The sequence below is a fragment of the Macaca thibetana genome, chromosome 3 (genome assembly GCF_024542745.1).
Source record: "Macaca thibetana thibetana isolate TM-01 chromosome 3, ASM2454274v1, whole genome shotgun sequence".
Taxonomy (NCBI): Eukaryota; Metazoa; Chordata; class Mammalia; order Primates; family Cercopithecidae; genus Macaca; species Macaca thibetana.
Genome location: NC_065580.1, coordinates 30,572,271 through 30,709,105, shown reverse-complemented (window position 1 = coordinate 30,709,105; position 136,835 = coordinate 30,572,271). Strand labels below are relative to the sequence as shown.

Below are 136,835 nucleotides of genomic sequence, written 5' to 3'. Positions count from 1 at the left end.
CCCCAGCACCTAGGCTAGATCCTGGCACCAAGTAGTACAACCTGTTGGCTGAATGGGTCTCTAACCTCAAGAGCTGATGCCCCATGTCCCCTTTGCATTTGGGTACAAAGAAGATGTATGAGGGGAGGTGGAATGCTGGGCAGTCTGTCAACTTAGAGGATTCCAAGCCAGACATGGTTGCCAAAGTTTTGTCATGTGGACAAGACTGGAGGGAGCTAGGGGATCAGCAGGTGGAACGTGGCGGAGGCAAGCTTTGACTTAGTCTCCCCATCAGAACTACTGTCCGATAGAAGGGCCAACTGGGGGAGGCTGTGGGCAGATTGCTGTGGCAATGGCGCCCAGGTGTGACTCCTGCCTTCTGGTGTCCACCCCCAAGGTAGGCTCCCCGTAACACTGACACTGGACTTGGCCACGTGACCTGCTTGCCACAGTGGGACAACAGCAAACAAGACATAAGCAAAGGTTGGAAAAGTGCTTGCCTGTGGGGGCTTGTCCTCTCTCGCTGCAGGGAAGTCTTCAGCCACCATGCGAAGGAGCCCAGACTGGCCTCCAAGAGGATAAGCAACCCTGTGGAGAGAGATCCCAGCCTTCCCAGCTGTATTAGTTGGTCTTTTTTGTTTTTCCTTTATTTTCTGATGCTGTGACATCTTGGGACCTCACTGATACCTCAGGGACCAATTCTCCCAGGGTTAGCTAATTCCCAGAGATAGCAAACAGCTCAAGGGGTGCATACCTTTCAAATGCAGACCAACCAATCTAGAGCCCACACCCCAACCACCTCCTCTATTGGGCTGCCATTCTCAGGGCCACTATCCCCTGCCCTAATCTTCCCAGGGCCAGGTACCAGACAACTAGAGCCAGCCCCTATGCTCCAGAGCCCACTGAAATTACTCAAACTAGCCAATCCTAAACCTGCTTACCCTCACTTGCCTTGCTTTTCCTATGCAGTTGAACTAGTGTTCAAACCATGTCAACAGGAATAATTCTCTATCTCAGCTTTGCTTCCTTTGACATTGGCTTTATTCTTAGACAGTGGCAAAGGCAACCATCAAAAACTCCAGGCCTATACCTTCCAGGTTGGCAGCTCCCCAGGAAAAAGAGCGCTCCTTCCTAATTTTTACAGTAAAAGTCCCAGAGCTGACTCTCATTGATCTGGCTTGAATCACATGTCTATTGCTGAAGCAATCACTAGGCCAGGAAAATGTAGTACTCTGATTGGTTAGATTTGAGTCAAAGCAAGGAAGGGGTCAATTGCACTTGGAATGAGAATGGGGATAGGGTAGTTTCCCAAAGGAAAAGAGGGTCTGTTACCAAAAAGCAGGATAAATGGGTCTTGGGAAGGGGGAAACAACAGATTCCCTCCAGGAATGCTCTGAGCCTTTCTTTCCTGGCCTGTCTGATTCCTGACAGCTTTCTGGAACCTCGTCCCAGTCTGGATTTCTTTCTGAGAGAAGGAAGAGACTCACTCCCTTTGACCCTTTACTTTTGTACTGAGAACCAAAACCAACTCTGACTGGCTCTTAACTTCAACCACACGGCATCAAATAAAAAATAATGTTTGACCCTGGACTTAGAAAAGGGTGGAGTGATTGTCCTTGGCTCTGACAACTGCTTCTGATAAGAATGAAGAACATTTTTGTTATTGGTTATAGTGGATTGGGACTTGATATTAAGTTATCCAAATTGTTATTCCTCTCATTGGGGTTATTTTACTGGTCTTTCTGCTTTGTCTGGGTCACTCTTTTCCACTGGGAAATTTGTTCTTTTTTTCTTCCCTCATGATGGAGGTCATGTTGCTGACACCTTATGTTGTAGGGATGGCTGTTCTGATTGCTTTACAATAAGCATAATGATCAGAAGGATTCCTTACAGCAGAACAGCACCTTGCCATCTATAAAGCACTTTCATACACGTTATTATATTGGATCTCTATAATAAGCAGCATTGAGGAGAACAAATAGTATTATATCCACTTTCTATAGATATGGAAATAGGCCCAGAGAGGTTAAGTGACTGGTTAAAGGTACAGAGCTATGTTGCCTTAGGTAGCAGGAAAATACTGGCAAGGAATAAGCAGGCATTTATTCAAAGCTTGATTTATTTAACAAGACAAGGCTTTATTGTTACAAAGCTCATCAGGGCTAACTCCCCAGCTCCCTTCTTATCTTGGTACACAAACTACATAGCTCCAAAGGGACACACACACACACATACCCTGGGCCACCAATAGCCAAGGCTAGAGCCCAGCCAAGCATGTCAGCATGCAGGCTCACTCACAGGCAGGTCTGGGAGTTGCAGGCCTGGACCACGGGCGGGTGCCCAGGAGCCCACACCTTGGTTCAGTCCTCCCACGGAGCTCCTCACCCTACCCATCACCTTCTCTCCTCAAAGGGGCTGGTGGCTGGGGCTACAGGTAGGGCTGGGGCTTTGTCATTAGGGAGGAGGCAAGTTTGGTAGGGCCTGGGGGGCTGGGGAAATTTCCTGAATGGAAACTCCAGGCTGATATACTGCGGGCATTCCTTCCAGGGACTCTCCTCTCCTTCCACATCCTTGCCTTTTTTCTCCGTGCCTGAACCCTGCACAGAAAATCCTGATTAAAGAGATGGTTGGCGATCTTCCTTGGTTTCCACGTGACCCATAAAGTCGACTCATTACCGGAGAAAAGCAGAGAGCAAGGTCACCAGTGTAGGTGCTATCTCCACTGTCCCTCCTGTCATGGAAGGGCCTCTGAGAAGCCGAGAATCCCCCCCTCCAACACCCCTTGCTATGATCCTAGGAGCCTCCAGGCATTCCTCTCTATTCTAACACTCTGCCTGTGTCCTAACAAACCGGGTAAATGGAAACCCCTGCAGAAGTGGATCCTGACTCCGACCCTGTCATCCCGCCTCTGGGACTCGTTGCGGAAGTCCTGGGCATTCAGCATGACAGACTGGCCAGCAGGGAAGTGACCCAGCCCCAGAGCTCTCTGGGAAACCTCTGCATTGGCCCCTGACCCCACCCTGGGGTTTTCACAGGTCCAGGCACCTTCCCAGCATCCAGGTGAAAGGCCCAGTGCTTATTAAACCCTGCCTGACCCGGCCTGGATGCTTCCTGGATGTGCACTGCTGGGAGACTTCTATTCTGGAAGATCCTGCAGCAAAGAAGAATAGGAGATGCCAGAAACTCATCTATCTGATAGGATTTGTTTTTCCCCCATAGGAGAAAAACCCAATCACACCATCTCCCACTTGGAATAGCTGCAATTACCCACTACCCATAAGTGGAAGAACACCAGGGCTAATCAAATGACACCACTCTGGGAAGCCAGTGTGTCCCAGTACCAATCTTTTTGAAAAGCCCATATAGAAAGCTACAAATTCTATTTGTCTTGTCTGGGGGGAAAATGAGTTTTAAATATGTTGCATCAAAAATGATATATACCAGACATTAGTGATCCAGAACAAATGCCTTGGGAGAAAAACTACTCTGACAATGTTCAGTATTCAGGTTGCCAAAGAACTGGGAATTTAGGTGGAAATACAAGCACAGAACATTCACACTGGACACCCACATGGCCCTTACCAGGCCCCGGTGGAATTGGTCCTCAGACAGAGCCCCGGTTCCTGAGCACTGGCCTCAGCAGCTTCCCCCAGGGACACTCCCTGCTCGCCTCCTGGTGAGCTTCAATGTCTTCCTGCTGGGCCAGGCTGCCGAGGCCTGAAGAACTCAGGTGTGCCCTATGGAGCTAGCCTGACCGGGTTAAGGAAAGGCTGGGGAGGTAAAGAAGAAGTCTGCTTTCCACCAGATCCCAAGCCCAGCAGACACTGATGCCATTAAAAAGTCAGTTTACAAACCATAGAGGGCACTGATTGCTCTCTTCCAAGACAAACTGGTGAGGTAGGAAGCTCCTGAGAGTAGACACTGGGAGACCTGGGTTCTAACCCCAGCTCCACTAGTAACTGCTAGTGCCAAAGGTCTTGGACAAATCCCTTCTCCTCTCTAGTCCTTAGTTGATAAAATAAGAACTGGATTTAAATGCTCTCTTTTGATTCTACAACCAACATATTTTTTTTCTTTTCACTCTTTCAAGAGTCTGTAGAAAAGCGTAGAAAAAGATCCCTCTTTTTTTCAAGAGGATATAGAATGGTGAGTAAGAGCAGTCTTTCAAATTAGCCTGCGCAGGTTTGAATCCCAGCCTGGCTGCTTTCAAACTGTGTGACCCTGAGCAAGTAACTTAACCTCTCTGTGCTTCCATTTTCTCTTCTGTACCATGAAGATAGTAGTATCTGTCTCACAGCCTTGTGAAAGGACATGATGAATTAACATTCAAAGGCTTTCAAAATAGCTCCTAGCACATAGCTATTATTTCTTCAGCAACTACTGTATACCACGCTGTGTCCCAGGCACTGCAGATACAGAAGTGATCGAAAGCCATGGTCCTTGCCCTCCAGGATCGTACTGTCTCCTAGGAAAATGCTGCCCTGGCAGCCTCTTTCTGATGGTCACATGTTTGCATCCCTGAGGGTGGGATGGTTCCTGGCCTTCTGCCCAGGCACGGGGTTGGGCATGAAGTAAGTCCCCCCACAGGTCTCTGAAGCACATACCAGCTGCCCGACTCTTGATTTTTTCTTTCCCTGCTTCTTTACTGCTTTTCCCCTCCTGATTCCGCTTGATGTCTAACTTCAAAGAGAATAGAAATAAATAAAAGCTCCTGCAAAAGAGGCTGTCGTCCTCCTCCCTCTGCATTCCCTCTCTAATCATCTCCCCAGTCTCTGCCTGTTTGTATTGCGTCACTCCTACTCACAGCCTCGCTCCGTTTGCCCCATTTAGGGAGCTGCGAGATCCCTCGGTGCCTCCTGCCCTCCTAAGAACACACTCTGGCCTTGCTCTTCCTAGAACCTGACACGGTCATAATCTTCTTGGTTGGTGAGGACATTGGCTGCAGGAACATTCAGCTGTGTTTTCCCAGGGGATGGGGGCGGGGGCCAGAGAAATTCTTCAACTCCTGCTCAGTCAGCAGGGAAGGTAATCGGGATTAATCTGAGCACTGCCAAATGCAGATGAGTCCCCAGCCTAGGAGGGAAGGCAGGCAGCTGCTGTCTCAGGGCCCAGCTGCTGCTGCCAGGGGGTCCAGGGATGAGGAATGAGGCGCTGGCACAGAACAGAGAGCCCCAGGGGATTCAGACACCCCAGGTCTGGGGCTGCCCAGCCCAGTCTGGCCAGGAGGGCTGCTTGGTGGATGCCTTTCATGACATGCTGGGGAGCTGGCAGGCTAACTGTGTATGCACAAATGCACACTGGCTGTTTAAGGAATTCCCAAATCCCTTGCTGGATAGATTATGAAAAACAGGATTCTAGAGGAATCTTGTGGCCTCCCCTGCCACCGTGCTCATTCTTGTGCTGCCAGGGTTGGGGGTGCTGGGGGGGAGGAGTGCAAATGGCAGCCCTTTGGCCAATTCTGGCAGGTCCTGGGTCAGGCAGATTAAATGATGGTAATCGAGGAGATGGGCAAATATTTCTGAGTGCTTACTATGTGCCCGATGCTGTGCCAGGCTCCAGAGAAACAAAACTGAACAAATAGAAGAGCTCATAGCTTAGTGGGCAGACAGCGGCACAGCGGGACACAGAAGCTCCCTGAGCTGTGGGAAACACGTGGAGGTCTTGGGGGTCTTGGGGGTCCTGGTGCCCCTGCCACTCCCTCCTCCATGCTCCTCATCCCCGCAAGTGCCATAATCCTTTTACAGTATTAGTGGCTGATGGAGAGTTACTTTGAGGATGATTTGTTTAAAGAGGAAATTCTTGAAGCCCTCAAACCCTCCAGTGGTAACAGGGCAGGGGATCTAACAACGTTTTAGGCCTCGTGCTAGATCTGGGCAAGGGGAGGAAGTAATCACCCACTGACCTGAGGTCAGTATGTCGGGAGCCTGGTCCATGCCCTGTCACTCTAGGCTGGGTAAGCTGGGGCAAGTCACTAAGCTCTCAAAGCCTCCCTCCCAGGTTTCTGTGCAGCTTAGAGGAGATGCTGTGATTGGCAGGGAAGGGGCAGACCCTGGCATGATGCACTGCTGGAGCCTCCCTGTCTTCATCTTGCAGCAGCCCTGTAGCCCTTTCATATCCCTGGATGCACTCTTGCTGCTGAGTTTCCTATGGGTCGTGTTCACATTCATTTATATGTAAATAGTTGTTGAAAAGAATACAATATTTTGTGAGGCTAAACAGAAGACAAGGGGCCCTCATAAAAGCAGATGCATAAACCACTGGAACAGAATAGAGAACCCAGGAACAAATCCACACATCTACAGCAAACTGATTTTCGACAAAGTTTCCAAGAACGTACTTTGAGGAAATGTATTTAATAAATAGTGCTGAGAAAACTAGATATCCATACACAGATGAATGAAACTAGACCCCTATCTCTCACCACATACAAAAATCAAATCAAAATGAATTCAAGACTAAAATGTAAGACCTCACACTGTGAAACTATTACAAGAAAACATTGGAGAAACTCTCCAGGACACTGAAATGGGCAAAGCCTTCTTGAGCAATGTCCCATAGGCACAGACAACCAAAGCAAAAATGGACAAATGAGATCACATCACGTCGAAAAGCTTCTGCACAGCAAAGGAAACTATCAACAAAGTGAAGACAAAACCCGCAGAATGGGAGAAATATTTGCAACCCATCTGACAAGGGATTAACAACCAGGATATATAAAGAGCTCAAATAACTCTATGGGAAAAAAATCTAATAACCCCATTTTAAAAGTTGGCAAAAGATCTGAATATACATTTCTCAAAAGAAGACATACAAATGGCAAACAGGTATATGATCCAAAAGACAGGCAATAACAAATGCTGGCGAGGATGTGGAGAAAAGGGAATCCTCATACACTGTTGGTGGAAACGTAAATTAGTACAACCACTATGGAGAACAGTTTGGAGGTTTTTCAAAAAACTAAAAATAGAGCTACCATATGAGATCTGCACTCCCATGTTTACTGTAGCACTGCTCACAATAGCCAAGATTTGGAAGCAACATAAGTGTCCATCAATAGATAAATGGGGCCGGGTATGGTGGCTCACACCCATAATCCTAGCACTTTGGGAGGCCAAGGCAGGTGGATGGCTTGAACCCAGGAGTTTGAGATCATCCTGGGCAACATGGTGAAACCCTGTCTCTACAAAGAAATACAAAAATTAGCCAGATGTCATGGCATGCACCTATAGTCTCAGCTCCTTGGGAGGCTGAGGTAGGAGGATCAATTGAGCCTAGGAGGTTGAGGCTGCAGAGAACCATGATTGCTCCACTGAACTCCAGCCTAAGCAACAGAGTGAGACTCTGTCTCAAAAAAAAAAAAAAAAAAAAAAAAAAAAAAAAGATGAATGGATAAAGAAAATCTGGTACACAACACAATGGAGTACTATTCAGTCTTAAAAAAGATGAGATCCTATAATTTGCAACAACGTGGATGGAACTGGAGATCATTATGTTAAGTGAAATAAGCCAGGCACAGAAAGACAAACTTCATATGTTCGCACTTATCTGCGGGCACTAAAAATTAAAACAGTTGAACTCATAGAGATAGAGAGTAGAAGGATGGTTACCAGAGGCTGGGAAGGGTAGTGGGAGTGAGGGGAGGGGTGATGGTTAATAGTTACAAAAAAAATTGAAAGAATAAATAAGATCTAGTATTTGCTAGCATAAAAGGGAGATTATAGTAAAAACTAATTTAATCGTACATTTTAAAATAACTAATGCTTGAAGGAATTAATACCTTATTTACCTTGATGTGATTAGTATACATTTGCATGCCTGTATCAAAATATCTCATGTAACCCATAAATATGTACATCTGTGTACCCACAAAAATTAAAAATTAAAAAAAAATTTAAGGCCAGGCACGGTGGCTCACACCTGTAATCCCAGCACTTTGGGAGGCCGAGGTGGGTGGATCACTTGAGGTCAGGAGTTCCAGACCAGCCTGGCCAACATGGTGAAACCCTGTCTCTACCAAAAATATAAAAAAATAACTGGGTGTGGTGGCATGCGCCTGTAATCCCAGCTACTCGGGAAGCTGAGGCAGGAGAATCGCTTGAACCCAGCAGGCAGAAGTTGCAGTGAGCCGAGATCATGCCACTACACTCCAGCCTGAACGACAGAGACTCCGTCTCAAAAAAAAGAAAAAAAAAGAAAAAAAGAAAAAAGAAGACAAGGGACCCTTGTGAGGTGTGGGGAGGGAGTCTCTGTGACCCACACATTCTGTGGCCAAAGGGGCCAAGTATCTGAAAAGGCAGCCTCAGGACCATTTAAAATAGGCTTGATGGAACCAGGCCCCCCGGGACCTGGGCAGGGGAGGCCGTGGGTCTCCAATGCGCGCTTGCCGGTCCTTTAAGCTGATTGAACCACAGTTTGTGCCCAGCGCCCGGTGGCTACTCAATAAACGTCGGCCCGTGCTCCTCTCGCCAAACTCAGCCACCACACGGGTCCGGGCCGCGGCGCCTCAAGCCCTTCGTCGGCTTCCACCGCCAGGCGGCGCTCGGCCAAGAGGCCCAGCCTAGTTCTCCAAGCCTGGATGTGGAAAGCGCCCTCCACCTTCTCCGCCGACCCCTCTGCCTCGCCGGGAAACCGCTGCGGGTGCTGGGCAGAGGCAGTGTGTTCCCACTCTGCCTCCTGGCTCTTCACGTGGCCGAAAGGGACGGGGGTTGCAAAAAACAAGGTCCGGGGCAGGGATGCCGTCTTGGTCAAGGCTTTCCACGCCGGGCTGGCGCGAAGAGCGCAGCCACGTGGGAGAGTTAACAAGGGCCCCCCACTGGGATGCCAGCCACCCGAAGTCTAATCCTCATGCTGTGTGGCCTGGGCACGCATTTTGCCCTTTCTGGGCCTGTTTCCTCAGCTTAAAAATCGCATCCTAGACCCATTTGCTTAGGTCGATTCTGCATATACAATTCCACGATTCCTTAGGTAGGTGTATCCAGTAGGATGACACCCAGTCAGACAGAGCCCCCAGCAGCCACAGTCTTTTGCCTCTGAGTCAACATAACACGTTTGGAACACACATTCTATCTGCGGTGACAGCCGAGCTCTGAGGCCACAGCTGGGTCCAGCGGGAGACAGGAGAGCACAGGGTTAACAGCTGGGCCGGGAGGCCGGGAGGCCGAGGCCTGGGTTCTAGTGCCAGCGCCCTGTGACCGTGGGCAAGTTACGCAATCCCTCCCTGCGCGGGGCATGGTACCGTGCTGGCCCCGCGGGGCTGGTGGTGGGAGTGGAATGAAACGATGCGCACCAGGTCCGCGCGCGGGCGCGGCAGAGTCCACGATCCCCACGCAAGAGGACTGCCTGGGCGGGCGTGGGAGGGCTGGGAACACCAGGATCATCCCGGCTGTCCGCCCAGTGTCTCCCAGAAAAAGGGGAGTCGGAATCTCTCTCACAAGGAGTCGAGTCAAAGGAGACTCGAGTGCTCTGGAAACCGCTGAGATGCTCGGGTGCCTTTTCTTTTTGTCCTGTAAGGAATCTATCAGTACAGGAAATGTCTTCACGATCCCCGCCCCCGACTCTTCACAGAGCCCACCCTGTGCCCCTTTCTGACCCGGTCCGGGAGGTCTGGGGCCTCTCCCCAGGTGCCATCTCCCCCTAGATTCCCGCCCAGGGCCGCGGGAGGCGTGGGCGCGGGGGAGTTGAGCGCGCACCTCCAGCCGGGGAGACACGAGCGCCCGCGGTCGGTGTCCGCAGGCGCAGAGCTGCGCCCTGACTCGCCCGGCTGGGGCGGGACGATTCCACCCGCCCAACAAATTTCCCTTTATTATTGTTGGTTTTGTCTGTTGGCTTTTACCCCCTTTCCTTTTCCTTCTTCCCCCGAGTCAGCAATGCTGAGCCCAGTGAAGCACAAGGCGCGAAGGGGAGAGACGCACGGAGCGCCCCGGAGTCCCCCAGCCTCAGCGGCCACCGAAACCCCCAGCCAGCCTCGAGCTGCGCTTCTGGGCGTCTTTTCTGCCAAGACCACTAAATGTCCATCCCCGAGGGCCCAGTCGAAGGGGATTGGAGGGGGTCGGGGTGGGAGGCGGGGCCCTGGACAGCGGCGCCAGTGGTCCCGTGAGCGCTCCCGCTGCCCGCAGGTCTCAGCTAACTGTACCTGGATGACTTCTGCCCAGTTAACAAGCACTTTACATTTAACTCATTGCGTCATCACAATTCTGTGAGTGGGTCCTGTTATTATCCCACACTGTTATCATCAGCCACCAAGTCAAGCAATAACAATAACATAACAATCAAAGCCCAGCAAACCAGTAATTTTTCATCTGAGCATTAAGATTTGAAGAGAATATTTGGAAGGTTCCTGCCCACAAAAATATCACCCTACACTCAGCTCTAAAAATCTACCAGTGGTGATTTCTTCATTTGAATTAATAGCTGTTCTTTGTCAGACTTGGGAAGACAAGTCTAACTGTCTGGACTTTACATGCGTGTGCCTAAAAGTATGTGCCATGCAATAATATTTATACTAAAAATGCATCTGTTGTTTATCAGGGGCATATTTACACTGAAAAACGATCTGTGGATAATCTGAAGTTCAGATTTAACTGGGTGTCCTGTCTTTTTATTTGTTAAATATGGCCATCTTAGCCCTGTTGGCCCTGCACTAGGTCTCATTCAACTTGGATCTAGATTGACCTAAGCAATGAAGTTGGATTCCCAGGGCCTCACCTCCCTAGAAATTCCCTCTCCAGAACAACTACAGAGCAGCTAGCTGTGGAGGAGCCCCAGGGGGCCCTCGTTTCTACTCCATTCTGCAGTGAAAAGGACTTGAGTCTAGAGACCTTTATTCTGCCCGGAGCTGAATACGCTCCAGGGATCTCAGGCAATGCCAGACATGTGGAGCCTCCATTTCCTCATCTGTAACATAGGGATCATCACACCCAGCTCACGCTGTTATAGTGAGAGACTAGAGAAGGCAAATGCCTCAAGAGTGAATTAGGGACAAAACTGCAGATCCTCAACATTTCTGCTCCCTCACCTGCACTGTCTGCTTCAGGCTCCAGTAGGGCAGCATTTGCACCTTAGTAGAAACACACCCCAGTGAGCATTTGATAGAGTCTTGAATGACAATGGTCAAGATCCAAACAGGCCACAGACTGAGCCTTCTGGAAATAAAGCCCCCAGCTTTCCTTTCTGACCCACTGCTGACTCAGATAGCAGATGCCTCCCCCTCTACGGGAGGTATTGGCGTTGACTGCATCCTGCAAACCTCCCCTGAGTCTTCTGCTTCATGGGACTCAGGAAGTCCTCAGCCCAGACTCTAGGATTCCATACTCTCCTCCTTGGGCCCCAGCATGTGTCTCCCTTGGAGCACACTTCCTGCTGGGACACCGCCACGAGGCCCCAGCAGTGCCAGCATGGGTGGGAAAGACCGAAACTCTGCACTGTAAGGCCAGGCACGGTGGCTTACACCTGTAATTCCAGCACTTTGGGAGGCCGAGGTGGATGGATCACTTGAGGTCAGGAGTTCGAGACTGGCCTGGCCAACATGGTGAAACCCCATCTCTACAAAAATACAAAAATTAGCTGGATGTGGTGGCATACACCTGTAATCCCTGCCACATGGGAGGCTGAAGCATGAAAATCACTTGAACCCAGGAGGTGGAGGTTGCAGTGAGCTGAGATCACACCACTGTACTCCAGCCTGGGCGATATAGAGACTGTGTCAAAAAAGAAAGGAAGGAAGGAGGGAAGGGAAGGGAAGGGAAGGGAAGGGAAGGGAAGGGAAGGGAAGGGAAGGGAAGGGAAGGGAAGGGAAGGGAAGGGAAGGGAAGGGAAGGGAAGGGAAACTCTGCACTATAGTGAATTTCCCTGGTACTGCAGAAGCACAGGTGGAGCCAGGGTGCTCTTACTGAAAACCCCAAAGCTACAGCCTGTCTCCACTGACTCTTTTCTGAGACACATATTGGACACTTCCTTCTCCTCCAGCACTGGGGATGGGAAGACAAGAACAAAAGCAGCCTGGGTGACCTTCAGGAGCTCTGAAGGCCTTTCAAGGGCTTCAGGTCTCTCAAGCTTTGCCTCTCCTAAACAGAAATGCCATAGGGCTATGGACTGGCAGCTTCCCACTCCCCACTGCCCCCCAGTATCCCAGAGTCTCTGAGACACAGGGTCTTGTCCAAAGCCCTTCCCTGCATTCCCCTATAACCCCATCCCGATGTCAGAGAGGAAAAAGACAGAGGAAGCATGAGAGGCTACACAGTGAGGCTTCGAGGTGCCTGTGCTGGATTCCCAGTGGACTCTGCCCAAGCTCCAGCAGATCTTGGTTTACTTTTTTATGCAGCACATTTGTTAGCCTTTCATGTGCCAGGCCTGGGTGAGGCCCTAGGGTTCAGGAGTGAACAGAACATAGGGAGTTTACAGTCCAGCAGAACAGCTTAGATCAATAGCAACCCACCTGGCCCTGGGAGAGCTGTTTCAACAAATGTTGGAGCAACTGGACCTCATAAAAATTTAAAAACTTTGCTCTGTGAAAAATCTAGTTGAGAAGATGAGAAAACAAGCTACAGACTGGGAGAAAATATATGCAAACTACATATCTGACAAAGGACAGTATCTAGACTATATAAAGAACTCTCTAAACGCAACAGTGAAGAAACAATACAATTTTTAAAATAAGCAAAAGACATGAACAGACTTTTCACTGAAGAGGATATGCAGATGGCAAATAGCACGCACATGAAAAGATGTTCAACATTGTTAGACATTAGGGAAATTCACAGCGAGATATCACTGCACACCTACCAGAATGACTAAAATAAAAAATAATGATAACACCAAATGCTGTCAAGGATGTGGAAAACTGAGGCTGAGCATGGTGGCTCACTTCTGTAATTCCAGCACTTTGGGAGGCCGAGGTGGGTGGATCATTTGAGGTCAGTTGTTCAAGACCAGCCTGGCCAGCATGGCAAAACCCCGTCTCTACCAAAAATGGCCAGGCATGGTGGCTCACTCCTGTAATCCCAGCACTTTGGGTGGCAGAGGCAGGCAGATCACCTGAGGTGAGGAGTTTGAGACCAGCCTGGCCAACATGTGAAACCCCGTCTCTACTAAAAATACAAAAATTAGCCAAGCATGGTGGCAGGCACCTGTAATCCCAGCTAATTGGGAGGCTGAGGTGGGAGAATCACTTGAACTGGGGAGGCGGAGGTTGCAGTGAGCTGAGATGACACCACTGCACTCAGTGAGCTGAGATGACACCACTGCACAAGAGTGAGAGGCTGTTTCAAAAAAAAGGATGTGGAAAACTGGATCACTCATGTATTGCTGCTGAGGATGCAAAATGGAACAACCATTCTGGAAAAGAGTATGGCTATTTCTTTTTTTTTTTTTTTTTTTTTTTTTTTTGAGACGGAGTCTCGCTCTGTCGCCCAGGCTGGAGTGCAGTGGCGCAATCTCGGCTCACTGCAAGCTCTGCCTCCTGGGTTCACGCCATTCTCCGGCCTCAGCCTCCGGAGTAGCTGGGACTACAGGCGCCCGCCACTGCGCCCGGCTAATTTTTTTCTATTTTTAGTAGAGACGGGGTTTCACCATGGTCTCGATCTCCTGACCTTGTGATCCGCCTGCCTCGGCCTTCCAAAGTGCTGGGATTACAGGCGTGAGCCACCGCGCCCGACCGAGTATGGCTATTTCTTACAAAGTTAAACATGTGCGAACCATATGACCCAGCAACTGTACAACTAGACATTTATCTGAGAGAATGAAAACATAATGTTCACATGAAACCTTGCTTATGAATATTCACAACAGTTTTATTTGTCATAGCCAAAAACTGGAAACAACCCCAATGTCTTTCAATGGGTGAATGGTTAAACAAACTGTGGTACATCCATACCATGGAATATTAATCAACAAGAAAAGGAAATGAACTATTGATACATGCAACAGCTTGGATGAATCTCCAGGGCATGCTGCTGAGTGAAAAAAGCCAGTTCCTCAAATATTACATACTGTTTGATTTCACTTATATAACATTCTTGAGAAGACACAATTATAGAGGTGGAGGACATATCAGTGGTTGCCAGGTGTTAGGAATGGAAGGAGGGAAGAAGGCAGGTACAGCTTTGAAAGGGTGACAGGAGGGATCCCTGTGGTGATGGCAATGTTCCGCATCTTGGCTGTATCAACATCAATATCCTAGTTGCAACATTGTATTAGAGTTGCATAAAATGTTACCATTGGGAGAAATTGGGTAGAGGTACAAGGGATCTATTATTTCTTACAACTCCATATAAATCTATAATTATCCCAGAATTAAAAGTTTAATTAAAAATACATTCAAAAGAGGTTTCATACTGTATGTTTCCATTGACACAGCATACTTGAAATGACAAAATTATAGAGATGAACAGATTAGTTTCCCAGGGGTTAGATAGTGGGTAGAGGAAAGTGACTGTAGCTATAAAAATGTAGTGGGGCCTCCTTGTGATGGAGCTCTTCTGTATCTTGACTGTGGTGGTCACCATGAATCCCCACATGTAATAAGGCTTCAAAGAATTAAATACACAGAGACATACACAAATGAATACATGTCACACTGTCACACTGATGAAATCTGAGTAAGGCTAATGGATTGCATCAATGTCAGTTTCCGGGTTGTGATATGGCACCACAAGATGTTATCACTGGACAAAAGGCATAAGAGATCTCTGCGTCATTTCTTACAATGGCATGTACACATACAATTATCACAAAAATTAGATAAAATTACAATAAATAAATTGTATTCTAAAGTAAGGTTAAAATATATTAAACATATATATTAAAATAAATTTAAAATATTGAAGGATGTCTGGGTTGTTTCCAATTTTTGGCTATTACAAATAAAACTGCTATGAACATTCATATGTAGGCTTTGAATGAACATTAAGTTTTCATTCTCTGGAATGAATGTCTGAGAGTGCAATTGCTGGGTCATTTGGTAAGCAAACTAAAAACTCATCACTTCCTAATTATTTCACTACATTTCCCTCCTGTCTGTGTCCTCGAGATTATTTACATCTATTGTATCTATCTGGTTGCTGACTGATGTTACGTTGGTATTTTGTTGTTGTTGTCATTGGTTCTGTTTTTGTGATGGATTACACTTATTGATCTGCATATGTTGAACCAGCCTTGCATCCCAGGGATAAAGGCAACTTCATTGTGGTGGATAAGCTTTTTGATGTGCTGCTGGATTCAGTTTGCCAGTATTTTATTGAGGATTTTCACATTGATGTTCTTCGGGAATATTGGCCTGAAGTTTTCTTTTTTTTGTTGTGTCTCTGCCAGGTTTTGGCATCAGGATGATGCTGGCCTCATAAAATGAGTTAGGGAGGTGTCCCTCCTTTTCAATTGTTTGGAGTAGTTTCAGAAGTATCGGGGGAACCCACTCCCAATATTTCAATGTAGGTTCTTTCTATTTTCCATAAGTGTTGGCTGGTCTGAGAAATAAAGAGAAAGAGTACAAAGAGAGGAATTTTACAGCTGGGCTGCTGGGGGTGACATCACATAGCGGTAGGACCATGATGCCCATCTGAGCTGCAAAACCAGCAAGTTTTTATTAGGGATTTCTAAAGGGGAGGGGGTGTACAAACAGGGAGTAGGTCACATGCTTTAAGAGGCAAAAAGCAGAGCAAAGATCACATGCTCCTGAGGAAACAGGGCAAGGACAAAATCAGAACTTCTGATAAGGGTCTATGTTCAGCGGTGCACAGATTGTCTTGATAAACATCTTAACAGAAAACAGGGTTTGACAGCAGAGAGCCAGTTTGACCTCAAATTTACCAGGGCTGGGGTTTCCCAATCCTAGCTTACTACTGCAGGAGACCAGGGCGTATTTCAATCCTTACCTTAACCGCCTAAGACAGACACTCCCAGAGTGGCCATTTATAGACAGCCCCCCAAATGCAATTCTTTTCCTAGGGTCTTAATATTAATATTCCTTGGTAGGAAAAGAATTTAGTGATATCTCTCCTCCTTGCATGTCCAATCACAGGCTCTCTGCAAGAAGAAAAATATGGCTTTTTTTGCCCGACCCCACATGTAGTCAGACCTTATGGTTGTCTTCCCTTGTTCCCTAAAATCACTGTTATTCTGTTCTTTTTCAAGGTGCACCGATTTCATATTATTCAAACACACATGTTTTACAATCAATTTAACGCAATCATCACAGTGATCCTGAGGTGACGTACATTCTCAGTTTATGAAGATAACAGGATTAAGAGATTAAAATAAAGATAGGCATAAGAAATTATCAAAGTATTATTTGGGAACTGATAAATGTCCATGAAATCTTCACAATTTATGTTCCTCTGCTGCAGCTCCAGTCGGGCCCTCTGTTCTGGGTCGCTGACTTCCCGCAACACAGAATAAATCGTTTCAGCTCCTTTTTGTACCTCTGGTAGAATTTGGCTGTGAATCATCTGGTCCTGGGCTTTCTTTGGTTGATAGGCTATTAAATACTTTTTTTTTTTTTTAAGACAGGTTCTCACTCTGTCACCCAGGCTGGGGTGTAGTGGCATGATCTCAGCTCACTGAAACCTCCGCCTCCCAGGTTCAAGTGATCCTCCCATCTCAGCCTCCCGAGTAGCTGGGATTACAGGCATATGCCATCACAGCCAGCTAATTTTTGTATTTTTAGTAGAGACGGAGTTTTGCCATGTTAGCCAGGCTAATCTTGAACTCCTGGCCTCAAGTGATCCATTCACCTTGGCCTCCCAAAATGCAGGGATTACAGGTGTGAGCCACTGAGTCTGGCCTCATATTCATATTCTTGTGGGAATACTTATACCACAAGAATGGGCAAACACTACAAATCAGGGCTTTCCCCACCTCCTCTAGAGCCTGTTGTTAAGCATCTGCCAGCACACCATGGGGATGGCCTGCTTGTCAGAGTCTGAGGATGTGGAGTGTGGTCTTTAAGGAAGACGGAAGCAAGAGCTGAACTAGGAGCAGCAGGGTTGCCGGATGCTGCTGCAGGCTGAGCTGAGGGAGGAGACCACAGATGGACAGGGCCAGGCCTGCTGGCATTAGCAAACGCCATTGGCTGCATTTGTTGAGGACTGGAGTTTTGTCAGGCGCCTGTAAGGGAAGAACAATGGGGAGAGGGAGTTTAGAATGGAAAGAGTTAGTGCTTGGCACTGGAACATGGATTTGAGATGGAAAGGGAGAAATATGGAGAAACAGGGATTGAGGGATGGTGACAGCATGGAGGTGTCCAGGGGCTGAAAGTCCCAAAGAGCCAGAGGCACAGTGTGTCGCAGGTAACAGAGCTGATCTGCTAGAGTGGAGGCTGCAGTCAGGTGCACGGCTGAATGTGTTGTTTCCTGGCAGGCAGGTGGCCCCTCCAGGTGTACAGCATGGTCGCCGCTGGTATGGGCTGAGGCAGAAGGAGGAGAGGGCCCTGAGGATGAGGAATGAAGGAGATGAGTGGTCAGGAGCTGGATGGGATGTGTCAAAGGAAACTAATGTGTAAGGCTTGAGGCTGTTTGGGGGCATCATTTAGTGATACTAAATGTCTCTATTTTAATCAATAAGGCTAAAGAACTTGATTGAGAATCTCAACCACCCCAGGGACCAGGCTAAATGTCTCCATTTGCAAATCTTAAATTGTCATAAGAGTCTGAAATGATCAGACTCTTCAGAGGTGTCCCAGATCACAGGATAAAGGGCACCCAAGAAAATGAAGAGTGGCTGGGACAGTTCACAGGGCCCAACCCGGCTGGCAGCCGCACACAGCTCCTGGCCTGAGTGGCTGCTCACGGGGCTAATCTGAGAGAAGAGGCTTCAGAGGAAAGGGATTGTCGACCAGAAGGCAGGGAGTGGGACCAGATCTCAACTAGAAAAGTCTGATCCCTCCAAGGACCCAAATGGGGACCCAAGAAATTCTCTCAGTCAGCCCAGAGAGTGAAAGAATGATGAAGGTTCTTTCACATGTTTTCCTTACTCAAATGTGAATTTGCTATATACCCAGCCCAGTGTCTCATATAGAGCAGGTCCTCAATGAATATTTGTATAATTAAGCAAAATTGATTTTAAAGAAATAGGGAGAGTGTGTGTGTTTCAACCTATCAGTTGGGGACATGATATGTTCCCCTTCCAGACAGATTTTAAATTTAAGGGGCATATGTTCTCAGGATCTCCTGGGGCTGTGTCACAGAAAAAAAAACTTAAAAGAAAAAAAAAACTTAAAATGGAGAAGGAAGAAGGTATCAGTACAGTTAACTCTCTAATAGAGGACTCCCAGCTCTCAGTTGATGGTTTTCTTCTTCTTCTTTTTGTTTGTTTTGTTTTGTTTTGTTTTTTGTTTAAGGGGTGGGTGTTGAGACAGAGAGCCATGACTTTTGAGCGGTCATGATCACAGCTCACTGCAGCCTCCACCTCCCAGGCTCACACAAGCCTCCCATCTCAGCCTCCTGAGTAGCTGGGTCTACAGACGAGCGCCACCATACTAGCTAATTTTTAATTTTTTTTGTAGAGATGGGGTCTTACTATGTTGCCCAGGGTGGTCTCAAACTCCTGGCTCAAATGATCCTCCTGCTTTGGCCTCCCAAAGTACCGGGATTACAGGTGTGAGCCACCGCATCTGGCCCAGTGGATAGCATTCTGTTATCTTCATGGAGAATAGGTGGGAAGAGCCTTCCTTTGCTTCTTAAATGATCCCTGACCCTGCTGTGCAGCAAGTGCAGCTGGCCACACATGTAGCCCTCACTCAACTACTGCAACAGCTCTGAGTGCTGGGCACCGTGCTGAGCACTTTCCAAGTAGCTGGACTTGCTTCAGCCTCACACAGCACTCAGAGAGAAGGTTATTACCATGTCGTATGTAAATCAGCACCTTCAGGTCAGAGAGGCTGCAGGGTGACACCACTGGCCAGGGTGGGCCTGAGCCACCAACCTTCTTTCTATCCTGAGAGCCTGGGCCCACCACCCACCTTTGCCGGCCACAAATGATGGACTATAGTCACAGCAGTCGCCCTCTTCTCATCTGCTTGGAGCTGGTGCCCACCGATCCCTTTGGACAAACACCTGCCCCTCTGGTCACAAAGTCAAATCACTCTTTTGTCCTGTAGGTAGAGGCAGGGCATGGAAAAACCCACAAATTCCACTTTAAAAAGAATTTCATTTTGCAGCAAAGGGAGGGGTGGAGGGAGGAGAGAAGTATAGAAAATGATTCAGAAACAGCTGAACTTTGAAAAACAGAAGAGAAATCTCTCAGGCGCTGGCGGAGAAGTGCAGTTTTAAATGAAGCCATGCCAAGGGACTGAAAAATTGCTTATGAGCAGAGGACATCGGCTCAGGGAGCTGCTGAACTGACAGGGCAGAACTGCTGGGATGACAGTTTGTTCAGCAGCAGCAAAGGAAGCTCGAGCACACTCTTTCTTAGTCACTGGATTTCAGGAGGCCACTGAATTCTACAACCACTAAATAACATGACCACGAAATATGATCAATTCCAAATATGATAGCCATTGAGTCCTATGGTGCTGATACCTGAAACTAAATACTAGAATAACTAAATACTACAGACATGAAATACTACGCATCCTAAATACTACAGTCACTTAATTCTACATCCACGAATACTGTAGCAACTGAACGTACATCTCAGACATAAAATACTAGTTGTTATAACTCCAGTACACTCGGCTGAAGGAAAAAGAGTAACAGTCTTGACTGGATGTGGTGGCTCATGCCTGTAAAGGAGCCTGGGAGGCCTAGGAAGGCAGATCACCTGAGGTTGGGAGTTTGAGACCAGTTTGGCCAACATGGTAAAACCCCGTCTCTACTAAAAATACAAAAATTAGCCCAGCGTGGTGGTGCATGCCTGTAATCCCAGCTACTTGGGAGGCTGAGGCAAGAGAATCACTTGAACCCGGGAGATGGAGGTTGCCGTGAGCTGAGAATGCACCACTGCACTCCAGCCTGGGTGACAGAGCCAGACTCCATCTCAAAAAATAAATAAATAAATAAATAAATAAATAAATAACAGCTTTGGTCCCTGAATTCACCTGTTGGCCCTGCAGTCAGTTGGGGCTGGAGGAAGGAGGAAAGGAGAAATGTACGATGAATTCAATTCAATTCCATGCAAGGCCAGGAGCCTCCCTCTCCTTCCTAGAGCCTCCACTGCATGACAGCCTTTGTCTGGGCCTGGCAGTCGTCTCACAGTCCCCCAGTCCCTGCCCCAGTCTAGCTTGGGAAGGGGTATAAAACTGCTTTCCAATGTGGCTGTTTCTTTGACACATAAATCTGATGGCAATGAACTCCCAGAAAGGGCCCCGCAGTCCAGCAAGAGTGGTAGATGCTGGGGGAGGAAAGGAGAAAGGTTTCCGGAAAGAGTGATTGCTGAGCTGAGAATCAGCTGGAAGGAGGAGAGAAAAGATGGCATTCTGGAGAGAAGCACAGAAAGGAGAAATCGCATATGAGTGGCAAAACCTAGCAGAGTTTTATGTTGCTGAAGCCTGAAGTTTTAAGTTAGAAGAACAGGGAAATTTGGTCAAGCAAGCATGGACCCAATGGGCAGAGCTCTTAGTGCATCAGGCTAAAGTTGAGCCTTTGTTCCGCAGTTGATGGCCAGCCACCGTGAGGATTTAGGTTAGGGAGAGGGCGACATGCCTGTTAGGGAGGCGACCCTGGCCAAGGCTGGAGTTTGAGATGGCTGGTGTGGAAACCAGGGTACCCGTCCAGGGCAAGGAGATTGAGAATCTGGACAAATGTGCTGGCAACAGGCAGGTAGAGGTGGGGCGGTCTCAGGAATTATTTAGGAGTGACATTTTACACCCTCCCCAAGAATCGGCAGAGCTTGGCCAGCGACATGGCATAGAGGTGAGAGTGGAGAAGCCTCCGACAACCTGAAGCATCTACTGTGGATGACTGTGGATCATGGTGCTACAAACCGGAACAGATGATGTAGGAAAAAACTCCAGTGAGCTGGAAAGTGTTTCATTTCCCTGTATTCCTGCATCAAAAACCTCCCTAAAATGTAGCCTTAAATAATAGTTTATTATTTCTTATGATTGTGTGGGCCAAGAAATGGGCAGGGCTCAGCGGGGCAGTTTTGCTCCACACAACTTTACCTGGGGCCATTCGCCTGGCTGTGCCCAGCCGATGGCTGGGCTGGAAGGTCCATGTGTCCCTCACATGCCCAGCACCTTGGTGCTCCTCCACATGGCCCCTCTCTTTCCAAGTGGCTAGCTTGGGCTTCCTCACAGCATGGTGGTCTTAGGATAGCTGAACTTCTTCAATGGGGTGGCCTCCCGGAGGGTGTATCCTAAGAGTCAAAAGCAGATGCTCTATATCTTCCAAGTCCTAATCTCAGAAATGACACAAGGTGACTCTGCCACATTCTATTGGGTACAAGAGGTCATTGATCCAGCCCATATTTAAGAAAAGGAGAAACAGCCTCCATCTCTGAGTGGGAGTAGCAAAGAACGTGTGGTCATTTTAACCCACCACAGTGGGTGCTGTGAACGCTGTGAGGCGCCACCCAGGTGCCCCTTCAGAATGGAGGCATTTGGTTCCCTGAGGGCATATTGGCTGCTCTTACCTGGGTCCCTCTCCAGGAACTGTCCTCCCCTAAAGTCACACCCCCTCTCCAAGGAGAACCACCATCCAGTGACTGGTGGGTGCGAGTGTACCAGAGCCCAGCTCCCAGAGTGTCTTTGGGACAATTCTGAAGGATCATCTCAGCTCTAGGGCTATGGGACCGGCTGATGGCTCCGTGTGTCAAAGTACAAGTTCTCCCTCTGCCTGGTCTGCTTTCCTCACTCCCTTCGGATGCTGCTCCCGAGTCCTCCCCAGTCATCTCCTGCACTTAAATGCACCTCCCAGCATTTGCCAAGAACCTGCCCAAGGCTAAGGAACCTGACCTCCACCAAAGGGCTGAGCTCTGACTGGGTGTGTAGCGGTTGGACAGCCTCTGGAACAGTCAGAGCCTCTGCAGTGGGCAGGGTTTGGGAGGCTGGAGGCTGGAGTCTGAGGGAGACATCTGGGCCTGTGATGGAGTCAGTAGAGTAAGGGGATCGGGAGGCTGAGGTGAAAACCACGCGAACATTTACTCAAACAATCTGCTAAAGTTATTGTTTGTTTGTTTTTTTGTGTGTTTGTTTTTTGAGACAGAGCCTCACTTTGTTGCCCAGGCTGGAGTGCCATGGCATAATCTCAGCTCACTGCAACCTCAGCCACCTGGGTTCAAGCGATTCTCCTGCCTCAGCCTCCTGAGTAGCTGGGGTTACAGGCGCCCGCCACCACACCCAGCTAATTTTTGTATTTTTAGTAGAGATGGGGTTTCACTATGTTGGCCAGGCTGGTCTCAAACTCCTGACCTCAAGTGACCCTCCCACTTCGGCCTCCCAAAGTGCTGGGAATACAGGTGTGAGCCATGCGCCCAGCCGAAATCCGCTAATGTTGATTATCTGGTTGTTTCCAATTTTCATTATTATAAATATAATACATGGCCTGATACCTAAATTCTTTCATTCACAGCTCTGATCACTTTTTTTCCTCATATTTTTAGAGACAAGGTCTCACTAGGTCTTGCTAGGCTGGTCTTGAGCTCCTAGACTCAAGCAATCCTCCTGCCTCAGCCTCCTGAGTAGCTGGAATTACAGGTATGCACCACTGCACCTGACTCTGATTCTTTTTTTAGTGAAATATTTTGAGTGAAATGATTCATCGCTTGAGTGAAATGATGAATTAAAGAATATGAGCATTCTTGAGGCTACCAGGATTTTCCAAGGCCCCTTTGCACACCGCATTTACACGGCATTCTCCTGCAGCCAAATTCCCTAAATTCACAAGAGGCCTGATTTAGGGAAGGTCACTGATTCAGCCAGAGAGTTAATTATTCATTTGAATTGGTTTGTGCAAAAAGCTCCAGAGAGCCCACAAGAATAAATTGAAAAGCTATTAGAACTAACAGGCAAATTTAATAAAGTGGCTGGATGCCAAATTCAATAGCTTCCTCATCAAGTAGCAATAACCAATTAGAAGATATAATGGTGGTGGGTGGACGGGGGAGCAGAGATAGCAAGAACAATAACAAAAACACCTCAGATCCACTGCACCAGTGTTAGAAATGGAAACTACCTCTTATAACTTTGTAGACTTTTTGAAAACCCATGAAACAATTAATTAGATGGGAAATCATGCCATGTTCCCAAAGGAAAGGCTGCATGTACTATAGAGTTGACCTGCAGGTTGAACAAAATCCAATTAAAAGTCCAAGGAGATTTGCTGCTTTGTTGTTGTTAAGCATGCCACAGTTATTCTAAAGTTTACTCAGAAGAAATGCATAGGCAAGAATAGCTGAAAAAAGAAATGTAAAGATGAATGAGGAGGAATTTTGCCTTATCAGATATTAAATATACAATAAAGCTAAAATAATGAAAATAGTGTAGCCGTGATGCAAGAATTAGCAGACACATCAGTGAGGTCATATCTACAAGCAGGAGTTCGTGTACAAGAGGCTAGTGTCTAATGAAGATGGAATCACGCTGCTGTGAGGCGAGGTGGCATTATTTGTTAAGTGGTACAGAGAAAATTGGTTAACGATTTGGGGGGAAATACTCTCACATCTCACATTCAAATAAGTACATTCCACGTGGATGAAAGAGTTAAACGCTGTTATGGGTTGAACTGTGTCCATAAAAAAAAAGATATGTTGAAGTCCTAACCCCCGGCACCTCAGAATGTGACCTTATTTGGAAATGGTTTCATTCCAGATGCAATTAATTATGCTAAGTTGCAGTCATAGGAGAGTAGGGTAGGCCCCTAATCCAATATGACTTACATGCTTATAAGATGGCATGTGGAGACAGAGGCAGGGACTGGAGCTCCATTCTGCTACCAGCCAAGGAAGTCTGGGGCTACCAGAAGCTGGAAGTGGCAAGGAAGGATCTTTCCTCTATGAGTTTCAGAGGGAGAGGCCCTGCTGACCCTTGATCTCAGACTTCCAGCCTCCGGAGCTGTGAGACCAACATTTCTGTTGTTCCAAGCTACCCAATTTGTGGCACTTTGCTACAGCAGCCCTAGGACACTAATACAAATGCCTAATTATAGAACCATGTTAAAAATTCAGAGGAAATATAGGTTTAAAAAAGTATATACTGTACTTGCAAAAGCAGTAAGAAACTTTGGGAATGATAGCAAGAAGAGTCTAAAAAATTTAAAAAATAAAACATTTTTTAAAAGTAGTAAGAACTTTATAAGCATAAAAGCAATGGAAAAAAATCCAAAAGGAAAATCAAACTTTACATGAAAAATAGGTTTACCAAAACTAAAAGGTAAACAGCAAACTTGCAAAATGACAACATTGCCACTATTCTTTTTTTTTTTTTTCTTTGAGACGGAGTCTCGCTCTGTCACCCAGGTTGGAGTGCAGTGGTGTGATCTCAGCTCACTGCAAGCTCCACCTCCTGGGTTCACACCATTCTCCTGCCTCAGCCTCCCAAGTAGCTGGGACTACAGGCACCCGCCACCACGCCTGGCTAATTTTTTGTATTTTTAGTAGAGACGGGGTTTCACCGTGTTAGCCAGGATGGTCTTGATCTCCTGACCTCATGATCCACCCACCTCGGCCTCCCAAAGTGCTGGAATTACAGGCGTGAGCCACCGCACCTGGCCTTGACAATATGGCCACTATTCTTAATGAGTAAGGAGAACCTTAAAACCCCACTAGAAAATTGGGTGAAGAAGACTAGGCAAGGTGGCTCATGCCTGTAATCCCAGCACTCTGGGAGTCCGAGGTGGGCGGATCATCTGAGGTCGGGAATTTGAGACCAGCCTGACCAACATGATTGCATGACTGCACTCCAGCCTGGGTGACAGAGCAAGACTCTATCTCAAAAAACAACAACAAAAAGATGTTCATCCTTGCATTATTTATAGTAATGAAAAATTAGAAACTGCCTCAGTGTCTAAAGGGAATCATGGCACATCCATGTGATGTTAAATTATGCAACCATTAAAGGTGGTGATTTCATTGTATTTAATGACACGGAAAATACAATTAAATGACATGGAACATTACACATATTTAATATTACATGGAACATCGATGTAATGTTAAATTATGCAACCATTAAAGGTGGTGATTTCATTGTATTTAATGACATGGAAAATACAATTAAAATGTAAAATTAGGCCGGGCGTGGTGGCTCAAGCCTGTAATCCCAGCACTTTGGGAGGCCGAGATGGGCGGATCACGAGGTCAGGAGATCGAGACCATCCTGGCTAACACGGTGAAACCCCGTCTCTACTAAGAAATACAAAAAATAGCCGGGCGAGGTGGCAGCGCCTGTAGTCCCAGCTACACGGGAGGCTGAGGCAGGAGAATGGCGTGAACCCAGGAGGCGGAGCTTGCAGTGAGCTGAGATCCCGCCACTGCACTCCAGCCTGGGCTACAGAGCGAGACTCCGTCTCAAAAAAAAAAAAAAAAAAAAAAAGTAAAATTAAAGAGCTCAGTATTATATGCACAGTATTATTAGCCAAATTTTATAAAACACATATCTACAGGGGAATAAAAAGGGTTAAAATCAGCCAAAATACTTATTGTTTCCTCTAGATACCATGATTTATAGATGGTTTCAATTGTTTTCATTCCAGTAAAATATATATAACAAAATTTACCACTTTAACCATTTCTTAATATATAATTCAGTGGCATTAAGTACATTCACAATATTAGGTAACCCATCACTACTATAATTTTCCAGAATTTTTTCTTTCATCTTCCAGGACTTTTTCATCTTCCCACGCTGAAACTCTGTACCCATTAAACAATACCTCCCTCCCCACTGCCCCTTACCCTCAGCCTCTGGTAACCTCTATGGTACTTTCTGTCTCTCACAAATCGGCCTAGTCTAGGTACTTCATACAAGTGGAATCATATTATATTTTACCTTTGTCTGGCTTATTTCACTTAGCACAGTGTTTTTAAGGTTCATCCATGTTGCAGCATGTATCAGAATTTCATTCCTTTCTATGGCTGAATAATGTTCCATTGTACATAACTTAAATACCCCATTTTGTTCATCCATTCATCTGTTGATGGACATTTGGGCTGTTTCCACTTTTTAACTACTGTGAATAATGCCAGGAACAGTAATGTACAAGTTTATGTTCACATCCCTGCTTCCAGTTCTTTTGGGTATATACTTAGAAGAGTGAAATTCCTGGATCATATGATATTTCTATTTTTAATTTTTTGAGGAATAGTTGGTTTTAAGTTTTTTAAATTTTCTTCTGTGTTGCAGGAAGTCAGGGACCCCGAACGGAGGGACCCAGCTGGAGCCATGGCAGAGGCATATGAATTATGAAAATTTCATGGACATTTATCAGTTCCCAAATAATACTTCTATAATTTCTTATGCCTGTCTTTACTTTAATCTCTTAATCCTGTTATCTTCATAAGCTGAGAATGTACATCACCTCAGGACCACTGTGATAATTGTGTTTTCTGTACAAATTGATTGTAAAACATGTGTTTGAACAATATGAAATCAGTGCACCTTGAAACAGAACAGAATAACAGCACTTTTTAGGGAACAGAGAAGACAACCATAAGGTCTGACTGCCTGCGGGGTCAGGCAAAAAGAGTCATATTTTTCTTCTTGCAGAGAGCCTATAAGTGGATGTGCAAGTCGGAGAGATATCACCAAATTCTTTTCCTAGCAAGGAATATTAATATTAATACCCCGGGAAAGGAATGGATTCCTGGGGAGAGGGCTATAGACAGCCACTCTGGGAATGTCTGTCTTATGTGGTTGAGATAAGGACTGAGATATGCCCTGGTCTCCTGCAGTACCCTCAGGCTTATTAGGGTGGGGAAAAACTCTGCCCTGGTAAATCTGTGGTCAGACTGGTTCTCTGCTCTCGAACCCTATTTTCTGTTGTTTAAGATGTTTATCAAGACAATACACGCTGAACATAGACCCTTATCAGAAGTTCTGTTTTGCCTTTTGTCCTGTTCCCTCAGAAGCATGTGATCTTTGTTCTGCTTTTTGCCCTTTGAAGCATGTGATCTTTGTACCTACTCCCTGTTTTACACCCTCTCCCCTTTTGAAACCCTGAAAAAAAACTTGCTGGTTTGAGCCTCAAGTGGGCATCATGGTCCTACTGATATGTGATGTCACCCCCAGCGCCCAGTTGTAAAATTCCTCTTTTTACTCTTTCTCTTTATTTCTCAGCTGGCCAACACTTATGGAAAATAGAAAGAATCTATGTTGAAATATTGGGGGCAGGTTCCCCCAATATTTCTGTGTTTTTCAGATTCTCTTTACTGAGCATGTATTATTTTTATAATCAGAAAAAAATGAACATATTTATTTTCAAATGCCTCCCATTGCTTTTCTTTAAATATACAGAATATATTCTTTACATATAAAGCACAGCTCCTTCAGAGCCAAGCAAAGGATCACTCATTTTCCCCTTAACTGAGAGCAAGGGCTGCGCATGAACAAAATGCCTGCTTTAAAATGAACCCATGGCTGGGCACTGTGGCTCACACTTGTAATCCCAGCACTTTGGGAGGCCAAGGTGGGTGGATCACTGGAGCTCAGGAGTTCGAGACCAGCCTGGGCAACATAGCGAAACTCTGTCTCTATAACAAATACACCAAAAATTAGCTGGGCATGGTGGTGTGTGTCTGTAGTCTCAGCTATTTGGAAGGCTGACGTGGGAGGATCACCAGAGCCCAGGAGGTCGAGGCTGCAGTGAGCTGTGATCACACCACTGCACTCCAGCCTGGGAGACAGAGTGAGACCCTGTCTCAAAAAAAAAAAAAAAAAATTTACCCAGATTTGTTTTCATCAGGTATGGTAAGATGACAGACACAGAGAAAACTCTCTTTGCAAGAAGAGTTTGTTACACGGTTCCCAGGAGGAGAGGTATGTCATGCCTTGCAGGGCCACACAGGAGAACTCGGGTCAGCCAGGAAGCAGAGGGGTGAGGGAAAAGCATGGCCCAGCGCCTTTAATGTAGTTTCCAGCAGAAAGGCAAGGCAAGGCAGGGAAGCAGGTTTAGCATTGGCTGGTCTGTATAACTTTGGCAGGCCCTGGCTATAGGGATGGTCCCTAGTTGTCCCATGCCTGGCCCTGGAGTGATTTAGGGCAAGGGGAATATAGGGTTGGTGTGTCAGAGTTTGATAAAGGAGGTGATTGGGGGTATGGGTTCTGGATTGACTAGTTTGTATACGAAAGGCACGTTCAGTCAAGTTGTTTACTATCTCCCCAAAGTAGCTAGCCCTGGGAGGGGCAGTCCCTCCAGGATAATGCATCGTAAAAACAGCAACAGCACCTGATTAGTATAATGACATATGTTTCTCTTCAGAGCAGTTTGTAATAGCAAAGGTTGGAAACCTTTGAATGGGATTTCCATCACATAAAGAACTGGTTACGTAAATTATGGTACACTGATAAAATCCAATGAGGCTCCCTTCAGAGGGAGGCACCCTCATGGCCTAATCACTTCTTTAAGGCCCCCATCTCAACACTATCACATTGGCAATAACTTGAATTTTGGAAGGGACACATTCAAACCATAGCAGAGATGTAATCAAATTAAGATGAAGTCATGGGGCTGGGCCTAAGCCAATATGACTGGTGTATTTATAAGAAGAGGCAAATTTGGACATAGACCTATAGACACAGGGAGAAGATGGCCATGTGACAACGAGGCAGAGACTGGAGTGATGCATCTATATGCCAGGCAACACCAAGAATTTCTTCAGAAGGAACCAACCTTGCCAACACTTTGATTTGGACTTCTAGCCTCCAGAACCGTAAGGGAATAAATTTCTGTTGTTTAAGCCACCCAGCCTGTGGTACTCACAGTAGCGCTAGCTGACTAATATAGGCCCTTTCTCGACTTGCCCTAGAAGCCCAGGTTTCCTTGCTACAACCCTGGCAGAGCCTTCGGCACATTTCACCCCCGCTCTGTGATTGGTTTTCACAAAGAAGCTCAAAGTGGAGGAATGATCTCTGGACATGAAGCCTGAGGACCATGCAAGCTCCTTCCTGCCAGAGGCTCTGTTCCAGGTTCTACCTGGCCTGGACTCTGAGGGCTCTGAGCAGGGGAGGTTTAGAACCCAGCATGGATCAAATACTTGCGACAAATCAGCACTGATAGCTGGAATGTGAGCTCCCAAGTGGCAGAAGCTCAGTCTGCTCAGGACCATCTGCAGCTCCTGGGGGAGCACTGGCACAGAGGAGTGCACAGTTAATACTCAGTGAATACCAGCTGGCTGAATGAAGGGTAACCTATCTCGAGCCTGATTTTCTGATCCTTCAATGAGCATGCTAACATCATCCAACCCCTGACCTTGAGGATCAAAGATATTAATGCCCACTAAATGCTTTTTATGATGCCTGGAAGCAACTGTTATCAATACCGCACCATGCTTTAGTAAAGAAGGCTGTTCCCTTAGAACAAAATTGGCAAGTGGGTCTCACCTCCCACGCTGAATCCAATTGTTGGGTGTGGTTGCATGGATTGATGTCAAAAGCCTCCCGAGGCCCGGTCTGGGCCAAATGCAGGGGCTGTCATGATCCCTTAGCAGTGTTTGCTCTGGAAAAGGAGGAACAGGGGCCCGGGTGCCATCTCCTCACAGTGCTCCACCCCTAGGGCCTGCTTAAATGACACAGCCAGCTCCTGAAGAGAGACAAGACACATTCTCTTTCTGCCTGCAGTTGTGAGGAAAGAAGGGGCACCAAGGAGGGTGGGTCACCCCGGGAGCAGAGCCTGGCTCATATCCTGGTATCCCTGCAGAGGCTGGAGGTGGGGCCAGCGCCCCCTGAGGACATGCAGCCTTCCCAGGATTCTGGTATGTGTTCCCACCCCTAGCAGGAGAGATGTGGAAATTAGCCAATCACCCTGGAAGTGGGCAACCAGTCTTTCTCCCCTTTCCTGTGAATTCACTCAGGACACTGGGGACAAAAGGCATCACAGACCCTATCTCCCGTGCTCTTTTACAATGGCTATTTCATTTAGTACTAGGGGGCTTTTTGCCTCTATTTTATGAATGAGCAAAGAGGACTGGAGGGTCTGAGTGATTTGTCCAGGGTCATCCTCTGTCCTTTGGCTTTTACCTGTGTCACTGCAGCCTCCTGGGGAGATGGCTGTGAAAGTGGGCAAAGGGTGAGTTTCAGCTTCACGGGGCTGCAGCATCGGCAGCCTCTCTTGCCTGTCCGTCAGCACTGACAGGGGCAGCACCTGGCCTGGCACAAGGCTCTCTGCTTCTTGCCCTCAGGACTTGGAGTCTCTTGGGAGGAGACTCAGTCTTTCTCTCGGTTTCTGCTTTTGTCCCTCACCTTCCTAGAGTAGCTCAGATCAGTTCACACTCCTCTACCCCCAACTACCCAGGAAAGGACATGATCCCTCATTAAGTAAGACCCAGCTATTGCCTAAGGGTCACTGAGGGCCTCAAACCCACAGGTTCTGTGGCAGGTACCTGGGATCCCACTTGGCAGGCCTTGCCCTGGCCCAGACATCACAGACCACTCTCACTGCACTGGCTATTAAGTTCCTGCTCGATACTAGGGATTCCTTGGGGGTGGCCAAGAAAAGGAAAGACACCCCCACAGGGAGGATGGGCCCAAAAACAGACTTTCCATGGCTCTGATGAGGGGTCCTGAGAGGGGTCCTTGGCACTCTATCGAAGTGCAAGTCCCTGAATCTGTGTTCCAAGCTCTGAAAATGCAAGAGGTTTGGGGCAAACAGTGAGTGTCCTGTCACTGAAGGTCTGCAAGCAGAGGGGTAAGGGACTGCTCACCTCCCACAGATTTCCCTTCTGTCTTCTTCTGGGCCTCTGGGCCTGAGACAGGCATTTTACCTGATAAGATCATCCTCAGCACATGCCTGACACATAGTAGGTGCTTGGTAATTGTTAGCTGTTGTTATTAACCATTATGTGAGTTTAGAGTGCCCATCCTATTGCAGAGAGGGAGAGAGCAGAGACAAATGGTGATTCTAAGAACCTGTCCCCGTCCCTGGGACTCACTCCCGTGGCTGGTCGTCAGTTGCACCCACACGCGGCTGGCTGCGGGCAGGAGAGCTGGGCTCATTCGTGCTGGCAGCTGTCCCTGCAGATGAGGATAGAGGGTATGTGACTGCCTGAGCAGCCACTTCAATCCTAATGTCCCTTTAATAGCGCTCGTCAAATTGCCATGGCTCTCCCCAGAGATTTTCATGGTTATGGAAAATAAATAGCCATTATCTGACCTCCAGGGGAATGAGGATGTCTTCAGAATTCGGGGAAAAGCAGTTATAAAACTGAGCAGAGCCAGCCCACCCTTTCCCTATTAGGAACCTCTAAGGGAGTCCTAGCTACTGCCTAGGAAATCACAAAATAAATGTATTCACTCCTCAAACTCTCTTTTTTCACCTATTAGTATGTATATAAGTACATTTGGCTTGTGGTAGACCAGGAGAGAGCAAAAACAACTACAAAAATATGTAATGATTAATTTGTCCTGGGGTAGTGGGAAAAGAAGCTGATCAAGTAAAGGGTTTAATCCTTTTATTATTATTATTATTTTAGACAGGGTATCACTCTGTTGCCCAGGTTGGAGTGCAGTGGTACAACCATAGCTCACTGCAGCCTCAAACTCATGGGCTCAAGCAATCCTCCTGCCCCAGCCTCCCGAGCAGCTAGGACTACAGTGTACACCACCATACAAGGCTAATTTTTAAATTTTTGGCAGTTTCACTATGTTGCCCAGGCTGGTCCTGAACTCCTGGCCTCAAGGGATCCTCCCATCTCAGCCTCCCATAGTGCTGGGGTTACAGGTATGAGCCATCAAGCCCAGCTGGAAGATTTAAAAACGTTTCAACATCCAAAGAATGTGAGAATGAAAATACCCTTCCTTTTCTTACCACCTAATTTGGAAAAGAGAAACTATTTTTTTAATCCCAAAAACATTTGGTATAGCTGGCAAAAAGTGTTCTGTTCTTATATATGAGACAGTTCCTGAAATAGGCCCTAGAGACAGTACTCAGGGCCGAGTGGGACCTTGCTCTGGTACTAGCTCAGGTGGCCAAGGGATTTCAGGAGAGGGTCTGGACTTCCCCACATCCTGCTTTCATCAGCTGTAAGACTAGGTGGTGACACCTGCTTCTCAATGGCCTTCACCAGGCTTGCTGGGAAGGTCATCTAAGAGACGTGAAAGGGTGCTGAAGATGCAAAAGCCTAAGCCAGGCGGTCCTCCTTGGCCTGGCCTCATGGAAAGGGGCAACGCCCCAGTCCAGCACACAACCAGGGTCTCATGATGACAGTTCTGCAAAACTGGTCCTTGGCTGGTCCTCCCTTGCCAGGATAAGATTGTGCAAAGCCCCACCCACAGGCAGCTGCTCCAGGTGTGGTTTGAGGGCTCAAAATTCCTTCCAACTAAAAGTATCTTTCCATCCCTGTTGATATAGTGGTTAGGGGAAAAAAATTAAAAGAAAATAAACAATGTATTTTCCACATCAAGATGCCTGAACTTCCCATAACAGCTGTCACTTTGAGAAGCCATAAGAGAAAGTGCCAGGTCTCCATAGGTCATTATTTTTACCAGGCAGGGTCAACTTCCTCTATTAACACCGATGCACATATCAGAAGCTACCCATGAAAGGCCAAGGGCCTACAGCAAAGCTCCCATGACTGGAAAGTATTTAAGCATAAGGAACAGAATAGTTTCAAGGGAAGGGTAAGAAAGAGAGTCTGGAAGGCTGGGCAGAACACTACTTGGACAACTGAAAAAGGAAGTGGGGACATCCCAAAGAGTGGGCTGGCCACTCCTAGAACCTGTATGAGCAGGAAACAAAAAGCATTTATGGCTGGTAAATGCTTAACAACTGGTTCTCCGGGATAAAAATGTATATATGTACAGAAATTTATTATAAATTTCATTGATAAAAAGGATGCACAGCACAAATTTATAAATAATAAAATATACAATGCCATTTATTGTAATTCTAGAAAAGCTTTTTACAGAATGCTTTCGTTGATTTTTGCTGACTCTTGTATCCAACCTGTTTGCAATTCAACCATGATATGACACAATCAGACTACAAATAAATGTTTGTTACGATATGATTCAGCAAAGCAGTCACTCATTTCACGGAATGGATACGGGCTGTTAGTCAGTGGAAAGACACATGAGATGGTTCAGTGCTAACTCACCCTTCTGACAGAAAATGCCAGAAAGTTTACATCCCATTGACAGGCTTGGAGTCTTGAGTACCATCTGGGTGGGTGGAGCCGGCACCGGCATGATACCTCTCCACTGCTATCCTGACGGAGATGGGGCATGTGCTTCCCAGGGCCACTTGCCAACCCGGGGAGGTTCTCCATCTTGCTGGTTTGGTGAGGGAGGCTACTTTCAGATTTCAAGTGGACACTGCTGGCCTGGATGGGGCTGAGGGGCTCTGCCTCTGAGAGGTGTTCTTCACTTTGTGGCATTACCTTTCTGAAGTAGAGCAGGCCTGCTTTGCTCCACAGAATCCTGCTGCAGAGCTGAGGGCTGGACAACTTCATGTTCTCTGGCAACTGATGGCCACTGTAGTACTGGAGGAGGGATGTATGTCAGGGCACTTTCAAAAGTATGTTATTATAAAGTTGTGCATCATGGCCGGGTGTGGGGGCTCACACCTGTAATCCCAGCACTTTGGGAGGCCGGGGTGGGTGGATCACCTGAGGTCAGGAGTTCGAGACCAGCCTGGCCAACACTGTTGAAATCCCGTCTCTACTAAAAATACAAAAATTAGCTGGGCGTGGTGGTGCACACCTGTAATCCCAGCTACTCCGGAGGCTGAGGAAGGAGAATAGCTTGAACCTGCTGGGTAGAGGTTGCAGTGAGCTGAGATGGTGCCACTGCACTCCAGCCCTGGGAAACAGAATGAAACTCTGTCTCAAAAAAAAAAAAAAAGAAAGAAAGGAAGTTGTGCATCAATCCTGTCGTCTCACTGTAAATAGCGTAAGAACAATATTCTGGCCCCTCCCTCCATTTGAGGTGCCAGGTTCTATGACAGGGTCTTCCCCACCATGGACCAGAATACAAGATAGCATTTTTTCTGCAGTAGTATCCAAAGCAAAAACTTCATCAGAAGGATGGCATTGGAGTCTAGTTGAAAAGTGTGTGCAGACAATTGAGTGTCAGATCCAGGGGAGAGAAAAAGGGGGAGAACTGGGGAGACAAGTCGAGAGTAAGGAGATGAAGGGACATTTGAGAATCTGAATTTTTTCTTTTTTTTTTTTTGTAGAGATGGGATCTTGCTATGTTGCCTAGACTAGTCCTGAACTCCTGGGCTCAAGTGATTCTCCCACTTTGACCTCTCAAAGTGCCAGGATTACAAGGATGAGCCACCATGCCAAGTCCAGGGAACCTGTTTCTCACAGCTGGGTTTCTTGCACATCCAGACTTCACAATCCCTTCCTGTGCATACAGACTGGCAGTCCCTTGGGTAGCAGGAGGACAGGAATGGGATTGGCTTTGGCTATGGGGCAGATTAAGCAACATCTGAGGGGAGTTGCTAGTGGACCAAGGCCCAGACCACAGTGCAGGGAAGAGGAAGAAAAGGGGTGGAAGAGTGACAGGAACTGACATTTTTTGAGCAGTTACTATGAGGCGTAAAACTGGGCAAGAAAGAGAAAATACATAAAACAAGGACAGGTTGCTCAGCATCTCTTCAGGAGATGACTGTCTGGTACTTCCTTTGCCACCATTATTCTCAATCACCAATCACTAAGCACAGTCATGTACCAGGCCTGGGGACTGGGACTATGAGAGCTAGTTCTTATAAGGGGCTCATGATCTACCTGGGAAGACAAGACCTAAAGAAATGACAAGTAAGCCACAATGGCATATGCTTTGTCAAACCAGAGGACACCAATCAGTAAGTGTGCCAGGGACTTAGAGGAAGGGGTCACAAGCTGTGGGATCACTGAGGTCCCCAGGGAGATGTCAGGCCTTGAGCCAGAACTTGAGTGCTGGATGGCACTTGAGTGGAAAGGAGGGGCAGAGAGACTGTCCAGATTGGAATGGACAAGGCATAGCAGAAAGTACATAGATGGTATACTCAAGACACTGTGAACAGCAGTTTATTATTATTTTTTCCTTCATCCTGTCTTCTGGGGTCCTTAGGAAATGACTCTGTTGTCCTTCACAAGCCCAGCTAGGCCCTGGAACAAATGGCCTTCAGCGAGTTCAGCAGTATGAAACTCCTACTACGAGTAAATCAATGTTGGGTGTTGTGGGGTATGTGGAGAAGTGAAAAAAAAAATAGTCTCTGCCTTCAAGGACAAGAAACGATTTTCCCTTTATCAAATGTCCAGGAAAGGAGACTGTGGGATGACACTGTGGCAGTGAAGTCTCACATCTGATAAAAGGCAGTGGGCTCTGAGCAGCGTGCACAAGTTTAAGAAACACTGGATTTGCCATCTATCAAGATGCTCCATTTGGGGGTGGTCCAAAAGGTCTTTCAGTGACTCAGCAGTTCTCTTCTCAGAAGTGGTTCCCAGTCTGTGCCTTCCAATCTTTCCAGTATATTCCTTTATCAGCACAAAAATTCATGTACAGCCAATGACCAGTCCAGAATCAGATGCCAAAGTAATCAGACTATACCAGTAGCCCACCCCATATCTGGTCACTGAGTAAGACATCACAAACTCTGCAAATAATCCTAGAAAGGAAGATGTACCAGGACAAGAACGAAAGAACCAAAACAAGGATGTAAATAACTTCTAAACTGGTCAGCCTTAGACAAAAGGAAATCTGGAAATCTCGACTTGGCCTGAGAGAAACCTCATCCTAGCCCTTAAAATGCCAATTAAGGCTGAGTTGAAAAGGAGTTAGGCATCACCAGAGACAAACTGCAAACAAACTTAGCTTAGGCACCCAAAGTGTGAGATGTGGTTATTTCCATGAAGGAGCAGTCTATGGAGAAGTGCAGGAACTTTCAAAGCTGCATGGGCAGAGCTGCTTCTTATATGACAGAATTGGTAGCTGCCTGTCACTTCACAGTGGGTCACACAAATATGAAGCAGAGAACTGGCTGTGTGGGTCAGCGGGAGAGCTTAAGATTGCAGATTCTGGGGAATCAGCACTCACTGTGACACTCACTGTCTCCTCAGACAACTGAAGGATGATGAGAAGGGGATCTCTGGAGCCTTGACCTTCTGGGCTCCGAATTTCTAGTTGGAAAACCTCTTTTCAAGACAAAAACATGCCAAAGTACATTTCAAAGTATTTCGAAGAATGAATCACATGCCCTAACTTTATAATAGAGGAAGGCACAGATCTCATTTTTGTGACAGGTGAAACATAATCCTTGCCACAGGTTAACTCCAGAGGGAGGAATTATACAGCTGAACAGAGCAGAGTCTTAGAAACTACAAACTAACCAACCAATAAACAAATGAGGCAAAGAACAGCTGTACATTATCTTAAGATTCCTTATTTAAAGGTTGTATCTCTAAGCCAGGCTATTATATAATCAAGCAGGAAAGTATTACTAAAACTTGATAGTTTTGACTGGTGGCCTTGTCTTGGATGTTAACAAAAAATTTGCTGTTGTTTTTCAAAATAATAGAGATGGGGGTCTCACTGTGTTCACCAGGTTGGTCTCGGACTCCTGACCTCAAGCAGTCCTCCCACCTCCCAAAGTACTGCAATCACAGGTGTGAGACTCTGTGCCCACCTGTTGTTTTTTAACCAAGCAGCCTGTAACTCAGCTTTCATGTTAATTCAAAAAACTCCATTTCCTGACACATCAGGCCCTGAAGTGAAGGTGAAGTGAGTACCACTCTCACTGCACTAAAATTCCCAAGGCAAGGGGTCAATGGAGCTGACCAAATAACCCACGGTAAGGTGTTCCGAAGGAAGACACCATATGTGGAATTTGACTATTAAGAAAGGGAAGATTCAACCTCATTTAAAGAACTCTTTAAAGAACTGTGCAACAGCTCTCCAAGCAAGTGAATGAGGTTTTAACATACTGAGTTACTCAAGTTGTTACAAGAAATATTTGGATCTAAGAGAATCTGGCAATGTTATCTGAATGAACATCAATTTTGATCTATCCTAAGAGTTAAGATATATTTTTGAATGTTAAAGATATTTTTGTACTAGGAAAAAAAGGGTGGTGAGCAGATGGAGAGCTGGCCAAGGAAAAACGGATCAACTGACTGGCAGGTTATAACTATTCTGACACCCTTAATAAAGTCCCTTACTTCCTCCGTGCTGTACAGACCAGGCTGGGAAAGACATGTTGCCAGGCTGTTGTAAGAATGTTTGACAGCCCAAGTCATGTCTCGAGGTGAACTTGGAGATAAATCACCTGTCCTTTCGATCTCTCCAAAAGGTTTAAATATTTCCATGGCCTCTCCTTCATCCATTTCTAAACCAATCAAAAGCACTTCAGAATATTCATGGGTTCCCCAAGATATTGCAATGAAATAACCATGTCTCTACCAGGTGCGGTGGCTCACGCCTGTAATCCTAGCACTTTGGGAGGCCAAGGTGGGCAGATCACAAGGTTAGGAGTTTGAGACCAGCCTGACCAACATGGTGAAACTCCATCTCTACTAAAAATACAAAAATTAGCTGGGCGTGGTGGCAGCACCTGTAATCCCAGCTACTTGGGAGGCTGAGGCAGGAGAATCGCTTGAACCCAGGAGGCAGAGGTCGCAATGAGCCGAGATCATGCCACTGCACTCCAGCCTGGGCAACAGAGGGACACTCTGTCTCAAAAAAAAAAAAAGGAAAAGAAAAAAAGAAAGAACCATGTCTCCAGCTCAGCAACGGTTCTGTCAAAGCATTATTTGTAACACTCAACTAGACTAAGGAATCAAGAATTTTGGGTTACACTCCCAACTTTTTCTCTTGCCTACCGAGTACTGTTTCTTCCTTTCTACCTTATTTTTTTCATTCAACAAATATTTATTCAATATTTACTATGTGCCTGGGTCAGTACTAGGCACTGTGTCTACAGGAGTGAACAAGAGGGATAAAGTCCCTCTCACAAAGCATACATTCTAACTGGAGAGACAAATGATTTCAGATAGAGATTAGTGCTAGAAAGAAACAAATGATTTCAGATAGAGATTAGTGCTAGAAAGAAACAAATGATTTCAGATAGAGATTAGTGCTAGAAAGAAACAGGGAAGCAGGCCGCCACACGTGATGGCTCACGCCTGTAATACCAGGACTTTGGGAGGCCGAGGTGGGCAGATCGCCTGAGGTCAGGAGTTCAAGACCAGCCTAGTCAACAAGGTGAAACCCCATCTCTACTAAAAATAGAAAATTTCACCAAGAATGGTGGCATGCGCCTATAGTCCCAGCTACTTGGGAAGGTGAGGCGGAAGAATCGCTTGAACCCAGGAGGTGGAGGTTGCAATGAGCTGAGACAGTGCCACTGCATTCCAGCCTGGGTGACAGAGCAAGATTGACTCAAAAAAAAAGACGAAGAAGAAACAGGGAAGCAGAATTCAGTAAGGGGGCAAGATAGAGGGGATGGGAAGAAAAGCCCTACTTTAGATAGTCTGGGAAGAGCTCCAGGAGGAGGCGACAAATAGTGAAGATCTGAGTCACAAGTAAAAGAAGCAAGGGAAAAACTCTCCAGGCAAAGGGAATGGATACAAAGACTCTGAGGTGGTCAAGAGTCAAGAGATGGAAGGAAGGCCTGTGTAGCCAAAAGTGAATGAAGAAGAGAGTGGATAAAGACAAGCAGAGGTGATAGGGCTGGAGAGCCCAGGGAATCAAATGTTATAGGAAGACAAGATTTCAATCAAAGTGAGATGTCAAACCCCTGGAGTTTTTTAGTAGGTGTGAAGCCATCTTAAGGGGCAGACTTAATGAGGATCAGGTGTCCTCATTAAGGAGGACTTAGAGAGCTAGAGGGTACGATGAAAAAGGAGGTGCTCTATGAGAGAAATGCAGGTCATCACTAACCAGGCTAGTGTCTTTAGGCCACTGCAGACCGATTCAACTGGAAATCCCCTCATTTGACAAACACATAAGTGCTGCTCTCTGCCAGGCCCCACCTCCCCCCATTCTTTTCCAAGTGTCTCCGCCTGCAGTGATTAGGTTAGAAAGCATTTCTCTCTGCTGTCACTTAGTTCCTGCAGCGTGTAAGACTACAGAGCTGAATTAGGACTGTCAAAGGATGTTCATACATAATAAAGGAGTCACACATATTAGAAATGACATTGTTACTAAAAAGCCACACAATATCTCATTTAGAGAATATGCTTAACAAAATATACATCTTAAAAATTCAGCACTCCAGAATGCTTTTTCAATTGTTTCCATTTGAGAAATAAAGAACAAAAATTGGTAATAATTATAGACACAACTTCATACAATAATCTGGATAATATGCAAGAAGCATCATGATGTCTTTCAGATATTTCTCTTTGTGGCTAACGAACCACTCATCAAAGGATGGACCAAAGTTCAGATGTACACAGTCCAGGGTGCCTCCCAGCACAGTGGCAGTGCCCTCGGGGATTTTCTTTCCCTCGGTGAGAGACATAGGGGATGGGGAGGAGCCCAGGAGTGTCACCAGAAAGCACACAACCCAGCTTCTTACCCAGCCCGCTGGCATCATCAATTATCAAACCATTTGCTCCTCTTTGCAAGAGGTGCTCCTTTAGAAGGTCCCAATAATTTCTGCTTATATTGTTCGACCAGCTGGTTGAAGCGGGTTTCCGTCTTATTTCCCTTAGCTTTTTTCCTAGATACCTACAAGTGAAAGGATTAGAAACATAATATAATCGATTTCAAAGACTATCTATCACCTTACCCTCAGGCCACCCAAGAGAGAAAGTAAGTGTACAGAGATCATGTCTACCAGAAAGGGGTAGGTTTCTGGAGAGAGACCCTTAGAGAGAAAGGCTCAAACAGAATCATCCACTGGTAAGAAATTAGACCAACAGTGCACAGGGAGCAGGGCCTGACTAACTTCCCTGTCTAACACACTGTGTTGGGGGCTCAAGGGCCTCTCTCACTCTAGCTTCCAAAGCCTCACTTTAGCCTCAAAGCAGATAAGCCAGCACAGAATCTGGCCATTCTTGCTTGCCCATTCCCTCCCCAAGAACACTGCTCATGGGATTTCAGAGATCTATAAAATAGTATGGTATAGGTCAGAAACTTCCCAGACACAGATTCCTTGAGTAGGATGGGAAGCTAATGCTGCTTTTACCCTTAAAGGAAAGAGACTAGGAAAGGGGAGAAGAAAGCTTGACTTCAAGTATTCAAGAATGTAGGACCACCGTTTTCTACTAAAAGGAACTAGGGCTCCTTGGGAAAAATGGCTAATGTCAGGACTGGGGAAGAGGTACCTGAGCTCAGCCTGGACATCTTGCACTAGAAAGCAAGGATATTACCAGACAAACAGGCCACATCAGAAAGACTCAGAAGCCAACCTGCAGGGACTTCTGCCAGCCTTAGACAGAGTAAGAATAATGACAGTATTTGAAACACATCAAGTATATGAAAAGTCAGGATTTCATAATACTAAAAAATGAGCCAGTATGGCAACAGCTCATTACTCTGAAAACTAATACAGAGAGAAAGAAAAAAAAAAAAAATCAAGCATTTATCCTGTCTTTCCTATACAAATGATATTTTGTGGTAACCAAATAATTGACAAAGGAAGATTTTTCTTTCTAGAGTTCTATTTAAAAATGCAAAAGGATAGAAGTTTAAATAATCAGCATTCTGTAACCCATAATGAAATAATGGATCTGGTAACACTCATCAGTAATTGCTAAGGCTATTACATGAAAGGCTAACTGGGGACTTCATCAATGGAGGGACAAGGCAGACAATCCTCAAATCTACTGATCAATCTCAGAATCACTAAAAATGGGCAACCAGGTAGTATGTGCCTCAGGTGATGTAAAGAAACACACACACCACCTGTGAAATACTCTAGTCAAGAAAACTGAACTTGAGGCTAGGCATGGTGGCTCACGTCTGTAATCCCAGCACTTTGGGAGGCCAAGGCAGGCGAATCACCTGAGGTCAAGAGTTCGAGGCCAGCCTGGTCAACATGGTGAAACCCCGTCTCTACTAAAAATACAAAATTAGCTGGGCATGGTGGTGCGCGCCTGTAATCTCAGGTACTCGGGAGGCTACTCCGGGAGGTGGAGGTTGCAATGAGCCAAGATTGTGCCATCGCACTCCAGCCTAGGCAACAAGAGCAAAACTCTATCTCAAAAAAAATAAAAAAAAAAGAAAACTGAACTTGATCAAGCTACCAGACCGAACTAACTACCAGGTGACAGGCAAGATGGGGTGTCACAGAAACAAGTTAAATGACACCACAAGGAAGCAAATGGCTAAATTAAAAATGTAACACAAATAACCTGGTTTCTCCAATAAATGAATAGCATGGAAAAAAGGGTGGTAAGGGAAAATGGATATTAGAGAAGAAAAAAATGATTTAAGAAATTAAAAATCCAAGTATAATGTGTGGACTTCGGATCCCGACTCATACTAACCAAGTATAAAAACATATTTTTCAGGCAAATGGGGAAATCTTAATATGGCTTTAATGTATCATTTGTGTAGTAGATGATAAAGGGCTTATTAGTTTTATTAGATATTATAATGGCATAAGGTGTGTGTGTTTAAGGCCTCATCAGTTAGAGATGCAATCTGAGGTTTTTCTGAGCAATGTTTCATTTTCATATGAGACACATTTACATGTGAAATGGGCTTTGCTTTAATATATTCTAGTGGGGAAAGCATGTTATGGGGAATATGTAAACAAGGAGACTGCTGAAACAGAGGAACAGATACATGGAGGTTCATTTTACTTTTTTCTCTCCACTTTTATGATTGTATACCTCAACATTCTCTAAAAAGCTACTGTCCTACACAGAAGTCTTTCTTTTTTTGTTTTTTGCTCAGCTAATCAAGGTACAAACATGGCTACGATCTGGCAGAACCATGCCATACCAAAGCTGAATGTCCTGCAGAACTCACCTGCTCGGAAGATAATTGCTGTTTCTCCTGCTTCCACTGGCTTATCTGGGGCTTTGGCTTTTTGGGATGGATGGGCTTCACTTTGCCTTTGTCCCGCAACCTGAAATAAAATGGCTGAGTGTCACCTTGAGTCCTTCTTCTAATCTGACACCCCTAGGTTCTCTTAGCTCAAGGGATAAAATTCCTCTTTGTACACTGGCCCTTCCCAAGCCTATGATATGTTAAGTCATTCTAAAAATAGATACTGCAACAGACCCTCTGAAAGCTCAGTATTTGTATACTTAGAATGCTTGATGTCAGGAGCTTGAGACCAGCCTAGGCAACATAGCAACCCCCTGTCTCTGCTAAAATAAAATTAAAAAGTCCCAGCTAATGGCCGGGCGCGGTGGCTCAAGCCTGTAATCCCAGCACTTTGGGAGGCCGAGGCGGGTGGATCACGAGGTCAGGAGATCGAGACTATCCTGGCTAACATGGTGAAACCCCGTCTCTACTAAAAATACAAAAAACTAGCCAGGCGTGGTGGCGGGCGCCTGTAGTCTCAGCTACTTGGGAGGCTGAGGCAGGAGAATGGCGTGAACCCGGGAGGCGGAGCTTGCAGTGAGCCGAGATCACGCCACTGCACTCCAGCCTGGGAGACACAGCGAGACTCCGTCTCAAAAAAAAAAAAAAAAAAAGTCCCAGCTACTCAGAAGGCTGAGGCAGGTGGATTGAGTCCAGGAGTTCGAGGATACAGTGTGCTATGATCATGCCACTGCACTCTAGCCTGGGCAACACAGTAAGACCCTGTGACATGGTTTGGATCTGTGTCCTTGCCCAAATCTCATGTTGAATTGTAATCCCCAATGTTGGAGGCTGGGCCTGGTGGGAGGTGACTGGATTATGGGGATGACTCCTTCATGAATGGTTTAGCACCATCCCCTCAGTGCTGTTCTTATGACGGTGAATGAGTTACCGCAAGATCTGGTTGTTTAAAACGCTCCTTCCCCCTGCTCCTGGCCATGTGAAGTGCAGGCTCCCACTTCACCTTCCACTATGGTTAAGTTTCCTGAGGCCTCCCTAGAAGATGAGCAGCTGCTGTCATGCTTCCTGTACAGCCTGTGGAACCATGAGTCAATTAAGCCTCTTTTCCTTATAAATTACCCAGTCTCAGGTACTTCTTTATAGCAGTGGAAGAAATGAATAATACACTGTCTCTAAAAATAAAATTAAATAAATATATAAAACCCCATGGATATCTCAAAAACCTTCGTTTATTTAACAAATATTTTGTCAAGATTTATTTTTGTAGAGCACTAATCTGCTGCCCCAAACAGAAACTACCACTGAACCTCAAGTATGTGGCCTCAGCTGGCAGAGATGGCCATCTGGACAACAGGAAGCTCTTTAAAAGAGGAGAAAAGGGGCACAAAAGCCTGCCCTAGGAGGCCTCTCTGCCATTGATCTAAGAGTGACATCTCTGACGGTGTTGAAGACTCACGTGTTAACCCCGTGTGTGGGAATACATAGCACCAAGCATCCTTTTCAACCAAACAAATGCCACAAAGAGAAAAGAACTCAGCAAAAACAAACCCACTTAGAACCCACCCACTGTTCTATGTTGCCACTTTCCTGCATCTCACCTGATTTTGGGGCCTCGGTGTGAGGGGAGCGCCAGGACCTTTCTTCTCTTCTTTCCATCAGGCAGCTCCACCTGCTCCACTTCAGCCTTGGTCTGGAAACCGGTCCATGAGGTAGAGCTCGCCTTCCCCTTCTGCTCTGGGGGCGCCTTGCTTTGTTCCTCTGTGTGGTGTTGAGCTGCCTTCTGTTGCTGGTCTTTTGCAGGCTCTGGTTTCCCCTTCTGAGGCTCACCAGTTGCAGGCTTGGATCTCACTTTTTGCTGCATAAAACAAGAAAATGCCATCTGGTTTCTGGATGAGCTTTGTTTGCTGCAAATACTCAACAGAAGATGAGCTTTATGTGAGCTAAATGAAAGAAGAGGAATTCTTCCCCCACACAGTTGGAGACTAGAGGAAAGTGAATACATGTAGTTCACAAGCCCTGCCATAGTAACAGATGGTTACTGGGTGGGGGGCACAAAATAACCATTCCCCTTCCCATAACATAGAAATAAGGGAGAGTGCATGCCCAAGATTCAAAAGCCAGTAGGTGGGACAATTATCAAAGGTGTAACCTATGTAGAAAGAGAATACAAGAAGCAAGCAAGCAACAGAAAAGATAATGAAGTAATAAGCGCTGAGAATTTTTCAAAATTAATGACAGTCACTAAACCACAGATCAAGGAACTCAGAGCTCTAAGACCAAATAAGATCAAAACTAAACAATTTACAACTAGTCATATCATAGACAAACTGCAGAAAATCAAAGATAAAATCTTGAAAGAAGCCAGACAGGGGAAAAATTTTACCTATAGAGGAACAAGGATGAGATTACATCAAATTTCTCTCTCTTTTGTTTTTAATAGGCACCCTCCAAAACCCGAGTAGGTTCAGAGAGATTTCCAAGACTTCTCTTCAGAAATCATGTAAGCAAGAAGGGAATGAAGTGAGATATTTAATATTTAAAGTTTTTAAAGAAAAAAAAAATCACCAACCTACAATCCTGTATCTGATAAACTTATCCTTCAAAAGTTAAGGACAAGACCTACTCAGACAAAAGAAAATGGAGGGAATTTGTTGCCAGTAACCCTGTCTGCAAGAAATACGAAATAAATCTCTTCAGAGAGAAGAAAAATGACATAGGTCAGAAACTCGGATCGTTTTCAAGAAAGGAAGAACATTAGGAATGGAATAAATGAAGCGAAGACGACAAGGAAAAGACGCTGTGGAAAGGAAGGCATCAAGGATGTTACAGAAGTATTTGCACTGAAGTGGAAGAAACAGAAGATTCAAGTGAAATTAATGTAATGATAAGTGTGTGTTGTTCTTCCCTTTCACCTTAGAAATCCAGATACAATGAACAGTTATTATATGCCTATTGTATGCCAGTCTGTTTCTAGGATACAAAAAAAAAGTGTCTACCCTTCAGGACTCACAGCCAGGTGGAGACAAGAGATGTATACACAAATAAACCAAAGTAAAAAAAAACTACACAGCTTAAGGAAGTTCATGAAAATCAAGTAAAGAGGGCCTTTATCTTTTGAGAGAGGTGGAGGAATGCTACTCGAAAGGGATCATTTGATCTGCATATGCAAAGTGAGTAGAGGCATTTTTACACAAAAGAACAGTATGAATATAAATCCAGGCAACAAATAAAGTAATTTGGATGTTAAAAAACAAACAAGGCTGGGCTCAGTGACTCACACCTGTAATCCCAGCGTTTTGGGAGGCTGAGGCAGGTGGATCACTTGAAGTCAGGAGTTCGAGACCAGCCTGGCCAACATGGTGAAACCCTGTCTCTTCCAAACAAATACAAAAATTAGGGCCGGGTGCGGTGGCTCAAGCCTGTAACCAGCACTTTGGGAGGCCGAGATGGGCGGATCACAAGGTCAGGAGATCGAGACCATCCTGGCTAACACGGTGAAACCCCGTCTCTACTAAAAAAAAAAAAAAAAAAAAAAAATTAGCCAGGCATGGTGGTGTGCACCTGTAGTCCCAGCTACTCGGGAGGCTGAGGGAGGAGAATCACTTGAATCCAGAAGGTGGAGGTTGCAGCAAACTGAGACTGCACCACTGCACTCCAACCTGAGCAACATAGCAAGACTCCATCTCAAACAGACAGACAAACAAAACTGGTAGCTTCAGAATCACCTCTGAAACAATGGCTAACAGTAATAAGCAATTCTATTATCTAGGGTAACAAAGTTGCCTTGAACAATAACCAGATCCCATATTTTCCAACTGAGGGCCACTGCATTAACCACCAGAATGGGTCATCTGTTGGTAATGCTCTTGGTATACACCACAAAGACTACAAATGTTTGCTGTATATGCAAGTGAATTTTGCTGTGCAATATCAATGAGAGCTCTAAGAATAACAGAGTCAAGAATAATCTGGCCCTGCATGTCCTGGGGGAAGATGGGTAAGAGAATGAGTACTGACTGTGTGCTGACCATGCAGTATGCTAGATGATGGACATGTATTATCTCATTTAGTCCTCAGCAATCATGTAAGGCAGATGTCGTCCACCCATTTTACAAACTGAAGTTCAGAGCGGTAATAACTGCCAAGGAACATGCAGCAAAAAGGGCAGAGCCAGAGTATAAGCATGAGTACACCTATTCCTAAAGTCCCTGCTCCACCCTCTATAGCACACCAGATTAAAAACTGTATAAAACTATCAGGCTTCACACTTCTGGAGCCAACTAATAAAAGAAAATATGGAAGAGATAACTGAAATCTACAGGTAACAGGAAACCTTAACCTCAACCATTAATATTGGCACGTACTATCACCAAACATTGTAAAGAACAGCTGACTGGAAATAACATTGGTCTGCTTCCTCTCTCCCTCCTTTCCCTTCTGCTGTAGAGCTATCAGACATGGGCCAGCAGATAAGAAGATGGCCTGGAAAGGCTTAGGGAACAGGGACTAAAGGGAACTGGGAGCAAAAAAAATCTAATTGAGGGGAGAACTACTCTAAGAGAGCAGAAGCACAAACTGAACAAAATAGAAGAGTTTAGTTATGTCCTTAAAAATATGGACCATTTAATTTCTGTACCAAGCTGCGCTGGATCCTTAATTCCTTCATTTTAAGTTTTCTTCGATCTTCTAAAGAGAACTCCACTATTGGTCTCTGTCAGAAGGAGATAGAATGTTATTCATTAGACTTCTAAATCTGTGCATGCAATGAGTTGAGTTTTTCCTCTTCACACATCCTCCCCCAACCCACCTTTTTTTTTGTCCACTTGCCATTCTTTCCCACCCCTCAAATGTCAGAGGACACTAGGCATAAAGGAGTAGGCTGGTTTCCTGCAAGTGGTCCTAAGGGAAACAAGTCTCCCCAGAGGACGAGGCTTACCTTCAGAGGCCCAAAGATTTCTGGATTGTTGTTGATCAGGCGGAGGGCTTTCAAGGCATGCTCGTGCTCTTGGAACTCTGCAAAGGCGTAGCCCAGGGACTGACCCTTCATGTTCCCATGAACTCCTTTGAGGTCTCGCATCACTCTACACTATTAGTAGAGCAAGAAAAAAAATCAGTAATTACAGAATGAGAAGGCTTGCCTGACATGAACTGCTTTAATAGAGTCAATAAAAAATAAGGTTATTGGGTGAGCATGGTGGCTCATGCCTGTAATCCTAGCACTTTGGGAGGCTGAGACAGGAGGACTGCTTGAGGCCAGGAGTTTGAGACCAGCCTGGGCAACATGGCAAAACCTTGTCTCTGCAAAAAATACAAAAAATTAGCCGGTGTAGTGGCACCTCAGCTACTCAAGAGGCTGAGGCAGGAGGATCACCTGAGGCTGGGGAGGTTGAAGTTGCAGTGAGCCATGATGAAACCACTACACTCCAGCCTGGGAAACAGAGTGAGACCCTGTCTCAAAAAAAAAAAAAAATCAGGTTATTGAAACATAATCTTCATTTATACCACCACCACAAAAATCACACTGGAATAACACTTATGTGTGTCCATCTTATTAGAATTCACCTACTAACACCATAAAACAGATTAAAATAATATTTTCTTGCTTTCTACTAGTTTATAGACATCAACAGAGACCTAAAATAAGCACATAAACAAAACTTTCTAAAGAAAATTTATAAAGAGGTTTGGATGTTAAAAAACAAACACAATACAAACACAACTGTTCACAATACATACAAATTGAGAGGTACATGGTATTCTAAGCATGTAACAAGTTATTGCCGAGGATGGAATACTGTCCATAGATCTTACCACTGAAAAAAGCCCTCAGGAAGGAAATTATTAAAGAAGGGAAGGAGGAAGGACTGATGGCTTTAGATAAGAAAGACATTTCAAGCACATGAAAAAGTCTCTCCAACACACAGGCTCAGAAATACAGGAAGAAGTTTCAGCTCTCTTTGCCTGCAGCTCAGATCCTCTCTAGTGTGGTTTTCCCTTAAATCCTTAAGCCAGATGTAGCAAACATCTGGGGCACCAAAGTACAGTAGGATGTTTTGAGAAAACTGATCATTTACATGCCATTACTACCGAAACTGTTGTTCTCATGTAATGGAGACGGCTAAGTATTGGGGACACATGGATACCACATTTAGTTTACGTCCAGTGTCCACTCTGTGTCTAGAACTGTCATATACTGTAAGGGAATCAAGAGAAGCATATAATGAAGATTCTGTTCTCAAGATACTTACCATCTTACTGAGACACTATACGTACACATAAGAAAGAATTAAGAGGAAAATTCAACATAATGCAAATATTCTAGAATAAACATGAATTTCTCTAAATTATGACAGGTGTTAAACGTGCAGACACTAAGTATTCAGATGATATGAGAAATTACACAACTGTCCCTCCCCTATAACCAGTAACACTGAGCAGTTTTACTGAGTGGTGTCAGATATGTGCTGATATATTCACATTCTCTCACGTAATCTCCCAAATACCTAAATCCATACATTTTGAAGAGGTTTTCAGGGATTAGGAAAACAGTTTATGGTGGTGAAACAGTAAAGCAGACCCAAAATATTGGCAATGGTACTTTAAAAATAAGTATTGACCAAGAGATGACTATGTAGCAGGTACTACACCAAGGATTGGTGATAATGAGATAACGCTTGCCTCAAAAACTCAGTCTAGTGGGGAGAAGAGACTGACCGACAGTTTGAGGCCAGGGCAATAGTAAGCAGTATGACAGAGATATGCAAGGCCAGGCCCAGTGGTTCACATTTATAATCCCAGCACTGTGGGAGACTGAAGCAGGGGGATCATCTGAGCTCAGGAATTTGAGACCAGCCTAGGCAACATGGCAAAACCCTGTCTCTACCAAAAACATAAGAAATAGTCAGGCATGGGCCAGGCGCAGTGGCTCACGCCTGTAATTGTAGCACTTTGGGAGGCCGAGGCGGGCGGATCACTTGAGGTCAAGAGATCGAGACCATCTTAACAAACATGGTGAAACCCTGTCTCTACTAAAAATACAAAAATTAGCTGGGCATGGTGGTGCGTGCCTGTAGTCCCAGCTACTCGGAGGTTGAGGCAGGAGAATCACTTGAACTCGGGAGGCGGAGGTTGCAGTGAGCTGAGATCGTGCCACTGTACTCCAGCTTAACGACAGAGTGAGACTCCGTCTCAAAAATAAAAAATAAAAATAAGAAAAAGAAATTAGCCAGGCATGGTGGTGTGTAACTATAGTCCCAACTACTTGGGAGGCTGAGGTGGGAGGATTGCTTGAGCTTGGGAGGGGGAGGCTGCAGTGAGCTGAGATGGCGCCACTGCACTCCCTCCAGCCTGTGACAGAGCAAGACCACATCTTAAAAAAAAAAAAAAAGAAAGAAAAGAGAAATATGCAAAGGGGAATGTGGAGGCAGAGAAGTTCTGTACTCACAGAGCCTAACCAAGTTGGTATGAACCCAGTGTTTTTCTAATTCAACTGCTGAACATCTACATGGCTTCCTGTGTTGACGACAGGCATAGGTAACTCTGACTATAGGGTAAGAATCTAACTAGGAGTAAAATACTCTCCAAAAAGCAAAGCAGATTATTTTCTCTGCAAGAAAATTCACATGATAGCACAAAATATAATGCTAAGCACACAAAAGGCATTTAATAAATGCTTGCTAAATTAATTCATGCAGACAGAGACTTCCTTGCATTCTGCTGTAATTCAGATGTAAAAGACAATTTTTAGAAGAAAAAGAACAAAACCAAGAAACTGCTAAACTCAGCCATGCATGCTGACAACATGTCCAGAAGAAAGTCTGTTGATGGCCTAGCACAGTGGCTCACGCCTGTAATCCCAGCACTTTGGGAGGCTGAGGTGAGCAGATAACTTGAGGTCAGGAGTTCCAGACCAGTCTGGCCAACATGGTGAAATCCCTTCTCTACTAAAAATACAAAAATTAGCCAGGCGTGGTGGCACACACCTATAGTCCCAGCTACTCAGGGGGCTGAGGCAGGAGAACTGCTTGAGCCCAGGAGGAGGAGGTTGCAGTGAATCAAGACTGCACCACTGCACTCCAGCCTGGGCGACAGAGTGAGACTTCGTCTCAAAACAAACAAACAAACAAAAATCTGGCACCGCAGCCTGAGGGAAATGCTTGATATGACCCCAGATCAGAATGAAAGTTCCAGATGGACAGGGCCACACCTCACCTCCTTGATGCGCACCCCTTTCTCTCCACTAGTAGCACTCAGCAGCAGCTTTCTGAGCTGTTTGTCATCTACAGCCTTTGGGAGATTGTGCAGGCAGAGCCTGGTTTGGGAGACAAAGATATTCTGGTCCTTGAGTTTCTGATGCTTCAGCAGCTCAAACTGAAAGAACAACCAATGGTTAACAGTACAACTCACTGTTTTTAAGAGGCAGGCTCATAATTCTCCAAAAGGAAAGAATTATGATCTCCATCCCATAACCACACATATAGAAAATGGATGGCAACTGCCCGCACTGCAGCTTTACAATGCCCAGTATAGGGAAAGAAAAGTTCAAAGGGACAAGATGGTGGGTGGGTAACAGTAAAATCATAGGCTCTGGAGACCCATCCCTAACTGGAGAAATTACATAAAATTTTAAAGCCTCAGTTTTTCATCTATAAAATGGAACAGTAGAACAAAGTGTCTGAGCACTGATGTGAGGCCAAAATGAGATAACATAAGGCTGGGCAGGGTGGCTCATGCCTGTAATATGAGCACTTTGGGAAGCCAAGGCAGGCAGATCACCTGAGGTCAGGAGTTCAAGATCAGCCTGGCCAAAATGGTGACACCCTGTCTCTACTAAAAATACAACAATTAGTCAGGCATAGTAGTGCATGCCTGTAATCCCAGCTACTCAGGATGCTGAGGCAGGAGAATCGCTTGAAGCTGGGAGGAGGAGGTTGTAGTGAGCCAAGATCACGCTATTGTACTCCAGCCTGGGCAACAAGAGTGAAACTCCATCTCAAAAAAAAAAAAAAAGAAAAAAAATCCCTAGCTCAAAATGTAGCCCAGAGCAAACAACAGATAATACTATGGTTAACATCTATGCCCAGTCCTCATCTACCCACCAACTCAACTGATTATCTAATCCTTCCAAAAGGAAATGGAACGTATTCAAAGAATACTTGACAGAATGCTGTCTTGTCTCAACTCTGCCACCCTGAGGCAAAGGAATATCCATGACCACAGAACCATATTTTGCTCTTAGAGCAATACCCTCAACTATGCTGCCACAAAACTCCAGTGCCTGCGTGATCTGTGTCTAAAATGAAATGAAAGATGACATTATTCTTCCAATTAGTTTTTTCAAAACCAAGTTGGTAGAAAAAAGTTTTCAATTAAAAGTTTTTCTTTTGTCAAGCCTTCTCAGTCCTGCTGTTTCTTGTTTGGTAAAAGTACCAACAAATCACAAAATAAACAAATCCCCTGGAAAATGACTATTAAAGGAACACCTGAAAAGGCTATCATGTTTAAGTTCAACAGACTATTTTTCTGTCAGGAAAAGCTGTGCCTGCTGTGAATGTATAATGCATACCTATCACTGAATGAGCTTTTTGCCAACAAAATTAGTTTTAAACTAAATATGTTATTATTGCATTGTGGTCAGACAAGGGTATATAATGCCCTTAAAAAATTGAGGCTTTAAAATTTTATGTAATTTCTCCAGTTAAGGATGGGTCTCCAGAGCCTATGATTTCCAGATGTTCACTACTAAAGTTGAAAACACTAGCGCAGAACCTGTGCACACCGAAAAAAAGATACACTGCCTCCTGCCGTCATTACACTCTCACCCCTGTTCCTCATCTGCATGTTAAGGTTCCATAACTAATTCTGTTCATGATTATGCATCTTTACCATTCTAGGCTGGCTTGGCTTTTTGAAAGCAAGTTATATGGGAAAAAGCAAAAATGACTGGGAATGTTACCAAGCAGCCAAGGAATATAACGGTATTGGTTAACATCAGAAACACCCATAAGACGGGAGTTTTTCTAAAATGATTTTATAATCTGGAGACACCAACTCCTCCCAACTGACAGCTACCCCTTTCAAGAGCCATATCTTCTTCCTTCCCTAATAACTCCAGACCATTCTGATCTTGCCCTTCTACATTATTCTGTGTTTATACTAACACCTAATTACACATAGCCCTAGCCTCTGACTGTCTACTGCATGATCTAGCAGCATGTGTTCGCAAACATTTACTGCCAAGCACTAGGTAAACAAAGAATAAGACACAGTTCTTTTATACTGGCATAGAAAGCAGATAGAATACTATGTATAATGTTGGGTTACCTGCTGTCTCACCTATGTGCTTTTCTCTCTAATAGCGCAGTAAGTATGGTCTGTGACCATATTTGGTTCTTTTATGAGCACATCGAGCATTCGACAACTATTTTTGATTGATTTATAGGCCACGCAGAACCTGAAGGTCAATGCCTAATCTACTCACCCGTTCTCTTTTGGCCATATCAGCAGCACTCACACCCTCTGCAGCCTTCGTCCCAGCACGAATCACTGCAGAAAGAGGGAAAAAGGCCCAGACATCAACAAGGGAATTTTCACTGAGCAACAAGAGGAATGTAATTTGAATGATGCAAACTCTTTGTACAGGGCCCAGAGGACTATGTTGGCCAGGACACGATGGCATTTGGTTAGGTCCAGAAATAGGATACAGGGCTAAGTTCTGGGCTCAGAGCTGCTCTCAAGGACTAAAACTCTGAACATTTTGTGATTTTATTCCTCTTCTCCTTCTCTCCCCTCAAAGAATCTTCACGTACATGCCCAAAGTCAGAAAGAAAGGCCTGGAAGAAGTATGGAACATAAATACATTTTGGGCATTTAGAATGCACAATGTTCCACCTATAATCTGCCCTTGGAACTTAACTTTGCTGTTCCTTATGTACTTGAGGTCCATTACTAAGCAGTGAGATAAGCCAGTCAAAAACAGTTATGTTGCCATAAAGGGCTGGTGTCAAAGGCTAATGGACATTACTAGTACAGGGTGTGAAGCTATGGAGGAGGTGAGCTGATAAATACTGTGTGACCTAGAAGAAAGAATTTTTTTTTTAAATTTAAAGCTAATTTCTGATTGTCTTTCTGACACTAAAGGAAAGTACTGGGTGCACATTTTAAATCCATGAATAATCCAAAAGAGTAATTTTAGTCATAATGAAAACCTCTTATTAGAAATGATGACAAGAAGCAAAGGTATTTTGAGTTCTTTCTCCCTCTTTGCCTTGCCAATCCTCTATTGAAAAAGACAAAAGGCAACCAGGCAGAAAAGATAATGGGATGGTTAATCCACAAAAATGAGTGAAGGTTTACTAACAGAAAGCCACATTTATTAAAGTGGAATGATCATATAAAACTTAAAAAGAACATTTGGGTTTTTAATTTGAAACATGTTCCCAAACATACTATTGCTGGATCGATGATATGGCACAGGGCCAGCTACTTGGAAGCCTGGGTTACGTCTCCCTACTCACAGCCTTCTCGGGCCAGATAGAGATTCCGGGTGCCAGTCGGCTTCTTCACCTTCTTTGTCTGAAGCTTTGCAGCCTCATCACGGGTCACTGCCAAGTCAACCTTGAGCTGCCGGCCATCCAGTTTAAGCCCACCAGCCTGTAACAGAAAACAATCCCTTCTTAAAACACATAATGGCCGAGCACGGTGGCTCACGCCTGTAACCCTAGCACTTTGGGAGGCTGAGGTGGGTGGATCACCTGAGGTCAGGAGTTCAAGGCCAGCCTGGCCAACATGGTGAAACCTTGTCTCTACTGAAAATACAAAAACTAGCCAGGTATGGTGGTGTGCACCTGTAATCCCAGCTACTTGGGAGGCTGAGGCAGGAGAATGGCATGAACCCGGGAGGCGTAGTTGCAGTGAGTGGAGATCACGCCACTACACTCCAGCCTGGGCAACAGAGCGAGACTCCGTTTCAAAAAAAACAAAAAACACCACATAATGAGTATAAACTAGAAACTAAGCACCTGACAAGAACACCCCAGAAAGGGATACGGCAAGCGTCAATTATGCTATGTAAGCCAAGCCCTATGACGTTTCAGCTCAGCTAGCTACAAATGGATCACTGGGCCTCACAATATTTAGTAGAGCTGTGCAAAAGGCCACATGGGTATTTCAGGTAGTCAGCAGTAAATAAATTATTTTCTGGGAGTTGATTAGTCCCAAAGTAGACCCAAATTGAGGAAAATTATCTGTAAACAGGCAAATGTCTAGTATTATAAAGAAAGCTAATGAAACAGTAGAGTACTTACTCAAGAGGACTTAAGAAATAACAGCAATATTAAATAACATTATACTCGATTGTAGAACAAATGGAGTAATTCTCCATCACCCACACACATTCTCTCTCAAACATCTACTCTACTTCACAGACGACCTTAATACCTTCTTATCCTAGTCTTTCATGTTATCAGTCTAGGATAGAGGCTGACACAGACAGCAAGCAACAAATATCAGATACGTTATTATCCCCATTTCCTCACCTATGAAGTAGAGATCATAATTCTGCCTACCTCAAAGGGCTGATGTAATGATTAAATAAGATAATGCAAGTAAAGTTCAGTGCCTAACACAACAAAGTGCTAAATAAGTGTTAGTTTTATTATTAGTGACAATAATAATAACAACAATGAAGTTTTGTGTAAATATCAGATGTTGCCCCTAAGAGCCAAACTGCCTCCTGTGTTATAAGGTAAAGGAAATATCTTCCTTACCTCATTCTCTGGAGAAGCAGCTAGAAGGCATTTCTGAGCTGCTTCCTGAGTCATGAACTGGGCAAATGCACAACCTGCACAAGGAGACACAATTCAGTGAGATCCCAAACTCCCACAGATAAACCAAAGACAACACTACAAATGGCAGCAGCCTGACACAGAGTGGAAGGGGCAGGTGGCATCCATTTATTAAGTACAGCCATGTACTTGCATAAGGATGTTTTGGTCAGTGACAGACTGCATATACAACAGTGGTCCCAAAAGATTACAATGAATCTGCCCTATACAGGGCAGATCCCTGTACCATTTGGTACACATACATTTGGTACCCTGTACCAAAAATGCCCTGTACCATTTTTATCTTTTATACTGCATTTTACTATACCTTTTCTACGTTTAGAAACATTTAGATACACAAATACTTACCATTATGTTACAACTGCCTACAACATTCAGTATAAGAACATGTTGTGCCGTGCAGGTTTGTAGCCTGGGAGCGACAGGCTCTACCATATGACCTGTGTGTGTAGTAGGCCATACCATCTAGGTTTGTGTAAGTACACCATGACATTCACACAATGACAAATAATGAACTTTGCAGAATTTATCCCCATCAGTAAGTGACGCACACTGCACTCTGAGACAGGCACTATGTTAGGTACCAAATAATCAAGACAAAGATACCACTGCTCTTAATGAAATTTTATTATTACTTCCTTCATCTGTTCTAATTCTTCTTAGAACTTTAGTCTCATGATCTCTCTTAATAAGAAATATCCATGTGAAGGCTGGGTATGGTGGCTCACACCTGTAATCCCAGCTCTTTGGGAGGCCAAGGCAGGAAGATCACTTAAGCCCAAGAGTTAAAGACCAGCCTGAGCAACATGACTGTCTCTACAAAAGAAAAAAAAAAAAAAAATTGGCTGGGTGTGGTGGTGCATGCCTATAGTCCCAGCTACTCAGAAAGCTGAGGTGGGAGGATGACCTGACCCTGGGAGGTCAAGGCTGCAGTAAGTCATGATCACTGCACTCCAGCCTGGGTGATAGAGCAAGACCTTGTCTCAAAAAAAAAAAAAAAAAAAAAAAAGGCCGGGCACGGTGGCTCACGCCTGTAATCCCGGTACTTTGGGAGGCCGAGGCCGGCAGATCACAAAGTCAGGAGATTGAGACCATCTTGGCTAACATGGTGAAACCCCATCTCTACTAAAAATATAAAAAATTAGCCGGGCGTGGTGGCAGACGCCTGTAGTCCCAGCTACTTGGGAGGCTGAGGCAGGAGAATGGCGTGAACCCGGGAGGTGGAACTTGCAGCGAGCTGAGATCGCACCACTGCACTCCAGCCTGGGCGACAGAGCAAGACTCTGTCTCATAATAAAAATAAAAAAGAAAGGAAAGAAATGTCCACCTGAAATGGTAGAGAAATTCCAGCCTAACACTTAATTCGGCATCACTTATGAAGTACCTATTAGATGACTGAAAAGCAAAGCAGGAACCGCTTAACCCTGAACTTAATTACAGATCTCACTGTCTCATAGGTCTCATAGTCACTTGGGAGACATCAGATATGGGCAGATCTGCCTCTCAGAGTAAAAGTCTCTGTCCTCTACTATATGAATATAGCAGGGAACCAGAAAGCCAAGAGTTCAATTCTTGGCTCATACTCTAGAATCTCCATAAGGCATGCCTTTCCTTAATTAGATGCCAGATCAATTAACCCATCTCTATGTCTGCTATTGACAAAAAAAAATTTTTTTTTTTGAGACGGAGTTTCACTCTTGTTGCCCAGGCTGGAGTCTAATGGCACAATCTTGGCTCGCTGCAACCTCTGCCTCCTGGGTTCAAGTGATTCTCCTGCCTCAGCCTCCCGAGTAGCCTGTAGGCATTGCCACCATGCCCAGCTAATTTTGTATTTTTAGTAGAGATGGGGTTTCTCCATGTTGGTCAGGCTGGTCTCGAACTCCCAACCTCAGGTGATCTGCCTGTCTTGGCTTCCCAAAGTGCTGGGATTACGGGTGTGAGCCACTGCACCCAGTCAAAAAAAAAAAAAAAAAACTTTTATAAGCAAAGAAAGTAAGTTTACCTTTCAGTAGATTCCAAAAAAGAAATACAAGTTTCATAATTTTGTTTAGTATTCCTTTAAATTTTAAATATTCTTTCAGAAAGTACCATATTTCCTAGAGCTACTGGGGCATTGATCTTCTGCCTCCTATAAAAATGAATGGCACAGACTAACTGAAAGGACACATGCGCCAGGCCAACACAAAGGTCACCATCTAGGAGCTTCTGTGTCCCCTCCTGCCTCCTATTCTCCACTCACATCTTTACTATAGCACTAGTCAGGTGACATCTTCCCAAACAGAATGAATACCACAGGAAAAATGACCACAATTCTTATCCGTTTCTATATCCCTAGCACCTACCATAGTGTACAGCATTAATAGATACTCAATAGAAAGAAACAAATAAGGAAATATGGGGAAAATGTTCCTAACAGGCAGATTCAAATGAATCTAATTAGATTGAATATGAAGAAAATGGGTGCTTCTCTCTGAAAGGGTAAGAATTTTATCACTGGAGTTTCCAGAGTCAGTACTGGGTTCAGTCTTAACATTTCCCTAAAAGATTGCAGTTAATACTGAGCTCTTCCAGGTAGTGAAACGGCATGCTGAGAGGGATAAATTACAGGAGCAACACGAAGCTGCATGAGTAGGCAGAAAAGGTATCGGAAAAATTTAATGAGCTAGGGAAGGACAATATATTTTTTTAAAAAATGATTAAAACTATGCTTATTAAGATCATGAACTCTGTTAACATTAATAGACCACAAGGGATATCTAGTCAGTCAATTGTAGGCTTAATTCTAAAACTATTAACCCAATATACTACCGTACTAAAAAAGAGACAAAAGACACTACCGCCAAGGTAAAGCAGTATCATACCACTAACTTGGCACATTCTATGCAATTCAAATTGTCTAAAAGCATTTTAGAAATGGAAAAGATCCAAGTAGTATAACTAAACATGAGAGCTGCAGGTACCTTAAGTGATTACTCGAACCCACTCATTTTACAGATGAAAACCTGAAGACAACAGTAGTTAAATGATTTGCCAAAAATCACCCAGTTGATCTGTAGCATAGTTGGGATTAGATCCCTAACTCTGTTACACAGTGCTGCCTTATTCACATCTTTTTTTTTTTTTTTTTTTTTTTTTTTTTTTTTTAAGAGATGGAGGAGGTCTTCTTCTCACAGTCTCGAGTGCAGTGGCAATCACAGCTCACTGAAGCCTCAAACTCCTGGGCTCCCCGCAGCCTCCTGAGTAGCTGACATTTCAGGTACACACCAAGTCTTCCTTTTTTTTTTTTTTCTTTATGAGATGGAGTCTTGCTCTTGTTGCCCAAACTGGAGTGCAGTGGCACGATCTCAGCTCACCACAAACTCTACCTCCCAGGTTCAAGTGATTCTCCTGCCTCAGCACCCTGAGTAGCTGGGATTACAGGCATGTGCCACCACGCCCGACTAATTTTGTATTTTTAGTAGAGACAGGGTTTCTCCATGTTGGTCAGGCTGGTCTTGAACTCCTGACCTCAAGTGATCCACCTGCCTCAGCCTCCCAAAGTACTGGGATTACAGGCGTGGGCCACCGCACCTGGCCAGGTCTTACTTTTTTTTAGCTGAGTAAAAATCAAAAGTGATTAGGTCCTGTCAATGTGAAAAATAAAATGGTTTAGAATGGAGGTTCTTAAGCTGTGGATAGGCTCAACAGAGCCCACACGCCCTCTGAAGCAGCATTTTTCTAAGGAGAGGATTCACAGCTTTTGCTAGATCTCAAAGGAATCATGAATCACAACAAATTAAGAACTTAGGCCAGGCACAGTGGCTCACACCTGTAATTCCAGCACTTTGGGAGGCTGAGGCGGGTGGATCACGAGGTCAGGAGATCGAGACCATCCTGGCTAACACGGTGAAACCCCATCTCTACTAAAAATACAAAAATAAAATTAGCTGGGCGTGGTGGCGGGTGCCTGTAGTCCCAGCTACTCAGGAGGCTGAGACAGGAGAATTGCTTGAACCCGGGAGGCGGAGCTTGCAGTGAGCCAAGATGGCGCCACTGCACTCCAGCCTGGGTAATGGAGCCAGCGAGACTCCGTCTCAAAAAAAAAAAAAGGAAGAACTTAGTGCTTTAGGAGAATGACTGCAATAGGTGAAATCAAAGATTATGAATGGGTTGGAAAGATGCTTACCTAACAACAGTATACTAGAATGAAGAATGGTCAACCCTTAAAACTCAAAAGAGATAGCTTTCAGGAAAAAAAAAAACCTAAGGCAGCACTCCTGCAACATAGTTTTCCTTGTAACCACTGCCACTGCAACAGAGTTTCTCTATCAGCTTCTACCTCTAACAAAAGCAATAGGAAAAAAAAAAGATCCTGGTAATTTCAAGCAATGTGGAGTGATTAGTACCCATGAGATACTATCACATTTGAAATGCAAAGAGCAAAAATGGAATTCATTACCGTAAAGTAAATAAGCAAGGGCTTAAAAAGCTTAGATAAAATTATGGCTAGCAGCACCATTAAAGATACTGAGTTTGACACCATTAAAGACAACCTCAGGATGTCCCTGGTACATTTTTTTTTTTTGAAACAGTCTTGCTCTGTGGCCCAGGCTGGAGTGCAGTGGCGTGATCTCGGCTCATTGCAACCTGCACCTCCCGGGTTCAAGCAATTCTCCTGTCTCAGCCTCCCGAGTAGCTGGGACTACAGGTGCACGCTGCCACGCCCAGCTAATTTTTTGTATTTTAGTAGAGATGGGGTTTCACCGTGTTGCCCAGGCTGGTCTTGAACTCTTGAGCTCAGGCAATCTGCCTGCCTCGGCCTCCCAAAGTGCTGGGATTACAGGCGTGAGCCACTGTGCCTGGCATCCCTGGTACTTTTATAGAACCCTGAAACCTGGGCTGGATGGACCGTGAAACCTTCAAAATGGCATACATTATGGTCTCGTAACCTAGTCAGTGCCCACTGCAGCGGTCTCAACCCTTTTAGGGCCTGGCCAGCTGACAACACATACCTTTAGAATGCTCTGTGTCTGGATGCAAGACAATGCGGACATATTTGAGTTCTCCAAACTGTTGGAGAAGCTCCCCAAGTTCTTCTTCTTCTGAGTCAAAGGACAGATTTCTATGGAAGATAACCAGATGATCACAAGAAAGGTCAATTACATAAGTGAGATCCTGTGTTCCAGGACAATGTAAGTGAGTTAGATATCAACTCTCCCTTGTTCAGAAATAGCACTAATACACAGGGATGGCCCCCAGTGACCCTTGGCCCCAACTGACTTTCCTTTGTCAAGGAGGTTCTTTTTCTCAGGAATCTGAAAACGTAAACAGACACATACAAAGACCAGAAACTACAGGTAAAGATTCATTTCAAAACAGTGGTTCCCCGCGCCAGGGAAACTTCTGAGGTGCTGGAAATTTCTACATCTTGATCTGGGTGGTGGCTACATGGATGTATACACATAAAAGTATAACTGAGCTATATGCTTAATGTACTTTACAGAATATATGCTACACCTTTAAAAAAAAAAAAAAAAATGGTGTCCCCAGAGAAAAGACCCACAGCCTCTATCACCTAGGGCCCCAGAACTGCCCAGATTTTCAGCCTCTTCCTGAGGCTTGCTCTTTGACAACTTTGATTCTGAAACCCTCTTCTTTCACTTAAATTGACCAAAATTCATTTCTGCTACTATAAACTAGAAGACTCACAGCAGACTAGTGAGAAAAGTAAAATTCTCTCTCTCAATTAGCCATTTTTCCCTCTGTGTTGCTATTAAATCCAGGCTTCAGTTAAAATCTTACTAAAGTCAGAAAAATCCTTCAAAACAGTAACACAAAAGCAAATACAGTAAAATTTACGAAGTCCAAAAAAAGAAAACTACTTACTTCTCTCGATAGGATTAAAAAAAATGTTGGAAGGAAATTTTGTTGTCCTAAAATTTCAACACAGTATAAAGATTCCTCATTTCCCCAACTATGTAAATCCTTCCGGGGTAAGAAAAACAGTCCCTAATAAGTATCTGTAATTTTACTTCTCTTAAATGCACTGAACAGCCCCATGAATGATTCTATTTCATGGATAACCCAGACAAAAAAGGTTTTCTGCAATAAGACATATCCTAGCTACATTATTTCTTTTAATCTGCCTCATGATAGACATGGTTTTCTCTCTTCCACCCCTTTATTTCCCTAAGTTCTTTATTAATTAAAAGGTGTATAAGGAATGGTATCCTTAGTACTGAGGTCACAGGCTTCTTCTTCACTGTGACATTTCTTCCTTCCTGTTAGACAGATCTTCCACGAATACAAAATTATTTATATGGCAGTTCCAAATAATACAAATTTTAAGATACATGGAAAGACATGCAGTTAGGTGAGAAAATGGGCTTCAGTATAGCATGTATAAATTCACCTCTGTGAATCTTTATGATGTGGGCATGTAGTGTAGGTGTTCTCTGAGTAGTGATTAAGGTTAATTTTTTTCACCTTTTGCTCATGTATTTCATCAATTTCCTAGAATGAACATAAATTGTATAAGAAAACATTTTTTTTTTAGACAGAGTCTTGCTCTGTCACCCAGGCTGGAGTGCCATGGCATAACCCCAGCTCACTGCAGCCTCCACCTCTGGGTTTTAAGCGATTCTCGTTCCTCAGGCCTTCCGAGTAGCTGGGATTACAGGTGCATGCCACCATGCATGGCAAATTTTTGTATTTTTAGTAGAAACGGGGTTTCACCATGTTGGCCAGGCTGGTCTCGAATTGCCCTCAAGTGATCCATCTGCCTCAGCCTCCCAAGGTGCTGAGATTACAGGCCTGAGCCACCACACCCAAGAAAATAATTTTAAAAGATTGTACAAGAAGATAAAATATATACCACCTCTAAAATCAGATGCAAATGACCCTAGTACACTAGTACTTCAGAAGGGCTAGAAGGCATGCCTGAGGTATACTGAAGACATCCTGACCTTATAAAGCAGCAATCTATTGCAGTCAGTAGAGCTCAACAGCAACAGCAACATGAAATAAAGCCTATCTCCACCCCGACTCCCACCCAGTTTTCCTGGAAACAGATGAGATGCCTTACTTTATTCTGGACACTGCATCAGAAGATAATTTAGGCATAAAGAGAGAAATCATTTGAGACAAGCAGTGTCACTCCTCCCCAGCACTCCCCCTAAAACAAAGGCTGGAAGCAAGATGTTTCTAACAGTTGAACTGATTTCTTCCAAATGATGCCAACCCAATTACAAAGCATGAAATCTAAATGAAGACAAGATGTCAGGACCCATGCTATCTGTCTTCTGTGTTATAGTTCTGATTGTCCTACATTTCTCATTGTTTGGTATGTTCCTGGGACCAGATGTGCTTGATCTAATTTTCTGGGCTAGGTAACAGAACTAGTGCCAAAAAGAGAAGGAAAAGGAGGAGAAGGAGGAGAGATTTATGAAGACCATGCAAAAGCAATTCTGGAGACAGAAAGACATACCTGATAAAAACAGTTTTCCCTTCATTCACATCAGAGGGTAATTTCCTCTTCTTTTTGTTTGAGACTTGCACAGCTAAGGTAAAAAGAAAAACAAACTGAAAGAGATTAGTGTAAGCCACATGACAAAGAGCTAACTTCTTAAGTTATAAAGATTGGCCTGGTGCAGTGGCTCACGCCTGTAATCCCAGCACTTCGAAAGGCTGAGGTGGGCTGATCACCTGGGGTCAGAAGTTCGAGACCAGCCTGGCCAACATGAGAACACTCCGTCTCTACTAAAAATACAAAAATTAGCCAGGCATGGTGGCAGGCGCCTATAATCCCAGCTACTCGGGAGGCTGAGGCAGGAGAATCCCTTAAACATGGGAGGTGGAAGTTGCAGTGGGCCGAGATTGAGCCATTGTACTCCAGCCACGGTGACAAGAGCGAAACTCAGTCTCAAAAAAAATAAATAAACAAAAATAAAAATAGACAAAGGACATGTTAAGTACATGAAAAGATGTTCAAACTCACTCTTAATTAAAGAAAACATAGCACAAGAAATGAGATACTATGTTTCACCAATAGATTGCAAAATCAAAAAGACTGATGGAATCCAATGTGGTAAGGGTATGGGAAAAAGACATTCCCATATACTACTGTGACAGTGCAAACTTTCTGGAAATACTGTATAGGACGTGGGAAACTTTGAGGAAAAAACATACACATACAGTCACACACAAATTATAAAATACACTATATTTTGAATGTATATGTGTGCATTTTGCTTATAAATGTATTAAAATATCTCTAGATACACAAGAAACAAATAACCTTGGTTGTCTCTGGGGAAGCTCCCTAAGAAGCTCAGGATCTGCGTATAAGGGGGACGCACTGTTTGTTTTCAAGAGCAGACATACATGCTTATATATACAAAGAAAATATCTGGAAGAATACACAAGAAACAACAGTGATTACTTTGGGGAATTGTGGGTATTGGTGAGGAACTTTTACTTTATGTATTACACTCTTCTGTATTGTGTTTTTTTATTAACTTTTAATCATTATCATTTATCTGTCCTATAAGTTTTTCAGGTGAAAGAACGGCATGAGACAGCTGACTGTGGGTTGTAGAATACAGGATTTCAGAGTCCCTTCAGTGTAAAAGCTTCTTTGATTCTAAGGTGTATACCATTCTTTCCTCACAGAAAAAGTTTATTTCCTTAGATTTCTTATGTGGTCAAACCAACATGCCAGACTTACTGAAATGGAATCAGAATAAAAATAGCTGAAATAAAAATCTCCACCCAGACAAATCAAAGAACCAGTTATTAGCCATTTCTCATTCTGTAATGACCTGCCTTCCTCAATAAACAAGTTGAATTTATTCTCAATAAAGGTAGCAATAAGGATTGGCTAAAGTTTTACAACATGTTCAAAGAGGTCCTTGTTATGGAATGCACTGTGTTCCCCCAAAATCTATACACTGAAGCCCAACCCCAAATATATTTGGAGACAGAGACTTTAGGGAGGTAACTGAGGCTAGCTAAAAGAGGTCTTAAGGTTGGGCCCTAATCTGATAGGACTGCTGTGCTTATAAGAAAAGAAAGACGAGAGTTCACTGTTACTTGTTCTCTCTCTCCCCTCATCAAGCATAAAAAGAAAAGGCCATGATGCAAGGACATAGCGAGAACGCAGCAGTCTGCAAGCTAGGAAGAGAGCTTCACCCAAAATGGAATTAGCTGGCACCTGGAACTTCTAGTCTCCAGAGCTGTGAGAAAACAAGTTTCTGCTGTTTAAGCCACCTAGTCTATGGTATTTTGTAATGGCAGTCTGAACTGATGAAACAGTTCTTTATCCCTATCTCAACTCAAAGGAGTTGTTTAAAATCTACCTTGGTGTTGAGATGGTTATATCATCTATTTCATCTATATTATCTGTATAAGATGCTGTTTATCTGGTTATTCAATCAAGTTACATGATCCAGAGAGAGAGGCAGAATCTCAGCATCAAGCTAGGTTTTCAATTCCCTAAGAACGTTAACCCTCAAACACCACTCCAAAACTCACTTAAAAAACAAAACAAACAAAAATGAAACAACAAAAAAAAACCTTTGCGAGAAAGGAGTATAAAGGTTGCCTTTTCAGCATTTTAACATAAATTTGCTAGAACACCTTAGAGTCCTATTTAAAAAGAGGTCTAAGCAGAACTGATGCTCATTTCCGTAACTTCAGTAACTTTTTGTAAAGTCTAAAGAGATTTATGAAAATCCAAACGAACCTTTATCCTCTTGCTCCTCAGTGCTGGTATCACTCTGAGCCAGTTCCTCTCCATCACCAATACTATCGCTTTCCTCCAGGTCACTGTCCTTCTCAGAATGATCTTCACTGCTTTTTGCAGGGGCTGCTCTCTTGAATGCTCTGCAATGGCACAGATCAGAACTAAGGATGTGGGCTGACAGAGGGCCTATTCAATTTCATTACACATGTCAATTCTGCAATGATGCAGGCAGAAAAAGATAGGAGAATTTTTCCTCTCGGAGGCAATCTTGAATCTTCCTCTGCCATCTCAGAAAAGGCTGAGCTGCTTACCTCTTCTGAATCTGCACAGGCTTGGTCACCTTTGATTCTATAATCTCCTCCTCTTCATCTTCATCTTCATCATCATCAACCTCATCTTCTTCTTCTTCTTCATCATCATCATCGTTTTCTTCCTCTTCCACATCCTCTTCCTCCCTGCCCTTCTTTTTAACTGATTCCTGATGTTTAGATTCATGGCTCTTTTCCTCACCTATGCAGGGAGGGAAAGAAAGTAGGAATTCATTTAATATCCAAAACGATGTTATTTTAACAAAAGTAACCAATATTCCAAGTTTCTGGTTTCATCCGTTTTACAGAACTTCGTATTTTTTTTTCCTGTATATAACAGGAGAAAGTATAAAGAAAAGAAAAAGCAAAAACAGAAATAAACAAAACTGTCATCACCCAGGTTCCTTTAGAGTTTGTCCCATTCATCAGCCTGAAGGTTCACCTGGCCCAGACTGAAAGAAGTGGCAACTGAGTCTCTCCAAACAGTCTACCATTTGTACATCACAGCCAGCAAAATGCTCACTAGGGGGCAAAGCCAAGCCATGAACTTTATCTCAGTGCATTCAATTCTCTGAGACCCTGGTGGCTTAACAGTACATTCTATTCTCTGAGACCCTTGAGGTTTTCTAAACCTCAAGTTTTAAGTTTCTCTATTCTTCACGTTCCATCACTCCTATTATGCACAGCCTGGAAAGAACAGCAAGTAAAGGGGACAATGAACTCAGGCTCACTCACAGCCACTCCCAAGAGGGGGCTTAGACTCAAAAGAGCCTAGGTTTTGGGACCAGAGGACCAAATGGTACAATATGAATTGACAAACAGACCTGGACTCACTTCTGAACCAGCAGGAATTCAGAGTTTTCCCTGAAAGCCCAGTCTCATTCCTTTGGTTAATCTTCCACAATAGTCTTACTCTGACAAGCAGGTTCTCTTACATTTGTTTTTTTTTTTTTTTTTTTTTTTTTTGAAAAGGAGTTTTGCTCTTGTTGCCCAGGTTGGAGTGCAATCGTGTGATCTCAGCTCATTGCAACCTCTGCCTCCCAGGTTCAAGCAATTCTCCTGCCTCAGCATTCCGACATTTTTTTTTTTTTTTTTTTTTGAGATGGAGTCTCACTTTGTCGCCCAGGCTGGAGTGCAGTAGGGTGATCTCAGTTCACTGCAACTTCCACCTCCCAGGTTCAAGCGATTCTCCTGCCTCAGCCTCCCAAGTAGCTGGGATGACAGGTGCCCACCAGCATGCCCAGCTAATTTTGTATTTTTGGTAGAGATGGGGTTTTGCCATGTTGGCCCGGCTGGTCTTGAACTCCTGACCGCCAGCGATCCACCCAAAGTGCTGGAATTACAGGCATGAGTCACTGCACCCGACCTTTTTCCTACACTTTTATCACGAACACAGGAGTTGTTTCAATACTCTCGCCCGGGTTATACAACACCCCTACTCACCCGACACTACCACATCTTACCTAGAGCAGAAACAGACTGTGTATCTTTATATTTATCCTTTGCCACAGCCCAATCCACAGCCACCGTCCGCCCTGTCAAACAGAAAAGTGGCATCAGAAAGGCTGTCCTTTTAACATCCCTACCTTTGTAAATGACCCCTAGTCATTACAGACAATAATGGAACCAGTGGCGACAAAGAAACTGCCAATGCAGGGAATGCTGGTCTTTAAACAAAGCTCCTAGTTGCTGCCTACTCCTTTTAACCCTTAACCTTTCAATCAATGAACACAAATTTTGCCTTTCTACATAGCCACCACACCTGGGATAAGATAGAGTTAAAAAATAAAGAATTAGAACTATGTTCCCACTTAGACTATCAGGAATCAAAATAGGCATTCTGGAATAATCTGCACCCTACTTGGAAGCTAGGACATCTCTAAGGCAATAACTTTTTTTTTTTTTTTTTTTTTTGAGACAGAGTCTTGCTCTGCCGCCCAGGCTGGAATGCAGTGGTGCCATCTTGGCTCACTGCAACCTCCACCTCCAGGTTCCAGTGATTCTCCTGCCTCAGCCTCTCGAGTAGCTGGGATTACAAGCGTGCACCACCACACCTGGCTAATTTTTGTATTTTCAGTAGAGACAGGGTTTCGCCATGTTGGCCAGGCTGGTCTTGAACTCCTGACCTCAGGTGATCCACCTGCCATGGCCTCCCAAAGTGCTGGGATTACAGGTGTGAGCCATCGCGCCTGGTCGGCAATAACTTCTTTAGGCACAGTACTTTATAAGTCAATATATAAGTCACAGTCAGTTTAATAAATAGCCCACAGATGCTGAACAGTGATCATAACCAAGGAGGAACTTAGATACCAACCTGCATCTATCAGCAATTATCTCAGGGACATTTTTCACTAGGGATTTTTAAATCCCAGGACACTCTCACCAAATAAAAGAAAGAACACTGGTAAGGGTTCTTTCAAGTTTAACCCTAAGATCAAGTTCTAGGAATATTTCACCTAAACAGCTACCATATTAGCAATGAGACTCTCAATAACGCAAACGTCTTTTGAAAGTGCAGAAAATGGGTTACTATACTAATTCACCAAAACACCACAAATATCTGGGTCAATGATATGGGTATAGAAAGCTTACCTTTTATCTCTTTCATGTTCATGCCTCTGAGAGCTTTACCTGCTTCTAGGAGGTTTTTGAACTGAACAAAAGCAAAACCACGCATCTTCCCATCTGTGTGCAAATGTACAAAGAAGTGAGAGGCGGCAGGAGGTAGCCAGAATACTAAGAAGGAAATTTACTGCAATTCAGGCCCAAAAGACAGTCCAAATCTTGCCAGCAGGCCAGCCCCTTCCCCAAAGCAATTGCTTACATCTTCTTCCTGAGTATACTCTGACTTGGACTTGGGGAGAGCAATGCACTTTCTCGAACTAACTCGCCTTCTAAAACTAATTGTGATTCAATGGAAAATATCATCAGGGGAATAAAAGCATTATTTGGGTTTTCATTAGTTGTCAAGCACTGTGCCAGATATTTCATATATATCATACATATTTGTTCAAGGGTAATATGTTAACTAATACAATCCACACCAAGTGAAGGTTCATTAGTACCTGGTTTCCTAGGGATATTTACTTCCAGGATAGCTCCAAATTGAGCAAATACTGTCTTCAAGTCTTCTTCTGAACACTGAAGCCAAAAGTGAAGAAAGAAAAAGAGAAATACAATCACAGCAATTAACATAAAACATCAACTACTAAATTCATTAATTATGAAAAACACAAATATGTTTACTTCGTTTTTTACTTTTGAGACCAGGACATCAAATGTTTCTAAATAGAAGACATTTAACTTTGTATCTAAGAGGCAAAAAGACAGATGTCTGAGAGCTTTTTCTGCCTTTTCTTTTTCAGTAGTAGTTCCCCCAAAAAGGAAAGCAGCTTCACACTTAGTGCCCTTATTACATAGGCCCACTTTCTGAATTCAACAGGCGTAAGGTTCATTCCCAGAAGGAATTAAGCCCAATTATACTATCTTGGTGAGGAGTTCTACTAATGATCACATCTTGGTTCTAAAAGCCTTCAAAACATGCAATGTTCATTTTCTCTCTCACTTACTTTAAAGCTCAGGTTCCGAATAATTAATCTGGCTTTCTTATCTGCCACTTTGGCTTTTTTGGCCTTCGGCTCCTTCTTTGGGCACTCTGAGTTTTCTAAAAAATAAGAGGTAATGGAATAAGGGCTCGAAAATCACCCACTTCTACACCACAATATCACAGAAAAAAAGCTACTGGTGACAGATGGCATTTACCACAGGGTTAAGTGTGGCAATACCAAGGAATACCAGATTTTTCAGATTGAGATGCAACAAAAGAACTAAAATGAGTATCACGATACACTGGATGATTTTGGAGATCAAAAAGAAATGCAAAAAGCTTTAAGTTCTAGAAGCTACCTCCATGCCTCCCTCTTTCATTTTCATAGTGCTCCTCCTCACCCTGAGAGAAAAACTTCCTTGGATTACTAGAAACTCACCATTTTTCCCCTTTTCCTTTGTCTTGTTCCTCAGTTTTTTCTTAGCAACAGTCACGTTGATCTTGCAACCTTCAAAGGTGGTAATCTCCTTGAGGGCCCTCTGAACATCTTCCAGCATAGAAAAAGTGACATAGCCAAAGCCTCGACATGCCTTACTCCCTGGAATAATGGAGCGGGGAGGGAGAGGAGGGGCAGTGTGAAAAGGACAGAATCACAAGCCAAGACCACTAAATGAGTAAATCCTCAAAGCCTAAGCTACAGGATATACTGCCAACCCATCTTGCTATCAGTTTGCCAAAAGTCTCAGGAGGGAGAGAAACAAGGGTGGTATCAGTGGGTATAAGCTCCCCACTTTGCTTAGAAACTGTTAGCCTTCCTCTTCTTTTACTTTGGTGTCTTTGCTGTTAGCTCCTCTTCTTCCCTCTCTCTTGATAATCCCAAGAACACAGAGAATCCATGACATACTAGGCCCTCAAAGAACTCAACATCATAAAGAACAAAACATCACCAAAGAAGGCAGGAAAGTTAAGGTATATGCTATGGCTTGAATGTGTCCTCCAAATTTCATGTGTTGGAAACTGAATCCCCAGTGTAGCAGTATTGAAAGGTAGAGTCTTTAAGAGGTGACTGATCAGAGGGCTCGGTCTTCAGGAATGGATTAATCAATTTATGGATTAATGGGTTAATGGATTAATGGGCTATCATGAGAGTGGAGCTGGGGGCTTTATAAGCAGAGGAAGAGAGACCTGAGCAAGCGCATTAGCATGCTCAGCCCCCTTGCATGATACCCTGCACTGTCTGGGGATTTTGCAGAGTCCCCACCAACAAGAAGGCTCTCACCAGATACAGCCACTAGACTTTGGACTTCTCAGCCTCCAGAACTTAAGAAATAAATTTTTCTTTACAAAGCACCCAGTTTCAGGTATTCTCTTATAAGCAACAGAAAATGGATTAAGACAGTATGGTGGCTTCAGGCCGGGCGCGGTGGCTCAAGCCTGTAATCCCAGCACTTTGGGAGGCCGAGACGGGCGGATCACGAGGTCAGGAGATCGAGACCATCCTGGCTAACCCGGTGAAACCCCGTCTCTACTAAAAAATACAAAAAAACTAGCCGGGCGAGGTGGCGGGCGCCTGTAGTCCCAGCTACTGGGGAGGCTGAGGCAGGAGAATGGCGTGAACCCGGGAGGCGGAGCTTGCAGTGAGCTGAGATCCGGCTACTGCACTCCAGCCTGGGTGACAGAGCGAGACTCCGTCTCAAAAAAAAAAAAAAAAAAAAAAAAAGACAGTATGGTGGCTTCAAAAATCGGAACACAATAATGCAGTCACTCCTCAAAATAGATCAGCAATAAATGCCTGAGGCCCTAACAAAAGAACCTCAAACGGCCGGGCGCGGTGGCTCATGCCTGTAATCCCAGCACTTTGGGAGGCCGAGGTGGGCGGATCACGAGGTCAGGAGATGGAGACCATCCTGGCTAACACGGTGAAACCCCATCTTTACTAAAAATACAAAAACTTAGGCGGGTGTGGTGGCGGGGCGCCTGCAGTCCTAGCTACTAGGGAGGCTGAAGCAGGAGAATGGTGTGAACCTGCGAAGCGGAGCTTGCAGTTATTGTGCCACTGCACTCTAGCCTGGGGAAAGGGCAACAGAGCGAGAGTTTGTCTAAAAAAACAAACAAACAAAAAAAACTTACATGATCTGCTACTCTAGATCTGGTCTCCTAATTCTCTTCCCTTCACTCACTTCACTCCAGTCACCCTGTCCTCCTAACCACTCCTCCAATATACCAGGCACACCTCTGCTTCAGTACCTTTGAGCTTGCTGTTTTCTCTTCCTGAATTGCTCTTCCTCCGGAGAGGCATGTGTTCACTCTCTCACCTCAGTCCGTCCTTCTCTGGCCACCCTATCTATACTGCCACTCTTCACCCCCTCTCCCCACTACATACATGCACATAGACTTTCTAACCCTTTTCCCTGGCTTTTCTCCTTAGCATTTGACATCATTTTCACTACACAGTTGGCTTATTTGTTTATTGGCTGTCTTCCCCACCTTGAAGACATAAGATCAAAGATTTTTTTGGTTTGGTGTTGTGCACTGCCGCATCCCCACGACCTACAACACTTCCTGGCACACAGTGGGTATTAAGTATATGCTGAATAAATGAATGAACGAGTGGATAGCATCCTGGCTAAGATGTCCAGGTCTAAGGATCAAATTGGGGGTCCACTACTTAATAGCTGTACAAACTTAAAGTTACTAAATTCCCCTAAATCCCGAATTCCTGTCTGTAAAATGAGATTACATCCGGTAAGATTGCTGAGAAAATTAAATGAGATAACCTGTACCAAACTGATCACTGTACCTGCCAATCAGGTGACTCTCAATAAGCCTTACTGATGCTCTAGTTAACTATTTTCATTCTTAGCGCGCATTATCAACAGAAAGCGCTATAGAAACGTAAGGGAATGATTTGCCCTTCATAAACCGACCCCCTATGAACGCATCTAAGGCAGAATCAGTTTGGAAAAGAAACTCAGTTCCCAGTCCCTTCTCTTCGGGGCGGGTAAAGGATGATACGGCTCCTTGAAGTTTGGGAAGGTGCCCTCGCTCGCGGGAAACCCCAGCATTATTCTCGACCGCCCCGCCCCCTACCTTTTTCAGTCACCACGAAGCACTGCTTCACCGGCCCCACCTGACTGAACAGTTCCTCCAGCTGCTCACTGCGGGCCGAAGGCGGGAGGCGGCCCACAAATAAGGTCAGGCTGGCCATGAGACCGGGAAACCCAAAGCGCGTGAGGACGCGAGCAAACTAGGCCGGCGCACGCGAGCCGAGAGGCTGGCTTTGGTAGGACAACCAAGCTCACGTGCCGAGAGATTCCGGAAGTGCTCGTTGCTCAAAAGAGATCGGAGGAAAACATGGTCAGGAAGGTGATAAAAGGTTCCGGAATGGCCGGGGCTCCGCCCCTTGCCCTAGCATCGCCCTCGCTACTTTTGTGTAAACTTGGCATCAATAATTTCTACCCTAGTGTTACAGCTTTTTTAGAATTTGACTAGCAGGCTTTCTGGTTTTTGCCGGAAAGCCTCCAAAAGGTAATTTTTTTTCTTAATATAAAAAATAAAAATATACAAACAATTTCTACCCTGTTTAAAAATCTCACCTCCAGATCCTCCCCAAAGTTAGCAGGACAGGCAGGAGAAGTCGTTTTTGCCCCGGGCCTAACTCAGGATCTGATATATTGGGTGTTTAATATTTTCTGAAGTGCCTCCACAAACTCCCAGATTACGTGCATAAAACACAACCGGAACACAAAGACGTAGACGTAGATATACCGTATACATCATTCGGACGATTCTCATTTTCGGAGAACATCAGTTGTTTGTCACCTCAGCCTCAAACAAACAAATTGTAGCTACTAAAATACACATAGACACAGATCGTACACAATTATTCTTTCAATAAATATATCCTGAGCTCCAACCATGAGCCAAGCATTAGGGATAAAATTGGTAAGCAAAGAAAAGACAGGGTCCCTGCCCTTATAGAGATTTCCGTCTAGTGGGGGAAACAGATTTTTTTTTTTTTTGCAGGGCCTCACTTTGTCAACCAGGCTGGAGTGCACTGGCACGATCTCGGCTTACTGCAGCCTCGACCTCCCAGCTTCAAACAGTCCTCCTGCCTCAGCCTCCTGAGTAGCTGGAACTACAGGTGCACCACCACACTCGGTTAATTTTTGTATTTTTTGTAGAGACAGGGTTTCACCATGTTGCCCAGGCTGGTCTCAAACTCCTGAGCTCAAGTAACCCGCCCCCCTTAGCCTCCTAAAGTGCTACGATTATAGGCATGAACCACCACACCTGGCTGGGAAGACTATTAGTCCAAAAATTTTTACAAATACATCACAGCACACACACTGCAAGACCACATCGAACACACTCAAAGCAAACATAACATCCAATTTAAACACAGAGACCTAGAACCCAGGTCCTCCTAGAAACAGAAGATCTTTGCCTCAAGTCAGCTCATCAGACAGACCCAAGGCTGAGAGATCTTAATTGGCCAGGAGATCTGGGTGCTCCTGGTTCTGGAATACAGAGAGCGTTTGCCATGCTACTGGGCTCAGAACCTGAATAGGTGCAAGAGAGCTACACCTTGCAGAACAACTAGCTCAAAAAAAAAGTACCCAAGGCCATTTAAAAAAAATTTTTTTTTTTAAACAGACTCTTGCTCTGTCACCCAGCTTGGAGTGCAGTGGTGCCATCACGGCTCACTGCAGCCTTGATCTCCTGGGCTCAAGCAATACTGCCGCCTCAGCCTCTTGAGAAGCTAGGACCACAAGTGTGCACCACCATGCCTGGCTAATTTATTTATTTTTTTGTACAGACAGTTCTCCCTATGTTGCCCAGGCTATTCTTAAACTCCTGGTATCAACCAATCCTCCCACCGCGGCATCCCAAAGTGTTGGGATTATAGGAGTGAGCCACTGAGCCCAGCCAAATCATTACTTTGAAATGGTAGTAACATGGCAGATAGAAAACTCAAAAACTTTATAGGTTTAGTACCTTTTATAAGGCACTATAGTGAAAATTAAGTTTCATGATCTCCTCAACCCCCATTCATTTTCAATACATTTTGGATGGCTAGATGACAGGTTGATAGCGATGGGAGTGGTTGATAGTGATGGGAGTGGAAATTGGGGGACACTAAACATCAGATTTATGAAGCTCTAGTGCAAAGTAAGTAACCTATGCTTAAAATAAAACTTCACAGTTATTTTTTTAAAATACAACTCACGGTCAGGGGCGGTGGCTCACACCTGTAATCCCAGTATTTTGGGAGGCCAAGGTGGGTGGATCACCAGATCAAGGGTTTGAGACCAGTCTGACCAACATGGTGAAACCCTGTCTCTACTAAAACTACAAAAATTAGCCAAGTGTGGTGGCATACGCCTGTAATCCCAGCTACTCAGGAGGCTGAGGCAGGAGAATTGCTTGAACTCGGGAGGCACAGGTTGCAGTGAGCTGAGATCGCACCACTGCACGCCAGCCTGGGTAACAGAGGAAGACTTGATCTCAGGAAAAAAAAAAAAAAAAATATATATATATATATATATATATATATATACACACACACACACACACACACACATACACACACACACACACATACACACACACACACATACACACATATATACACACACATATATACATATATATACACACACATACATATATATATATTAGTAATTGAAGAAAAATGTGAGCCCTTTAAAGATTTTTTAAGATTAGGAAACAAAACCAAGCCAAAAGGAGCCAAAATAGGACCTTAAGGTGGATGCCTAGTGGTTTCCCATTAACACTCTTGAAAAATTGCCCTTGTTTGACGAGAGGAGTGAGCAAGAGCACTGTGATGGAGAAGGGCCCTGTCTGTTGAAGCTTTCCCCCAGGCATTTTTCTGCTAAAGGTTTGGCTTTCTCAGAACACTCTCACAATAAGCAGATGTTATCATTCTTTGGCCCTCCAGAAAGTCAGGAAAAAAAAAAAAAAAGCCCTGTAGGCCCAGTGTGGTGGCTCATGCCTGTAATCCAGCACTTTGGGAGACCAAGGCAGTCAGGAGTTCGAGACCAGCCTGGGAAACATGATGAAACTCGGTCTCTACCGAAAATACAAAATATTAGCTGGGTGTGGTGGCATGTGCCTGTGGTCCCAGCTACTCTGAGGCTGAGGTGGGAGGATCGCTTGACCCTGGGGAGATGGAGGTTGCAATGAGCTATTGCACCACTGCACTGCAGCCTGGGTGACAGAGTGAGACCCCATCTCAAAACAACAATAAAAGTTTAAAAATAAATTTTAAAAAATTACGCAGGAAAGGAAGCTTTGAAATACAAACCAGATTTTTAAGGCTACTGTGTTAATCCTATCCAGGATAAAGAGAAACAAATAGACAAAGGCAATGGGATGGGTCATCTAACAAAGTTGGTTGGGTACTCCACATCCTCCCTCTTCCTTCTCCTTCCCTCCTGCCCACTCCTATCACCTTAGGAATTAAAATTCTACCCCCAAAGATTAAATTGTGAGCTTTAGAACCCCAGCTAGGGGAAGCCTTCCCTGTCCTGGCTGCAGTCTGCACAAGGAAAACAATCCTGAGAAGATTGTTGCAATATTCCTTTGTGAGACCCTCCACAAATGCTAAGTTTTAAATAGTTCTGATCCAACTCTTCCTTAATTTAGGACAAACCAAACTGCGTCTCTATGCCCATCAGGGGGCAGCAGCCACCCACAGTGCAGGATTCTGCGCTCTTCTGGGAGGACAACAGTGCAGCTGACCCTTTCTACCCTCCCCATGGTTCAGACCTGGTTCCCCGATCTGTCTCTCAGCCCCATCCCCTCCAATCCATTTCCATCAGGGCGGGCAATGGTTCTTTCCTCAGGAATATTTGCTCATCCATCTACCCAAGACACACGCAGCATTCTTTATTAAATAGCAGGAGCTGTGGTACCCTGCATCACACCAGAAATGTGGCTTCCAGGGGAAATAAACTGCTGGCCTCCTCCTCATCCATCACTGTGCAGGAACTGGGAAAGGTAGTAAGAGAGGGCTGGGCTGTTCTCAGCCAGCCTCTTCCATATCCCATCCCTCTAGCTCCACTCCGCCTGGCAAGCCAAACCTTCTTATCTTACAAAATAGTTCTTGGCCTTAGCACTTGTCACAACTATAATTAATTACTTGTGCTATTGTGATTATTTATGTCATTAGTTGTTTAACATCTGCCTTCCCCCAAAAGGCTTTCAATTTCATAAATTCATGGCTGGTGTCTACCTCGTTCACCTCTCTATTCCCAGAACCTAGTACATCGTAGGCATTCAGTAAATGTTCTTTAAGAGATCGAATGAATGAATAAATGAATGAAGGTGAGTTTGCCTTTCAGTCTCCACAATACCAAGACTTAGAACTGAAGGGTGTAGCCATTAGGTTCTACCTGGATTCCTCCTGGGAAACCCACTCTGGGTAAGAGACGAGGCATGAGACAAAAGGAAAGAGTCCTCTAAACGAAGTCTTGGCCTCTTTATGAAGTAAAAGGGCTGAGGTTATCCTTGCTGAGGAAAATCAAAGGAGTGTTGGAGCTGTATTCCCTAAACTCCCTCCTACCTCCCCCCAACTCCATTTAGAGCTGCCACATAGAAAAGGACCATATGTGCACGAGTGTGTGTGTGTGTGTGTGTGCGCGCGCGTGTGTGAAGAGAGAGAGAGAGACCAATAGACAGGCCAATAGAGAGACTGGCTGGGGTATTTGGGACTTGGACTGCTCTTTTGGGAAGTGTGTGCATGAACCCAAGGACCCTTGATGGGGAAAGTGAGCAAGAGAGAAAGGAGCTGGCAAGGACCAGTGTGAGGAAGAGGTGGCATTGAGGAGCGGAGTGTGAGCAGAGGCAGATGAGCGGCAGATGGAAGTGTGAGTTTGAAAGAAAGGGACCAGTTTCTTAGAGCAGCAACACTCCTTACATGACACAAAGCAACTCGGAAGCTGGGCCCACTGCAGCCACTACGATACCAGTGAGAAATGCCTGTAATTAGGAGGTTGGCAGTTCTCTGGGCCTCAGCCCAGAGTGAGGATGCAGCAAGAATTTCTGAGCCAAGCTGAGCCAGGTGATGGAGGAGACGCAATCAAAACCATTCTAGTCCCATCCCTCCACCGCACCGGCACCACCTCCCTCCCATTTCTCTTCCCCACTATGATTCTCCCTCTCCTCCAAACAACTGATTCCCCTCCTCCATCTGAGGTCCCAGGCCCTGGATGCTCCTTTCAGCCAAGACAGATGTTCATCTACAAGGAGAGTAGTGCTTGAATTCTTCCACTCCTGCATTGGAGCCGGTCTGGCCGAGGGCTCTACCCTCTCCTGGCTTCCCTGACTGCTTCCCTCTTGGCTCCCAAGCCTCCCTTCTCCAGTCCCCAGGAGCTGATGGGCAAAGTTGGAAGAAAAATCACGAGGTTCCTGTGTTTCCACTTTGAGCCTAGTGTGTATGCTCCTGCAGGTCTCCCTGTGATATGCAGGACAGCTGCCAAAACACTGTCAGATTTTTGTTTTCAAACCTAATCCACAACCCTGTTTTTGTGCTACTTGGAACCACTGCATTTTAGCCAAGTGACAAACACAAACCACAGAGCGCAGAGCCAAATGCTCCAGGCAAGGGAGGGATTACCGAGTGCCTGGTGGTTAGACGTGTTTGTGGGTCTCTGCACTGTAAATTTTGCTACAGGAGCTGGCTGGGCTGGACAGGGAGGATCTGCACCTATTAGAGATGAGAGCTCTTCAGGAGAAGGGGGAGGGGGTTGAAGAGCCCCTGTTGGTGGGTTAAAAGGTAGAAAGGTAGTTTCCTCTTTGTGGATCCCAAACTGTGGGAATATGGCAGGAAGGTTGCTGGGGATCCCAGCTCAAGGTGACCAGGACCTTTTACATGTGTCTCAATATTTCCATGAAGGACTTGACTCCTAACTAGCCCCCAGTCAATTGTGTACCAGGACCAGACTCCTAGGAATGCAGGCATTTCCACCAATGACGGTAGAGTTTCTGCCTCACCTCCCAGGGCCATGTCTCATCTCTGTGAAAAGCCACTTCCCAACGATTCAGAAGAGTCTTCGAGGGGCTGCTCCCAGGAACCTCACTCATCCCAGAAACAGGACAGGACTCGCTGGTCTCATATGAAAGTTCCTGGGGTCTGGAATGGACCCACCCCACCCAAGAGCTGCTTCTCTTCCACTTGTGATGGAATCACTGGTGCTGTTGCTCAATCGAGCTTTCCCAAGAAAGTCAGACCTTGCTCTTCTGAAAATATTTTATTGATAAATTAACTTTAAGAGCATTCCCCTCCCACCCAACTGCTGTAAAGTCTCCTAGATGGGTCATGGGCCCCTGTGGGTGTCACATGGAGGACAGGGAGTCCCACTCACACAGGGGTAGGATTCCTAGGCATGGCAGAGGTGGGTAGGGGGCCTGAGGCAGGTCCCAGGGTCCTCTGAGGACAGCCCCTCTCACTCAGCACCGGAGTGGGGAGTGGTGGTCAGGAGTGGAGCACCTTGGAGCTTTATTGCTGGTGAATGCCAAGGAAAATGGGACCCCTGCCAGCCTAGAATTGCAGCTGAGGGCATCAGCACCCAGGGCTCCAGAGAAGGTGGCACTGATTCCCAATCAATAGAGCTTGGCTGCTGACCCACCCACCCAGGGACTCCTGGATGGGGAAGGAATCTGGAGAGGTATCTTAGCCAGGCAGGGCTGGGGAAGGGTTACAGTGTGCAGGTCTCGGGCAGGGCAGGCTCCAGAAAGGGGTGTGTCGCAGGGTAGCAAGGTGGCCACCTCTTCACAGGTCTATGGTGTCGCTGCCCACGCTCAGCTCGTCAATCTGTCGGCAGGCGTCCAGGAACTGCTCCTGCAGCAAGGCCTCCTCGGCCTGCAGCTCAGAAGCAGGCTCTGGGGAGTCGCGAGAGGGTGGGGACAGGGCCTGGTAGGATCCTGAGGCCGGGAGGCTGGGGCTGCTTCCTGAGGGCCGCGGGGGACTGAGGACGCAGACCAGAGGGCAGCGCGGGGGCCGGTCGGGGCTGGAACACAGCAGCATGGACGAGCTGTCCCGCGAGAGTCCGCACAACGAGCCAGATGAGGCGCTGCTGCCTGCGGGCCAAGCCCCGGGGGAGGGGAGCTCCGCAGGCGCAGGGGAGCCAGGGGCCTCCCCTGATCTCTCACTGGGCCCGCTCCCGGTCTTCGTCCCCAGCGAGGCGGTGCGGTAGAGGCCGAGCCCAGGCAGGGCGTCCTCGAAGGCAGGGCCCTGGAAGAGGCCAGGCGCGAGCAGGGCCTCGCTGCAGAGGGCCTCCTCGATGCTGCGCCGCAGGTTGATTGGGGAGGGCGGGTGGAAGTCCACGGTGTAATCGCTGCAGGGAGAGGAGGCCGGGGACGGGGCGGGGTTGGCCGCCGCGCCTTCGAAGCCCCGGCAACCTCCGCCCTGGAGTAGGAGGTCGGGGCCTGGCTCTGCCAGCGCGCATAGCTGCAGCAGCTCCGCGTCGCCGCGCGCGATGGCGCTCCCCAGGGGCTCCTTGTCCGGGGGCCCAGTGACCCAGCCTCCCGGCAGCAGCGGGGCCGCGTGGCCCGGGGACAAGCGAAAGAGCTTGGCCCAGCAGCGCGCCGGCACACGGGGACTGCAAAGTGCGGGGTAGAGGCCCAGCAGCGCCAACGGGAGCGCGACGCCCACCTCGCCCAGGCGCAGGCCTAGCTGGAAGGCCCACCAGGGCCAGGGCCCTTCCAGGCCTGGTTGGCCGCCGTAGCCCAGGGCGTGCAGCACCTCATAGCCCTGCAGGGCTCCGCTCAGCAGCCCGAAGGTGCCTGCAACCGGGGCAGTGCGCGCCGCGCGCCGCCAGGACTCCCGCGGGGCGAAGGGGCTGCGCGCCTGCGGCAGGGGTGTGGCACCCTTGAAGCCCGACCCCCCTAGGGGAGCCCCGGCCCGCCGCCGCCGCCCGCCCCAGCAGGAGAGCGCCAGCAGCAGCCCCGAAAGGAAGGCGGCGAGGAAGGCGTGCAGCCCGCGCGAGGCGAGCCGCAGGGGCCGCAGCGGGCGATGCGCGGCGCTCCCGAGGGCGGCGGCGGCCGCCAGCCCCAGCCCCAGGAGCAGCAGTGCAGCCAGGCCAGCGGGGCACCGCGGCGGGCGCGGCCGGGACAGCAGCAGGCAGGCCAGCCCCAGGCCGGCAGCCAGGCAGGGCAGCGGAAGGTCCTGCAGCAGCAGCCAGGCGAGCGTGGGCAGTCGATCCCTGTGCCCATAGGCGTCGTAGAAGAGCGGGAAGGCCCGCGTGGTCCCGGCTGACAGCAGCAGCAGGTCCAGCAGCGCCAGGCAGGGGGCGCTGGGCGGGCAGCGCCAGGGCAAGAGGGCCAGAGCCAGCAGCGCCAGCAGGGCAACCAGGCCGAAGAGCGCGCCTACCCCATACACGTGGGCTTCCCAGGCCAGCCCCCAGCGAGCCCTGGCCTCTGCCCAATTGGCATCCAGGGTCAGGAAAAAGAGGGGCCTCGGGGCCTCGGGAGGCTGCCCCTCGCGTTCAGGCAATTCTCCCGCGCTGCAGGGCCCTGGCCCACACTCTGGCTGCCCCGAAGGGTTCCCGAGGCTGGCAGAAGAAGAGAGGTCATCTGGGCCAGAGGTGGGGACTGTGGGGTCTGTGGGCAAAGAAGGTTTGACTGAGGCAATCATGCAGCCCTGCCCCTGCCCACCCCGCAGGCAGTAGCCTGAATGCCAGTCAGAGTCCCCTAACATATTCAGGACACACTTGTCTTACATATGAGACTCACCCCACCTCTTGGCCTCTCACCTTTCCCTCCACCGTTCCCCTATTCAATGTCTTCGCTGGAGTTTCAGCTGTCATCCTTCCCCTCTTCCTCCTCCTGCTTCTCCCCCTCTGCCTCGACCCCCCAGCTGCCTGCTTGACTCGTTTGTGATTCTACTAAGAGTTTTTCTTTGAAGTCACAGAACTTTACAACTACAAGGAACCTTACACACCCTCTCCAAGGAAGTTTCATGAGAACAGGGATTTTGTTTCTTTGCTCACATCTGAATCTCCATACTTAAATTAGTTTCTGTCACACAGTTGGAATTTAGCAGATATTCATTGACTAAATGAATCCCTGTACTTGCCAGATGAAGATACTGAAGCTCTTCTGAGAGGCAAAGTGATCTACCTAAGGTCACAAATGGGCAGAGCTGCACCTAGAACCCAGGTCTGAACATCAGTCTGAGCCCCTTTCTGTGATTCCAAAGCCTCTTTCTAACATTAGTGTGCCTATCTCTTGTTCTGCACCCCTGACTCCCAACCCCCAACTTAGTGCTAGGAGGAGCTTCCCCTGCCCTTTTTCAACTACTCCCCCACCTTGTCTTCATCTCAAGGAAAAGCCCACATACGTGCATACACACACACACACACGTGCACGCACACACACGTGCACGCACACACACACATTCAGCAGGGGAGAGGTAAGATACTGCTGTCTCAGCACTCTAAGGAAAACATCATTTCTCCTTATTCATTGGCCTTCCTGCCTGCTACACCCCAAGCCTTAGCCTATCCATGGCTGTGACCCGTATCCTGCCTCATCCACAGAGCCACTGGTCTAAGTTTCTTAATATAGATGCCTCCATGCTTCTCCCCACACTGTACAGAAGGTGACATTGAGATGGACTCCTCCAGGTCTCAAAAGGTGCCCTTAGGAACTCCCAGGGAGGAACTCTTGGGGACATCACAGTGGGATAAAATGCCATCTGAGTAAGTGAGCCCCTCAGTTGCTCCGGGGTTTCCTATCTTGGGTCCCTAGCCCCATCCTGTGCTCTAATGCCTTCCCATATCCCTTGGAAAAAGGGAAGTCAACTAAGAGAGGGTAAGGAGTAAGATCCTTAATTCTACTCTTCTGGAGCAAGAGAGGAGTTGGGTAGAGTTAGACTCAAGGATTCTCCCCAGGGCCAGGCAGCAAGGGAAGATGCTGGAATCTGAACCTCTACCTGCCCTCACCTACAGATTCAGCAGGACCGCAGCCACAGGCAAGGGTGGAAGAAGAAAGGGTGGTGGTGAAGGATGTGGACAGCCTGGCAGGGATGGGTAGGGGGACAAAAGACAGATGTAGAATGTGAGGGCAGGGTGTCTGACAATCACCCAACTGCCTGGCCCTGCCTTGGCCATGCCCCAACTGGACAACACAGGAAGACCCCAGGAGCACCCCTAGCCACAGGCAGGGCCAACTCATGCAGGGGACGCTCAAAACATAACAGTTCTAGGCCGGGCGTGGTGGCTCATGCCTGTAATCCCAGCATTTTGGGAGGTCATGGTAGGCAGATCACCTAAGGTCAGGAGTTTGAGACCAGCCTGGTCAACAGGGCAAAACCCCGTCTTTACTAAAAATACAAAAATTAGCCAGGCGTGGTGGCATGCGTCTGTAATCCCAGCTACTCTGGAGGCTGAGGCAGGAGAATCGCTTGAACTGGGGAGGCGGAGGTTGCAGTGAGTGGAGATCGTGCCTCTGCACTCCATCCTAGGTGACAGAGCGAGACTCTGGCTCAAAAAAAAAAAACCCAAAAAACCAAAACCAAAAACAAAACACACACACACACACACACACACACACACACACACACACCAGTTCTTAAAATAATAAATATATAAAAGATAAACAAAAAACACAAGAGTTCTGAGAACAAGTAAAAGGAAAGAGTGAGGGGGCTGAGAGGTGGCTCTGAGAGAAGGAAAGGGATGATGCAATTGGACAACTGGGGAGGGCAGAAAGGAAGCAGCCAAAACATTAAATATACACAGCTCACTGCCAACCGCAAGTGGCAGCATGCACCCTGGTTCCCAGTCCATCATGTCCTCAAATCTGAAATGAGTAAGAGTACCTACTGTATAGGACTATTGTGAGAAAAATGAGACAATGTGTGTAAAACTCTCAGAGAACCTGGTGCATCATGATCCCTCAATCAAGATTGTGTCGTTATCATGATCATCAGCTAATGTTCATCACTGATCCATCATCTGTTTGTGTGTTGTCACTGTGACTACCTCTGGTCTCAAACAGGTTCTTAATTCAACTAACTAATGGCTGCAGTCTGTTTTCAAAGCCTTTCAAAGTCCTAAACTTTCTTAGAAAGACAACAATTAGTCAAATAGTGAACATCAACACATTGTCTCACTTTATGAACTCTGTTTAAATAATACCTTTGTTTTGTTTGTTTGTTTGTTTGTTTGTTTTTGAGAAACGGTCTTGCTTCATCACCCAAGCTGGAGTGCAGTGGCATGATCTCGGCTGACTGCAACCTCCACCTCCCGGGTTCAAGCGATTCTCCTGTCTCAGCCTCCCAAGTAGCTGGGATCACAGGTGCGTGCCACTGTGCCTAGCTAATTTTTGTATTTTTAGTAGAGACGGAGTTTCACCATATTGGCCAGGCTGGTCTCAAACTCCTGACTTTGTGATCCACCTGCCTTGGCCTCCCAAAGTGCTGGCATTACAGGCGTGAGCCACCATGCCCAGCCAAATAATACCTTTCTGATGGCCTACTCACCCCTTAACACTAATAAAGACACCAGTCATCAATTAAATGAGAAACTACTTAGCTGGGAATGGAGAGCTTGCTGATCAGGTGGCATAGGTCTGGCAATGGCAGGATCAAATGCACACACCACCTCACCCCTCATTCTTTGGTCCCTTCAGATGCTCTTGCCCAACCCACTTCCTCTGCAAAGTGATTAGGTTTGCTCCATCTCTCTTTGGCCTCTGTGGCCTCTGCAAAGGGGCAGGAAAACATGACCTGGGAGCCCACAGTCTGCTCCAGCCTGTCACCCCCTCACCACACCCTCTTTGTTCACTGTACAGATAAGTGCAGCTGTCAGAGGTTGGCTCCAATTCACCCTCTTCCATCTTTACTTCTCACCCATGGGCCACAGGAAACCTTATTTCTCATCTCTATACCTAAGCTCTATGGCAACTACAGCAAATTTCAACATTCATAAGAATCCAGGCTGGGCATGGTGGCTCAGGCCTGTAATCCTAGCACTTTGGGAGGTCGACGCGGGCAGATCGCAAGGTCAGGAGTTCGAGATCAGCCTGGCCAACATGGTGAAACCCCGTGTCTACTAAAAATACAAAAATTAGCCGGGCATGGTGGTGCGCGCCTGTAATCCCAGATACTCAGGAGGCTGAGGCAGGAGAATCGTTTGAACCTGGAGGTTGCAGTGAGCCGAGATCACACCACTGCACTCCAGCCTAGGCGACAGAGCAAGACTCCATCTCAAAAAAAATAAAAAATAAAAATAAATAAAAAATAAAAATAAAAATAAAATAAAATAAATCCAGAAAAGGAATAAAAACGAGATAATAGGCAAAGTACAGGGATGGCTCAAGGGTCATAAAAGGAGTTCTGAAGTAGGAACATGATCCCAGGGGTCAGAGCATGCTCTGCATGCCCCACACTGGTCCAGCTGTGAATGGAGACGGGTGGAAAAAAAAACCTGGCTTCTGCCTTTGTAGGGTCCACTTGACCTCATCTCTCATCTCCCCATTGGAGGCTTCTCCAGAAACAGCCTTCAGTTTTCCCCAAAAGAGTCCAGAAGATAGTCATCTCTGGTCTTCCCTTCCCAGGATCCCTCTCCTGAGCAAGCCTCCTCTACTGGGAGGTCCCATTCTGGCCCTGTGGGCCCTCTTGACCTCAGTGATGAGGGAGGAGAGGAGATATCAGTGTGAATAACTGGTGAGGCAGGAGCTGGCTGGGGAGGAATTGTGGGAGGGAACAGTTTGATTCATGGAAAAGTCAGGCCTGATTATCCACCAGCTGCCCAGATCAAAGGGCTGGGAATCATGTCTCCACTCTGGATGCTGGAAGCTACAGCCCATTTAGTGGCCTGGCCCCATCCCTCTCCCCACCCCCACCTCCAGGATCATGGAGAGTGGTTACACTTTGTAGGGGTGGCACTCAAAATATTTAGCAATTGAGTTGGCACGGGTGCCAGCCAATCAGAACTGACACGAGCCAGAGTGGTCAGGGAGTGGAGGGGAACCCTCTGTGGACTAAAGGAGGTGGGCACTGAACACCAGTATGAAAGTCGCACACTGATTAACTGGATAACTGTTCTGGTGTGTATGGGCTGAATACAGGCTCTGTCCAAGGTGAAGGGGACCTAATGCAAGGAGGGCCTAGGAGTCAAAGGTTAGTTGCACCTAGGTTAGAAAGATTCTAGAGGCAACACAGAGAGACTCCCTTTGTATGGTAACTGCTTGATACAACTCCACACACACACACACAGAGTTGGTCAGAGCAAGGCCCATTGGCATTCTCTCCAGGAGGCCTGTAGCTCTCCTGGGTTTACTCAGAGGTGCAGTATCAGAGGCTGGGTTCCTGCAGCTACCAGGGAGGAGGGAGAATGAGGTGGGGCCGCCAGCCTGCCCGGCTGCACTGCTTCTGATACTGTCCAGACTCATTAAACCTGCCTGGCCAGCGCTGTCACCAAGGCCGACAGACTGCCAGCCAGCATCCTTCCCCTGAGGCACAGAACCTGCCCCCCACCCCCAATCACATCCTGCCCCTGCTGCACGCTGGGCTGAACAGGGGCATAGCAGGCCCCTCACCCACCATCCAAAGGAGTGCAGTGACTGTGGCTGGAGTGAGCCAGAGAACCAGGTCATGGGTTAAGTCTGGAGCTGGAAGAAGCTGGGGAGACCAGTGGTTTCCACTGCTGAGCCTAGTGTGGGGTGACTGAGAAGTTTCACAGCCGCAGTAAACCTTTTGCAGAGCAAAGCTGGGCCTGAAAGCCCCTCAGTCCCTCTGCATGACTCCCTGCCTCATCCACCAGAACCTCTCCTCCAGCACCTGTGCCCTCTGCTGTGTGGGTTGTGTTGTCCCACCACTGCCTGGGGCCAAGGCTGAGGTTTCTGAGAGGTAGGGTCTGGAAGTGGATTTGGGATGCAGTGGGGGAGAGAAGCAAGGTTAATAGCTACTATTTAATGAGCCTCTCAGCATCATGCTAAGAGCTTTGCAATAACTAGCAAGTACCATTATTAAACCCTGGGTCTATGAGAAAATTTAGGTTCAGAGAGGTTAAATAATGTGCCCAAAGTCACTAGCTAGTAAGTAAGTAAGTAAGTAAGTAAGTAAGTAAATAAATAAATAAATAAATTGAAAAGCCAGGTCTCAAGATTCCTGAGCCTGTGGTCTTTCCTCTGTACCACCAGCTTGTCTATGTGCATGTTCTGAAAGGCTCCCTTGAACGAAGGTGGCATCTGCCTGCTCAAGGTCTCCTCCTCAGTGTCTTCCCAATGAGAGACCCAGCTCTGCCCATATTTGACAGCATGTCATGTCAGATCAGACAGCAAAGGAAAGAGCCCCAAGGTTGGTGGGGAGTCAGGTCAGGCAGATTGGAGTGGAGGATGGGGTTAGTGCCAGGGCTGTGGAAATCATGAAGAAGTTCCTGTGTCTGTCCCTGATACATCTGTCTACATCCTGCTGTGCCTCTCATTGCAAAACTCTCAGGGGACCATTACTTAACTCTGTGTGGGACTTTCTCCAGCAATACTTGCTCTCAGACCATTCATATATATCTCCATGGTGATGATGAAAAGAATGATGATTATGATTATGATGGCAATGAAATAAAAGGGTTCCAGAACACTGATGAGTGACTAGCATGTAGTAAGTGCTCAATAAATAATTGTCAAGTTCAAATGAATTGGATACTTACCTAATGAAGTTGTTGCAATCGAGGCAAAACTTAGGGAAGCAGCTGGGTCCAGAGGACTTGGGCTGGAGAGCTTCCTCTCCAGGGAGTATGGGGGTGGGGACAGAGTGGTGCCAAGGAACCCTGCAAAGGGAGCACATGGGGCTTGAGTGCCACCCCACCAACCAGCCTTGCCTCTGAGAGTTTGGAGAAAATTATGTCCTTTCCCAGAGTGTATCCTAAGGAAGTCACTGTCCCAGGAATTTAGCCACATGCTAAGCTTATGTACACCATGAGCTAAGCTACAAAGAGCAAACCAGATTCAGTATGGCAAAGAGAATACTCCTTCTGTGGAAGTAGTAGCCCATATCCTAGGGCCTGGAAGAAGCAATACAAGAAAGTAAAAAAAGAAAGGTACTTGTTAGGCCCCTAGCACAGTGCTTGGCACGTAGAGGTGTTCCACGATTGTTTACTGCAATGAAATAAACTCACCCAGAGAACGTGAAACTTCAGAGGCAGAGCTTGTGGATGTAGTTTCACCTGGGGGGCTCAGGCCAGAGAAGTTCCGGAGTGGGGACAGAGTAGTACCAAAGAATCCTGCAAAAGAAGCCCAGGCTGAAGCTGCCTCCTACCTGCCAGGGGTGCCCAGCAGGGGCTTTCCTTGGGATGGGGTGGTTACTCACCAAAGGGTCCCAGGCGCCCAGCAATCTCTGCCAGGCTGGCCCGCAGGCTGGGCAACAGGGGCAGCGTTCGATGCCCAAGTGTGGGGGCTGCACCTGCTCTCAGGGCCATGTCAAACTTCAGCTCCAGCTCATTCTGGTGGGGCTTGGGAACACTGGATGGAAGTGCTGTCGCAGTCAGAGCAGTGTCCCAGGTCACAGTGTTCCTCCTGGTCTGATAGGGGGCAGTGGTCCAGTCGCTGGGCCCAGAGCGCCGGGATGTGGACTCCGGGAGCAGGGAGGAGGCCTGGGGCTTTGAGCCGCCTTCAGCGGAGCCCCATTCAGTGAGAGAGTTCCCCGGGGAGCCCACCAGCAGTTCCCAAAAGGGGTCAGTCCTCAGCCCACTGGCCACCTCTTCCGCTGGCTCCTGGCCTGGCCCAAGAGAGAGTGGCTGGGTCTCTGTGACAGGGCTCCCCCAGACAGCAGCAGGTCCCCGAAGATGGAATTGGAAGTTAAGTCCCAGGTTGAGAGACAGCATAGAGGCCTCACTTTGAGGTGGGGGGGTCAAAGCGGTGACAGGGGCACCTGGGATGGAGGAGGCGGGCTGGGGGCCCACAGTAGCAGCAAACAGGACGCAGCAGAACAGTCCCAGCCCTAGACAGCCATGCCTGGCCATGGCCCCACCTGGCTTTGGGTGGCCTTGGTGGGCAGGGACTCAGTTCTTCAGCACCTTTTGAGCAGGAAGGTCCTGGAGAGAGGAGAGGCCGTGTGAGCCCTGGCTGTGGCCACCGTCTTCCCTTTCCCAGGATGGGGTTCCCCAGAGAGAGGCTTCTGATCTCAGAGAAGCAGGTAGTGCGGGTAGGATGCAAAGTGTCCTGCCCATGGCTCTGGCTCTTCTTGCTGGGCCCTTCCTGTACCTTCAGGCCCCAGCACAAATCCCTGCCTGGGGGTTCCTCCTTCCCCATCTGCTCATGCAGAAACTGGGGTCTGACTGCAACCAGGGACCCTCATCCTTAACCAGTAGTAAAAGGGATGGACTTGGGCTTCCAGATGTGGATTCCTCCCTTCCTTCCGTCTGCTGAGCCTCAAGTATTTACGGAGGCTTACCATGTGCCCAACACCCTTCTGGGCATATAACTGTGAACAAGCAAGCCCCTCCGATGTCTTGCCTATTCCAACCCCCACCTCCCGCCCCAGCCAGAAGTGCTGGCACTCTCACTCTCAGACCCCAGGGGGCACAGGGCCTCGGGAGGGGTGAAGCCAGCGCTGAGTGATCTGGCCCAGTCCGAAGGCCGCCCAGCCTCTGGCCAGAGAAACAAGGTTCCCAATCTGGCAGAAGCACCTTCCCTCCAGCCCCTCCCCTTTCCTGGGTCTAGGCTTGTTCCCTTCCCCAGGACCCTAGAAGTATTCGGGGTAGGGGCAGCTTGGCGATCTCTGGCTTCCTGGAGGAGAACGCCAGGCAGGCAAGCTGGGTGAATGGCAGGCAGCTGCGGCGGACTCCTACCCCCTCCCCAGAACTCTCTCCTCCATGCGCACACATCTGGTGGGGGAAGGGAGGGTGAGCCAGGGACACACGTGCACCCGGCACCCTTACATCACACACATAGCCACACCTAGCGCCCGTGACACACTCACCCTTCACACACCCCTGCCCCTGCACACACACACACATACACACACACACACACACTCCGTCCTGCCAAGCCCCTCTCCTTCCTGCATGGGTTCAGACTCAAGCTCTGTGACCTCCCGGCCTCCCCTGTCTCACACACACACACACACACACACACACACACACGGCATGTACTGTACAGAGAGATGCACACCCCCTACACACATTCACACACACAGACACATGCCACACACCGCCATACCCCCACACTCGTACACGCCCACCACCCCTCGCAGGCACACATGCACACACGCGCGCGCACACGCACACACACCCCCAGCCTGAACCGGCCGCCCTGCTCCCCGGGGTCCCTCCAGCAGGCAGGTCTCCTCGCCGAGTCCCGGAAAAGGGGTGGTCATGGTGGCCCTGGCGCCCAGCTGGGCAACGCTCCGTGGTGTCTCACCGCTTCTCTCTGCTGTGCCCAGCGCTCCGACTGAAGATCCGGACTCCCAGCTCCCGGCGCCCCCTCGCCTAGTCCAGAGACCGCAGCCTCGCCGCCCCGCTGCCCCTGATCCGCCCCTGGCCCGGCCCGCGGCCCGCAGCGCTCTCACCAGGCGGGCGGCCCGGCCCCGCGCTCCGCGCTCCGCGCTCCGCTCTCCGCGCTCCCTCCGCGCGGCGCCGCCTCCTGGCTCCCAGCCTCGCTGCCCGGCGAAGCCGCCAGCGCCGGAGCTCCGCGGCAGCCCGCTCTGACGGCCCTCCCTCCTGCCCGCCCTTGCTCCCGCGCCCTCCCTCCTCCTCCTCCTCCTCCTCCTCCTCCTCCTCCTCCTCCCACCCAACCCTCCGCCCGCCGTCCCCCCACACCCGGGCGGGCAGGCAGGCGCGCACAGCAGCGCGGAGCCGCGGCCACCTCGGTGTCGGGCGCCTACACGCGCGCTCATTCACCCAGCGCTGTCAATCAACCACGGCGGGCTCCTCACTGTGAGCCTGGCGAGGGCAATCACACACTCCCAGGGCGGCACAGCACACACATCCACACGCGCGCCTTGGCCAGGAAACACACTCGCAGGCCGGAGGGTGAGCGCACACACACGCACACATGGCAGCCTGCCCAGGATGGCACCCTGGGCAATAAGAGCCCCACCGTTTGCTAAGTAGAAGTACAACGGGCACTTCTACTTCCTTTATCTCATGAGTCCTCACCGCAACCCTGTGTATGTCCGCACTTTGCAGATAGTTAAATGAAGACACAGAAAATTACCGCATTTGCCCAAGATTGCACAGCTTGGTAGAAACTGGAACCGTCTCCCTGCCGGCCCTCTGCACTACCAGGTGGTTTTCAACAGTTGCACTGCTACACAGCAGTGCCTCCAACACTTCACAGGTGAACTGTCAAACGCCATTCCCTGTGCGACGTGTCTTTTCGCTAAAACGGATCTCTCAAAAATACTGTTTCAGAAATGGTTGCCAGAAAGAATGGTGAGCTAAGCTGCTTGTGAGAAGTGGATTACAACTGATTTCTAGTAAAAGATGTGGGGAGAACAGTACAATCAAAGCCTGGGCTCAGTAGTTCACACCTGTAATTCCAACACTTTGGGAGACTGAGGCAGGATGATTGCTTGAGCCCTGGGATTCAAGAACAGCCTGCGCAACATAGCAAAAGATAAAACAAAAACAAACAGCAGGCAAGCAGAAAGAAAGAAAGAAAGAAAGAAAGAAAGAAAGAAAGAAAGAAAGAAAGAAAGAAAGAAAGAAAGAAAGAAAGAAAGAAAGAAAGAAAGAAAGAAAGAAAGAAAGAAAGAAAGAAAGAAAGAGAGAAAGGAAGGAAGGAAGGAAAGAAGGAAGGAAGGGAGGAAGGAAGGAAGGAAGAAAAGAAGGAAGGAAGGAAAGAAAGAAAAATTAGCTGGGCGTGATGGGGTATGGTGGCAGGCACCTGTAGTCCCAGCTATTTGGGAGGCTGAGACTGGAGGATTACTTGAGCCTTGGAGGTGGAGGTTGCCGTGAGCTGTGATCATACCACTACACTCCAGCCTGGGCAACAGAGCAAGACCCTGTCTCAAAATGAAAAACAAAGAAAAAAGAGCTTGCCCCTTCACAGAAAGTACGAGAGCTCAGGCAAAAGCTGACACATGTTGAAGATGACCAAGAAAACTGAGCAGTCACTATGTATACTTCATGGACCCCGTTAAGCTGTAGTAGTGACTAATTTAAGTAGTACTGACTCATTTATGTGGTTTTGAGTCTCTAAATCCCTTCGTGTTTTCTTCTAACAATGCTAGTAATTTAAAAGTATCAGAACATGAAACACTCTGGCTCCCTGCACCATTTAAAACTTTCCCTCAAAATCTAAACCTCCAACTGTGTGCCAGGAATGATAGTGGGTGCTTTATAAGAGTCTCCTTACTTATTCATCATCACAAGCCACAGAGAGAGAAAAATTATTGTTACCATGTTATAGCCTTGTATATGACCCTGAATTCCCTTTCCATCTATATCCCCTCTCTTCTTCTCTGGAAGGTTCTGGGAATTGCAGGGTGGGGGACGGCGGGTGGTAGCGGGCGCTGGTGTTGCTTAAAGAGTTACCTAGGGCAGATTCTGTCTCAGTAATTGAGAGCTAGCTTAGCACTTTGTGGACATGGTCCGTGGCTATTTGATAAGTAAATAATGATGAATGGTTCTGGGGTCCATGTGGGCAATGGGTTACATTTCAGAAAGGCATCTTGCTTATAACAGAGCCCTGCCAATTGATGTAAAATCAAATCAGGCCACCAACTGAGCTACTCTCAGGGTCATCAATGATAAAGTCTGAGATTTATTCCAGGTCCCTTAACAAAGCATTGCAAAGGACATCTCCAGATGCACCCCCAGGGGTTATCATACCCTGCCCCCACCCCGAAGTCCATTAGGAGTTGCCCAGAGGCTGCAAACTGGGATTCAGCCTCTAATTTTCTCTCATATGCTTAATAAAAGTTATCCTACTGGAGACATTTTCTTTGAATCCTCCTCATAGAAAAGCCCATTTCCTGCTAATCATGTTCACTTAAAGATTTCTACGTGGAAAGACAGAAATAAACATATCCCAGTACATTAAGATAGCAATCCTCCATGACCCAGTGGGGTTATTCCCAGGAATAATTTTTAAAATATATTAGAAAAGGAAGTAAGGGTTCTGGGTTAAGATGGTAATTGAATGCATATATCTAATTTCACTCCCTCCCAAAACCCCACTAAAACTTCAGTAAAGACATTTTCAAATCAAGAGATAAACCTACAAGGATGCAAAGACCAGGAAAGGAGACAATAGCAATAGTATTTTTGAGACAGGATGGTAGGCAGTCATGCAGTTACTGACTTACCAGCCCCGAGGAAACAGACATCCCAAACTGGCAGTGGGGAAAACCGAGAGCCAACTTGATTTACATTGCAAGGCTCTCAGAAGGCACAGAAAATGGCATTCCAAGATATCTCTAGAACTGCGGGAAAGGTTGCTAAAGTAGGGACTGAGCTGAAACACAGTTAGGTCCCTAGACCTCTTCCCTAACTCCAAACCACTGGACAACAGTCTTTCTCATAACACAAGAGTCTGGAGGATTTTTCTCCGAAGAAGGTAAGATAGAAGGTATCTGGACTGGGGAAACTGAATGCTGAATACAGAAACCCTGAGTCTTCTCCCAGAACTGGTTCCCAAAGTGCTAGGAGCAGGACCTTTGCTTCCAGGCTGGAGACTAGAAGATTCTATACTGGGGCATTTTACCAGCCTACCCATCTAAACATTCTGACATAGGGGGTTCTCCAAAAACAACCCGGTTAGATCGCCCTACTGTAGCAAACCCAACCTGTGAGCTTGGAGTTTCCCACCAACCTCCTACCCCCAACCCTCAACCTTAATCATGACCAAAGATTACCAGACATATAGGACATTTTCTAACACAGAAGTGAGAGACAAAACAATCAGGAAAAGTAACTTAGAGAAACAAGTTACACAAAAAGAACAGGGCACCAAAAAGATCATTGTTAATATCCTCAGAGACGTGAGAAGGCACTGTATCCATGAAACAAGAATAAAATGCTATAGAAAGGAACATTCAGAGAACAGTAACAGTAACAATAATGCCTTGGAAAATAAAATAATGACAGCATAAGCCAGGCACAGTGGCCCCATGCCTGTAATACCAGCTACTCAGAAGGCTGAGACAGCAGGATGTCTTGAGCCCAGGAGGTCAAGACCAGCCTGGACAACATAGCAAGATCACCTCTCAAAAAAAAAAAAAAGAAAGAAAGAAAGAAAAAGAAAAAGATCATGACAGCAGAAACAAAAACCCTCAATAGAAAGATTAGAAGATAACGTTGATTAAATCTCCCTAGGAAGTAAAGCAAACATACTAAAAGATAGAAAATATAGGAGAGAAAATATAAGAGCATTAGAAGATAATTCCAGGAATTCAGCATCAACGTAAATGTTCTAAAAAGAAAAAGAGGGCTGGGTGCAGTGGCTCACATCTGTAATCCCAGAACTTTGGGAGACCCAAGGCGGGAGGATCACTTGAGCCTGAGAGTTCGAAACCAGCCTGGGCAACAGAGTGAGACCTGGTCTCTATAAGAAAAATTTTAAAATTTGCTGGGCATGGTGGCACATGCCTGTAATCCCAGCTACTTGGAAGACTGAGGTGAGGATTAATTGAGCCCGGGAGGTGAAGGTTGCCGTGACCCATGATCACACCACTCCACTCCAGCCTAGGTGGCAAAGCGAGACCCTGCCAGAAAAAAGACGGACGGACGGACGGAAGGAAGGAAGGAAGGAAGAAAGGAAGGAAGGAAAGATCCTGCATCAAGTTGATCATTGGCACTTCAAATGCATTTGTGGCTCTGGCTTCCTCTCAGGGCTATTAAAAAAATGAAAAATAATGAAAGAAAACAAAATTAAAAAAGAACCAGAGGAAAATGGAAGAGAGAAAATAATCAATGATCGAATATGAAGAAATTTTCTAGAACAGAAGGACACGAGTTGCCAGATCATAAAATGGTCCACCAAGTCCCCAACACTGTAGATTAAAATAAACCCACACCAAGATAAATTAAAGAGAAGAGTCTAGAAATTTCCAGATAGAAAGAAAAAAACATACAAAGACTCAATTATCATAAATGTTTTGAATTTCTCAACAGCAACACTGGAAGTGAAAAGCAATACCTTCAAAATTTTGAAGAAAATTGCCTTCAACCGAGAATTTATACCCATTCAAACTATTAATCAAGTAAGGAGTTAGAATACAGGTATTTACATCCTCAGATGTATGAGATTTCAAAAGGTTTGCCTCACATGCAGAATATCTGAAAACGCTACTGGAGAAAGTGCTCCACCAAAACGAGAGAGTCAACCAGGAAAGTAGAAGGCACAGGCTGCCAGAAATAGAGATCTGCCACAGGGTAGAAGCAAAGGGAGGCCCTGGGAAGACAGTGGAGGGGGATCCCAAGATAGCAGCTGTGCACCACATGCAAAGGGATGCCAGTTCAGATTGGAGCAGTGTGACTAACTCAGGAGACAGACACACTGGTAGCTATCACCACCAAGACCCCTGCTGTCAGTGTACCATTTTCGGAACCTGACTCAGATCAGAATGTCTGGTGAGCCTGGCCCTGATACCGAATTGTACTAGCCTTATCTTGACCAAGTGCTGTAGAGTTCATGTTCTCCTTGCCACACCCTGCTGCCTGATCAGGAAGTTTGCACTTGACCTGCCCATGAAAGAAGGAGATAGAAGTGAGCTCCCAGGCAGAAAGCACAGAGCAGCCAGCTGCCCCTGACCATATTCCATCCAGATGTCCAAGGTCTGGCTGATGCTACAGCCCAGCCACATGCCCTCATTGCAGGGAGTCCTGTGCTTCCCAGGACTGTAGATTAAAATAATCCTGGGAGTCTTCATCTAGTAAAAAATTGTCCTTTCTTTTCATATTACGATTATGTTTACTTCCCAATATTGTTTAGGAATATACACACATATGGTAAAGACCATAGACAAAAGCAAGGGATGGATTAACCTAAAAGTCAAGAGAGTCATTCCCTGGGGTAAGGAAGACAAGGAGGGAGTGGTTATGACTCAGGAGGGAAACCCAAGGGGCTTCTAAGATACCAGCAATGTTTTATTTCTTAATCTATGAGACAGATACATGGATGTTCATCTGCCTTCCTTCCTTCCTTCCTTCCTTTCTTCCTTCCTTCCTTCCTTCTCTTTTTCTTCTTTTCCCTTCTCTCTTCCTTCCTTCCTCTCTTTCTTTCTCTTATTGAGACAGAGTCTTGCTCTGTCACCTATGCTGGAATGAAGTGGCACAATCACAGCTCACTGAAGCACCAACCTCCTGGGCTCAGCCTGACCCTCCCACCTTAGCCTTGCAAAGTTCTGGAATTACAGTCATGAGCTACCTAGTCCAGCCCATTTTCTTATTTTTTTTTAAGCATACCTATGACACCCAGATATATAAAGCAAATATCATTAGAGCTAAAGAGACAGATAGACCCCAATACAATAATAGCTAGAGATTTCAACACCTCAGTTTCAGCATTGGACAGATCATCCACACAGAAAATCAACAAAGAAACAGCAAACAACAAAGAAACAGCAGACTTGTTCTGTACTACAGACCAAATGGACCTAATAGATATTTATAGAACATTTCATCCAATGGCTGCAGAAAACACATTCCTCTTAGCACATGGATCATAACATATAGCACAGACTATATGTTAGTCCACAAAACAAGACTTTAAAATTAAAATATAGGCCGGGCGCGGTGGCTTAAGCCTGTAATCCCAGCACTTTGGGAGGCCGAGACGGGCGGATCACGAAGTCAGGAGATCGAGACCATCCTGGCTAACACGGTGAAACCCCGTCTCTACTAAAAAATACAAAAAACTAGCCGGGCGAAGTGGCGGGCGCCTGTAGTCCCAGCTACTTGGGAGGCTGAGGCAGGAGAATGGCGTGAACCCGGGAGGCGGAGCTTGCAGTGAGCTGAGATCCGGCCACTGCACTCCAGCCTGGGCGACAGAGCATGACTCCGTCTCAAAAAAAAAATAATAATAATAATAAAAAAAATAAAAATTAAATTAAATTAAATTTAAAAATATATATATATATATATATCAAGTACCTTCTCTGACCACAATGGAATAAAACTAGAAATCAATAAGAGGTACTTTAGAAACTACACAAACACATGGAAATTAAACAAAATGTTCCTGAATAACCAGTGGGTCAAGCAAGGAATCAAGAAGGAAATTGAAAGATTTTGAAACAGATGATAATGGAAACACAGCATACCAAAACCTATGGGATATGGCAAAAGCAGTACTAAGAGGAGAGTTTACAGCTATAAGCACCTACATCAAAAAAGTAGTAAAACTTCAAATAAACAACCTAATAATGCATCTTAAAGAACTAGGACATCCAGAGCAAACCAAACTGAAACTTTTTTTGTTATTTCATGTTTTTCTTATTTTTTTTTTTTTTTTTACAAGCCAAGGCGACAATCCCAAACTTGGTAGAAGAAAAATAATAATACAAATCAGAGCAGAGGCCAGGCACAGTGGCTCACGCCTGTAATCCTAGCTCTTTGGGAGGCCGAAGTGGGCGGATCACTTGAGGTTAGGAGTTCAAGACCAGCCTGACCAACATGGTGAAACCCCATCTCTACTAAAAATACAAAAATTAGCTGGGCATGGTGGTGCAGGCCTGTAATCCCAGCTACTCAGGAGGCTGAGGCAGGAGAATCACTGAAACCCAGGAGGCGGAGGTTGCAGTGAGCCAAGATCAAGCCACTGCACTCCAACCTGGGCGACAGAGTGAGACTCTGTCTCAAAAAAAAAAAAAAAAAAAAAAAGAAGAAGACAAATCAGTATATCAAAGAGATATCTGCACTCCCAAGTTTATTGTGCCACTATTCACAATAGGGAACATTAGGAAGCAGCCTAAGTGTCCATCAACAGATGAATGGATAAAGAAACTGTGCAGCCTGTCAGGGAAGTAGGGGGAGGGAGAGCACCAGGTGGAACAGCCAATGGGTGCTGGGCTTAATACCTGGGTGATGGGTTGATTTGCAGCAAACCACCATGGCACACGTTTACCTATGTAACAAACCTGCACATTCTGCACATATACCCTAGAACTTAAGAGTTGATAAAAAAAAATTTAAGGAAAAATTTAAAAAGAAAAGGAACTGTGGTACATATACACAATGGAGTACTATTCAGCCACATGAAAGAATGAGATCCTGCCATTTGCAGCAACATAGATGAAACTGGAGGTCATTATGTTGAGTGAAATAAGCAAGGCACAGAAAGACAAACTTCCCATGGTCTTACTTATTTGTGGGAGCTAAAAATGAAAATAATTGAAGTCATGGAAATACAGAGTAGAAGGATACCAGAGGCTGGAAATGGTAGTGGCGGTGGGAAGAAGTGGGGATGGTTAAGGGTACAAAAATATAATTAGATAGAATGAATAAGATCTGGTATTGATAACACAACAGGGTGACTACAGTCAGCAATAAGTTATTGTACATTTTAAAATAACTAAAAAGGTCTGGGCACAGCGGCTCACGCCTGTCATCCCAGCTTTGGGAGGCCAAGGTGGGCGGATCACTTGAGGTCAGGAGTTCAAGACCAGCCTGGCCAACAGGGCAAAACCCTTTCTCTACTAAAAATACAAAAGTTAGCCAGGCGTGATGATGCGTGCCTGTAGTCCCAGCTACTCGGGAGGCTGAGGCAGGAGAATCACTTGAACTCGAGAGGCAGAGGTTGCAGTGAGCTGAGATTGTGCCACTGTACTCCAGCCTGGGTGACAGAGCAAGACTCTGTCTCAAAAAAAAAAAAAAAAAAAAAAAAAGAGAGAGAGAGAAAGAAATAGAGATTCTGCTGTCAATATTGACATTTAACTTTGTTTTACAATTTGTAGCCAACGCAATAAGACCAGACGAACAAGGCCGAGGATAAAGAGAACAGAAGGAGGAGGGGAGAAGACTAAGGAGGAGAAAAAGAAGGAGGAGGAGAAAAAATATTGGAAAAGAACAAAGGAAAAGTTAAAATATTATTATTGGCTAAACAAGCCTCATAAGTAGCTGGGACTACAGGCACACGCCACCATACCTGGCTAATTGCATTATGGCAAAACCATGTTTCTACAAAAAATATAAAAATTAGTGGGGCATTGGGCAGGTGAGGTGGCTCACGCCTATAATTCTAGTACTTTGGGGGCCGAGGCAGGCAGATTACCTGAGGTCAGGAGTTTGAGACCAGTCTGGCCAATATGGTGAAACCCCTTCACTATTGAAAATACAAAAATTAGCCGGGTGTGTGGCACGTGTCTAATCCCAGCTACCCAGGAGGTGAGACTCCCTCTCAAAAATAAATAAATAAATAAATAAATAAATAAATAAATAAATAAATAAATAAATTAGCTGGGCATGCCTGTAGTCCTAGCTACCGGATAGACTGAGGCAGGAGGACCACTTCAGCCTTGGGGGTAGAGGTTGCAGTAAGCCGAGATCGAAACACTGCACTATAGCCTGGGCAACAGAACGAGACTGTCTCAAAAAAAAAAAAAAAAATTACTTTGTGAAACAGTTAGAAAACTATTAGAAGAAACTGTGATTAGATTAAAGCTAAATATCCCATTCCATATAAACAAAGTGCATTACAGACAGAAATAAGTTTATCAAAAAATGAACTTTTGTGAAGAAAACCATACAACTTTATTGAGAGAGATAGAAGAGGCTCTGATAAATGGAGAAACAACTCTTATTTATGGAGAGAGCCCCTCAACATTTTATAAGGTTATTCTCTCCAACTTGATTTCTATTTTTAGTACTATTTCGATTAAAATATCAATGTATGCCAGGCGCGGTGGCTCACACCTGTAATCCCAACACTTTGGGAGGCCGAGGCAGGCGAATCACTTGAGGTCAGGAGTTTGAGACCAGCTTGGCCAACATGGTGAAACCCTGTCTCCACTAAAAATACAAAATTTAGCCAGACGTTGTGGCGTATAATCTTTATAATCCCAGCTACTTGGGAGGCTGAGGCAGGAGAATCACTTGAACCTGGGGGGACAGAGGTTGTAGTGAGCCAAGATCATGCCACTGCACTCTGTACTCCAGCCTGGGTGACAGAGTGAGACTCCTTCTCAAATAAAATAAAATAAAATAAAATAAATTATCAATATATTTTTAAAGTTTGAAATAATTATTTTAAAGCTCATTAGTGAGAATAATGGGGGAAAATAAACCCTTTTGAAAAAGAAGAGTAGCAAGTGGGATGCATGGCAGAAACTTGCTCCCTTGGACGGTTTGTATTTATTCATTTACATACATGTTAAACTATACTTACAAAGCTACAATGATTCTGTGGTAAATGAACAAACAGACAAAAACTGTGATATTGGCATAAGAATCACCAGGAAGTTCAAAGAAATGGGAAGCAGCACTAATCGGGTTCCCACCCCATTTCCCTGCTCTTCCCAGCACAGTTGTCTGCATGTATTGTCTCCACATTCTCACCCCGTACTCCAGTCTGGCATCCATCTTGCTGCTTTACCGAATAGCTCTTGCCAAGTCATTCTGACTTTTAGCCCGCTATGTCCAGTGGAGCTGGGTCTTCTTCCTTGACCTTGTTGAAACAGTAGATCTCACTGATCACTGTATTTGTCAAGGTTCTCCAGAGAAACAGAACCAAAAGGATATATGTAGGTATGTAGGAAGAGATTTATTATGACAGATTGGCTTATGCAATTAGGGAAGCTGAGAAGTCCCACAATCTGCTGTCTGTAGGCTGAAGGCCCAGGAAAGCTGGTGGTATAGTTCTAGTCCAAACCTGAAGGCTGAGAACTGGGGGAACCAATGGTGTAAGTCCTGGTTCAAGCCTGGAGAAACAGGAGCACCAATGTCCAAGGGCATGAGGAGACGGATGCCCAGCTCAAGCAGAGAGAAAATTCATCTTTCCTCTGACTTTTTGTTCTCTTCAACCTCTCAAACAATTGGATGATGGCTATTCTCATTGGTGGGGGTAAACTCTACTCAGTCTTCTGATTCAACTGCTAATCTCTTCCTGAAATACCCTCAGAGACACACACAGAAATAATATTTTACCAGCTATCTGGGCACCCTTGAGCCCAGTCAAGTTGATACCTAAAATTAACCATCACAATCATTTACTCTTTCTTCTTGAGGACTCACTCTCTTGCCTTCAGAGACACTGCATTTTCTTGGCTCTCCTCTTTTGTTGCTCTGCCTCCTCCATCTACAGTTTTTCGTAGGTAATCCCATCTATCTAGGAAATGCCAACTCTGACCTCTAACCTGTAGACAAATCTTACCTAACCACCTACCTGACATCTCTGCTTGGCTATCTAAGAGATACTTCAAACCTGTCATGTTCAAAATAGAACTATTTTTAGTCAACCATTTCTAACCAAAACAACAACAATAGTCAATCTCTCTACCAAAAGACATTTCCCTTTCAGCCTGTAATCCCAGCACTTTGGGAGGCTGAGGTGGGTGGATTGCTTGAGCTCAGGAGTTTGACTAGCCTGGCCAACATGGTGAAACTCCATCCCTACAAAAAATATAAAAATTAGCTGGGCGTGGTGGTACATGTCTGTGGTCCCAGCTACTCAGGAGGCCGAGGCAGGAGGACTGGTTGGGGCCAGGAAGTCAAGGCTGCAGTGAGCCATGATCGCACCACTGCACTTCAGCCTGGAGACAGAACCAGATCCTGTCTCAAACAACAAACAAACAAACAAACAACAACAAAAGCTTAAGGATATTCTCGACAGCATTATTTATAACAACAAAACACTGGACACGACCACACGGTCTTAACAATAGGGAAATAGCAGCCAGGTGCGGTAGCTCATGCCTGTAATCCCAGCACTTTGGGAGGCGGAGGTGGGTGGATCACCTGAGGTCAGGAGTTCAAGACCAGCCTGGCCAACATGGCAAAACCCCGTCTATACTAAAAATACAAAACAATTAGCTGGGCGTGGTGGTGCACACCTGTAGTCGCAGCTACTCAGGAGACTGAGGCAGAAGAATCACTTGAACCCGGGAGGCGGAGGTTGCAGTGAGCCAAGATCGCATCATTGCACTCCAGCCTGGGCGACAGAGCCAGACTCCATCTCAATTAAAAAAAAAAATAGGGAAATGGCTAAATAAATTATGGAACAACAGTATGCAACTGTTAAAAATAAAATGTTAGGCCAGGCGCAGTGGCTCACGCCTGTAATCCCAGCTCTTTGGGAGGCCAAGGCAGGCAGATCATGAGGTCAAGAGATTGAGACCATCCTGGCTAACACGGTGAAACCCCGTCTCTACTAAAAAATACAACAAAAATTAGCCAGGCATGGTGGCAGGCACCTGTAGTTTCAGCTACTCGGGAGGCTGAGGCAGGGGAATGGCGTGAATCTGGGAAGCGGAGGTTGCAGTGAGCCGAGATTGCACCACTGCACTCCAGCCTGGTCGACAGAGCAAGACTCTGTCTCAAACATAATAATAATAATAATAAATAAAGTGTTAAAGATTGTAATAAAATGAAAAATAATTACGTTATAATGTTATATATACGTTAGTTTTTCAAGCCAGGTGGAACTGAAATACTAAGCCTGCAAAAAAGAAAAAAAGCAGGACATAAAAGCATATACACAATAGCATCACAATTATTACATTTATTTTTCTGTGTATTCCTAATTGTCTGGCCTGAACATAGATTTTTTTTGACATGGAATACTATTTTATTTGTATTTATGCTTTTAATTTACACGAATGGCATTGGGTAATCGACCTCATTCTGTTTCCTTTTTTACTCAATACTTTAAAAAATTATTAATAGGCCAGGTGCAGTGGCTCTTGCCTGTAAGCCCAGCACTTTGGGAGGCAGAGGTGGGTGGATCACCTGAGGTCAGGAGTTCGAGACTGGCCTGGCCAACATGGTGAAACCCCGCCTCTACTAAAAATACAAAAATTGGCCAGGAGTGGTGGTGGGCACCTACAATCCCAGCTACTCGGGAGGCTGAGGAAGGATAATCGCTTGAACCCCGGGGACGGAGGTTGCAGTGAGTCAAGATTGTGCCACTGAACTCCAGCCTGGGCAACAGAGCAAGACTCCATCTCAAAAAAAATTTTTTTAATAGACTTTACATTTTTACAGCAGTTTTAGGTTCACAGCAAAATTGAGTGGAAAGTACAGACATTTCCCATAAGCTCTCCGCCCACACAGCACAGCTTCCCCCATTATCAACATCCCTCACCAGAATGGTACATTTGTGACAGTAAGTGAACTACATTGACACATTGTTATCACCCAAAATCCACAGTTTATATAGGGATGTCTCTAGGACTGTACAGTCTGTGGGTCTGGACAAACGTATAATGACACGTATCCACCATGATAGTACCATACAGCACAATTTCACTGCCCTAAATATTCTCCATGTTCCACCGACTCATTCCTTCCTCCCTTCTAACCCTTGGAACCAATGATCTTTTTACTGTCTCCATAGTTTTGCCCTTTCCAGAATGTCATATAGTTGGAATCACACAGCATGTTTTCAGATTGGCTCAGTCATATTCATTTATGTTTCCTCCATGATGTAGTTTCATGGCTTGATAGCTCCCTTTTATTTTATTTTATTTTATTTTATTTTATTTTATTTTATTTTTGGAGACAGGGTCTCACTCTGTCACGCAGGCCGAAGCTGGAGTGCAGTGGTGTGATATTGGCTCACTGCAACCTCTGCCTCTCAGACTCAAGTGATCCAGTGATCCTCCCACCTCAGCCTCTGAGTAGCTGGGACTACCAGTGCATGCTACCATGCTGGCTAATTTTTGTATTTCTTTTTGTAGAGACAAGGTTTCACCGTGTTGCCCAAGCTGGTCTTAAACTTCTGAGCTCAAGTAATCTGCTTGCCTCGGCCTCCCATAGGATTACAGGCATGCACCACCATGCCCACTCTACCTCTTTTTAGCACTGAATAATATTCCATCGCCTGGATGTACCACAGTTTATTTATCCGTAACCAAGAAGGACATCTTGGTTACTTCCCAAGTTTTCAATTATGGATACAGCTGCTATAAACATCCTTGTGCAAGTTTTTCTGTGGACAGTTTTCAATTCATTGGGGTATGCCGAGGAACACAATTACTGCATCATGTGGCAACAGTGTATTTAGTTTTATAAGGAGCTGCCAAACTCTCTTCCAAAGTGACTGTTCCCACCTGTTGCGTTCCCACCAGCAATGAATAAGCGTTCCTGTTGCTCTACATCCTTGCCAGCATTTGCTGTTTTCGATTTTTGCCATTCCAATGGGTATGTAGTAGTTTCTCACTGTTGTTTTAATTTGCCATTTCCTAACAACATATGATGTTTAGAATCTTTCATATGCTTATTTTCTGTCTGTATATCTTCTTTGCTGGGCTATCCTTCCAGCTCTTTTGCCCATGTTTAAATCACATTGTTCTTTTTCTTATTATTGAGTGTTAAGGGTTCTTGGCCAGGCACAGTGGCTCATGCCTGTAATACCAGCACTTGGGGAGGCCAAGGCGGGCAGATCACTTGAGGTCAGGAGTTCGAGACCAGCATGGCCAACATGGTGAAATCCCATCTCTACTAAAAATACAAACATTAGCCAGGCATGGTCACAGGTGCCTGTAATCCCAGCTACTCAGGAGGGTGAGGCAGAAGAATCACTTGAACCTGGGAGGCAGAGGTTGCAGTGAGCCCAAGTTGCACCGCTGCACTCTAGCCTGGGCAACAAAGCAAGACTCTGTCTCAAAAAAAAAAAAGAAAGAAAGACAGAAGAGAAGACAAGAGAAGAGAAGGTAAGGAAGGAAAGAAAGAAAAAATATTTTCAATACAGTCCTTTATCAGCTATATCCTTTGCAAATATTTTCTCCTAGTCATGGCTTGTCCATAGACCACTTTTTTTTTTTTTTTTTTTTTTTTTTTTTTTAAGAGACAGGGTCTCACTCAATTGCCCAGGCTGGAGTATAGTTGCATGATCATAGCTCACTGCAACCTGGAACTCCTGGGCTCAAGGGATTCTCCTGCCTCAGCCTCATGAGTAGCTATAACTACAAGTGTGTGCCACCACACCTGGCTACTTTTTTTTAAAGTTAGCCCTATGTTACCCAGGCTGGTTTTAAACTGGCCTCAAGCAATCCTCCCACCTTGGTCTCCCAAAGTACTGGGATTACAGGCATGAGCCACTGTATCTGGCCCATAGATTATATTGCAATCACAATTTAAAGAGTGATATTTAGAATCAATACAAAACAAATCACCCAGGTGTATATCTCAACACCCAGAATGCCTCTGTCATCTAAGGGCCCTGTCATCTTTCTGGGTCCCAGACTCTGATCTCCCTCACCCGCTCCCAGTGGCCATGGCTAACATCTTTCCAACAGCCACTTCTTCGTCTGGCCTCTCTGAGCTCAGCCGTTTGCTCTCTCTCCCTTTTTCAACCATACTCTGAGGTTTTCTCTCCTTCTCTAGGGGCAGAGAGTGAGGCCACATTCTAGGGATACTCCTAGGGCTGAATTCCTTCTGGGAGAGGACAGTGGACCAGGAACAGCATGGTACTGAGGCACCAAGCACCGGAAAGTAGAGTTTGTTTTGGGTCTGGGAGTCAGAGCAAAGGGAAAGCAGAGGGCAAGGACCATGACAGGGATGTCAAGAAAAGACAGGCCTGGAATGAGGGCACCTCAGCCCAACTCTGCGGGGCTGTCTCCTCCCAGGCAGGCCAGAACACCTTTCCTAGCACCCACAGGGCCAGGCCCAGCTCTCTCCCAAGAGAAATGAAGAAAACTGGAGGTGAACAAGAAGCAGAATGGTGAGGGGGGCGGCTTGAGGAATAGAGCCTGGAACCCAGGAGCCCTCCTGGCTCTGGTCCCTGGCCTTCTCCCCTCCTGCCCTGGATCCTAGGACTAGAGAGTAGGAACAGGCCAGCAGAAGGGCCCTCCAGTGGGTGCCTGATTTTTTTCTTTTTTTTTTCTTTCTTTTTTTTTTTTTTTTTGAGACAGAGTCTCCCTCTGTCGCCCAGGCTAGAGTGCAGTGATAGGATCTCTGATTACTGCAACCTCTGCCTCCCGAGTTCAAGCGGTTCTCGTGCCTCAGCCTTGTGAGTAGCTGGGACAACAGGCACATGCCACCAGGCCCAGATAATTTTTGTGTTTTTAGTAGAGACGGGGTTTCACCATGTTGGCCAGGCTGCTCTCAAACTCCTGACCTCAAGTGATCGGCCTGCCTCAGCCTCCCCAAGTGCTGGGATTATAGGCGTGAGCCACTGTGCCCAGCCCTGGGTGCCTGTTTTTCATCCCTTTGTGCCTTTAGCTCTTGGGGATCAGTAGTAGGTAGGGCAAGGGCCAGGGAAGTCTGCTGCACACATTACTTTGTAATTACAAAAAACAAGTCTTTTCATCTTTGGACAAGGATGACTGCTCCCAAAGGCCTGCTTTGCTGGTCTCTATCTCCTTCTTTCTTCAGTCCTTAGGCTTAACTCAATCTTACTGTTTCCCAACATAACAGATTTCTCGTTTGCAAAACTGGGATAATAATTGTCTCTCTGTCCTAGAGTTACTGCCACCATTAAATAAGTCAGTATACACAGAGGGCTTTAAACAGTGACCGGCACATAGATATACTTTGTGAGTGTTTGCTACTATTCTTACTACAGCACTAGGGTTCCAAGGAGTGAAAGATGAAGCCGCTGGGTGCAGTGGGGGAGGTGGAGAAGTCTGGGTCAGTGAACAGGAGAGATTGGTAGTGGGGGACACCAGGACAGGGCCGGGTGGCAAGGAAGAGATGCAAGCCGCCAGAAGAGGAGTCTTGCCAGGGGCTGGACCACAGGTGCAGGTGCACTCTCACTAGCAGGTAAAGAGGTGAGGAGGCTGGCAGCTGGGAGGAGCTATGCACCATCTGCAGGACTGATCTGTTTTGTAGGGCAAAGTAGGCCCCAGGGCAGACTGTCCTGGTTCTCCTGTCACTGTGAAAAGGCACACAACTTGCCCACTTAGAGCACAGTCCCCCACTCCTGCCCCTCCCACCCTGCCGAAGACCCTTGGACCACCCAGGCACAGGGTAAGGGGGATGGGGTGGTAGGTCGATGTCAGCACTGGGGGCTCGGATCCAAGCCCCTTCTCCTGCACCAACACCAAAGTAGGAACAAACCTCAGTGAGGCTTTGGTTTTTGACAAGCTGAAGGCTTTCCACAGGTGCCGGGCGAACTCAGCTGTTTCTTGCATCAGGGGAGTGGAGACCTCCTGCCTGTAACCCCCTCCCCTCCCAGGTCATGATCCCTCAGGTCCTCAGAGAACAGAAGAGCAGCTGAGGGGCCTGTGGCGGGGGAAGGACCACAACAAAGCCACCAGGTCAGCACCCACATGAGGCCTAGTCAGGGTTTTCATGCATGAAGGAAGACACCTTATGCTCCCTCTGGAGCCCCAATACAGGCCCCCAGCTCACCTCTGCAGGCCTCTCCACTCCCTGCCGCCAAGAGTTGGAGAGGCACCTCATGGCAGTCTCTGGCTCCTCACCTCAGCTCTCCTCCCTGTCTCCTCTGAGATCTGAGGTCTTCGTGATGTAAGTGGCAGTATTGCTAAATGGCAATGTTGGTGCTGGGGCCACTTCTTTCCCTGATCTGTGAGAGGGCCTGTCTGGGCAGGGAGGCTGGGGGCAGGGGCTGGTGGGGACATGCTCTGTGCCTGGGGCTGCTGGGGGAGAAGAGAGGAGCCCTTCCGATGCCCTCCATTCCTTTTCTCTCTCCCCTGGCCCCCCGGCCCTCTCCTGGGCAGTGGGTGGGCGGCTGGATCTCTGGAGTGCAGGCTGTGCGTGCAAACATCTTGTGGTCTGCACGTTTCTGCGCTCCCCACCCCACCACAAGCGGAGCCCTGATTGTGTGGCCTGTAGAGGGCGCTGGCGGAACCCTTTGTAAGACCTGCCTAGGAATGAGGGCTTGGGTGAAGGGGACATACCTGAAATACTAGTGCCTCTGGCTATCGGAGCAGATTGCTCAAAACGCACTTCCTGTTTTACAAGGTGTAGTAAGCCATTCATCAAACTCCATCCCAAAATCTGAAATACGAATAAAGTGCCTGGATCAACCTTCCCTGGGAATGGAGAGAGCTGTGTTCCAGTTCTGCTTTGGCAAAGCTGCGAAGGCCGCTCCACCCTCCTTCTTCCAGGCGGGGTCACTGCTGGTTGATAGGAGAGTGAAGTCATGTCTATGAGGGCCAAGAGCAGGAAAAGCTGGGAGTGTGGAGATCACAGAGACGCAGGGCTGGCAGAAGCATGGGAGGTGACGGGAAAGCCCAGTGGAGGAGCGCTTGCTTCATCCTGGCACCCTGAGCAAGGTCATGCCCGGTCCCCGAGGGACCAGACCCCGCCAGGGAAAGGAGAGTGGGCAGCAGCTCCCCCTGCCCCCCCGCCAGGCCCTCACAGTCAGTGCCAGGGTGTGAAGCTGGTGGGGGGAGGGTGGAGAATAACATATTGTGGGAGCTCCAAAGATTCGAATCATTGAACGAATGCAGAGGAGAAAGGGACAGAAGTAGGCCCAGGTCCTCTGGGTCTTCGTATTCAAAGTGTGGCCATGGACCAGCAGCACCGGATGCTTGTTAGAAAAGCAGACTCTTGGCTGGGCACGGTGGCTCACGCCTGTAATCCCAGCACTATGGGAGGCCATGGTGGGTGGATCACTTGAGGTCAAGAGTTCAAGACCAGCCTGGCCCACATGGTGAAACCCCCGTCTCTACCAAAAATACAAAAATTAGCCAGGTGTGGTGGCAAGTGCCTGTAATTCCAGCTACTTGAGAGGCCAAGGCAGGAGAATCACTTGCACCTGGGAGGCGAAGTTACAGTGAGCTAAGATCGTGCCACTGCACTCCAGCCTGGATGACAGAGCAAGACTCCGTCTCAAAAAAAGAAAAAGAAAGAAAGAAAAGTAGACTTTTGCCCCCTACCTCTGAAATCTGCATTTCAGCACGGGGCCGCCTGCCTCACAGACAGATGTGAGCAATCTAGAGGAGACAGCAGGGTTGCACTGCCATCCCCACCCATGTCCCTGCACACGTTCGGCTGCCTTGGCTTATGGTGACCCAGAAAGCTCCCCTGCCTTCTGGCCAGACAGGTCTGAGTGGCCTTCTGGAATTCACAGCAGGTGCGGAGTGGGGGCAGCGTGGAGCAGTCTCTCATCCCACTCCCTCTCCACTGTCCCCAGCATCGTCCCCTGGTGCTGAGTGAGCCCTGGTGACAGGCAGGCTCAGAGAAGGCAGCCCAGGAAAGGGGGGATCAGGGGCAGCCCAGAACAGGGTTTCTTGATCCTTGGAGGTGGAGCTTCCACTGAAAATCTGGTGGAAGTTCTGCTCCCTCTGCCAGAAAAATGGACAGACACACAATGTTGCAAATATGGCAGGGGAAGAATAGATCCTCCAGAGCCCACTCGTCCCGCAGCCGGCAAAATCCTCCCTCCTTCCACTCTGACGGTGTCTGAGTGCCTCCTCCTCCAATCCCCATGCCAGGGCCCCTCTGCCTCAGGGAGCTTGTAGGCCAGACCAAGATGCGAACCCAACGGGACGCCAGCCAAAGCAGAGGGGCCATGGGGGAGCTCCAGGAGGGAGGGGTTTATTTCCAATCTTGGAGGCAACCTTGAGATTGCAACAAGGCCACAGGCTTTGGAGTCAGCGAGGCTTGCCGTCTGTACTGTGGGGATCCATGCTGCCCCACAAGGACAGCATGAGATCATGGTAACGTGTTGAGAACTACTCCCTCTGGTTAGGGAGGAGGTCACCATCCTAGCTAGGTGTGGCCCCCCACAAAGATGTCCATAATCCAGGACCTGTGAATGTGTTACCTTACATGCCAAAAGGAACTCTGCAGATGTGATTAAATGGAAAGTTTTGAGATGAGGAGATTATCAGAGTTTATCAGATGGGCCCAATATAACCACAAGGGTCTTTATAAGGGAGACAAGGGTGTCAGAGTCAGCGCAGGTGTGAAAATGGAAGCAGGGTAGAAAGACAGGGACATTTAAAGATATTACATAGCTGATTCTGAAGATGGAGGAAGGGGCAGCCAATAGAAGTCAGCAAAAGCAAGGGAATGGGTTCTCCCCTAGAGCCTCCAGGAGGAACGCAGCCCTGAGGACCCACTGCAGACTTCTGGCCTCCAAAACAGTAAGATTGTACATTTCTGTTGCTTTCAGCTGCTAAGTGTGTAGTGATTTGTTACAGCAGCCAAAGGAAACTAATACGCTAGGCCTTGCCAGGTAGAAGCCAGAGCCTGCTGCGGGAAAGCTGTGGGGCAGAAGGGAGGTCAGAGGGGAATTTTGCAGAAGGGCAGGGCAAGGGCTGAGCCTGCAATGAGAGGGAGGAGGGGCCAGGCCCTGAGTGCTCAGCCTATGACCTCACCCTTGGCCAGCTGAAGCTGCCCTGGCACCCGGATGCCTGTCAGCCTGGGGTTATATGCCTGACTGGACCAGAAAGGGATGCCTGTGTAGCCAGTCCTGAGGCAAGGGTGGGGGTGTGACAAAGAAGTTCAATGCCAGAGAGGGAGCCCACTCAGCCCCGGGGCTGCAGAGCACACATGAAGGGAGGGAGGAGGCTGGTGGGGCTGGCACAGTGCCCTGTCACCCAGGGCCCCCTGCCAGCTCAGTCCTTCTCTACCTCTCTCCTACTGATAGGAAGAACCTCCACCCCACTCTTCTCTTTCCTTTCTCCATCCCCAGCCTATTCTGCCCTCCCCCGGGAGAGTGGGAGGAGCAGGGACTTTGGGGCTAGAGATTGAGGCTGTGGGCTGGGTGATGGCTCATGCCTATAGTCCCAGCATTTTGGAAGGCTGAGGCAGGAGGATCATTGAGGCCAGGAGTTCGAGACCAGCCTGGGCAACATGGTGAAACCCCATCTCTATACAAAATACAAAGAAAAAATTAGTAGATGTAGTGGCATGCACCTGTAGTCCCAGCTAATCAAGAGACTGAGGTGAGAGGATCGCTTGAGCCTGGGAGGTCAAGGCTGCAGTGAGCCGTAATTATGCTACCACACTCCAGCCTGGGTGATAGAGTGAGACCCTCTCTCAAAAAAATAAAAATAGAAATAGAAAGAGTGAGGCTGGGTCACAACCTCAGCTCAGTGGCTGAGAAGCTGGGTGACCTTAGGCAAATTACTATGCCCCTCTGAGCCTGTTTTCTCCCCTGGAAACGAGGATGATTGTAGTCCCCACTTCCCAGGGCTGTATTAAATGGCACCACGCATGTCAACACAGTGTCCAGCATACAGTCATCCCTCCAAGTGCCATCTTTGTGTTATCCTGTATACGCTGTATTACCCACAAATACAAAAGAAGTTTGGTCTCCCCTGCCAGCTGCCTGGTTCCTCAAGGGAGCACGTTTCCTCTCGATATCTTTGTATCCTCAACCTTGCTGTATATTTCCTGATGCAGAATGGATGATGAATATATGTTTTATGCATTCATTCAGCATTTAGCAAGTATTTATGGGTGACAGCGCTTTAGGGGATAAAAACATATCAGGGAAAACAAACACTCTGCATATATTTATTTATGTTTTAGAGTCCGGGTCTGGCTCTATTGCCCAGGCTGCAGAGGCATAATCACAGCTCACTGCAGTCTTGAACCCCTGAGCTCAAGGGATTTCCCCTGCCTCAGCCTTCTGAGTGGCTGGCATCACCATACCTGCCTATTTTATTTATTTATTTTTTGTAGAGACCGAGTCTCACTGTGTTGCCCAGGCTGGTCTCGAACTCCTGGGCTCAAGCCATCCTCCTGCTTTAGGCTTCTTAAATTGCTGGGATTACAGGCAGGAGCCACACACCACACAGCCCAGGCACTATGCATACAAAGAGAGAGTATGTTTGTGATGTGTTATGGAGAACAATGAAGCAGGATGGGCAGGGATGGGGTCAGAGAGTGACAGTGTGTCGGGGGTGGCAAGGGGGTTCAGGGAAGGTCTAACACGATGCTCTTGAGCACAGACCCAAAGAAAGTGAGGGAGTGAGCCACGGGGCCTGGGGTGAAGAGGAGGGCACTGGCACTGGAAGACAGTAAGGAGGCCAGCATGACCAGGACAGTATGGGTAGGGGACAAGCAAGAGAAAGCCTGAGACAGTGGAGGCCTGATCATGAAGGACCTGTGGGCCCCAGCAAAGACTGACTTCCTCTTTGACCCTAGAGAAACCAGTGGAGTGTTTTAAGCAGAGGAACTACCTGCTCTCATTTACATTTTAGAATAATCACCTTGGCTGCTGTGTATTGAGAAAATTCTGGAAGGAGGCAACAGTGGGGGCTAGGAAAATTGGAGCCCTTTGCAGTAACCCAGATGGAAGATGGTGATGGTTTGAGCAGCATTGTTGCAGAAGAGACTGGAGGAAGTGGTTAAACTGAAGGTAGTGCTAATGGGATTTGCCGATGGATTAAATATGAAGTGTGTGCCAAGCATGATGGCTCATGCCTGTAATCCCAGCACTTTGGGAGGCCAAGATGGGAGGATAACTTGAGGTCAGGAGTTCAAGACTAGCCTGGGCAACAAAGTGAGATTTCATCTCTACAAAAATAAAAAATAAAAAATTAGCTAGGAGTGGCAGTGTGTGTCTGTAGTCCCAGCTACTCAGGAGGCAGAGGTAGGAGGATTGCTTAATCCTAGGAGGTTGAGGCTGCAGTGAGCTATGATTGTGCCACTACCCTCCAGCCTGGGAGACAGAGCAAGACCCTGTCTCATAAATAAATAAATAAATAAATAAATAAATAAATAAATAAATAAATAGTGAGAGAAAGTGTAGTCAAGAATGACTCCAAGGGTTTTTGTTTTGTTTTGTTTTGTTTATCTGAGCAACCAGAGGAATGAATTTGTTAGTTTTTAAGATAGGGTAAATGTAAGGAGGACCAGGTCTGGGAGGGTGGCAGGGTGTGTGATGTTAATTATATGTGTTAACTTGACTGGACCACAGAGTGCCCAGGTATTTGTTTAAATATATTTCTGAGTGTGTCTGGGAGGGTGTTTCTGGATGAGATTTACATTTGAATCAGCTGATTGAATAAAGCAGACAGCCCTCCCCAATGTGGGTGGCCCTCATCCAATCCATTGAAGGCTTGAATAGAACAAAAAAGGCTGAGTAAGAGAAAATCTCCTCTCTCTGCCTGTCTTCGAGCCGGGACGTCAGTCTTCTCCTGCCTTTGGACTCTGGACTTACACCATCAGCTCTCCTGGTTCTCAGGCCTTTGGACTCGAACTGGCACTACACCATTGGCTCTCCTGGGTCTCCAGCTTGGCAACTGCAGGTCTTGGGACTTGTCAGCCTCCACAATGATGTGAGCCAATTCTTTATAATAGTCTGTCTCTCTCTCTCTGTCTCTCCACAAACACACACATTTTTCTTTTTAGAAAAATATTGTATGATTGGTTCTGTTTCTCTGGAGAACCCAGTAGTCTGGAGAACCCAGACTACTACAGGGAGTCAGAAATTCAGCATTGGTTACGGTCAGTGTGAGATGTGGAGTAGGCAGGGAGATGAGAGCTCGAGGGAATGGAGAGCAGGTAATTGAACTGGATTTGAATCCTCCAGATATGTCCCTTGACCTACTTGAAGTCAGTTTTCTCCTCTGAACAGTCCCTGGAACAGAATCCTTTCCTGCATCTCCTCTCCCCAGGTAGTCCTGGTTTCCAGCTTTGTGTCCTCCTTGGCAAGCTCTCCTGTCCTGAAACCGCAGAGGGGCCATATGACCTCCAGTCTGAACTGCTATTCCCTGTCCCTCTGTGGTCCTTTGCCAGGAGAAGGCCCCACCATGAGGTCAGGGGAGACCCTGAGCAGAGAGGTCTCCCCACACCAGGTCAAGCAAGGAAAGAGCTCAGCTGGAAGGGGCTGGATTTATTCTTGCCTCTCTCCAGCCACTCTTGCAGCTCCTGGCTTCCTGGCAAGCCTCTCCACCAGCGCCCTCACAGGGCTTGGACACTTCACAGCTGCTGGGAGAAAGAATGGAATGGACCCAGGGACATCCAGGCAGGCCCAGGCCCTACCTGCTGGCAACTTGGGCAAGTCACTTTCTCTCTCCTAGCCTCGTCGTCCCATCCATCATAAAGGAACAGGCATTACTGCTATAGGTTGCCGAGGATAAGATGCACCTTTACAGCATAGTAATGAATGGCGGCAGAAAACAGGTCTTTTAGGTTCCTCTCCCCACCTAGCCAGCCTGTTTTCTTTCTGGGAGATGAAATTAGTTTACCCCCAAACCCCGCCTGTCCTTCGGAAGCCAAATTTTACTACGGATGCAGGTAACCAGGGAATGGTTGCCAAAGGCCGGGCTTTGAAAAGAAGGGCTGCTTGTTGCCTAGGAAACTGCCCCACTCCGGGTTCCCTGGGGTCCCACCGGTCGATGGGTCTCGGCGCCATCTGCCGGACACAGTGCCACACTGCTTCTGAAGCTCCCAGACCCGGAGTCCCACAGCCTGGAACAGGGAACACTCCTCTTCCCCTGCCCATTCTCCCCCACAGCATCACATAAAAGCTCTTTGCTCCTTTTGCCCCCAGACTTTCCCAGAGATTAGAGGCATGGGAAGGAGTTGGAAGCACTGTGGAGGGTGGGAGCAATGTCCTTCTCTACACATAAAGAAGGAGGACAGGAAAGCAAGACTCCTGGTAGCCTGAGGTCCAAGAAAGTCTCTCCCCTAGTTGTTTTCCCGAGGCTTGCAGTCCTCTTGGAAACTGTTTCCCACTATCTGCCTTTCCACAGGGAGGGAGCCATGGAAATGAAGAGGTTAAAGTTGAGGTAGGAGAGTGACATGTGGGTCACCGCAAGGTCCTGGTGCCACATCCCCTCCTGGGGAACCGCTCAGCTCCCACTGCTTCTAGACCCGAGTCCCCTTTTCTTCTCTGGGAGAACCTTCCTACCCACCTGACAGTTGCCAGGTGAACCCCTTGGAGCCTCAGATCGTCCTGCCCACTGGCAGAAGAGGGAGAAGCAGAAAGGTGCCTGCTATGAGACCAGGACTCCTGAGTTCAATACCCGCCCAAGGCAGTCCCTGGGCTTGGCCACCGTGAGATTAGCCTGCCCTGAAAAGTGAAGGGGGAAGTGAAATATCTGAAGTTGGGATGCCTGGGGGTGAGGGTGTACCTCTTTCCCTTTTAGGATCATAAGTAGAGAAACTGAGGCACAGGGTGAGCGAAAGGCTGCTCTTTACCTGTTCCAGGCTAATACCACATCTTGCTATCCAGATGTCCCCTCTCCAACTCTAGCTGGGCTGGGGTGGGGGTGGGGGGTGAAGCTGACTTGGGAGCCGACACCCTGGCTCTCAGCCCAGAAGCTGATGTTGTCAATGGGCTTAAGAGCAGGTGGAGCCGGAGGCTGGGGACCAAGTCTCCTGGGTCCCTGATCCCACCTGTTTTCCCTCCTGAGCTAAGCCAGAAGGGTAAGCAAGGAGGAGGCTGGCGATGGTGATGCCTGAACCCTGCAGGTGAGAAGCCCTGCTCTGAGGACAATAGGTGTGAGAGGTGGGGCTGGGTACTCTGGCCTAGAAGAGGCTGCATGCGGCTGGAGGCTCCCACCTGGCCAGCTGCCCTCTGCCCAGGTTCCCTGCCTCCAAACTCTCCTCAGCAGGAGGCAGGAAGGCTTCAGGGGTAAGGTGAGGTGGGCAGGGTTGGCCCTGCAACCTCCTGGTTAGCTGAGTCTGAGTGTCAGGCTATAGTGGGGTCAGAGAGGCTGAGGGTGGAATTTGACCCTTACAAGCCAGAAGGGATCCTGAAAGAATAAAAAGCTCTAATGAAGGGGAGAGGGAGGAGCTACCTCCGCCAACCCACCACACCCCAATGGTTGGGTCCTCTCTTCCTCTCCAGCCCTGACTCTGGATGTGAGGAGAGGGGTGGAGGGAAAGACTGAGGGGAGCTGAGTGGCTCACAGCTGGGGCACTGCCCCTGCCTCGCCTCCGGCTGACTGCCCACTTCCTGACTGGCACTGGAACCACAGAAGCTGAAAGAAGCCTCAGAGGGCTAGTCCAGTCCCCCCTGAATGATGGGGCCATGCCATCTGAGGGCCCTGTTCTCAGTCCTTGGAGCCTGGGAGACGGCTAGGGCCACCCACTCCTCCTCCTCTTGGTCCCCCAGGGTACACCAGAGATGGCCCCACTGCTACCCCCCCCGTGAGGGTAACTTGACTCTCCTGCTCCACACACCTGCACTGAAGCCCGGGCCTCCTGGTCCCCTGGCTCTACCTGTTGCTCTTGTTCCTGCCCTGGCTGGGGGCGAGGCTGGCTGCCTAGGCTAAGTCCCTGCAGCTCCACCTGGCCTGCAGCTTTGATGCGCTGGCTGGGAGACTGCACTGAGCCATTTCTTTTGTGGTGGCCTGGTGCGGGCTGCCTGAATGCTGATGTTGCTGCAGGGATCCTGGGGCACTGGCTGGCTGCACGCTGGCAGTGTGCCCTCTCCCTGGGTGGGTACACCTTTGCGCAGATGCCACTGCCCACGAGCTGGGACCTGGGGCACCACAGCAGCATGCTTCAGCGCCTGTGGGGCCACATCTTCGACAACCTGGTGGTGAGCAGCCTGGACCACATGGTGCTGGGTGTGTGTCAAGGAGGGATGAGGGGGCACGTGCGCTGCGCAGACCTGGTTGGACCTCAAGGGGGCAAGTAGTACTGCTGACCAAGGCATCTCTGATCTGCATTTCTCCCAAATGTGGCTCTGAGCTGCCTCTGAATATCCACCTGCTGTGGCCTTCCTACCCAGAGTCTCTCTCCCTTTGTCCCACTTGAGCCTCCTGCACTGTGGCTGAATTTGCAACCCAGAGTAAGTGTGTCGCCTGGGTCCAGACTTACATGCGTTTATCACCCAGGCAAAGGGAGAGCCCATAGGACACAATAAGACTCATTTACTCACGCCTGTAATCCCAGCACTTTGGGAAGCCGAGGCAGGCGGATCACCTGAGGTCAGGAGTTCAAGACCAGCCTGGCCAACATGGTGAAACCCTATCTCCACTAAAAATACAAAAATTAGCTGGGCGTGGTGGTGGGCACCTAGATTATGCCACTGCACTCCAGCCTGGGTGACAGAGAGAGATTTTGTCTCAAAAAAAAAAAAAAAAAAAGACTCATTTACTGAGCACCTGTAACCTTCCTCATTTGTTCTCACATAATCCTTGCAATGAAGCCTGGGGGTGGGTGCTGTGTCATCTGCTTTTCTTAGGATGCGTGCTGTGACAAGTCTCAGACCATATAACTAGATGCATGGAATTCCTCTACAACAGTAATCTTCTAACTTTAGAATGTATCACAATTAAGGGGCTGAGTAGCAACCCAGAAGCCCAGACCTCATCCTACTACGGCAAGCCTAGGACTTGTTTGTTATTAGCTCTCCAGGTGATTCTGACATGCACCAAACTTCCAGGGCCACCGTGCTAAAACCTCCTCTCAAAGGGCCATACTAATGCTACCATACCTTAAGGGGGAGATCACTGACTTACAAGGTAATTCATCCTATTGGTCAGCTCTATTAACCAACTAGGTTTAGTTCAAAACGGAACCTCTCCCTTTGAACCACTCACGCTCTTGATTCAGAGTGACTTGGCATTTATCTGAAAACGCTTAGATCCTTCCAATCTCAATGGCTGGTCAAGCTGCTTCCTGCATGATTTTTGTAAACCAATGCACAAGACAAACCACGAAACTTGGCCCTGTTTTGGTCCATCCCCTCTCATCTTCAACCATCCCCTGGGACCTGGGCATTGTCCTCCCTCCCTGCTAGGTCACCTCTGACTCAGGTGCTCATCAAAGCCAGACTCCAGGGCACAAGGCCTCCCAGGACTGTCAATGACCCATTCACTTTGCAAGAACTCCTGGAGCAGATGCTGAACCAGCTCTGAGCCCATCTGATAGTCCTGCTGTCTAGCTCTTTCTTGTCCCTAGAAGCACACAGCTAAAAAATGATGCAGTGAAAGGCTGGCCCTTGAGCAAATAGCTCTCTGGCAGAAGGGGTCTGGGAGAGGGCAGGTATTGGTACAGCATGGCAGCAGGGAGCTGAGGGGCCCCTCCCTTAGCCATAGGAGTGTATCCAGATCTTCTCCTTGGTCTGCTCATTCCCGCCACCCAAGGACCCCCTGGCCATCTTCCCTGCCTCTGCCCACTTGAGTGATGGCTGTATGGAGTGGTGTCTGTACCTTCGATGGACAGCTTTGTGCCCACTGCCCAAAAACAGAGGCACAGGAAGGCAATACGAATGTTCCAAAACCTCTCAACTCTAGGGGTATTCAGCAGCCCATGTGACAGTACTGTCTGCACTAGTGGGAACTGAGGCTGGGAGGCAGCTCCTGAGGCACATATGAACAGTGGGAGCCGACCTACTCTGCTTTGTACCTATAGGTATGTTTCGGCAGATGAGACCACAGGCCCTGGCCATGCTGTACTGCCACCTGTGCCCTGGCTGCATCATGTGGCATGATGAGGCTGCGGTGGGCGTTTTTCGGCAGCCGGGTGAGGCCCCGATGCTGGAATTCTACAGCTATGATGACTCTCCACAATGCTGCCTGGCTGCAGGAGTTGCTGAGCAGCTTGCAGCAGGTGAACTTGCCAGTGTGGCACAAGCCTGTGAGACCTCCTGACATGGGGCCCACCTGCGCCAACACGCCCCCACCCCACCCCCAGTACCGCAACGCCCTCATACCTTCCTGGGGAAGCAGGGCCTGGTGCCACACCCCCCAGCCCAACTCTGATGGGGCTCCAGTCACCCAATGGACAGGGGATACAGACAAGATGGTGGAGGCGTTGAGACCTGCTTGATTTATTCCGAGTATTTAACACACAATGACGCAACTGTGATCCCAAAGTGTGCAAAGTTAAAGCCTTCGACTGCAGCTGAGGAGAGGGGAGGAATGGTTCACCTGGGGACGGTGGTGAGTCAGGAATGACAGGCAGGCGGCCATGACCAGGGCAGCTGCCTCCCCAGTGCCAGGGACAGGGGATTGGCCTGAGGAGCAGGACCCAAGGGTAGCCCAGGCCCGGGGAAGGGGGCAGAGACCTCCCCTTGGCCTAGGTCAGGAGCTCAGAAGTGCCACATGGCTGAGGGGGCAGCGGCCCAGGAAGGGCCAGAGGCAGGGCCAGGAGAGCACCATTTCCTGGGGGGCTGGGGGCAGGGAGGTGCCCTACAGGAGAAGCCAGGAGGGGCCACCTGCCCCTGGGGTAGGGGCCGGGCTGGAGCAGGCTGCAGCAAGAAAGACCTGAGGCAGGCGCAGGGCCTGAGAGCCCGGCTGGCTGGGCTCAGGGGGGCTCCCAGGGCAGCCTGGCCCAGGGAGCAGTCCTGACTGCAGGGGATGCCGAGTGAGGGGCAGCAGCCCCCTCAGGACCTCCCCTCCTCTCTCCCTGGAAAGGAGCTGGGGAACCCGTAGTGCAAATCTGTGGATCACTCAGTTATGGAGGGAGGCTGTGCCCAAAAGTGGACATTGGGGTGCGCCCCCTCCACCACCTCGGCCTCCACCGCTGTCCTCAGTACAGCCGCTTCTCGTAACTGTGGGGACAAGGCAAGAGGGGGAACAAGAGTGGGTGTGTGGACCCTGCTCCCTCCCAAAACCATTTCCCCAGGGCCCCCAGATGCGGGAGAGAGCAGAGAGCCGAGGAGCCCTGGGATCTCAGCCGTAGCGGGCAGGAGGAGGGCCTGGAGCAGGCCTTGGGCCTCTGTCCTCCCCCAGGCCAGCGTTCCCTGAAGAACCATGCTGGGTCCAGAGATGGCCATGCTCCTTTGGGCCATTGCCACATCTGAGTGGACTGTCCTCAGTGCCCAGGGTGGAGGGACAGCTCAGGCAGGCACGGCCCATCCTCATGGAGCAAGCTCCAACCTGGGGCCAAACCTCTGCTGCCTGTGTCCACACCTAGCCCCGGGCCGGCAGGCACAGTGGCCTAGGCTGCTTGTGGTCACTGGGTCCAGTCTAAGATGGGGCAGCCTTAGGCCTGAGGTCACAGGCGTCTCTCCGCAGCCAGAAAGGGATCTATGTTTCAGTTGGATGAGGGGACATTGCTGGTTTCCTCCACGATGGTGTTGGAGTTAGGGGGCCGGGGGGCCCAAACCCAGGGTCCACATCTCATGGCTACACCCCAACACCCTCCCACTCCCACCCAATACCCACCCCCACCTCCAGCCCAGGTCCCACCCAGACTGCCCCTGCTCTACTCTACGCTTGGCCCGGGCAGCGCGTTTACTTACACGGCAGAAAGGTATAGCTACGGAAGGGTGGGGCGGAAAGAGACACAGGTTAGACGCCCGCTGATGCCTGGGGACAGGGCTCCTGACCAGGGTGGGGCGCATGCCTGCAACTACTGCTGCCAACGGAACTGCTGCCAACGAGCACTGCCCCCGCCCACGGTTGCCCCAGCGCTGGCCCTGGCATCTATCTCTCTGCCCTTGTCCCTGCCAGACGGGTCACACCCGCATCTTCTGCCTGGCTGCCTGGTGCCACCACCAGCCCCTGCCACCAGCCACCAAGCTTCCTGAGCAAGCAAGGGCTGGGAGTCCAGGTACAGTGAGTGGCCACACCTCCTGTGCCCTGCTCGGAAGAGGCCCGAGGGAAGGGGAGGGCCTGCTTGCATGGGGGCTAAAGGATGAGGAACAGGGTGGCTGGGCCCTGGAGGAGAGGGTGTGGGGCCATCCTGCAGCAGCATCTGTCCCTGCTGCAGGTGGTCCATGGGGTCCCTTGACCTCAGCTTGGCCTCACAACCCTGGCCCCACCTGCCCAACCCACTGCCTGCAGGTGACAGCGAGGAGGCCACCACACTTACGAGTGCAGGCCATGGACGCCACCCTCGATCTGCGCCGACATGGTCCGCTTCTCAAACTTGAGCTCTCCTGAGTACATCATGGACCTAGGAAGCAGGTAGGTGGAGCGGGTCAGGGCCACCACGGGTGGAGAAGAGCGAGAGAAAGGAAGCAGGAGCCGCCCCAGTCTCAGCACTCACCGAAGGACAGACAGGCTGCGGGCCCCGATATCCTGGCAGCCGTGTTGGATGCCCGCTATGAGGTAGGGCACGAATTTCTGAATGGACCCTTTGTCCTGGATGGAGCCCGAGACACCCTGTGCGATCTTCACCTTATCCCCCTCGCTGCGTGGAAGGTGAAAGACTGAGCCCAGCAGCTTGAAACTCAAAGGACCCCACCCCACCTCTTAAGGGCACAAAGGGGATACCGCCCGGGAAGGTCCCCCAAGCCACCCCTCGCTGGGCTCTGAGTCAGGTGGCCCAGGGACAGATCCTGTGTCTGCTACTTATGCCCTGTGCCTCAGTTTCCAGAACCACCATAGGAGGACTGGCTGCCATCTGGGGAAGTCAGTGGCATGAGCGGGCCCTGAAGGGTTGTGGGCTGATCTGCCCGGGTGGGGCCCAGGGTCAGGGAACCTGAAGTATCGTTTCTGGCTGCTGCTGCTCTTCTCCATGGCATCCAGTGAGCCCATGCCCCGGTACTTCTTGAGCCGCACCCCGTCTGAGAAGAAGTACTCGCCAGGGGCCTCCGTGGTGGCAGCCAGCAGGGAGCCCATCATCACTACAGTGGGCAAGGGATTAGTGCCTCCAGCCCACGAGTGCCCCACCTGGCTTCCAGCCCTCGCCTGCCCAATCCCCAGCACATTTTCCCCTCACCTGTGGAGGCTCCAAGGGCCAGGGCCTTGACCACGTGCCCCACGGTCTGGATGCCGCCATCGGCTATGATGGGCACACCAAAGCGCCGGGCATACTCAGCCACCTTGTACACAGCAGTGCCCTGGGGCCGACCACAGGCCATCACTGGGGGAGGGTGGGGTGCACAAGGCAGAGAAGAGTCAACAGCAACTCTGGGGCCAGGCACGGGGCCAGGTCAGCTCTTCCTCCTGTGCACTACCTCTAGTCAGGAAAAGGGAGCTGGATGGTGTTTCTGAGGCATAACACAGGTGCTGGCAAATACCACCAGGATGAGTGTCACTCCAGGGATCTTGGCCACCCCACCCCTAAGAGCATGACAGGGGATTCTGATGGGGCATCGGAAGTGGCCTTCAGAACCCAATGTCCCCAGACGGGTGGCCACAGCCTTACCTGCTCTCAAGGTACAAGTTCCCCCTCAAGGCTTTCGTTTGCAAAAACTGTTACCAGGGTTAGGTACTATGGTCCCCTTTGGGATACTGGTTTGCATTTCTTCAAGTCTAAGTGTCCATGGTCCTTCAGTGTTAGGTTTTAGATGGGGACTGTAAGGACCAGCACCTATCTCGGGACGGACGCAAAGCTGGATAAACCAGAGATGGCGCCTCTCATTTGTTTTCTCCCTACTCTACCTCAAGGCTTTGAACAGTACCTGAGACAAGTAGGTGCCTAATGAATATTTGTTAAGTGGGTGAGAGGGCCCTCATTTCACCATGGTAGCCAGCTAAGGCGAAGGGCACAAACCTAAATAGCAGAGGCTCTGAAGACCAAAAGGGAGAGCTGTTTGGGCCAGGAAAGGCCAAATGCGTCACTCAGTGTTGTGAAGAAATGGCCCTCACAGGAGGGGCCGGGTACATCTCCTCAGGCCAAGCTAGGACCCCAGTCTTCCAGGCAGCCACCCCACAAGTCAGACACCAGCCTCCAGGGAGTACTTCCTCAATAACCACATGGGGGACACATGTCAGGGTCCCCCTTTCCCACTTCATGTTCAGAAACCCACCCTGCAGAAGGGCTTTGTAATTGGGTGGAACTCCCCTCTCCCCAACCACATGGTGAAGTGGGTGTATAATATATCCTTATATATTCAGGGACACGTCGTCTCTGTGTCTTAAATATGTGCCTTGTCACAAATCAAATCCAAACCCTGAGGTTCCAACAAGCCCCTTGGACAGTCACACCAACCCCAGACCCCAAGCCCCAAGCGGAGCCCCCTTGACCGCACTCTGAGAAGCAGGCTGGAGCTCTTGCGCCCTGCTTACATCTGCCTTCCCTTAAGTCAGTGGGCCCGACGGGGTGCGGCCCATGCCTGGGTCATCCCGGAGCCCACCATGGCAGAACGGGGCCTGGCAGAGAGAGTACTTGATATGCATCTGGGGAACAAAGGCGAGGCCCCCGGCCAGCGGGCACTCGCTCACCTCCTGACACCCACCTTCCTGGGTGATGCAGATGGAGCCGCAGCCCATGCCCACGCGCAGCCCGTCCACACCAGCATCAATCAGGTTCTTGGCCTGGGCTGCTGTCACCACTGGGGGTGGGAATGGGGCAGAGGAACAATGTGAGGATGGGATGCCCTTGCCTGCCCAACGGCTTCTTGGGACCCCAGTCTAGCACCCCCAACCTCCCTATGGTGACCAAAGCCCATCATGCTTCGTGCCACCCATGCCAGGAGCCATACCATCACCTAGGGTTGCTGAAGGACAGAAAAAGGTTTCTCAGTGGAGGGGCAGGAGCAGGGGGCTGAGAGGCAACCCCGCACTCACCGTTCCCCCCAATCACCTGGAGGTGGGGGTACTTCTGTTTGATGTAATGCACCATGGCGATCTGATACACCGAATTCCCTTGGGACGAGTCCTGTGAGAAAGGAAGAGCTTGTGCTTAGACAGCTGAGGACTCTCAAGGCAGGAGGGAGAGCCTGAGCAGATGAACCCCTCAAATCCTGTGAAAACTGTTATGAGAATGCTCTTTCCTTCTGTTTTTGTTTTTGTTTTTGTTTTTCTGGAAATTCACTTGACAACTCTCAGTCAATTCTCAAAGGGGACTGCTTCCCTGAAAGGTTAACCACCACTAATGCAGTCTTAGAGTAGATAAGGCCTTTCCTATCCGTTGTACAGACTGAGCCTTAAAGCAAGGAGACACTGCCTGGAGCTGTATCCTGTTCCCACCAACTCACTAACCAAATGAAATGACTTAACTTATATAAGCCTGTTCTTCATCTGAAGATGGAATGGCAATTGTCCCTCAAGGGGCTGATATACATAAAGGTCTTGACGCAGTGGCTGGCAAACAGGCAGTTCTCAGTGAACATGAGCTACATTACTAGGGTCAACTTATCAGCCAAGAAGGCCCTCAGAGGGCCTTTGTTTGCAGTCTGTTGTGAGCTGTTGAGAGGGTGCCAGTGACCCTCCTAATTTCTCTTCCTCCTAGTCATAGAATACAGATAAATCTAGATGTATGGTCCAGATCACTCACAAGGAATCAATAAGCCTTTATCCTTATTCTACCTCCCTTTATTGGGGGTGGGGGGTCTTGATTTGCAATTGTTGCTTGCAGCAATTTGTCTATTTTATTTTTTTTTAAAGATTCAGTGGGTATACGTGTTTGTTGCTTAAATGGGCATACTGCATACTGGTGAGAATTGGGCTTCAAGTATACCTACTACCCACATATCGAAAACTGTGTCTGATAGGCAATTTTTCGTTCCCCTCCCATCCTCTCCCATGTTGGAGTACCCAGCATCTATTATTTCCATCTTTATGAACACGTGTACCCACTGTTTAGCTCCTACTTATAAGCGAGGGCCTGCAGTATTTGGTTTTCTGCTTTGGAGTTAGTTCACTAAGGATAATGGTTTCTAGCTCTGTCCATGCTGCTGCAAAGGACAGGATTTCATTCTTTCTTATGGCTGTGCCATTGGAGAATTTTAACTTGTTTGTTTTCTTTCTTTGTATCTCAGATGACACAAACCATTGTTTGCTTTTTGAGATAGGGTCTTGTTCTGTCCCCAGGGCTGGAGTGCAGTGGCACGATCCTAGCACACTATGACCTTGAACCCCTGAGCTCAGGCGATCCTGCTGCCACCCTCCTAATTCTGACACCAGGGAGCACTCGGAAGCAGAGAGGAAGAGTAGCAAGGGAGGGGCACAGGTTTAATCAGAGGTGAACCTGGGTCCTCACAGACCTCCACTCTGCTGAACCACCCAAACACCTCCCCCACAACCTAGGCAGGGGCCTCACCAAGACTATGACGTCGACGCCTGCCTGGGTGAGCAGGTCCAGGCGGTATTTGTCATCCTCACGGGTGCCCACAGCTGCCCCGCAGAGCAGCTGCTTGTGGGAATCCTTGGAGGCCAGAGGGTAGTCTCGGTTCTTCTTCAGGTCAGTGCGGGCGATGATGGCCACCAGCTCATCACGATCATTGACGATAGGCAGCTTCCCTGACAAGGAATGCAGGGGTGAAACGAAGCAGGCTTGCTGGGGAGAAGTTTGAGAGATGTTCAGGAGGGTGAAGATGAAAGTGGGCAACGCCAGAGATTCCACTGAAGTACCCCAGCCAGCCACTAGGTGACAGCACCCCCCAGGAAGTGTTCTTAGGGACCTAGACCGCTTCCCAAGGAACAGGGAGCAAAGAAACCTCTCAGCCCAGCAGGTTCCTGAGGGTCTGTGGATGGGCATCCCCATGGACTGGGATGCGCAGCCCCTGAGCGCTGGCAGCCTTTCACCTGCTGGGCCACAGTGGCCGAAATCTCCTAGCCAGGAGTGATGCTGTCCTGCAGGGAGAAGTATGTGCCCTGTTCAATACAAACACCAAAGAACCCTACACTATGGACCAGGGAAGCATTTCCCAGTATAGCCAACAGGGACCTGGTGAATATTTAATTTTTCCTTTTTTTTTTCTAAGGAGCCAAGGTTGGCCGGGCGTGGTGGCTCACAGCTTCCTCACTTTGGGAGGCTGAAGCAGGTGGATCACTTGAGGCCAGGAGTTCAAGAACAGCCTGGCCAATATGGTGAAACACCATCTCTACTAAAAATACAAAAAAATTAGCTGGGTGTGTTGGTGTGCGCCTGTTGTCCCAACTACTCAGGAGGCTGAGGCAGGAGAATTGCTTGAACCCAAGAGGTGGAGATTACAGTGAGCCGAGATCACACCACTACACTCTAGCCTGGATGAGAGAGCAAGACTCCATCTCAAAAACAAATAAATAAATAAATAGCTAGCCAAAGTTGTAGCCAGGCACAGTGGCTCACGCCTGTAATCCCAGCACTTTGGGAGGCCAAGGAGAGCAGATCGCTTGAGGCCAGGAGTTCAAGACCAGCCTGGCCAACATGATGAAACCCCATCTCTACTAAAAATATAAGCAAACAAATAAATAAATAAATAAGCTAATGTAGTAGCACACATCTGTAATCCTAGCTACTCAGAAGGCTGAGGCATGAGAATCGCTTGAACCCAGGAGGCAAGGGTTGCAGTGAGCTGAGATGGTGCCACTGCACTCCAGCCTGGGTGACAAAGTGAGACTCTGTCTCAAAAAAAAAAAAAAAAAAAAAAGCTAAAGTTGTTTCTAGCTAGCAAATATAGAAACAGCTCCAGTGTCAAATAAATTTAACTGCAGGACTTCTGAGAGCCTTTAATAAGTGAATGTGCAATTCTTTATGTAAGATAGGGGATAGAGAAAGGAGTTACTGCTCAAGCTTTTAAGACCACAGAGGCTTTTTTTGGGATGAGCATCTCATAGGACTAGTTTTGGGAAACATACTGTGAAGATGCTGCTTCCCTAAGCTAAGAGAAGGATGGCAGGAATTGTGGTCTGGTCTGCCTGAGGTTATTCAAACCTTCCCCAGGGTCCAGTCTCGTTGCTGGGATAACCTGCGAGGCTGTGAAAGAACAATGGGACTGTGGACAGGGAGTCAGGCTGGGGGTTGAGTTTTCAAGTAGCTCCCTGGTACCTTTCTTGCTACGCTGCAGGATCTCATTTGCCTCTTTCAACGTCACACCTGCTGGAGCCACCACCAGCTCAATCCTTGGCGTCATCACCTGTGGGGCCAGGAACATTTGCCTGCAGGTTGGCAGGTGAGAGAGAAGGAGCCAGGCCTCCCTCTGGTCCCTGGTCACAGGCACCAGTCTGAGGCCCCAGCGTGAGGGTCCTCTCTGCAGCCAGCCCTGCTTCCCCTGCCCTGCAGGTACCTCACTGAGGAGGGTGGTGTGGTCCTTCTCAGCAAGAAAGTCGATGTCTCGGGAGGTGACAATGCCCACCAGCTTGCTGCCCATGGTGCCTGTCTCGGTGATGGGGATGCCAGAGAAGCCATGCCGCATCTTGGCCTCCAGCACATCGCCCACAGTATGCGAGGGGCTCAGCACCACGGGGTCCGTGATGAAGCCCTGTTCAAACTTCTGCAGGCAGAGATAGGGGGAGGAAAAGGCTGGAAGAAAGCCAGGGATGATGTCTGAGCTGGCCACAGGGAACAGAGGATGCGGCTGTGCCACAGAGAAGCCAGGACCCTCAGTGGGATGAGGAGCCAGTGGGAAAATGAGGGCTCGGCCCCACAGCTCCACTGAGAGGAAGGACACCCAGGGAGTGCAGCAGTACAGGGCTGGCAGGGGAGGCTGGGAGGGCCTCTGAGGGGGGGACTGCCAGGTGGCATCTTGCTGGGGACAGGCCTGGTACTTGCCTTGACCTTCCGCACCTCGTTGGCCTGGAACTCTGGGGTGCAGTTGTGGTGAATGAAACCAATACCTCCCATCAGCTGACATGGAAGGGAAGTGTGGTCAGAGTGAGGGCCCATCCCTCCCCGGCCCTGCCCCTCAGCACAGCCCACCATGCTCAGTTCCTGTGCCCGGGAGTCCCCATGCAGGTGCGTAACTCACAGCCATCGCAATGGCCATGTCAGCCTCTGTCACAGTGTCCATGGGGGAGGAGATCAGCGGCGTCTTCAGCGTGATCTTCCGGGTCAGGGCTGAGGTCAGGTCCTGAGGATGGAAGCACAGCCCATGTGAAGTTTATCACCCACTGGACAAACACTCACTGAGCTCCTACATGCACCAGCACCAGGACAGTCCCTGGGGACATGGCAGTGAACAAGGTTCCCTGCTCATCTAACAGAGCTTATGTTCTACTTGGAAAGAAAGATGACAGACACAGGACACATGCTCAAGATGACTTCCGTCACGATGAAGGCTGTAGAGAAAAACAAGAAGGCAAGCGACCACCAGCAACAAGGTGACTGGGGAAAGCCTCTTTCCTGGGAGGTGACGGGTGGGAGCCGATCAAGTAGAAGTCAGAAGGGCTGTCACTCGGCTGAGAGGGCTGGGTGCAAACCCGCCTCAGAATCCAATTCTTTTGGAGGCACATTTAAGAAAGAAAAAGGCGGCCAGGGGAGTGGAGGGAAGGAAGAGGCAGGAAGAAGGCAGGGGCAGCATGTATGGCCATGAAGACCATGGAGAGAAGCTCAAATTCGATTCGGACAGAAGCCCCTGGTCTCCACAGAGAAATGATCTGATTTATGTTTCAAAAAGGTCACTCAGGCTCTGAGGTGGAGAATGGATTCTGGGTGACAAGGGCTGAGGTCAGGGGAGGCATGGAAAAGAGTCTTTTAGGCATCCAGGAAAGCAAGCAACTAACGGTCTGGAGCTCAGGAGAGCGGTCAGGATTGCAAGTGTCCATTTAAAAGCCACCTGCCCATGGAGGAAAGGCCAGAGCACATACCCCTCTGAGGGTCAGGCCAACAGTAGTGGATCCCAGCCCCCAGGACATTTGAGCAGACTTTGCTATGTAATTTTTTTTTTTTTTTTTTTTTTGAGATGGAGTCTCGCTCTGTCGCCCAGGCTGGAGTGCAGTGGCGCGATCTTGGCTCACTGCAAGCTCCGCCTCCCGGGTTTACACCATTCTCCTGCCTCAGCCTCCCGGAGTAGCTGGGACTACAGGCGCCTGCCACCTCGCCCAGCTAGTTTTTGTTTTTTGTATTTTTTAGCAGAGATGGGGTTTCACCGTGTTAGCCAGGATGGTCTCGATCTCCTGATCACGTGATCCGCCCGTCTTGGCCTCCCAAAGTGCTGGGATTACAGGCTTGAGCCACCGCGCCCGGCCCCGCTATGTAATTTTTTTAGATTCAAAGTCCCTGAAACCCATCACTAACCCTGGTTCAGACCTCTGGCCCCATGATCTAGAAAACACCATCTTCTCCTCTTTCATTATGCCACAGAAGGGCCACAGCCTTCCTGACAGAAGCCACAGGACAGGGAGACCCTTGCCAGCCAGGCAGATGTCTTTTCTTTCTTTCTTTCTTTCTTTTCTGAGACGGAGTCTCACTCTGTCACCCAGGCTGGAGTACAGTGGTGCAATCTCGACTCACTGCAACCTCCTCCTCCCAGGTTCAAGTGATTTTCCTGCCTCAGCCTCCTAGGTAGCTGGGATTACAGATGCCTGCCACAACACCCAGCTAATTTTTGCATTTTTAGCAGAGATAGGGTTTCACCATGTTGGCCAGGCTGGTCTCAAACTCCTGATCTCAGGAGATCCTCCTGCCTCAGCCTCTCAAAGTGCTGGGATTATAGGTGTGAGCCACCGCACCCAGCTGGAGTAGGGGTCTTTTCAATCCCTCTCTTCCTAGCAGCCAGCCCAGGCTCTGACACAAAGCCACAGTGCTCAGTAAACTCTGTTAAACTGAACAGCTGCACCAAGAAGGCTTCCTGGTTGTTGTCATAAGGGAAACAACCAGAATCATTTGAATTTCCCCCTGAAAATCTGTCTGGTTCAGCTCTGGCTACACACAGGCTGGACATGAACTTCCCTCACATGTTAATTGATCTAGGCACACTCAGGCCCTCTGGCCTTTCATGAGAATCAGACCAGAATAAATAGCAATAATAATAGCAACAGAAAAGAAATGGGTTTTTTAATGTATATGAATTCATCATAGAGTCACAGTACTTTTTCTTGAAATGACTTACACCATCATCACTACCCACCTTGGCTTCTCTGAGTTTATCATATGTTAATTGTTCATTGATTTGGCTCATTGAGGAGCCCCTCTGGGAAAGCATGACACTGTGTTTCCTTGTATTTATCCAACATGCAACTCTTTCAAACCCTCTTGCCAGTTCTTGTACTTTGTGGATCAGTGAACAAGTCTGTCTATCGTTTTCAAATCTCTATAATTTTACTGGCTTCTATCATGTCCTTGTTCAGCATTCCAGACAAAATCCAATCCTTATGGTCTCTACAATAAGGAAGCCACTCCCAAACCCACCCCTTCCCGCTCCCAAGCTAGCCCCTTCCCAGGCCTCTTCTGAACCTGCCCATAGGTTCTGTCACTGACAGAGAGCCACCCAGCCCCGGGCCGGGCCTCACTCAGGACACTCCTGTGTCCCCATAGCTGCCTCTGCCCCATCAGGTATAACCCTTTGATCTCTGCCAGTTTCTCTGGCAACAATAAAGGCTATATACACCCATTCCAGCTGGGTGGAATCACCCCTGTAATCGCAGCATTTTGGGAGGCTGAGGCGGGTGGATCACTTGAGCTCAGGAGTTTGAGACCAGCCTGGCCAACATGGCAAAACCCCATCTCCACTAAAAATACAAAAATTATCGGGGGATTTTGGCATGTGCCTGTAATCCCAGCTACTCAGGAGGCTGAGGCAGGAGAATCACTTAAATCTGGGAGGTGGAGGCTGTAGTGAGATGAGATCACACCACTGCACTCCAGCCTGGGTGACAGAGCAAGACTCTGTCTCAAAAAAAAAAAAAAAAAAAAAAAAGCGGGGGGGGCTCTATATCCTATCCACCCATTCCCAAGAAAAGTCTCTCCATGCCCTGCTCCTGAGCAAGAAGTCAGCCTCTTCCACCACACACACAGCCCCCACCCCTTGTCAAAGGAAGAGGTACTCACCACCTCATCAGCTATGAAGTCAATGAATCCTGGGAGAATCAGGAAGTCGCTGTGAAGACAGAGAAGTGAGTATGACTAGTGGGGAGGGCAGCCCCAAAGGGGCGGAGCCTGCCATGCCAGAGGAGGCAGCAGGGGTGTATAGAAAAGCCTAGGGGAGCAGAGGCTAGAGCCCCCCCATCCCTACTGCCCTATCAGGGCAGTTCCCACCTCGTGCCCCCCACTAGAGTCTGGCAGACTCCAGCCCCAAGAGCTAGAGCCAAAGATAGTGGAAGGTCTGCTGGGGTGCCATCAAGGCAATAGGCCCAAAATATCCATTGCCTTTAGGTCTCAGAGTTTGTCAAGCAACACAGAAGTTCCCATATCGCCACACACAGCAGACAGTGCCTGACTTTGAAAACTTCTCAATCTTGATGGGGAGAGAAAATAAGTAAACACAGGGAACAAACCTGAGAACAATTTTGTGGTGCAACACAGCATGAACATGACCCAGCACAGGACACGCTGCACGCCCCGGTGCCTGGGCTGCTGAGTCACACAGGGCTCGGAACAGCATGGAGAGACCCCAGGGGGCTGAGTGCAGGGCATGTTCTGACAGAGCAGAACAGAAATGGCTGGGATGGGAAAGGGGAGGAAAGAGGCCTTAGAGGTGGGACCAGGACACTGGGGCCCCAGCCAAAGCAAAGCACTAGGGTGGGCCACAGTCACAGCAAACCCCAGAAGGTGAGTGTAGGCCTGCATGGGTACATCTAGGTGCAGGGCCACAGCTCAGGGGCCCCAACCTGCTAAAATCACAGCAGGTCTTGAGAGACACGCCCAAAAGCAAATATCCCACACTTCAGGAACACTCTGAACCGAGCTAAGCAAAGCAGCAGGCATCCTAGGGCAGGAAGGAAAAGCCACAGGGTGGAGGGGGAGTGGGTCATTAATCTGCCCTAAGGCCTAGAGAAACTCCTAGGCATTCCCCTAGGGAGTTCTCCTAGAAGACTTCAGTGACAACTGTATCAAAGGTAGGCTCTCAATCTCATCACCAAAGACTACCAAAGAAACAAAGAATTTTGGCTGCTCCCAGACTTTGGCAGCCCTTCTTCTGTATAGCAAGGAGGCCACAGAAGAAATGCTGGAGTCTGGGCCTCTTAGTATTTTCTAGGTATTCTATATACCCGTCGCCTATGGGCAGGCAGGAGGAGACACTCCTCAGGAGTGACTGGGTATCCTGGTGTTTAGGGAAACTGCTGGCCAAGCAAGAGTGCTTACAAGCCAGGGCAGGGCTGGCAGGAGACAAGGCAGGGATGCTCTTGACTGGCCAGCATCCCCACTCTGCCCCTTCTGATGCCTCTTCCTGGCAGGGGCATAGTCCTGCAGCCAGGAGGCAGAGGTAGTGCCAGGCCTGCAGCAGGCAGGACAACTGGCCTAGGGCCCATGGCAAAGGAAGCCAGAGGCAGATGGGTAGGTCTGTGTCCTCCTCCAAAACCCCCTGCAGGGTGGGCTTAGGGGTGGCAGTCACAGAATAATTCGCACCTTGGGAGGGGCACCAGTACCAACCTGTGGCAAGGAAGGGACACAACTGGAAAAAGCGCTGGACTGGACAGTTGGAAAATAAGCCACCCCAATCACCTGGCTGTGCCTCTCCTGGGGCCACGCGGAAGCAGCTGCTTAAGCTTGGTGCCAGGGACCCTCTGCCCTCGTGGTGAGGCTGGGAGGGGGAGTCCTGGACCAGCGGCCAGGAAAAGTCTCCCCATAACGCCCACATCTCCAGTTCCCACACGCCCCAGGGCCCCTCCATGCCCCTGAGAGGAGGAAGGGGGCAGGCCGAGCCCGGATTTGGCCAGAAACGGGTCAGGGCTCTGAGGGCCGCGGTGTCGCCGTGCCACGTCCGTCTGCTCCGGCGCGGGCCTCCTTCCTTCCCGTGCCCAGCCCCCAGCGCCCACAGCAGGCACTCGCAACGGGCCGGGAACGCCGGGGGAGCCGCGCACGTGCAGGGCCGGCCCGGGGGTCGCGTCGCGTGGGTGCGCGCACCTAGGGGTACGAGCCCCCGCGCTTACTTGTAGGTGAGGCCGTCGGCGCTGGCGAAGAGCTGCTGCGCTGTGAGCCCGTCCTCGGGCACGTAGCCGGTGCCGCCGCTGATCAGGTAGTCCGCCATGCTGCCGCGAGACCCCGCGACCCGACATAAACACCCGCGCGGCCACCCGCCGCCGCTGCCGCCGCCGCTGCTGCTGCTGCTGCTACTGCTGACGCCGCACCGCGGCCACGCTGCTGCCGCGGGCCGGGCGGGCCGGGGGCGGGGGCTGCGGCAGCGGCGGGGCGGGCCAGGGCACCGCCCTCTCCTCCCGCCCCTCCCGCCCTTCTCGCCCCTCCCGCGGAGAAGGCCGCCTCCGCCCGCGCCGCACAAAGGGCCCCGCCGCCGCCGCGCGCACGCCCCCAGCCGCCTGCAGTGGCCCCGCGACCCCGCCAGCCCGGACCGGGGAGGAGGTGTGGGGGCCGCGGGGAAGAGGACCAGGTCAGGCCGGGACACGCCCCCTCCGCCTCTACACGTCCATCCTCCCAGGACCCCCAGCAGAGGCCCCATCCCCCACCACCCCTGAGTGCTCCCCTAGCCTGGGCCACCCACCTTGCCCTTCTCCTCAGGGTACCTCTAACATGGTTCTGCCGTCCCCCAATCCCCCATACTCTTCCCCGGACCCTGATCAAGGCCCGGAGCCCTGAGAAACTGGTCTGGGCTCCCAGCTCCCCAGCACTAAGGACTTTGAGGTTGGACCGCTATGCCCCATCCCGACATCCTTCCTAGGGAGCGGGCATTCTTCACAATGACACTCCTTGACCTGTGGGTGGCCTTGGGGCCCTCTGCAGTTTACAAAGCACTTTTCATAAATGATCACATTAACTCCACAATCTATTAATTGCCAAGTGTTGGGTACCCATTCCCTTGACAGAGGCAAAATCTATAGTTCGGAAAGGGAGGGAGGGGTACTGCTTCTGATTCATGACCCAGTGCTTCGAAGGCTCACCGCCCTATCTCCAGCTGAGAAAATGGTGTTGGTGCCAGGGCTTTTAACCTCAGAGAGCAGTTTGTTATTTGGGAGGGTCCTGCGGTGGGAAGATGGGGGAGGATCATAAGCCTGGCTTACACATACAAATAAGGACAGGGGCTAGGGAACTTCTGAAAAAATCCCCAAAGCAGAAGTTGGTGGGCCTGGGTGCCCAGCAAGATCCAGATTTCTACATGCGGGCAGTGACTGGGTAGCAGATTGATTCACATGGGGAAAGGTGGGGTGGAAGGAGGTAGATCCTTCCCTCTTATGGGACCAGAACTGCCAGTGCTGACCAAGAGTGGGTCCCCCACCCACACTCCACAGCCTCCTCCCTGTGTCCTCCTATGGCTCCCACAGCTCACTTGGGGAGAAGAGAATAAGGTGGCGTGGGACACAATCCCCTCCCTGGCATGGTGGCTGGCTGTGGCCCTGGGAGGCTGGGTTTGTTTACCTCTCAGCAGTGTGATGGAAACTAAGCCCAGGGGAGGCTTGGCCTCCAAGCCACAAGGTTCCCTGGGATGCCCAACCTCCCCCACTGATGCCCCCGGGACCCTGCCAGGAAAACACAGACTTCCATCTGTGTGCAGAGCGGAGGCTGGGGCCAGCTTGCCAGCGATGCCTGGGAAGCACCTCTGAACCTTCAGCATTCACAGGCTCATGCGGGGAGCCCAGGCCACATGGGGGACCAGGGGAGAGTCCTGAGGAGAGCAGTGAGAACAGCCAGAGAAAGTGCCTGACCATTCAGAGCTGCTCTGGGGTGCCTTTCTGGCCACAGAAGAACAGAGCTATCATGTCAACTACAGCACAGAGCAGAGACCGGCACAGAGCAGAGACCGGCCCAGTGGTCTCTCTGGGTCACTGGGTCACTAAGGGACCTGCTCTGGGTCACTGTCCCCTACAGTACGGGTCAGGAATGGCTAGAGTACTATTCAGGATTCAACCAGAGCTTGGGCCCAGGAGAGCAGCTGGATTTGACCATCTCAGGTGACCTGATTGTGACATCTGCCCCAGCGTTCTTAGAACTCTGGGACCCAAGGGAGGAGGCTGCCTGGCTGAGGCATGGGGAGGGTCACCTTCCCAGTGATTACAGACTTCATGGCCCCACTCCCCTCTCCTGCTCCCCTATGTGCCTCCTGCTTTGACCTGTGTTGGGCTCCTCATCACTCTAAGCTGCTGGGGCTCAGCCCTGGGTTAGGCTGTGCTTTTCCAGAGACTCCGCTAATCCACCCTCAACCCCCGCTCTCCTCCACCCTCTTCCTGATCTTCCCCAGCTGCTTCCTCCATGGGGAGGAGACACCGAGGCAACCAGTGGGCCTCCAAAGCCGAGGAAGGGCTGTTGTCCCCTGAGACCCCCACCTAGCAGCTGTGGGGATAGGAAGGCAGGTCCAAGTCCCTTCCTCAGGGTAGCAGGGCAACAGTGCCCAGCTGGGTACTAAGGTCCAGGCAGGGAGCCCCGAGGACTCTATCAGGCCTGGGGCTGTTTGAAGGAACAAGATTTCAAAACACTCTTGAGGGGAAGATGGGGGAAGGGAAGAAAAGGTAATAACATTAGCACTGTTGAGCTGGGACGGCGGCATAGCCTGTCCAAGTTCAAGCCAGAGAGCAATAACACTGGATTCAAACCCAGGACTGCTCACGGAATCCTGTCCTCTTCCCACAACTCCAGGTTGGCGAAGGCAGGTGGAGGTCTGGCCAGCAGGTTTTGAATCTCACTACACCACCTGGCTGGGGTTCAGGTTTACACAGGCTCTCTGAGCCCAAGTGCGGGGTGCGGGTCGGGTTGGGGGTGGGAGTAGGGATGGCCCCTTGATGCAAAAGTGCAATCTGGAGAAAGGATGCACTCACATGGCTCCAGCCTGAGCTCTGAAACAATATGTTTGCAACCCCTGCTCTAACCAAGCACTGCCTCTGTCAAGCCCCAACTGGTTCCTTCAGTCCCTGTGGCCCCTCCCCATCACCCTGTGCCCTGAACTCCAGGAGCTGGATTTCTAGGATAGGAGAAAGACTGGGGGTTGCCTAAGCCTGAGTCAATTCTAGAGAGGCAGACTGCCGGCACAGGAGGGGCCTAACTCAGCAGCCCCACTGCCTAGGAGCCCCTTAAGCCGTTAAAAGTTCTTACATAAGCGACCAGCCCCTGGGCAGAGCTGCCAGGCTAATTCCCCCAGACCACCCCCGCCAAACCCAGCTGCCAGGTCACCTCCCCAAGCTGCTGAACACCAGCAGATGGGCAGAGAAAGAAGTCCAAATCCTCTGGACCGGAAGGACAGTGGGATTGCATTTCAAGCTGCGATACAATCCAGAGATTAGCTGCTGTCTCCTTTTCAGCCAGTCCCCCTGGGGCCCAGCTCACTACCCTACTCTTCCTCCAGTGTCCCTCATTCCCCTACAGACCCCAGCATGGGGGCCTGAGTCTTCGGAGAGACCTTGAGGTGAGCTGCACTGGCAGCCTCATCAGATCTCAGTGTATGGTGAAGGAGGGGAGAGTGTCCTCACCTAGCCCTGCGAAGGCGATCCATCTGGACACTAACACCTGCCAGTAAGACCACTGAAGATAGTTCTAGGATGAAGCAGCTAAGGAGGGGTAAGCCAAGTCGGACAGGACTCCAACCAGCACTGTTTGAACCCCAAGAGTTGAAGCCACCTGAAAGGGGTGTCGTCGGGTGTGTAGCGAGGTCCAATCTAAGGCTAAGATTTTAGGGAAGGTTTTTACGACCTGTTCCCTCTCCTCTGCTCCCCTGTGCAACGAAGCACCTAATCCTTCGCACAGTGCCCGTCTGCATACCCCAACCAAAGCCAGGAGCGTGGCGTTTCGGGAAGTTAGAGGCTGAGGCGGTAAGAGGAAAAAGGTTTGTGGGGCTTGCCCCTCCCCTCCCCCGCAGCGTCGCCGGGTTCCCGGAGCCGCCGCGCCCTCCTCGGCCGCCCGCCCCGGATGCGCCCCGTGCGCTCTGCCCTGGGCGTCACCTCTCAGGCTCGTAGCCGGCCTGCAGCAGTCGGGCGCTGTACCGCTGCGCCGCCGTCTCGTGTCCCGGGTGTTGCCGGGCTCCGGGCTCCGGAACAGCGGCGGCTCCGCCTCCCTGCAGCGGTGGCGGAGTGAGTGGCCCCTCCATGCGGAGGCCGCAGCTCAGGGCGGGCGGGAGCCTCTCCGCCTGGAGGCTCCCGGGGCCCCGGCTGGGCAGTGAGCGCAGCCCGGTCGGGTCCCGAGGAGGGGCGGGCCCGCCGGGGCGGGGCCTCGTGCCGGGGGCGGGGCAGGGGAATCCGGGAGTCGTCTGGGCTCCGCCCTGGGCTCCCCGCTCTCCCCGGCGCTGCTACGCAGATGCCTAGACTCGGTTCGTCTCTCCCATCCCGGATTCAGCGAGGGTATATCGGGGGATGAGGGGGAGAGGTGTCCGTACATGGGTGGGACTGGAAAGGACCCGTCCCTTCGCTGCTGTCCGGACCTTCCAGTGTCTCCTGGCCCTTTCCGAGGAAAACCAGAAGAGGAAAGGAGCGGGGCTCTGGAGGCAGGGCTTCTCCTTGCGTCGCGGGTCCGCTCCTTTGCTGCACACCGACGATGCCAGGTCCCCTGGAGCGCCTCCTACCCGCCGGCCGCAGGCCTCCCGCGCTGGGGCGACAGAGTCGTGCTCAGCCGACTCCACGTTAGAGAGCGGGGAGAGGGATTTCCACAGCCTGTAATCTGCCAGGGAACGAACAGAACAGACAAGGCTGCGGGATCCTTCAGGAACAGGACCTAGTCTTACCTCGTTGTGGAGGTACTTTGCTTTGTTATGTTACCTTATAACAAGGAAGTGGGGCAGAGCAGTGTACTCAAACTTGTTTATCCACTTACTAGAAGGCGCACTTTTTCCTACTGTTATCATTGTGAACAGTGATTGAGCACCTAGCAAAAATGACAAAGAAATGTAAGAGTCCTTGCCCTCAGGCAATTTACTTCAGGAGACAAAGTAGATGAAAATATACAGCTGATAATTCTCATGCCATATATAGATGGTCCTTGACTTACAATGGTCGACTTATGATTTTTCAACATTACAGATGGATTTATCCAGAAGTAGCCCCACCTTTAAGTCGGGAAGCATCTGGACTTTTAAAAAAGTCTGACAAGTCTGAGGGAACAAATGGTAAACACTGCGTGATTGAGGCGTGCTAAGATGTATTGGGGTCAGACTTTCAGCAACTATTTCACAAAGGAAGCTGAATTTATGCAACTGTAAGATCTTGGACTTTATCCTTCATCGTGCCTCTTCCTGTGCACATACACACCCACTCCCCAGAATCAGGATTTTTTTTTTTTTTTTTTAAGTTTTTTAAAATTTAGGTTGGGCGCAGTGGCTCACGCCTGTAATCCTAACACTTTGGGAGGCTGAGGCGGTCAGATCACCTGAGGTCAGGAGTTCCAGACCAGCCTGGCCAACATGGCGAAACTCCATCTCTATTAAAAAATACAAAATTGCCGGGCGCGGTGGCTCACGCCTGTAATCCCAGCACTTTGGGAGGCCGAGGCGGGCGGATCACAAGGTCAGGAGATCGAGACCACGGTGAAACCCCGTCTCTAATAAAAATACAAAAAATTAGCCGGGCGCGGTTGTGGGCGCCTGTAGTCCCAGCTACTCGGGAGGCTGAGGCAGGAGAATGGCGTGAACCCGGGAGGCGGAGCTTGCAGTGAGCCGAGATCGCGCCACTGCACTCCAGCCTGGGCGACAGAGCGAGACTCCGTCTCAAAAAAAAAAACAAATAAAAAATAAAAAATTAGGCTGGGCGCGGTGGCTCAGGCCTGTAATCCCAGCACTTTGGGAGGCTGAGGCGGATGGATCATGAGATCAAGAGACCTCGTGACCATCACTTAACAGAGACCATCCTGGCTAACATGGTGAAACCTTGTTCCTACTAAAAACACAAAAATTAGCTGGGTGTGGTGGTGCG

The 136,835-nt window shown here is 48.1% G+C and overlaps 4 protein-coding genes and 1 non-coding gene across 8 annotated transcripts; 2 read left to right on the top strand and 3 right to left on the bottom strand.

The window, feature by feature from the left end:
• Positions 1 to 39,163: 39,163 nt before the first annotated feature.
• RBM28 (RNA binding motif protein 28) lies at positions 39,164 to 71,729 on the bottom strand. Its single transcript, XM_050782563.1, has 19 exons — positions 71,495 to 71,729; positions 68,844 to 69,002; positions 68,427 to 68,521; positions 67,923 to 67,998; positions 67,450 to 67,542; positions 66,321 to 66,392; positions 64,861 to 65,059; positions 64,550 to 64,689; positions 62,294 to 62,366; positions 59,820 to 59,929; positions 54,751 to 54,824; positions 53,500 to 53,635; positions 52,464 to 52,528; positions 50,195 to 50,353; positions 46,920 to 47,069; positions 46,620 to 46,694; positions 43,582 to 43,838; positions 41,963 to 42,062; positions 39,164 to 39,712 (listed from the first exon to the last, which is right to left on the bottom strand). Exons 1-19 carry the CDS (start codon positions 71,610 to 71,612, stop codon positions 39,578 to 39,580), a joined length of 2,286 nt encoding a protein of 761 aa, XP_050638520.1. The 5' UTR covers positions 71,613 to 71,729; the 3' UTR covers positions 39,164 to 39,577.
• Positions 71,730 to 71,865: 136 nt separating this feature from the next.
• On the top strand, positions 71,866 to 71,927 carry LOC126951803 (U7 small nuclear RNA). Its single transcript, XR_007724658.1, has one exon. It is a non-coding gene; the product is annotated as a U7 small nuclear RNA (small nuclear RNA).
• A 5,740-nt stretch (positions 71,928 to 77,667) lies between these two features.
• On the bottom strand, positions 77,668 to 88,859 carry PRRT4 (proline rich transmembrane protein 4). 3 transcript variants are annotated; one of them, XM_050782562.1, is made up of 6 exons: positions 88,793 to 88,859; positions 86,742 to 87,465; positions 86,551 to 86,655; positions 86,083 to 86,202; positions 79,800 to 80,029; positions 77,668 to 78,765 (listed from the first exon to the last, which is right to left on the bottom strand). In XM_050782562.1, the coding sequence occupies exons 2-6, from the start codon at positions 87,391 to 87,393 to the stop codon at positions 78,577 to 78,579; spliced, it is 1,296 nt and encodes a 431-aa protein (XP_050638519.1). In that variant the 5' UTR covers positions 87,394 to 87,465; positions 88,793 to 88,859; the 3' UTR covers positions 77,668 to 78,576. The 3 variants fall into 3 exon arrangements, with proteins under 3 accessions (XP_050638519.1, XP_050638517.1, XP_050638518.1); XM_050782560.1 differs by having other exon boundaries at positions 77,668 to 80,029; XM_050782561.1 differs by lacking the exon at positions 79,800 to 80,029.
• Positions 88,860 to 111,551: 22,692 nt separating this feature from the next.
• Positions 111,552 to 117,175, top strand: LOC126949786 (uncharacterized). The gene is made up of 3 exons (XM_050782582.1): positions 111,552 to 111,677; positions 112,017 to 112,398; positions 116,713 to 117,175. The coding sequence occupies exons 2-3, from the start codon at positions 112,086 to 112,088 to the stop codon at positions 116,949 to 116,951; spliced, it is 552 nt and encodes a 183-aa protein (XP_050638539.1). The 5' UTR covers positions 111,552 to 111,677; positions 112,017 to 112,085; the 3' UTR covers positions 116,952 to 117,175.
• On the bottom strand, positions 117,107 to 135,106 carry IMPDH1 (inosine monophosphate dehydrogenase 1). Of its 2 annotated transcripts, XM_050782570.1 has the most exons (17): positions 134,877 to 135,106; positions 134,557 to 134,600; positions 134,409 to 134,472; positions 130,929 to 131,027; positions 128,887 to 128,935; positions 125,867 to 125,968; positions 125,671 to 125,745; positions 125,186 to 125,392; positions 124,948 to 125,035; positions 123,238 to 123,437; positions 121,764 to 121,854; positions 121,433 to 121,528; positions 119,971 to 120,114; positions 119,731 to 119,875; positions 119,296 to 119,439; positions 119,119 to 119,202; positions 117,107 to 117,853 (listed from the first exon to the last, which is right to left on the bottom strand). In XM_050782570.1, exons 1-17 carry the CDS (start codon positions 135,020 to 135,022, stop codon positions 117,832 to 117,834), a joined length of 1,800 nt encoding a protein of 599 aa, XP_050638527.1. In that variant the 5' UTR covers positions 135,023 to 135,106; the 3' UTR covers positions 117,107 to 117,831. The 2 variants fall into 2 exon arrangements, with proteins under 2 accessions (XP_050638527.1, XP_050638526.1); XM_050782569.1 differs by lacking the exons at positions 134,409 to 134,472; positions 134,557 to 134,600; positions 134,877 to 135,106 and having other exon boundaries at positions 130,929 to 131,166.
• Between the last annotated feature and the right edge of the window lie 1,729 nt (positions 135,107 to 136,835).

Excerpts from the sequence above, each read along its gene's own strand:
- RBM28 (XM_050782563.1), bottom strand. The coding sequence starts at position 71,612 with ATGGCCAGCCTGACCTTATTTGTGGGCCGCCTCCCGCCTTCGGCCCGC. Across the intron at positions 67,543-67,922 it reads AAATATCCCTAGGAAACCAG|ATGGGAAGATGCGTGGTTTT; the intron begins GTACTAATGAAC and ends ATTTGCACACAG. Across the intron at positions 46,695-46,919 it reads AAATCTTTGGGCCTCTGAAG|AGACCAATAGTGGAGTTCTC; the intron begins GTAAGCCTCGTC and ends TCCTTCTGACAG.
- PRRT4 (XM_050782560.1), bottom strand. The coding sequence starts at position 87,393 with ATGGCCAGGCATGGCTGTCTAGGGCTGGGACTGTTCTGCTGCGTCCTG. Across the intron at positions 86,203-86,550 it reads TGAAGTTTCACGTTCTCTGG|GGTTCCTTGGCACCACTCTG; the intron begins GTGAGTTTATTT and ends CTCCCTTTGCAG. Across the intron at positions 80,030-86,082 it reads GATTGCAACAACTTCATTAG|ACCCCACAGTCCCCACCTCT; the intron begins GTAAGTATCCAA and ends CTTTGCCCACAG.
- LOC126949786 (XM_050782582.1), top strand. The coding sequence starts at position 112,086 with ATGACCTCCAGTCTGAACTGCTATTCCCTGTCCCTCTGTGGTCCTTTG. Across the intron at positions 112,399-116,712 it reads CCTACCTGCTGGCAACTTGG|GTATGTTTCGGCAGATGAGA; the intron begins GCAAGTCACTTT and ends TTGTACCTATAG.
- IMPDH1 (XM_050782570.1), bottom strand. The coding sequence starts at position 135,022 with ATGGAGGGGCCACTCACTCCGCCACCGCTGCAGGGAGGCGGAGCCGCC. Across the intron at positions 123,438-124,947 it reads CCTGCAGCGTAGCAAGAAAG|GGAAGCTGCCTATCGTCAAT; the intron begins GTACCAGGGAGC and ends ATTCCTTGTCAG. Across the intron at positions 119,203-119,295 it reads CGCAGCCTGTCTGTCCTTCG|GTCCATGATGTACTCAGGAG; the intron begins GTGAGTGCTGAG and ends CCTGCTTCCTAG.